Raw genomic sequence first — 144,179 nt, 5'->3', positions numbered from 1 at the left:
CTATTATGGCACACTGAGTCCGTGCAACTTATTAAGCAAATGTTTATTCCTGAACGTATTTAGGCTTTCCATAACAAAGGGGTTGAATACTTATCGACTCAAGAGATTTAAATTGTACATTTTTTATTAATTTGTAAAAATTACATTGGGGTATTGTGTGTAGATCAGTGGCACAAATTCTTGATTCAATCGATTTTAAATTCAGGCTGTAACACAAAATGTGGGGAAAGTCAAGGGGTGTGACTACGTTATGAAGGTGCTGTAACATAATGGTTGAAGACCATTGAATATTTAAATTTATGCTCTTTAAAATTAATGCTGAGACATTTAGATGCCAAACACACTTTTCGGAGGGGGAAATTTACCAGGGGTCCAAGGTTTGGAGGGATGGAGTCACACGTCACACATTCTGTGGCATGTCACAGATCACATCAGGCCCTATAATTGTGTGTCTAATCTCAACATCCTATATAGAATTGTAGGTTCTTGATTTCTCAACAGATTATTTGGGCCTGCCATTTATATCATGCTAAATGGGGTTTAGTATATGACTAACATTAAAATGTAAAGACACAGATATGCAATTTGGTTGTATTATCCCTGTAGCATTGTTGAGAACAGAGCATTTATTTATTCATGTGATCAGCAGATTCTTTTAACTCTTCTGCAAGCTGCTCTGTAGATGTTGTTGGTTCATCAGATTCTGATAACACTGTTACTCTGACACAAATTCCTAGCAGAAACAGGAGAGCAGAGGAAGATAGTGCAGCCAAAGTAAGCCTTTCATTATTTGCTTTGATTGTCTTTTTTATAATTCAAAACTGTATTGATCTTCCTGAGGTTCCATCTTTGTGATATTGGGTTGGCCTACTCCAGGAGAGTTACTTAGTATGTAGGCTTTTTTCAGTCCTGCTCTTATCAACTTAAATCATCTTGGAAGATCCTAATGTGCAGCTTAGTGATATAGCCAGGTGTTGGAGCAGGGCTGAAACCAATGCTTGCACAGTAGCTCTCCAGGAGGATGGCTGGCTAACACTGAGCTCTTTCTCAATTTGTCTATCCTTGTGTCCTCGTCTCATCCTTCTGAAAACCAACTACGGAACAATGAATTAGGAGAGGAACATTGGGTCTTATTATTAAATGTGATGTGAGGAGGCGAGGAATCACAAAAAAATATTTTGAGAAAGAACCCTGGTGTACTAGGGTCTGTGTCTGTTGTGCCTTTTGTTAGATGATTGAGGACATTCTCCAGTGAAAAGCTGGAGGGGAAAGGATCATGAACGAGTGTGCTCGGACAAAAAGCTTCACTGACCGCACCAGACGTAATTCGATCAATCTAGTCATTATCATTATTTTTGGTTCATAACAAGTCCCCCACGACATGTGAAGGAAGCATATGCAAGAGGAATAGTTTCCTTCTTTCCGTACCTGGACAACCCCAAAAGCATGACTGACTATGTGAGTACGAAATAAACCTGGTTCCCAGTTCACTCCCTACCACTTCCCCTTAGCGCTAACCCTTTGATGTTTGCCGATTTGAATGGTGTGGATAGTCGTGAAGCTGTCATCTTATGGATCTGCACACATTATGGCCAATGGGGAGTGGTGTAGACAATTTTTTAAAATGGTTTTGCTGTTTTGAAGGCTCAAACTGCCGATTAGTGAAACTGCCACTGCAACATCACCAGATGTTCAAATGATAAACAACATTTTTCTAGTCTCTTTTCAAGTTACAAAGCTGTCTAAGTTTACATGCTAGTTTACATAGTTTACATGCTCCTCCTTGGTCACTTGCTTTTGAACATGACATAAATCAGGCTTAGTGTGTGAAGGTGTGTTACGTCCGTCCAGAAAAGGTTAGTTTCTTATTTCTCTGTGTTTATCAAGGCCTACTATTACAATGCAGAAGACGGGTGTGGCTACTTGGCATGGAGACTGAAGCACCTGCAAAAGGAGCCTGCAGAGGGAAGAATAAAGTCCCCTCGCAGATGACTAGCAGGCTGGTCAGGTGGTTGGCATACATACTGTAATTGTATTTTATTTATGTGTGTATGGTTTGTGCTCGCTTGGATGCAGGCATGTGAGGGTGTGTTCACAAATGCGTGAGACTTTTTTGTTACGGGTTTTTCCTCAAGATTCAGTGTAATGGGGTTTGTTTGGACTGTTTATACCAGTGTTGTGTGTTCCTCTCCTTTTTAATCTTTGGTTGAAGGTGGACCAGCTGCTGAACAGAGACCCCTTCACAGATAACGACTGGCTGAGTGAAGAAGGGCAGTGTCCAGAGGCCATCGTGCTGATGAAACACACTTCTGATGAAACACACTTCTGATGAAACACACTTCTGATGAAGCAACCGTTGAAGAAAAGATTAAGTTGACCTTTGCCTACTCCCAAAAAATTGTCCATGACCCAACTGAGCTTCAGGACCTGATACACAACGCTGAGTCCACAGCTGATGTGGAAAATGGCAGAGGCATACCACTTTACACTGTAATATGAAGTTCTAGTATGTACATGTGGGAGGGAGAAGAATTTTAGGATTGTGGCACTGGCAGACATGTTCTGAAAGTTTTCTAATGTCAGAATTACAATGTGTGTTTCTAGGCTTAGACAGTGACATGTCGTCCATTCTTCTTATCATCCATCTTCTGCCTCCCTCCTCGCAAGGCCGCAACAAGCCGAGAAAGATGTCAGCAAGACATGCAGCTGAACATCTTGTGAAGTTCATCAAGGTCAGGCTACAATTCAACACAAATTTGCTGTAGACAAACTGTGTTGTGCTATACTGATCCCTGACCCCCCCCTTCCTTCACCCCTCTTTCCCTATAATACCTATGTGGCATTACACCGTAATACATATTATGACACCGTAATACATATTAGAATCACTACTGTCTGGCTTCGGAGACTATTAGTAGATGTGATCATTAATAGTAGATGTTCTAACAATACATTATTGTCTTATTATAGGCAGGGACCAGCATCCAGCAGCATCTTGATGGCATCACCGGAAGTAGTGATTGATAAACATACAGTACCTTATAAGGCATCTGGCTCACTGGGCAGTTTTGATGAGCTTTTCAAAGCTCACTTTGGTACCTCATAAAGTCAGGGTCTGGCAAACATGTACACTTTTCTCCAAATGACAATTTCTGACATTGACGTTGATACAACTAAGGCGAATCCCAGGGTAGCAGAGCTGAGGGCCAGGATGTTGCATTAAACAGATCTATTTGAGACATAGACATTTTTTGTTTTGTTTGCAAATGCCGCCAGGCAAATGCCAAAAGCATTGTGAAACATCTGAAGTTAATCCACAGTCTTTGTCCAGGGAATTCTCTGTGTTTATAGTGTGGTCAGGTTGGTTGTTCACATGTATTTGTCACTTTCTTCTGGATTTAGAAAGTATCATAACAAGGAAAATGAAGAGCGATCCGTAGCAGTTTCTGATAATTATGGTGGAGGCCCCTCTAACACTGCTAACAGTCTTGCAGCAAACTATGTTGGTGATGTGCTAGCCCCAAGCTCACATTGTGATTCAGCTCTGTATAATAAGAGTATTGCAGATAATTGTGCCGCAACAATAGCTCAACTCAAATCAGCGGGAGTTGGTAAAACAACATTGAACACTTTAGTCAGTTCCATGGAAGAGATAGTTGATGATATCCACAGTCAAGCTAAAGAGTCAGCCTTTACAGGAAACTGGCAACAATTATATTGGGTGTAAAATAGAATCAGTGTTTTGGGCAAATTGAAAATTCTTTCAGTGTATTGAATTCTGAAACCAAAAGGTTGAAATATTTCTCAGAAGTGGGGAACTGTAAATCCAGTTGAATATGTTCTTGGCACAATGCAATGGAACATATGACCAGTTTATTGTTACAGATAAACTAATGTACGTAACCCCATTTTGTTACATCTCTAACATCTGTTAGAGTTCATTGACAAAGACTTTGAAATCGCTAATCCTCTTGGATCGACGCGTGGCATGCATAAATTGGGTTCAATTTACTTTAAGAACTGTCTCCAAATTGGAATTTCTCTGCTCAATATTCACCTGGTTTCTCTATTTTATGCTCAAGACATAAAAACCTATGGGTTTCACTCACTACTAGACCCAATTGTACGAGATATAAATATTTTGTAAAGTGAGTTACTGTTACGATCACCAAATTCATGGTGTATCACAACCGGACGTGATTGGGAGTCCCATAGGGTGGCGCACAATTGACCAAGCGTCGTTCGGGTTTGGCCGGTGTAGGCCGTCATTTTCTATAAGAAAATGTCTTGCCTAGTTAAATACAAATGAAATCTGTTGCTGTAGCTGATGAGGTGTGGAAACACTTTGTTGCTGTTGTGGATTTTGCGTTGTTGCTCTGTCTGCGTGCTAGGTGTTGCTTGTCCTATGTTGCTCTGCATGTGCTCACTGCTCATTGTTCGTATTGTTTTGTAATGGCTTTTTTTAGCCGGCTGGCTAAAACTCACTTTTATTGAAACGTTGATTAATGTGCTCTGTCCCTGTAAAAATAAACTCAAATTCAAGTAGACAAATCGACTGTAACACTGGAGAAAATACAATGTTGACTATTTGAAGTAACAAAAGCAGCAAATGCCAGTGTTGATCATTTGGAGTCACCAACTCAATAAAGGTAAGTGGTAGATTGTATAGTAGATGCCAAGACTGAATGGCATTTAAGCCCAAATCATTGGAACCCTCAAGTAACTTCACTGCAGAGGGTCTGTTGTTTCTTTCCATATAACAATAGTTGAAGCTCTAAATTCTCATGTCAATTTCTTTTGAGGTTAAATTCTCATTTTTGCATGTGTTGTAGAAGCAATTTCACCTCATATTGCTGATGATATCAACTGAAAAATTCTCACTTGTATGAAAGTACTGTAATGAATTAAGCAGGCAAGTGTCACACCCTGACCTTAGTGTTCTTTGTTTTCCTTGTTATTTTGGTTAGGTCAGGGTGTGACATGGGTGATGTATGTGTTTTGTCTTGTATGTTTATGGGGCTGTTTCCTTTCTAGGTGTTTATGTAAGTATGGTTGCCTAGATTGGTTCTCAATTAGAGGCAGGTGCTTATCGTTGTCTCTGATTGGGAACCATATTTAGGCAGCCATGTTTTTTGGGTATTTTGTGCCACACGGGTGATTGTTTCCTGTTCACTTTGTTGTTTTGTATTTGTGTTCATGTTGAGTTTTCATATTAAATACCATGGACACTTACCACGCCGCATATTGGTCCTATCCTTGTTTCACCTCTTCATTCAGAGGAAGAGGAGGAAATCTGCCGTGACAGCAAGATTATTTTAACACCTCATAGGGCAGATTGGGATTTCTCTCCATTGTTTGGCACTGTTCCACATGCATCTCTAGTTTGCAATACTATATTGGGACTGTCTTCACTAAACTCTGTCTAAAAGTCGTCTTTCTCAGCAAGACAGAAATGGAAGCAATATCTTGCACTGAAAGATCACTCAAAACCAAATAAACTATGAATACCAAGGTTGTCACCTGTTACTTTTATTTTATTTAACTTTTATTTAACTAGGCAAGTCAGTAAAGAACTAATTATTTACAATGACAGCCTGTCCCGGCCAAACCCTGACGACGCTGGGCCAATTGTGTGCCGCCCTATGGGGCTCCCAATCACGGCTATTTGTGATACAGCCTGGAATTGAACCAGGGTCTGTAGCTATGCATCTAGCACTGAGATGCAGTTCCTTAGACTGCTGCATCACTCGGGAGCCCCAATAACATAGTGCAGATAACATGGAGAGCAGCAATACACAGCTAGGGATTATGTTCAAGTCTGATTGGCCTTTAGCCATGTCTTTATGTTTTTGTGAAGGTGTGATAGGTGGTGCAGTTGTGTGTGTCTGATGGCAATGTGTTCCAGACATTGGAAGCTCTCACAGAGAAAGCAGAATGAACTATACAGTTACCTCTCATGGCAGATGTTTTGGATCTGCTGCCATGGGTTTGGGTTTTCTGTTTTAGTAAAAGTACTAAGTGGAGGGGAAGCCAGGCCATTTAGGATCTTGAACACAAGACATGTGTCAGTGGCGATCTGTGCCGTTTATGAGGACGGAGGACAATTTATTTTTCATAAGCATGGCCTTATTTCTATTACAGCATGTTGGATGACTGTCATTCATATTCCATTCATCTAGTTCAATGTAACATTGATAGATTTAGGCCCCTACATGGGGCTCACATTTTCCCTATACACATGAGGTTGGTACAACCTAGCCTATGAATGAAAGTTTACAGCTTAGGTGCACACAGGTCGAGAGAAATTTGAGATGACAGACAGTGACACATTCAATACCGCTTGGCACACTCTTTCCTGCATCTAGCTTATCTAGGGTGCAAACAAGTGTTTCTATTGGACAAATTCAGGTATTTTTTATCCCTGTTTCACTTGCTTCCGTTTAAGAAACATTTTTCAACAGAATCAGCGGAACAGAGTTCACTTTCATAGCAGCCACGTTGTATTCATTCTATCCTCTATGCACTCTCCTCTTCCCTTCGTTTGTGGACTTGAACAACACATCAGCTGTATGTGACCAGACGAAAAAACCTTTCGAAGCCCAACCATGTCATAACCGCTACACACAGCCTACATCATTGTCCCCATATCAGCTAAAATTACATCGTAGTCAGCATAGCTAATATAACTAATGCATTAGTAAACCCTCTACAATCATGCAGTAACGTTAGTGTACAGTCAGTAAGCAGTTAGACAGGCGGGTCACGGTGGTAATAACTTAATAAAACCAAAAGCTTACCCTGACTTGGAAGAGTGCCAGCTAGCTAAGATAGCATCCTTCTGTTTGAGCTGTGTTGTTTGAGTAACTAAACTAGCCAGCTGCATTTTCTAGCTATGTAGGTGAAACTGGGGGAAAAAATGACAATGTCTTTCTCTCTCCAGCTCTCTTGCTTCTCCAACTCGATAGAACTAATAATTTAAAAAAGAATAATGGGCAAATATTGTACCATCCAGGTGTGCAAAGCTCTGAGACTTACCCAGAGAGATTCTAACATGTATTGACTCAGGGTGTGACTACTAATATAAATGAGATATTTCTGTATTTCGTGTTCAACAAGTTTTCAATTTGTCATTATGGTGTATTGCATGTAGATGGGTGAGAAAAACAATCAATTTAATAAACTATGAATTCAGGCTGTAACACAACAAAATGGGGAATGAGTCAAGGAGTATGCATTTTTTCTGAAGGCACTGTATATCAGTGGTGTATTAACTAATTGGTTATAGAGCAAACAATGCAATTATCACAACACGTAGGTTGTAATATGCCTTTTTTCCCAGGCTTGGCTTCCCCTTTTAATCCTTCATCGGATCCTCCTCCCTGTACAGTTAAATTAAACTAAATTACTCCCTGTACAAACAAATGTAAAAACATACACACAGTACATATGCATGCAAACACATAGCACGTACAAACGTACCCATTTGGACACACACAGTCCGCATGTTCCAGGAACACCTTTCTTAATTAAGCCCTTCTATCACTGTCAATCAAATTACTCGAAGAATGTGTTACTTTTGTGAGGAGTATAACAGGAAAAATACCAGCCAGTTAAAAATAGCGGCCAGTCTTCCCACAGATGGGCTGAAATGTGTGATGGAGTGTTGAGAGGTGCGGTAGTGACGTGAGCAGTCTGGCTCGACTAAAGTGTGAACAGGCAGGTGTAAAACTACAGAAAGGCCTCCTGAGAACTTGGAAGTGCTAACACAACAGCACAACCCACCCGCCTTCCACAGCTGTGACAGAGCACCTGCACACACAAAAACACACATACACACAGACAGACAAAGACATACACACTCACTCTCTCATATGTTGTAGGTTTAAATAGGATTTGCCAGTGTCATATACCTCCACAACCTGTAGAGGAACAGCCAAGCATTTGCTGCTCTCTAGTGGTGGTTCAATCTCCACCATGAAGGTCCATGTGTTTCCATTTGAAAGGTATCTTATGAAATACCTTTATTTTACTGATTATATTTTGGACCATGGAATTTGTCAATATAAAATCATTGTAATGATGTGTTGTTAAGGATTAATAGCACAAGGGAGGATGGCAACCGGTTGAACAAAATCATAAAGAAAGCTGGTTCTTCCATCAGCACCCACATGGACAATCTAGACCCCATTCTGAATAAGCCGATCCTCAAGCAGCTCAAGAGCATAGACACCAACACTGGCCACCTCCTCCACAGTATCTGTTCGGACCGTTGCAGTGTAATGGTAGACAGATATATTTTACCTAGGAGTCAAACAGAATGTTTCCACAGATCATTTTTACCTTATGCTATGAGGGTTTTTAACATGCACACTTATAGTACCAGTCAAAAGTTTGGACACACCTACTCATTCCAGGGTTTTTCTTTATTTCTACTATTTTCTACATCATGTAGGAACCAAAAAAGTGTAAAACAAATCAAAATATATTTTATTTTTGATATTCTTCAAAGTAGCAACCCTTTGCCTTGACAGCTTTGTACACTCATGGCCTTCTCTCAACCAGCTTCATAAGGTAGTCACCTGGAATGCATTTCAATTAACATGTGTGCCTTGTTAAAAGTTCATTTGTGGAATGTCTTTCTTTGAGTTTGAGCCAATCAGTTGTGTTGTGACAAGGTAGGGGGTGGTATACAGAAGATAGCCCTATTTGGTAAGAGACCAAGACCAAACGGCAGTCTATCATTACTTTAAGACATGAAGTTCAGTCAGAAAAAAAAACAAGCGTTATGATGAAACTGGCTCTCATGATGAGGACCGCCATAGGAAAGGAAAACCCAGAGTTACTTCTGCTGCAGAGGATAAATTCATTAGAGTTAACTGCACCTCAGATTGCAGCCCAAATAAATGCTTCACAGAGTTCCGGTAACAGACACATCTCAACATCAACTGTTCAGAGGAGACTGCGTGATTCAGGCCTTCATGGTCCTAATTGCTGCAAACAAACCACTACTACAGAACACCAATAAGAAGAATAGACTTGCTTGGGCCAAGAAACACAAGCAATGGACATTAGACCAGTGGAATTCTGTCCTTTGGTCGCATGACTCCAAATTTTTGATTTTTGGTTCCAATCGCCGTGTCTTTGTGAGATGCAGAGTAGGTAAACGGATTATCTCCGCATGTGTGGCTTCCACAATGAAGCATGGAGGAGAAGGTATGATGGTGTGGGGGTGCTTGCTTGTGACACTGTCAGTGATTTATTTAGAGTTCAAGGCACACTTAACCAACATAGCTACCACAGCATTCTGCAGCGATTCTTTTCAACAGGACAATGACCCAAAACACACCTCCAGGCTGTGTAAGGGCTATTTGACCAAGAAGGAGAGTGATGGAGTGCTGCTTCAGATGACCTGGCCTCCACAATCACCTGACCTCAACCCAATTGAGATGTCTTGGGATGAGTTGGAGTGTAGAGTGAAGGAAATGCAGCCAACAAGTGCTCAGCATATGTGGGAACTCCTTCAAGACTGCTGGAAAAGCATTCCTCATGAAGTTGATTGAGATAATGCCAAGAGTATGCAAAGCTGCCATCAAGGCAAAGGGTGGATACTTTGAACAATCTCAAATATAACACTTTTTCTGTTACTATATGATTCCATGTGTTATTTCATAGTTTGGAAAAATAGTAAAAATAAAGAAAATCCTTGAATGAGTAGGTGTGTCCAAACTTTTGACTGGTACTGTATGTGCTGCTTTTAGTGTGTTTTTTGTTGTGTCTTATTATGTATTTATTGGCGTTCTCTGTATTGGCTGGTGCAATCAGCATTTCCCTTCTGGGGGATTAATAAAGTACCATCTTATCTGTAATGACCCTATAGGTACCTTACGATCTCTCATCATACAATAAAGTATCTACAGCAACAGGATTTTGCAAACTGATGTTTTTATTTTTAACACTATCTTATGTGATGAAACAAAGCACTTGCACTCCTTTACATCAAGATTATAGGCCTATGGCAGATGATTTGCCTCAGTAACTACTGTAGGAATAATAATATTTAACAATCTACATTTAATACATCTTACTATCTGACTCCATTTAATATAGTAAAACCATGTGCAATAAGATTAAGAAATGGTAATGAGAAGAGAATCCAAGGTATTAGTTAGTTCTTCTCAATGAACACCTTTCAAATAGATAACAAACATGGATGCTATAGTATTATTCTCACACATTCCAATAGTCAGTCCGCTGGATACTGTAGAGAGGGAGAGATACATTTTGGCCCCTCAAAAGGGGGAAGGGCTGTTTTAGGGCAAATTCCCATGCAGCCCCAGGTGACAGAGAGCACATAAGTTTGAGGCAGGGCCTACACTTCCACTCTGCTGAAGTCATCTGTCCCTTCATCTGGACGTTCAATAGAAGGCAGCAGGTTGATCATTTCTCTATTTCTGGTGTCCTTTTCTGCACACCCATGGTCCATTTCTGGCCACCTCAAATGCTCTTTCCAAGTCACTGTCCTCAGCAGCATCTTTAAGCGACTGCATCACAAGGGCATTTCTCCTCCTTGTATCCTCCATTCTCACTGGGTTAGCTTCAGGGAAATTTTGAATTAATTCCTTCTTCCTTTCTTCTCCTGGGGAAATCACTGAAAACATTGTATATCCAACACCTAGTGCACCGACCAGCACTTTGGATGCCAGGATAGTGACTCTGCTCATGGTGTTACTTGGTCCGTTCGGTTTTGCATATGACACAACTACTTACTTTTTTTTCCTATGTTTTGTTTTCTATGTTATCAATCACTGTTGTGTTTTTCCATCAGCGGTGCACAATGTCCACCCAAAGGCTTTGTAAGTGGCTTTATTTTTGTTCTGTTGACAGTCACAATGCATTCTGGGATGGGAACAGAACGGAAGCTGCCTGGCACAAAAAACATCCACTGTCAGCTGTGTGTTCCAAGCAAGAGTAAGAAGAACTAGCAAGAACAAGAATGTGATCGCTGTGATTCCCTTTCAAAATAAAAGTCCTGAGATGAAACTGGTACAAAATGTTACAAATTGTCAAAATTCATACCAAAGATGTAATAGTAAATGGCATATGCTTCACAGAGTTGGAATATTCTTAAACATGATCAACAAAGTAAGTAATTAATTAATTTTACAATTATTATTTTGGTATTCGTTCTCCATGTTCCATATGCATATCAGTGAGCAATAAACATAAGAGGATCTGAACCATGTAGATGTTTTTCAATCTGTAGAGAGGTTAAATGAAGAGATTCTTCAGTACTTTTGCATACTTTTTAGCCAGTAGTTCTGAAAGTAGTGCTCACAAGCCAAAAGTGGTCCCCAAAAATCACGTACTATGTTACATGCAGATATGTGCACCACGTCATTGGTCTCTCTGTCTCACTCTGCTGTGTGTGCATCTTGCTAGCTGTCGCTCTAATGTCGAGGAGCTAAGCTCATTGGCTATGAACACGAATTGTTAGGGGGCTGGCCCAGGTGGGGAACAATGTTGGGAAAATGTCCAGAAAAATAGTCGCTTTCAAAATAGAGATTTCGTGGCTAATTGAGGTAATACAATAATTCTGCTCATAGATTATGCATATATGAACTGCACATTGACACCAGCCCAAAGCGGGTGGTTTAATGGACCCATCTTGCACACATCATTTATGGTAATTAGGTTTGACATTTCACTCAAGAGCCTCAAAAACCCTTTTTAACATGGTAACCAGGGTACCATTAATGTGTGGCGGTCCTCTCCAAATGCCTTTCTGATAAGCAAAGAGAGACTGAAAGGAAAGGCTGCTTTTCAAGGCTACTTTTCAAGCATATCCATATTTATGTCCATTCTTTGTGTGAGAGCAGCCCATGTACATTGTATTGTATTCACTGCAGATTCTACAGTATATGCCACCTAAAACCGGATTTTCCACTGAGCAAGCAAGGTCTTATATGTTATTATGTTTTAGTTCAATAATCACTGACATGCAACGTCCCACCACACGTACACTGACTGTACAAAACATTAAGAACACCAGCTCTTTCCATGACATAGACTGACCAGGTGAAAGCTTTGATCCCCGTTAAATCCACTTCAATCAGTGTAGATGAAGGGGAGGAGACAGGTTAAAGAAGGATTTTTAAGCCTTGAGACAATTGAGACATGGATTGTGTATGTGTGCCAGTCAAAGGGTGAATAGGCAAGACAAACAATTTAAGTGCCTTTGAACAGAGTATGGTAGTAGGTGCCAGGTGCACCAGTTTGAGTGAATCAAGAACTGCAACACTGCAGGGTTTTTCGTGCTCAACAATTTCCATGGTCCACCACCCGAAGGACATCCAGACAACTTGACACAGCTGTGGGAAGCATTTGCATCAACATTGGGGCTAGTATCCCTGTGGAACACTTTCAACACCTTGTGGAGTCCATGCCCCGACGAATTGAAGCTGTTCAGAGCACAAAAGGTGCAACTCAATATTAGGAAGGTGTTCCTAATGTTTTGTACACTTAGTGAGTATATGACACATAAGATGTAAAAGATACATCTGATGAGACTGTGGAAAGAAGTTCAAGACATGCTTGATCTAGATTTTTCTGGCACATTGTTCCAGGGGATTTTTATTTTATTTTTTCGAATATTATGAATATTATGAAATCACGTGTAACCACGCTAGCCCAGGACCTCCACAAACCGTCTCAGGGAAGCTTATCTGCGTGCTCGTCATCATCACCAGGGTCTTGACCTGTCTGCAGTTTATTGTCGTAACTGATTTCAGTCGGCAAAAGCTCACATTCGATGGCCAATGGCACGCTGGAGAAGTATGCTCTTCACAGATGAATCCTGGTTTCAACTGTAGATGGCAGACGGCGTGTATGGCGTCATGTGGGCGAGCTGTTTGCTGATGTCACCGTTGTGAACAGAGTGCCCCATGGTGGTGGTGGGGTTATGGTATGGGCAGCATAAGCTACGGACAACAAACGCAATTGCATTTTATCGATGGCAATTTGAATGCACAGAGATACCGCGACTAGCTCCTAAGGCCCATTGTTGTGCCATTCATCCACCGCCATCACCTTCTGTTTCAGAATGATAATGCACGGGCTAATGTCACAAGGATCTGTACACAATTCCTGCAAGCTGAAAATGTCCCACTTCTTCCATGGCCTGCATACTCACCAGACATGTCACCCATGGAGCATGTTTGGGATGCTCTGTATTGATGTGTATGACAGCAACTTGGCACAGCCATTGAAGAGGAGTGGGACAACATTCCACAGGCCACAATCAACAGCCTGATCAACTTTATGTGAATGAAATGTTTTGCATTGCATGAGGCAAATGTTGGTCACACCAGATATTGACTCGTTTTCTGATCTACGCCCCTACCTTTTTTAAGGTATCTGTGACCAACAGATGTATATCTTAATTCTCAAATTGAATGATAAATTCAATACTTTCCTTATATGAACTGTAACTTAGTACAATCTTTGAAGTTGTTGCATGTTGGGTTTTACATTTTTGTAAATTGCTACTGTCTATACCACTTGAAAGGAAGAAAAATGAATTTTTTGTTGACTCCGTAAAGCATGAGCTCCGTCAGATTTTTGTCTTAACGTCAACTCCGTCAGACTGCTGAAAGACCTGATATGTTAGGGGCAAAAATGTCACTGATGGCTAACCCCCTTAAACATGGGGGGCGGGGAGTAAAAATTCGGGAAAAAAAATATTGTACTCACTGTTTTGGAACATACTTTAACAATTTATGTATTTGCTTAGCTTGACATAAGGGATAATGTTTGCTTTATACGGTGCCTTTAGAAAGTACACACACATTAAATTAGGTGTTGAGCTAGGCCAGAGATGGGCATCTTTGATGGGGGTGGGGGCCACAAAAAAAGGAACTTGTCATGAGGGGCCGCAGTGGATCATGGGTATGTGTACCCACATCCATGCCCCATTTCCCACCTTGCGAGCAAAACAGTTTGAGGCCCCCCTCCTGACAGCAGTTCTGCACATTTTGCCATGGGGCAGAGAAGATTTAGCAATTTTATAAAAATGTCATGCAATTCTATGCATTTTGCCATGTGGTGGAGAATTTTTTTTGTGTGGAGAATGGTGGAGAATCAGTTTTTAACCCTTGTGTTGACTTAAGGTTCAAAAAAGACCCGCCACTATGTTTAACAACAGAGAAAAGCCCCTAAAGTGACCCCAACATTAGAAAAAGTGAAATATTGACTTTGTTCATATTTCCATGAAAGCTGTACACCACCAGGGTACAAAGATTGTCTTGATCCGGCAGTTATAAAATAATTTACACACCACAAAAACCACAAAGACACACACATACACACACAATGAGAAATTGAGATTACATGTGCTACTGATTGAACTCAGACAAAACTAAAATGTTCTTGTGCATGTGCAGCTTCTGCCCTCCATGACCCCACACATGACTCAAGTTCACAGACAAAATAAAAAACAATTTCAGACAAAATAAACAACATTTCTGACAAAATAAACATTTCTTGAAAGCATTGTTTACTAATGGGGAATGCAGTCAGAGGCTATAAAGGTGCTGCAGATGACAATCCCCCAGTTCTCTCTTTGCTGAAGCCATGAGTGCATGTTTCAGTGCCCAACAGGTCGTGGATCTGATTTTTTCAGATGTCCCGGAGAAACAAGAGAACAATGATTTAGAAGAGGAGGAGGTATCTGAAGAAGAAGATGGGGAAGAATACAACCCAGAGCACGATGAATCATCTTCAGATGAAGAAGAAATCCCCCAAGCTGAAAGAGAGACATTTTTGTCAAAGAACAGCAAAATAACATGGTCCTTGTCACCATATGACAACCAAGGTCGGACGGCAGCACAAAATATCATAAGGATGACCCCATGGCCCACAAGACATGCAATTGCCCATGCCATCGCCTCAACATTCTACATGTTCATCACACCAGCCATCAAAAATATAATCCTGGAGATTACAAATTTGGAGGGTTTCCGTAAATATGGAGACAACTGGAAAAGGATGTATGAGATTGACCTGAGTGCCTACATAGGGCTGCTAATCTTAGCGGGTGTGTATAGGTCCCAAGGCGAGGTTACATGTAGTCTCTAGGATGCAGAGAGTGAAAGGGCAATTTTTCATGCCACGATGCCACTGAAAGTCTTTCAACACTTTCTCAAGAATGCTACGGTTTGATAACCATGAGTCAAGACCTGCGAGACATGCGAGTGACAAACTGGCAGCCATAAGAGAGGTCTCGGAGAAGTGGGAGGACCGTCTGCCATAGCTCTACAACCCTGGGCCCGAAGTAACAGTGGATGAGCAACTGGTTCCATTCAGAGGTACATTTTTATTTTCATATCTGTAATATAAGTGATTTTCACTGTTAATTTTATTATGTATTGCTGTAATATCATTTATTTATGTCATTGTTTTCTGTGACACTGATACTAATTACTGATAGTAATTTATTTTGACAAAAGATCGCTGTCCTCTCTGGCAGTATATGCCCAGCAAGCCAGCAAGGTATGGCATCAAGATATGGGTGGCCTGTGACACACAATCCAGCGACACTTGGAAGATGCAAGTCTACAAAGGGAAGCTGACCAGTGGAGGCCCAGAGAAGAACCAGGGGATGCGGGTTGTGCTTGATGTGACAGATTGACTGAGGGGGCACAATGTCACGTGTGACAATTTCTTCACCTCTTATGAACTCAGCCAGCAGCTCCTGAAGAGGAAGATCACCATGGTTGGCACAGTTAGAAAGAATAAGCCTGAGCTTCCCCCTGCACTCCTCGCAACAAGGGGGAGATAGGCCTTCTCATCAAAGTTTGCATTCACCCCCACCACCACTTTAGTTTCTTACCTCCCAAAGAGGAACAAGGTTGTGGTCCTCCTGAGGACACTGTACTGAGATCAGTGATCGTCATCATCCTGGACTACAACCACAACAAAGAAGGCATGGACAACCTGGACAAGGTGATTGGAACTTACAGCAGGAGGATGACTGCCTGCTGTTCCCTGGTCATCTTCCATTACATCATTGATGTGTCCTCATTCAATGCCTTCATGATAAGGAACAAGATCAACCCTACCTGGATACCTGATAAGTGGAACAAGAGGAGGGTGTTCCTGGAGCAGCTGGGAAAGGCACTTGTAACCCCACACATTCAAAGAACGGAGCGCCTCCCCTGCACAGCAGCCTCTGCAGCGCTTGTGAAAGCTGTTCAGGGGGCTGAATCTTGAGGCTACAGGAGGAGATGCCAATTCAGCCCCCCAAAGAAGGACTGTAAAACAAATACTATGTGCTGCACATGTGAGAAATACATCTGCAAAGTCCATGCACACACTTGCGTGCTGTCCTACATGTGCTAATTAGAGTTTTTGTTTTGAATCTGTATTATCTTATTCTTATTTATTGATGTTGTTTACACACCTTGCGGGTGGGGGCAACGGTAAAAGAAATGGGTGAAGACTAATATTTTGTAGTTGAACAGTATATAAGAATATATCACTATATTGCCAAATAAGTTCAAGACTGTTGTTGTTTCCCTTCAATAAAATGCATTCAAAACTACTTTCTGCACATTTCTGCTACTTTCTTAGGCTATACAAATGCTATCTCTTGCTAAAAAATGTATGTTTACACTTACGCAGTACCTTTAGCAACCCCTACTTTAGTAAAGAAAACAATTATGACAGGTGTTGTAATAAAAACAAGTGTTGTCCACTGATTAAATGCAGTCTTTCTGCATTGTGAAGAAGGAAAACCCAGATATTCACAAAGTTTGTGATGAATGACAGGTTGGTTCTTCATGCAAAATAGACTCAATTAACTCAATCAAAATTCAATTAAGCTGCTTTATTTTAGGGATTTAGAGAAAGCGGGTCATCTTTTACCCTTTAGGACAAGGGGAGTATACAGAATGTTAAGATTACACAAGTGTTGATATGATAACTGATGATCAATGGGCCCCACACCGGTTGGTCATTTGATAAAAAGGCTTACTACAAGTTTAAATAGCTGGCCGCTAGAATAATTTAACAATCTAAAAAAAAAAATCTGACTTGGGCTAACCAAATTTTGAAATCGCACCTTGTGTATTCTCAACAGTATGTTGAGAGCCCGACTGGGTTAAAAATAAAATAAATTATTATTCGTCCTACAAACGGGGGGATTCGATTGAGATTTTGTGTCACTGATCTACACACACAATACCACATAATGTCAAAGTGGAATTTTCTTTGAAGAATTTTTTTTCAAATGAAGATTTTTTTTAAAATCTGAAATGTCTTGCGTCAAGTATTCAACCCCTTTCTTATGGCAAAGTTGCACAATCCAGGTGTGTAAAGCTCTTTGTCATGTATACTTCCTCTCTGGACTCTAGGTCACCAGACTGCTGATTATTACGCACACCTGTCACCATCGTCATGCGCACCAGCACATATTGACACTCACCTGGACTCCATCACCTCCTTGATTACCTAATCTATTTATGTCACTCCCTTTGGTTCCTTCCCCAGGCATTATTGTTTTTGTTTCATGTTGGTGCTCTGTTCATTGATTAAATGTATTCACTCCCTGAACTTGCTTCACGCCTGCTAAAGTGAAGCATAAGGAAATGTTGTTTGTTTTGGAGGTGACGTCGGGTCTGGGTTCCGCTGCCGGAGCAACCGAGGATGCCTCAGCCGACTATTCAGGCTTTCATGCCTTAGCTAGCTTGTCAGTGAGTTGAATAGTGAGTTGCACCCCTTTTTCCCATCAGAACAGCCTCAATTTGTTGGAGCTTTGACCCTACAAGGTGTCGAAAGCGTTCCACAGGGATGCGGGCCCATGTTGACTCCAATGCTTCCCACAGTTGTGAAGTTGGCTGGATAACTTGTTGGGTGGTGGATCATTCTTGATACACACAGGAAACTGTTGAGTGTGAAAAACAGCAGCGTTGCAGTTATTGACACACTCAAACCAGTGAGCCTGGCACCTTCCATCATACCCTGTTCAAAGGCACTTAAATCTGATGTCTTGCCCATTCACATTCTGAATGGCACACATACACAAGACATGTCTCAAGACTTTTTAACTTCTTATGGCTGGGGGCAGTATTGAGTAGCTTGGATGAATAAGGTGCCCAGAGGTGCCCAGAGTAAACTGCCTGCTCCTCAGTCCCAGTTGCTAATATATGCAAATTATTAGTAATATTGTGTAGAAAACACTGAAGTTTCTAAAACTGCTTGAATGATGTCTGTGAGTATAACAGAACTCATATGGCAGGCAAAAACCTGAGAAAAAATCCAACCAGGAAGTGGGAAATCTGAGGTTGGTCGATTTTCAACTCAGCTCCTATTGAAGATACAGTGGGATATTGGTCATGTTTCACTTCCTAAGGCTTCTCAACCATCTTTAGAAACTTGTTTGAGGCTTCTACTGTAAAGGGGGGCTGAATGAGAGGAAAATGAGTCAGAGGTCTGCCAGCAGTCACGAGCTGGTCACGCGCATTCACATGAGCGGTATCTCCTGTTCCATTTGCTTTTCTGAAGACAAAGGAATTCTCCGGTTGGAACATTATTGAAGATTTATGTTAAAAACATCCTAAAGATTGATTCTATACATCATTTGATGTTTCTACGGACTGTAACTGCTGAACTTTTTGACATTTCGTCTGCAACTAGTGAACATGCTTCGTGAGTTTTGATTTGTTCACCAAACGCGCTAACAAAAGTAGCTATTTGGACATAAATGATGGACATTATCGAACAAATCAAACATTTATTGTGGAACTGGGATTCCTGGGAGTGCATTCTGATGAAGATCATCAAAGGTAAGTTAATATTTGTAACGTTATTTCTGACTTCTGTTCACTGCACAATATGGCGGATATCTTTCTGGCTTGTTGGGTCTCTGAGCACCTCAGTTTATTGCATGGTTTGCTTTTTCCGTAAAGCTTTTTGAAATCTGACACAGCGGTTGCATTAAGGAGAAGATTATCTATACTTCCATGTATAACACTTGTATTTTCATCAACATTTATGATGAATATTTCTGTAAATTGACGTAGCTCTCTGCAATATCACTGGATGTTTTTGGAACTACTGAACATAACACGCCAATGTTTACTGAGATTTTTTAAATATAAATATGAACTTTATCGAACAAAACATACATGTATTGTGTAACATGAAGTCCTATGAATGTCATCTGATGAAGATCATCAAAGGTTCGTGATTCATTCTCTCTCTATTTCAGATTTTTGTGACTCCACTCTTTGACTGGAAAAATGGCTGTTTTTCTGTGACTTGGCTCTGACCTAACATAATCGTTTGAGGTGCTTTCACTGTAAAGCCTATTTGAAATCGGACACTGTGGTGGGATTAACAACAAGATTACCTTTAAAATGTTACAAGATATTTGTATGTTTGAGGAATTTTAATTGTGAGATTTCTGTTGTTTTGAATTTGGCGCCCTGCACTTTCACTGGCTGTTGTCATATCGATCCGGTTAACGGGATTTCAGCCCTAAGAAGTTTTTAACCTGTCTCTTCTCATTTATTTACACTGATTTGAAGTGGATTTAACAAGTGACATCAATAAAAGATAATAGCTTTCGCTTGGTGCATTCAGTATAGTTTTGAGGATCAGCGAAGTGAAGATGTTGTTTCTTACCTTTACCACCTGGGGGGCAGCCAGTCAGGAAGTCCCGTACCCAGTTTTACAGGGGGGGTTGAGACCCAGGGCCTCAAGCTTAAAGATGAGCTTGGAGGGTACTGTGGTGTTGAATGCTGAGTTATAGTCAATGAACAGCATTCTTACATGGGTATTCCTCTTGTCCAGATGGGATAGGGCAGTGCGCAGTGTGATGGCGATTGCATTGTCTGTGGACCTATTGGGGCGGTAAGCAAATTGAAGTGGGTCTAGGGTGACAGGTAAGGTGGAGGTGATATGATCCTTGACTAGTCTCTCAAAGCACTTCATGATGACCGAAGTGAATGCTACGGGGCTATAGTCATTTAGTTCAGTTACCTTTGCATTCTTGGGTACAGGAACAATGGTGGCCATCTTGAAGCATGTGGGGAAAGCAGACTGGGATAGGGAGAGACTGAATATGTCCGTAAACACACCAGCCAACTGGTCTGTGCATGCTCTGAGGACGCGACTATGGATGCCGTCTGGGCCAGCAGCCTTGTGAGGGTTAACATATCAAATGTCTTTCTCAAGTCGGCCACGGAGAAGGAGAGCTCACAGACCTTGGTAGGGGACCGCGTCGGTGGCACTGTATTATCCTCAAAGCGGGCAAAGAAGAAAATTAGCTCTCTTACGAGTCGACGTATGAATTTTGATTTAGCCTATTTACACCAGATGCGATCAGGACATTAGGGGGCAGGTCGAAACACATAAACATTCATGGACATTTAGTTAACTAGCTGTTGTTAGCTAGTTTGACCTGGGGGATGAACATTAGGATTGTTATTTTACTTGAAATGCATATGGTAATTTTCTAAATATTATTAAATGTATTGTTTCTCTAATGATTTACCCACAGATGAAATGGGAATCCTAGTTAGATGCTTGGTGATGTGCACAAGCAGGATGAAATGATTGACTACCATGGGTTCGTGTTATTGTACAGGTAAATTCAGATTTAAAACATTGTTTGTTTTGTGGCTCCTGAACACAACCCAGGATGAACTCATTGAAATGGTCATGTTATAACTCCATAATGCAGCTTACTGACACTTTATGCAAAGTCAAATCCTCTTCATGCTAGCCTGGCTTACAGTACCTGTGTTAAATGCTGAAGGTTAGCCCACTGCTTTCTCTCATTGATCGTTATTGTTGACTATCTTGGACCTGTCAGGACGCAGCAGGACAGGAGAGGTTCAGGACCCTGACGCTCAGCTACTACCACAGTGCACAAGGAGTCGTACTGGTGAACCCCAGTCTGAGGTCCTGAGCACTCTTGACTAGTCAAGATCGAGGGAAAGATCAACTGAGAAAATGACAGAGATCCTAGATGAAAACCTGATCCAGACCGCTCAGGACCTCAGACTGGGTTTCACCGTCCAACAGGACAAAGCCCCTAAGCACACAGCCAAGAAAACGCAGGAGTGGCTTCGGGACAAGTCTCTGAATGTCCTTAACTGGACAAGTTGGATGGTGCACAGCTATTTTTAAGTTTCTCCAGACATGCTTGATCAGGTTCAAGTCCGGGCTCTGGCTGCGCCGCTTAACCTCTCTAGGGTATGTGGGAAGCTAGCGTCCCATCTGGCCAACATCCAGTGAGGTTGCAGAGCGCCAACTTCAATTACTATTACAGGAATTAAATTCCTCTGTTTTAATAACCAATTAAAATGAATCACTCTGTCAATTCATAAGAGGTTGTAAGAACCTTATTGGTATAAAATGGACAGAGACCAGCCTTTGAAATCAACCAGCTGCGTTTATTCTCGTGAGTACTGCTCATTACACATTTTACCACAGGTTATAAACTGAAAATGACGTCATTAGTTTCAGTTCTAGCCCATGTCATCTCCGCTCTAGTACAATGGCTGTATGGTTCTCACATGTCTCTCCCTATTAAGATAATATATGACTGAGCCAAGGTCAGCTTGTGTAGATAAGCCTTCTAGCCAGACTGGCTATACGTTCATTCATTTCTACCATGGTACAGACAGTCATTCTTCTAATTCTTGATTATATTTACACACATTATATTCAGTATACTAGGATTAAAAAGAAAATTCATACATATATAGTAACATAATAGTATTCTGATTTGTACATATACAGTAACATAATAGTATTCTGATTCGTCAGTCTTGATTGAAATGTATACATAATTAGTCATCATTGATAAAAATTCCCTTAACAATTACAGAAATGCTCATTATAAAAATTCAGAAAACAAAACATATTTTACATAGGTTTAAAGATTAACTTCTTGTTAAACCAACCACAGTGTCATATTTCTAAAATGCTTTTCGGTGAAAGCATACCTAGCCCAGAACATACCTAGCCCAGAACATAGCCCAGTTGACAAATTATTACAAACAGTAACCAGCCAAGCAGAAGCGTTACAAAACTCAGAAATAGAGATAAAATTAATCCCTTACCTTTGATGAGCTTCATATGGTGGCAATCAGAAGACATTCATTTACTCAATAAATGTTCCTTTTGTTCGATGAAGTCTCTTTATATCCAAAAACCATAGTGGAGTTTGGAGTGTGACTGTTTTAGGTTGTGGACAGGTGTCTTTTATACTGATAACAAGTTCAAACAGGTGCCATTAATACAGGTAACGAGTGGAGGACAGAGGAGCCTCTTAAAGAAGAAGTTACAGGTCTATGAGAGCCAGAAATCTTGCTTGTTTGTAGGTGACCAAATACTTATTTTCCACCATACAATAAATTCATTAAAAATAAAAAATGTGATTTTTTTTCTCATTTTGTCTGTCATAGTTGAAGTGTACCTATGATGAAAATTACAGGCCTCTCATATTTTTAAGTGGGAGAACTTGCACAATTGGTGGCTGACTAAATACTTTTTTGCCCCACTGTATATGCATATCATATCTTCTGGGCCGAGTAGCAGGCCGTTTAATTAGGGCATGCTTTTCAACCAAAATTCTGAATGCTGCCCCCTACCCTAGAGAGGTTAAGGACATTCAGAGACCAGAAGCCACTCCTGCGTTTTCTTGGCTGTGTGCTTAGGGGCTTTGTCCTGTTCGATGGTGAACCCCAGTCTGAGGTCCTGAGCGCTCTGCATCAGGTTTTCATCAAGGATCTCTCAGTAATTTGCTCCGTTGATCTTTCTCTCGAACTCTCAGGACCTCAGACTGGTACTGGGATTCTCTTGGCTCCAGCGGCACAATCCTCTTATTGACTGGTCTGCTGTTGCCATCATGGGCTTTAGTTCTGCTGGGACGTTTTCCTGGGGGCTCGGAAGTTGCCCCGGACATCGCCGCAATTCCCGCGGAGTACCAGGAATTCCAGGGGGTGTTCAGTAAGGCCCAGACCACTTCGCTTCTGCTGCACAGACCCTATGACTGCGGGATCAACATTCTCCCAGGCACCACTCCGCCCCAGGGATGACTGTCGGGTCTGGAGACCAAGGCTATAGCTTTTTGTGAAAGCAGAGTAGTGCAACTTACATCACTCCACCATCCCCTTCTTGTGTTACATCATCACTGCAGGGAGTGTACAGATGGATCCCAGGAAGGTGAGAGAAGTGGTGGATTGGCCCCTGCCTATGTCCAGAGTGCAACTGTAACATTTCCTGGGATTCGCCAACTTTTATTGATGCTTTATCCGGGGTTACAGCACCCTGGCTTCCCTCCTGTCTGCATTCACCTCTCCCAAGATGCCGTTCACGCGGTCCCCAGCTGCTGACTGGGTGTTCCGGGATCTCAAACTGTTTCACCACAGCTCCCATCTTGGTTCATCGTGATCCGTCCCGCCAGTTCGTGGTGGAGACCGATGCTTCGGATGTCGTGAGTTGGGGCTGTCCTGTCCCAGCGTTCTGCCCTGGATTCATCCCTGCGCCTTCTTCTCCTATCGCCTCAATGCCACTAGGAGGGAAAAAAATGTGGGGAATCATGAGCTTCTCACGGTGAAGATGGATGAACGTTTTGTGTGGAGGCACTTGCTGGAGGGGGCGGAACATCCATTAATTGTGTGGACAGACCACAAGAACCTGGAATATCTCGGCACCACCGAGCATCTTAATTTCAGGCATGCTAGGTGTTCCCTGCATTTCACCTGGTTCAACTTCTCCCTCTCATACCGACCGGGATCCAAGAATGTCAAGCCGGAGGTGCTGTCACGCCGCTATAGCCCCACGGCTACACCCCTGGAACCCGAGACCATCCTTCCCACCTCGTACCTCATGACGCTCTCAGCTGGGGAATAGGGAAGCAGTGTTACCAGCCCAACCCCGGGAGGGGGGCCTTACAAGCTTGCCTGCCACCAGGGCTCTATCGGACCCTGACCTTTGTGCGACAAAGCTTTTGGTGGCCTGCCATGTTTCCTAACGTCTCCATGTTCATCGCCGCATGCACGATCTGTACCCAAAACAAAACTCCCCGGCAAGCTCCGGCTAATCTCCTTCAACCTCTGCCTGTTCCTCACCATCCCTGGTCTCACATCTCCCTGGACTTTGTCATGGATCTCCCCCCGTCTAATGGCAACACTGCCATCCCCACTTCATTCCTCTCTCCGAGCTACCCTACGCCAAAGAGAAGGCCCAGCTCATGGTGCAGCACATCTTCCAGATCCATGGACTCCCACTGGACATGGTCTCCGACCGGGGTCCTCAGTTCTCGTCACAGTTCCGGAAGGCATTCTGCACACTCATTGGGTCGTCGGCCAGCCTGTCCTCCGGGTTCCACCCCCAGTCCAGCGGCCAGTCGGAGAAAGCCAACCAAGACCTGGAGACAATGCTTGCTGCCTGGTTTCCACCAACCCCACCACCTGGATCCAGCAACTAGTGTGGGCCAAATATGCCCGCAACACCCAGCTCCCTCGTATCGTCTCGGGCAGAGGTTATGGTTGTCCACTTGAGATCTGCCCCTCTGGGTGGAGTCCCCAAACTTTCCCCCCTGTTTATCGGCCCTTTCCCCATCTCCAAGATCATTAGCCCATCTGCTGTTCTTCTTCTGTTGCCCCGTACCCTCTGTATACATCCCACTTTTCATGTGTCCAGGATCCAGCCTGTCTCACAGCCCTTTGTCTCCTGTTTCCCCCTCTCCCCCGTCTCATCAATGGCCAACCAGCGTACACTGTGAGGCGTCCTCTGAAGGGTTGGCCTCGTGGCAGGGGATTCCAGTACCTGGTTGACTGGGAGGGTTATGGCTCGGAGGAGAGGTGCTGGGTTCCCGCCAGGGACATCCTGGACCAAGGCCTCATCACTGATTTCCAACGCCGGTACCACGGTCAACCAGGTATGCGCCCAGGTAGGACACCAGCTGTCACACCCTGATCTGTTTTACCTGTCTTTGGGCTTGACTCCACCCCACTCCAGGTGTCGCCCATCTTCCCCAGTATCCCCAGCGTATTTATACCTGTGTTGTCTGTTGTCAGCTAGCCAGCTGGAGTTTGATGGCTGACTTGCTAACTAACATTGAACCTAACGCTATTTGGTTAACTTTAGCTTGCTATGACAATCGGTTTGTATTGCTAGTAATGCTACTCTATCGATTGGGATTATAGTTAATTTTTTAGCGAGATAACTAACGTTAACGTGACATGTCTAAACAAAAGACCCCAAGTTAAAGCTTGCTGTTAGCTAGCTAACATTAGCTGATGTTAGGTGGTTGGCTTGCTAGCTAACATTAACTTATGTGTATGAAGTGTGTGTAATGTTAGTGATGTTTTCTCAAAATTCCATTTCGTATTGCTAGTTATAGCCTAATGTTAGCTAGCTAACTAGCTAACATTGAACCTATTGGTTAACTTTAGCTAGCTATGACAATCAGTTTGTATTGCTAGTTAAAGCTTGCTGTTAGCTAGCCAGCTGAAGTTAGATGGCTGGCTAGCTAGAGTAGCTAACATTACCTGTATGAACTGTTTGTAGTGATGTTATCTCAGAATGCATTTCGCATCTAATGTATAATAATTCTAAAATATTTATATCTGGAATTTGTCTTTCAGCATCAATCAGTAGAACACATCTGACTCTAATCCACCAGTAATACAGTCATCAAAAAGAGAGCTGGCCCTGGCAAGCAAAGGCAGCAGCGCAGTCATGCACCATTTCTTTACCAACTACGGAGTTGGGAAAACACGTGTGGACCTGAATTGTGATAACAACAGTGGCAAAACAAGAACAAGTTATTCTTATCTAAACTTTTAGTCTTAATCTTTACTACACTACTCACAGTTTAGCACGTGACCTCACATGTGAATCCTTAGAGGGTGTGAGCAATGCTGAATATTTTTCCTCCTAATCCTGGACTATCGGACCACCACTTTATTACATTTGCAATCGCAACAAATAATCTGCTCAGACCCAAACCAAGGATCAGCATCAATCAATAGAACACATCTGACTCTAAACCAAGGATCATCAAAAGCTGTGCTAGAAATTCTCAGACAACCCAAAGATTCCTAGATGCCCTTCCAGACTCCTTCCACCTACCCAAGGACATCAGAGTACAAAAATCAGTTAACCACCTAACTGAGGAACTCAATTTAACCTTTCGTAATAACCTAGATGAAGTCGCACCCCTATAAACAAAAAACATTTGTCATAAGAAACTATCTCCCTGGTATACAGAAAATACCTGAACTTTGAAGAAAGCTTCCAGAAAATTGGAACGAAAATGGCGGTACATCAAACTGGAAGTCTTCCGACTAGCTTGGAACGACAGTACCGTGCAGTATAGAAGAGCCCTCACTGCTGCTCGACTATCCTATTTTTCCAACTTAAATGGAGGAAAATAAGAACAATCTTTCGCAAAGCTAACTAAAAAGCAACATGAGGATGGCTTTCACTTCAGCAGTGATTAATTCATGAACTTCTTTGATGAAAAGATCATGATCATTAGAAAGCAAATGATGGACTCCTCTTTAAATCTGCAAATTCCTCCAAAGCTCAGTTGTCCTGAGTCTGCTCAACTCTGTCCGGACCTAGGATCAAGGGAGACACTCAAGTTTTTATATATTATATCTCTTGACACATTGATGAAAGAGCTGCTTCCTGTGCTTGGACCTTCTATATTGAACATAATAAATGGCTCTCTATCCATCAGATGTGTAACAAACTCAGTAAATGTGGCAGTAATAAAGCCTTGCTTGAAAAAGCCAAACCTTGACCCAGAAAATTTAAAAACCTATCGGTCTATATCGAATCTCCCATTCCTCTCACAAATGTTTGAAAAAGCTGTTTTTGATACCATCGATCACCATATTATTTTGGAAAGATTGGAAACCCAAATTGGTCTACGCGGGCAAGTTCTTGCTTTGTTTAGATCTTATCTGTCAGAAAGATATCAGTGTGTCTCTGTAGATGGTTTGTCCTCTGACAAATCAACTGTAAATGTTGGTGTTCCTCAAGGCTCCGTTTTAGGACCACTATTGTTTTCACTATATATTTTACCTCTTGGTGATGTCATTAGGAAACATAATGCTAACTTTCACTGCTATGCGGACGACACACAGCTGTAAATTTCGATGAAACATGGCGAAGCCCCAAAATTGCCCTCATTGGAAGCCTGTGTTTCAGACATTTTTTTTTATTTTACCAGGCAAGTCAGGTAAGAACAAATTCTTATTTTCAATGACGGCCTAGGAACAGTGGGTTAACTGCCTGTTCAGGGGCAGAACGACAGATTTGTACCTTGTCAGCTCGGGGGTTTGAACTCGCAACCTTCCGGTTACTAGTCCAACGCTCTAACCACTAGGCTACCCTGCCGCCCCATAAGGAAGTGGATGGCGGCAAATCTTCTACTTTTAAATTCGGACAAAACAGATGCTAATTCTAGGTCCCAAGAAACAAAGAGATCTTCTGATGAATCTTACAATTAGTCTTGATGGTTGTCTCAAAGAAAACTGTGAAGGACCTCGGCGCTACCCTGGATCCTGATCTCTCTTTTGACAAACATATCAAGACTGTTTCAAGGACAGCTTTTTTCCATCTACGTAACATTGCAAAAATCAGACATTTTCTATCCAAAATGCTCTACTTTCCGGCTAACAGGATAAAGCACTAAATAAACTTCAGTTAGTGCTAAATACAGCTGCCAGAATCTTTACTAGAACAAAAAAACTGTATCATATTACTCCAGTGCTAGCCTCTCTACACAGGCTTCCTGTTAAGACAAGGGCTGATTTCAAGGTTTTACTGCTAACTTACAAAGCATTACATGGGCTTTCTCCTACCTATCGTTCCAATTTGGTCCTGCCGTACCTCCTTACTGTCCCTAGAATTTCTAAGCAAACAGCTGGAGGCAGGGGACTGGGATTCTCTGCCTCAAACCCTATTACAGGGGCTGAGTCACTGGCTTACTGGTGCTCTTCCGACTCTTTACTGGTGCTCTTAAGAGCACTTTACTGATGCTCTTCCGACTCTTCTTTTGAGTCGCTGAGGTGATCTTCCTGTCCGGGTTGACAACCCCCTTGGGTTTGTGCTGTGGGGGAGATCTTCAAGGGCTTTACTCGGCCATGTCTCAGGATGGTAAGTTGGTGGTTGAAGATATTATCCTCTAGTGGTGGGGGGGCTATGCTTTGGCAAAGTGGGTGGGGTTATATCCTGCCTGTTTGGCCCTGTCCGTGGGTATCGTCGGACAGTGTCTCCCGACCCCTCCTGTCTCAGCCTCCAGTATTTATGCTGCAATGGTTTATGTCTCGGGGGCTAGGGACAGTCTGTTACATTTGGAGTATTTCTCCTGTCTTATCCGGTGTCCTGTGTGAATTTAAGTATGCTCTAATTATCTCTCTTTTTCTATCTTTCTTTCTTGCTCTCTTTCTTTCTCTCTCTCTTTCTTTCTTTGCTGGTCATCAATGAACATTTGAACATCTTGGCCATGTTCTGTTATAGTCTCCAAACGGCACAGCCAGAAGAGGACTGGCCACCCCTCATAGCCTGGTTCCTCTCTAGGTTTCTTCCTGGGTTTACGGCCTTTCTAGGGAGTCTTTCCTAGCCACCGTCATTCTACATCTGCATTGCTTGCTGTTTGGGGTTTTAGGCTGGGTTTCTGTATAGCACTTTGCAACATCGGCTGATGGTAAAAAGGGCTTTATAAATACATTTGATTGATTGATTGATTGAGAAAGGGACCAGTGGAAAATACTACTAAACTATGTTTTAGGGAGTCGTCTCAGAGCCCAGTGTATGATTATGTGCTTATGTTCAGTGTCAGGAGAATTTTCCCAAATAGAACACGATAAGTCCGCTCTGTCAGATGTCAAAGGCTTCCCATGTCCTTCATCCAGCCAATACTAGCAGATGTTATATGATTGTGCAGCCTTAAAACTCATTCTATAAGACCAAGACACAAGTGGTTTTTGAGCAAAGAACAAAATGCATGTGTCATCATTTTTTGTGACATATATAGTAGGATAGGATTAACAAGAGTTAAGTTAAGTATTTATTCAAATAGTTGCAGTTCATTCAAAGTATTTCCACCTCTACGTTGTGATAATAGTTTTGCCTAGGATACAAATCCAGTCTCCTAAAGTTAATATAAATTAAGTCATTGAGAAAAATAGAAAATGGTTATACAGTATATACAGTATATAGTGAAAAATATAGTTCTCATGTAATCAAACAAATATCATGGTTACAATAGAAAAATACACACATTGACCCAAAACATGTCACCATCTACCAGCCGATAGAAATACTGATTCAGAAGAATACTGTAAGGCATAGTGTGGTTAATGGAAAGAACTATGATCTTTTCGGCAGGTTCAATATATGTTTTCTTGTAGGCTTCTGGCTTAATGTAGGTTATCTTGTTGGTTTCTGGTTTCTGGATGAAAAACCCCTAGCCAGCAGCATTCTAAAGAAACAAGAATCAACACGGTGTCTACTGCACTTTTAAGCAAATGTAAAGCTATGTGGTTACTTGGGCAATGTTAACTGCGAGAAACTAAGCAAAACAGTGTTACCCAGACCATGAGGTGAGACTACCAAAGGAAAGGTTTCCAAAACGGGTATTTTGTGTTATAAAATCCTCAGTTCTGTTTTTACTCTGAAATTTGCTGCTATATTCTTTCATGATTTCAATAGCACATTATTATGCATTACTGCTACAGAACTATTGATCTAATAATTACATTTACATCATGGTAACCATTTGTCCTTTCAGATTTCTCTTTCACAACTCTTAAATTATTAAAATTGACACTGTCTATTGCCCCACAATACATGTTTATACCTTTGAAAGTGTAAGCTTTTTAAAAATGGCTATATGTAACTTTTTGGGCTACTCAACCGAATTCACATAAAAATGGGAGTTAATGTATCTGTAATTTCATTGAAAGCAAGTCTAAGAAGCAGTATATCTGTTGTATGTGCACTATTTCTATGCTTAAGGTTAAGTTTAGCTTTTGTATCTTTTACTTTCAGTGTTGTATAAACTTCAAACATCTGAAAATACAATACTTTTGGATATGGAAAATATATTTCACAGCTGTTTAGATGGTACAATGATTCTCTACACTATAATTGCTTGTTTTGTCACAAACTGAAATTAGGTGAAGTATTAGTAAACCAGAAAATGGCATAGTGCACTTTTAACATTTTCAGAGTTTATGTAACTCTGGCCAACACTGGTTATTATTGTCTTCACTCTACATTGGTTTTAAGTGTTAAATTGATTCCATCATAGTATTTTATATATTTTTTCCTTACTACCATTTAACATGAGGGTGTAAACACTTCTTATATAAATTATATGTAATTCAAGGGACCAGAGCGGCCCTGGTCCAGACGATGAAGGGTAAAGTTGTCCCTAGATGCTGATCTTGGGTCAGTTTAGAGTTTTCCCCACTAATGGTTAAGGTTATGATTGGCGGAGGGGAAGGCTAGATCAAGAGAAACATCACCCCGGAGTGGTCTAGACATTGTTTGGCAGGGACACTTTGACAGTCTTTATTTCTGAGATGTGGGAGGACTTTTGGATGATGCAGCTGGTGGTGGTAGTCCCTGTGGCGCAGCACTGCCCCTGGGCCAAGTTAGTCAGAGCCATGGCAGCGTGGATCTCTCTCCACTCTGCCTCCTCCCTCCTCTGGCCTCTCTCACTCTTCCCCTCACTGCGAATGACATAAAGGAGAGATTTAGAGATTTAGAGCCTAGACCGTATCATTAATGCACACTCCCCAAGATGAAATCATCATTCACGCCAGGGACACTTCCTACTAACAGACAACAGCCATAGAAATGCATCTGCCTAGACTGCCATTATTTGCTCATCCCAATGTGGGTGTGCCACAACGAAAGGTTGCATTATTACATGTTTATGAATAATACTAATTCTTTATGCCGGACTGTGAAGTGAATATGTCTTCTTTCTTATGCATCTAGAGCGCTTATACTCGCTATAAAGAATGGTACACTGGATAGAAGGGGTCCATAAACAAACAAACAAACATACTCTTACCTGTCACATCTAGTTGATGCATAGTTCACTGTGTCTGAAAACATGGATAGAAAAAAGCCAGACTTACATTTATTGTACAGGAAAGGTCAATTAATGATAAAGTATGGAGTTTTCTGGAACCTATACTTCGCAAATATTTATTTACATAGAGTACCAGTCAAAAGTTTGCACACATTGTAGAATAATAGTGAAGACATCATAACTATGAAATAACACATATGGAATGATGTAGTAACCAATGAGTAGGTGTGTCCAAACTTTTGACTGGTACTATGTATGAGTGTTTTTTGGCATTGTGTTCTCTATTCATATTTTTCAGTTTCTGTGTGCATTACAGTATTTTTGTGTGTGTGTGTGTGTGTGTGTGTGTGTGTGTGTGTGTGTGTGTGTGTGTGTGTGTGTGTGTGTGTGTGTGTGTGTGTGTGTGTGTGTGTGTGTGTGTGTGTGTGTGTGTGTGTGTGTGTGTGTGTGTGCACATGTGCACTTTAACTGCGCCAGAGGGCCTTAACTCACTGAAGTACTCCAGTCTGGCTGCTCATAAGCACTCCGGCCAAAACAAATGCAATTATGTTTCTCCTGTGCCTTTTCAGATGGAAAAATACAATATCTGTGCAAGTGTCATGAATGCAGACACTCTGTTTCCAGGTCTCCAGAGCTCGTTTGCATCCATAAAGTTATTTCACTGTTTTTCAATCCACCCTCTGCCCTCTCCCTTTATGTTTGGCTGAGGACTGCAGATCATCATACATCATAGAAATGTGTATGGGAGTATTGTGTGAATGAGCGACATGCACTGTAATACTCCCTCTATGGATGTTTAGTGGCAGTGTCTCACCTTCTGGGTGTCTTTGGTTCCACTAAACATATTGATTTGAGCTCAAATGTTGGTTTATCAATCTACAAAATGCACTTTGTTTATAGTTTGGGTGTTATCATCATTTTTTATGATTCGGTTTATAAATGAGTAAGAAATAGTGTGTTGATTTGCATGTTTGCTCACACGTTTTTCATGTGAACACAGCAGTATGGCTATCTGTTTTGTTGAGACAAGTCAGACGGACCAAAATATATTTCTCTTCAGGGAGCTATGAGCAGGAAAATTAGAGGCCAATTGCGAGCATACAAAATGCCGCTTTCAATATTCGCTGCCTGAAACAATTTCTATAACAAGGCCCAGGCCAAGAGCAACTATAGGCAGACAATAAATCATTTGACGCCTCTCACATTTTGCTACTGAATGTCTCTACTCTTTTTTGGTGGTTCTGACATTTATGTTTTAAAAAAAAAAAACAGTACTTTCTGGAAACCTATTACTAAATAAAAATGCACATGTAAATCATTATGGGGAAATTGTACTCTGCTGTGTTTGTCTCTGCGTCATTTATATATATTTTTATTCGTATTTTACAAGAATTATCCATTCATTTGACTGAAATAGTGTTTTGTACAAGACCTTAAAAATCATGTTAGCATCTCTCAGACCAAGTCTGACCTGGGACATCAACTACAACAAATATGAAATTCCTTGGCTTACTCTGAAAATAACATTACCATTCTGATCATAGAAGTCATGAACTCATAAAGTAGTGTTGCACAACCCTGGACTTCAAGGGGATGCAGGGCAGAGAGTTTTCACTTGCCCTCCAAAGTTAGTCAGAGCTGGATTGGCACTACAGATCGAAATCAGTTGCTAATTGAGAGAGATTGAAACTAAGCTACCAAGAAGTATAACTGTTCATCTAGGGTATCAGAAAACGAGGAACTTCTGTCTCACCATGAATGTTTTCATTTTGCAACAAACTAGGTAAAAAAAAGTGTGCAGTGTCCTCACTCCATATAAAACATGAATCCAGTAAGATTTATTAGTCTCTGGCTCCTTGAAGGGAAAGACCACTTGTTATAGTTTAACAGCATATTTCAACGTCAAGATCCCCAGTGTGTAGACGCTTCCTGAAGACTTTCACTTGGCAGTCAGATTTAGTGTTTGATGACCTGTCGTTATATTGGACATCCAAGAAACAACACTAATTAGCATGTCCCAGATAGGCGTAGTGACTCTTTTACCCCTCCCCAGTGCAGTGTAAAAAAGCGTTAACGTTCTGAGTTCTTTCGAGACTGCATCAAGGTTCAGCACTGCTCTCCACTCCCATTCCAGAGAAGCTCTAAGCACCCTCTAAATACTCCAGGGACACACCAAAAAATTGCTGTGTGCCTGTATAGAAATCTGAAATGTTTCTTGATATCTGAATGTAATGTTCTGTTCTACCAATGTTCTGTTGGTAGCCTACCCTAAAACTAGGTATTTTGTGACATAGGCTAATGAGGTAAGAAATGTATGTGATATATACTGTAATGTCTTTATAAACCAATTTGAGAAACTATACTTGCAACTTTGAGTGTGGATATAATTATTTGAACTTCCAGAAGCAAGTCTGTGGTGCTTTAGTAACAGGGTCTAAGCAAAAATCCACATTGAAACGCCATTTGTATCAGAAACTTTGGCAAAGGTCCTCATGTCTCACCTTGGGGACAATAAAATCTCAGACATTCTGTAATTGACCCTGATATCTGCTATTTTCCACCATGGCAAGGAGGCAACACACTAGAATATGGATCATGGAAATCATAGGACCAATGAAGTAGTCTACTACTTTGTCTTTGGCTCAACAAGATCAAGGATTTTATAAGCAATGGATTCAGATTTCAGCACAAGTTCTTATTAGCTGTTGCTTTGGTTCCAGGACCTTTCTGGAGTTTAGAGTTGTCAACCTGATTTAGGGCAGTGCTCCTAACTTCAGGTCCTGAAGTGCACCCAAGTGTCAAATATATCTCCCTCTAACCTAGTTGTGAAAGCTTTCAACATTGACAGATAAGACCAACTGAATGAACAGAAGTTCTGCAAACCTAAAGCGGCAAATCTTAAAGCTGCAATGTAACTTTTTGGGCGACACGACCAAATTTACGTAGAAATGTGAGTTATAGATCTGACCTTCTCATTGAAAGCAAGTCTATGAAGCGGTAGATCTGTTCTATGTATGCTATATCTGTGCTTTTTGTTTCTCAAAATCATTTTCACTTGGTTAATAAAACAAATCGGAATAAAAATGATAAACATCTAAAAGTTAAAATGCCACCAATGCTAGAGCACCAACCTCTGCAATATGGACACATTGGTTCACCATGAGCCATTGGCAGCTAAATAAATGAGACAGCCTAGGCCAATGTAGCAGTAGGCCTATAACTTCTATTGTTAACTAAGTAAAAATGCATAAATCTGACAAATAAAAACGTAAAATATCCTGATGAAAATGCAGGTACTTTTATCTCTCTATACTCCGCCTGTCTGTCACCTTTCTATCTGTCTTACTGGGTCCAGCCCAATGACTGTATATGAAGGTCCAGCCCTAAGCTTGCGAACTTGCAACATTATATCAACTAGCCTATTCTGGACCCTGAGAGTTTCCACACCAGTGAGCTCCGGACAGACAGCTGTTTTTGCGCAAAAGGAAACGTGTTCAGGTAGGCTAATTTATGAGGTTTCCACAGGATATATGGGATACTCGGAGCATGACGTTTTGGTCTTTCACACCGAAGCCTGGTGATTATCGAGGGGGAGAGTGTTGGAAAGATTTTTCAAATACTGTGAGGAAATATTGTTCACAATGGATGCATTTTTTTTAAACTAACTTTATTGAAAAAATTACTGAGAAGCTCAGCTTTTTAGCAGTGGTGAGTTCAGACAATCAGAAATCAGACATCCAGTTAGCCTATGTGTGCTAATGCTCGCACGCTCCATCAACATTAAGAGGATAGAAAAAACAGATATGTGCTCATTGCTCACATGGAGCGCTTCAAACAAAATGCAATGAAAACATTGACAAAACTCATAAATGATGGTATGAAATCAAACAAAACTTGTTTCTCATAAGTGTAGCAGGTTGTGACGCTTTCACTCCAACTTCACAGTAAATTACTGTAGGCCTAAATAAAACCTCTTTGGGATAGGGGGCAGCATTTTCACTTTTGGATAAATAGCGTGCCCAATTTCAACTTCCTGCTACTCATGCCAAGAATATAAGATATGCATATTATTAGTAGATTTGGATAGAAAACACTGACGTTTCTAAAACTGTTTGAATCATGTCTGTGAGTATAACAGGAACTTATGTAGCAGGCGAAACCCTGAGGACTAACCATTCAGAATGATTTATTTTTGAGGTCACTGTCTGTTCATTGGGTTCGCATGGGGAAATGATATTTCTTAGGCATTTGTTTGCAGTTCCTACCGCTTCCACTGGATGTCACCAGTCTTTGGAATTTGGTTGAGGTTATTCCTTTGTGCAATGAAGAAATACGGCCATCTTGGAAAAGGGTAACGCTGTTGAGAGTTGGGCAAGACTTGAAAAGCGCCAAATAAATGGACATTTTGGATATATATGGATGGAATTAATCGAACAAAAGGACCATTTGTGATGTTTATGGGACATATTGGAGTGACAACAAAAGAAGCTCGTCAAAGGTAAGGCATGATTTCTATTTTATTTCTGCATTTTGTGTAGCAACTGCAGGGTTGAAGTATGCTACTCTCTTTGGTTACTGTTGTGCTATCATCAGATAGTAGCATCTTATGCTTTCGCCGAAAATACTTTTTAAAATCTGACATGTTGGCTGAATTCACAACGAGTGTAGCTTTAATTTAGTATCTTACATGTGTGATTTAATGAAAGTTATAGTTTTTATATAATTTTATTTGAATCTGGCGCTCTGCATTTTCCCTGGCTTTTGGCCAAGTGAGATGCGACTGTCCCCCTATCCTAGAGAGGTTTAATCCATGCATTAACAGAAATTAATGTAACCAAATGACTAACGATAAATTTACTACTGGTGACGTGTAATGGGGAATTTATGAAAATAAACATTCAAAGGGAAAACAATTAGCAAAAAACAATATTGTGCAAGAACTGTCAGCAGACAGCTGAGCCATTCTGGAGAGAGACTTGCCTATATCTTTGCCACACACACCCCTCCCCTTCTTCTTGTCACAACATTTCCAATTATACTGAAGACACATTATCTTCACATATTTTAGATGCATTGTGTTTCACTGACAGCCGCATCTTAATAATCAGCTAGACCTATTGCCACTCGCGCTGCCCAAATTGAGGTCCTCCCAACTAGGCATAGGCCTACATGCTTGAGGTATGAAACAATAAAGCTTTAAAATAACCTAATGAAGTCATGCTCTCTGGTGAAGTATTTTGAATAATTTTATTTCTGTATACAGTAGGCAGGAGTAATTATATATTTTTGGCAAATGTAATTCCATTTACTCTAGGCTGCAGTGATACTGTTACCAAATCTTTTCCTATGCTTAGGCTACTCCTCAGAGCACCCTCCTATGCACAATATCTTCCCATGGCTATGCCTCCGCCTCAAAATTTGCAAAATTGCATGAAATTTGTTATAAAATTGCAAAAATCTTCTCTCCGCCCCATAGCAAAATGTGTAGAAATGCAGCAAACTTGCTGTAAAAAAGCTAAATGTTCTCTAAACGCCATTGCAAATTGTGCAGAATTGTACAAAATTAACTATAAAATGTAACTTTGTGGTCCCCACCCCCATCAGGGTTGCCCATCCCTGGTTTAGACGATACAATGATTCTCTACATAATGACTGCTTGTTTTGTCACGTAAACTAAAATTAGGCAAACTATTCGAATTTTAGCAACCAGGAAATGGTGGAGCTATTTCTGCATATTCTACCATTAACCCTTGAAGTAAGCTAGTGCCATGTCACTGATCCACAACCGAGTCCAGTCGTTGTAAAGCTACAGTACGTTAGCTAGTATGTCTGCATATGACATCTCTTATATCCTGCATATGGCAGCGTTCTGTAGACTTTGTTCAGCATTTCAAGTAAAGTGTCTCCAAAGAATAAGAAATCCCTTACCCATATGGTAGAGAGAGTTTGCCTCTGCCTCAGAGGAAGAAGGCGAGACGAGGTCGTCGTCACACTCGTTGGAGCTGAACGACCCTGAGTGGTTCCTCAGGTGGGACTTTGTGACGTCATCAGGGGTTGCCATCACGTGTCGTAGGGTGTCGTTAATGTACCGGTTCAGCAAGCTGCTCTTGTACTTGGGGGGTGGAGAGACATAGTCGTCACTGAAGGCAGGATCAGTCCTGTTCTCCTGTTTGATGACACTCTTAAGTGAGGACCTGGAGAGCTCTGGTTGGCTAGCTGGAGTTTGTAAGTGACACTCATCATCTGCAAAAAATATATATATAAAATAATAATGTTGGTCCTCCGTCAACTGCCTTTGGTCTCCAAAAGAGGCTCAACATCTCAAACATACATTTTTAAGTTTCAATTGCAGTGTTAAAAGGTCAGCAACTCTATTAGTAAAAAAACTACACAGAGAGTTCATTTCGCATAACATAAATTCAGTGGTGTAAAGTACTTAAGTAAAAAATACTTTAAAGTACTACTTACGTATTTTTGGGGGTATCTGTACTTTACTTTACTATTTATATTTCTGGCAACTTTTATTTTTACTTCACTCCATTCCAAAATAAAATAATGTGCTTTTTACTCCAAACATTTTCCCTGACACTCAAAAGTACTTGTTACATTTTGAAAGGAAAATTGTTAAATTCACACACTTATCAAGAGAATGTCCCTGGTCATCCCTACTGCATCTGATCTGGCAGACTCACTAAACACAAATGCTTTGTTTGTAAAATATGTCTGAGTGAGTGTGCCCCTGGCTATCCATCAATAAAATAAAGAACATTGTGCTGTCTGGTTTGCTTAATATAAGGAATTTGAAATAATTTATACTTTTACTTTTGATACTTAAGTACATTTTAGCAATACCATTTACTTTTGATACTTAAGTACATCTTAGCAATTCAATACTTTTAGACTTTTACTCAATTAGTATTTTACTGGGTGAGTTTTACTTTTACTTGAGTCATTTTCTATTAAGGTATCTTTACTTTTACTCAAGTATGACAATTTAGTACTTTTTCCACCACTGCATAAATTCACACCCTTCAGTGTTATTGTAGAGTGAATTTCTTGCTAATGGCTGGTGTTCATTTTCTACTTTTTACAGAGTTACAGAAATGAAAAAAATGTAACATTAACTCTGTGTGGTATGGGACACTATAGACACTTGGGGAGTGTTAAAACGAACACTTAGAATGTTTGAGGTTACATCCCCAGCTATAACCCTGCTTAGCCTACCCCCAGTCTCTCTTACCCTCAGAGTTGGTGTCTTCACTGCTGACACTCATTCTTTCAGCGTTGCCCTGGATGTATTTATTGTAGAGTTTGATCCGTAGAGCCCAACTTAAGTCTGGCTGACTCACTGTGTTCTTCAACCTCCGCCGGGCATTGGCAAACCAGTTTGAGACCTGCAACATAAGCATAAAAAAAGGAAAAAAGGAACATTAATTTGATGAATTTCAGAACTTCAACTTGTCAGCTAACAAAATGTCTGACTAGCTTCTGCTTTTTTCTTCCATGGTAGTATCCATGTGACCAAACCCATACCTTGCTTTGAGGGGTGTGTGGTTTGCCTCAGCTCACCTGTACTAAAGTCATGTGGGACCCCAGGGCGAGCAGGACCTTCTCTGTCTTGGTGGGGTAGGGGTTTTCCTTGTGTTTGTACAGCCACTGCTTAAGAGGCCTCGCCATGTCCTGAAGCGCCTGGCGCTTGTGGCAAACTTTGACCCCGCCCAGACAAGACCTGTGTGTAAGGTGAAATATGATAGAACTAGGCTTATTCGTCTGATGGGAGAGGAGTTGCCATCATTTCATGGTTTATTACAAGGATAGGGTTGCTATACCTGATATTTCACTAGGACCAAAAATCAGCCCGCACATAGCACTAACTTTGCTGATAACTTAGTTGAAAAATGTACTTTCTACGAATGGGATATGTACAGTGCCTTGCGAAAGTATTCGGCCCCCTTGAACTTTGCGACCTTTTGCCACATTTCAGGCTTCAAACATAAAGATATAAAACTGTATTTTTTTGTGAAGAATCAACAACAAGTGGGACACAATCATGAAGTGGAAAGACATTTATTGGATATTTCAATTTTTTTTAACAAATTGGGTGTGCAAAATTATTCAGCCCCTTTACTTTCAGTGCAGCAAACTCTCTCCAGAAGTTCAGTGAGGATCTCTGAATGATCCAATGTTGACCTAAATGACTAATGATGATAAATACAATCCACCTGTGTGTAATCAAGTCTCCGTATCAATGCACCTGCACTGTGATAGTCTCAGAGGTCCGTTAAAAGCGCAGAGAGCATCATGAAGAACAAGGAACACACCAGGCAGGTCCGAGATACTGTTGTGAAGAAGTTTAAAGCCGGATTTGGATACAAAAAGATTTCCCAAGCTTTAAACATCCCAAGGAGCACTGTGCAAGCGATAATATTGAAATAGAAGGAGTATCAGACCACTGCAAATCTACCAAGACCTGGCCGTCCCTCTAAACTTTCAGCTCATACAAGGAGAAGACTGATCAGAGATGCAGCCAAGAGGCCCATGATCACTCTGGATGAACTGCAGAGATCTACAGCTGAGGTGGGAGACTCTGTCCATAGGACAACAATCAGTCGTATTTTGCACAAATCTGGCCTTTATGGAAGAGTGGCAAGAAGAAAGCCATTTCTTAAAGATATCCATAAAAAGTGTTGTTTAAAGTTTGCCACAAGCCACCTGGGAGACACACCAAACATGTGGAAGAAGGTGCTCTGGTCAGATGAAACCAAAATTGAACATTTTGGCAACAATGCAAAACGTTATGTTTGGCGTAAAAGCAACACAGCTCATCACCCTGAACACACCATCCCCACTGTCAAACATGGTGGTGGCAGCATCATGTTTGGGCCTGCTTTTCTTCAGCAGGGACAGGGAAGATGGTTAAAATTGATGGGAAGATGGATGGAGCCAAATACAGGACCATTCTGGAAGAAAACCTGATGGAGTCTGCAAAAGACCTGAGACTGGGACGGAGATTTGTCTTCCAACAAGACAATGATCCAAAATATAAAGCAAAATCTAGAATGGAATGGTTCAAAAATAAACATATCCAGGTGTTAGAATGGCCAAGTCAAAGTCCAGACCTGAATCCAATCGAGAATCTGTGGAAAGAACTGAAAACTGCTGTTCACAAATGCTCTCCATCCAACCTCACTGAGCTCGAGCTGTTTTGCAAGGAGGAATGGGAAAAATTTCAGTCTCTCGATGTGCAAAACTGATAGAGACATACCCCAAGCGACTTACAGCTGTAATCGCAGCAAAAGGTGGCGCTACAAAGTATTAACTTAAGGGGGCTGAATAATTTTGCACGCCCAATTTTTCAGTTTTTGATTTGTTAAAAAAGTTAGAAATATCCAATAAATGTCGTTCCACTTCATGATTGTGTCCCACTTGTTGTTGATTCTTCACAAAAAAATACAGTTTTATATCTTTATGTTTGAAGCCTGAAATGTGGCAAAAGGTCGCAAAGTTCAAGGGGGCCGAATACTTTCGCAAGGCACTGTAGTTGTCTCTTAAGATTCATGCACTAACTGTAAGTCGCTCTGGATAAAAGTGTCTGCTAAATTACTCAAATGTAAACGTTGTGTAAATGTATTTTTGGTGGGAATCCATAGATGTCACTGTTGGGCTGTGTAAGCAATCTAAAGTTTGCTCTCAGTGATGGGTCAGGTTCCTTAAATATACAGATATAACCTGGTTCTCCCAATTATTTTGAACATGCTTTTTGATCATGATCATATCCGTCATCTCCTTGCAATTTGAATAAGTAATGTCTAACATACACAACACTTACAATTTATTTTCCCTATGACAACATTTTTGCAGCATTACAGACAATGTTCAATATATTTCATAAAATATAAAGTGTTTTTTGTGTGAAAAAAACATATAAATGCAAATATGGGGCTGCACTGGAGATATTTAAGCTGTGCAAAAGTACATCTGATCAATTATCACGTTTCCATCCACAGTTTTTATGAGAGTAAAGTCATATGGTATATAACAAATCACGACAGCTGTGATGGAAACAGGAGATGTCGGTACAGTTTTAGAAATGCAGACAGAGAATTTGTTTGTTCGACATGATGGGATCTTTTTGTGTCTGTAAAATTAGTTCATGTGAGAAATGGTGGTGGAATTTATGCGCAAATATTGATATAATAACAAGAAGTAAACTTGGAGTCACTCGATGATGTGGTGTGTGTTCCACTATGACTCAGGAAACCGTGCAGTTTATTAGGCTACAGATTAAATCAATTATGGTGATGGAGCTTGATGCTCCTTTACAATAAATATTTAGGGTCTTATTCTGGTGACAGGACGATCGATACTTGACTACCATTTGACAAATAGAAATATTCTCGCTCTTATCCATAATATTCTCATCAGTATCTGTATCCGCGAGCTGTTGGCTAGAGTGTACGTGCTAAGACCAGTCTTGGCCATTTGCCATTTAACTCAAACAGTTTTTGTGACAGAACTTTCGTTAGATTTGAACATGCACAGGAAACATGGTGAACTTTATATTTTTACTCGGTACATGAAAACTTAAGCGAAAAATTACATTTTGTGTGCACTACATTTAGTGGAAACCCACCACTGGTAGGAAAATGTGCATAATTGGACGGAAACCTAGGTACAGGTTTTTTTTATTTTGCGCTTTGTAAATTGCGATGCATATGACCAAAAAAATTGAAATTGTGCTTACCCATACCTCCTATACTTAACAACAGGGTTGTCTTCTATTGCCTGTTGGCATGGTTGTGAGTCTGCATGCTGTCTATCTGTTACCAAACAGTCCACACCATTTCTCCTGCGCTCCTCCAAAATATTTTGTTGATTTGACCTCTTCACAACAATGTTGTTCATTTTTTGATTGCTCTTTTTATCCAAACAACATCAGACGCAACTGCAGAAGTTCAAATCCGAATACATGCAGTAGCTTTCCATCCTAACTGTGACATATACAAGCAGAGAAGTAACCCAGAGGTCTCGGTGCGCTCAGGACTCAGGCCACCTGTCCAAAAGACAGCTCATCTGGAGGAGCCCCTTGGAACCAGACCTTTACAAACCAGACACTGATGCCAGTCTTGCCTTTACCAATGAGAGAGTGTTGTCTGGGTAGTTCAAGTAACCTGCTCTCCTGTGTCTAACTGGCTGGCTATGGCTCTTTCAACATCCAATTAAAGTCAACCCGATTTCTCTGCTCTGTGGAGGTAGCTGTTCACTGTATGTCATACCAAGACTTTGGATGAATACCATGCCACAAGAACGCCAATAGATGAACTAGCGTGTATGGATTGTGCACATCTTGAGCACTTTACCGAGCTTTTTTGACGTTTGTAATCATTAAGAATGTAGGTTACCATACATTCTTAAGTAGTCTGACACATGCTCCCGATATTTACTTCACAAGGATCACGAAACCTTGTGTTTTTCCTCAACTGCCATGTCTACAGATAATATACTTTTTACGAAGGGATTCTGGAAATGTATAGGTGTAATGACACGGTTTCTGATGTCCACTGAAACCCCTCAGCTCTGTTTTGTATGAGCTCAACTGGGTCTATAACTGGAGATCAACATAAATCATCATAAGAGTGAGAGGTAGTTATGTTAAGCGCTCACAATGAAGACAGTAGAAAAGGAACCGTTTTATGGAAAACTTTACATTAAGTTGCCCTTACACCTGTGCAGTAACACTGTAATTGCACTAGAAACCATTTGTAACATGTTGTTAGATGGTACCAAAGTAATTACATAGTAATAGAGTGGAGCGGTTGATCTAAGAGTAATAGGGATGGTTCCTAATTTCACATGTAACTAAAGTACCATGTAAGATCAGTGTTACTGTAATATCAGCATTACTACACAGGGGTAAGAGTAACTTAATGTAGTGTTACCAGACATTTGAAAAATATATATACTTTATTTTACAACATCGGTGCACCGACCCCACCCCAAGCAACAGTGTGTGTGCATTAGTGAGAGTGAGTGAGATAGAGAAGAGTGAGTGTAAATATAGTGGTGAGCACACTTATGTGTAAAAAAAAAATGAAGCAGCACTATAATTGATAGTCAGCTGTGTGGTGATGAAAACTCGCTCTAACAGAGACATTTCACTGTTCATGAGTTACTTTATGACAACCTTCAGGCTCTGTGCCCAGCAACATGTTGGGCACTTAACTTTTACAGTAATCCCTCAAATGAAAAAGAGTCAAATAAAGGCTTCCAAATACTCCCAACACAAGCAAAAAATGTGTTTTTCTCAATCTCAAATCTGTATTGCAGACAGCGCATACCTTCCACTGCAGTTTGACGCTAAAATAAAGTTTTATACCCTATTGTAGACCAGATTACCAAAACACTATACGGTCCCTGTCTCTGCACTAGGCTACTTGTCACACACACTTGGAATGATAGGGCAGCTTGTACCAAAGTACAGGTAGACTTCTCATGACACCCATAATTCAGCAACAACAGGGAAGGTTCGGATTAAACATCTCAAAGCTGAAAAACACATGCTGCATCTCCCATCATGGTACCATACATTTCACACATGCATTCCTTAGCGGTAGTCCGAGAATATTACATGGCATAACAGCTCATAAAGTCCTGTCCCTTAGCGATACATTAGACTGCTCTTTCTTCATTCAGTAGCTTGGAGACCTGTGGAATAAACACATTGGGAATTGACTTTGTCTCTTTTAGGTAGCTTGGAGCTGTTATGTTCCACAATAAAATGAAGCAGATTGGTTACCTTACTTTTTAAAACTGTCTGTATGCTTTGAGAGCGTTAAGGACCTATTCTGCCCGGACACGGTTACATTATTGAGTCTACAAGGGTCAGAGTCAATTCCATTTCAACTCGTTCAATTCTGAAAATGTAACTAAATGTAACGTGTCCAAGTGCCCTCTATTATTAGTTAGGATCCTCAAAGAAGCATCGTATACTTTTAGCTTGTAAAATATTGCACGTTTATAAAATAGGAATCGATCATATCACTGTGTATATTTAACTGTACTGAAATCAATGGTTCTAATGACCAGTCTACTTTATAGAGGCATTATAAAGGCTCATACACCCTTACAACAAGTTATAAAGCATTATACCTGGATGCTTAAAGTAAAGTATTGCACTGGACATTCCTTTGTCCTCTAAAATAGATCATAGGTGAACTGCAATCCATTGTAAACAAAGAATAGAAGGATTTTCATTGGATCATTACACTCTTTTTAATAGGATTGTTATGATGTCAGAGCGTGCCTGTGGATGCTCAATGTGGTTATAAAATTATATTGCCACGCTCAGATGGATCCATGGCTAGTGTCTAGCAGCAAGGCTGCCACGGACATTTCCAAAAGTCTGGTATTAGACGGTCTGCAAGATTAGGAACCATAAACCACTATTTCCTCATCAAATCATTTCCAACAGTAAGCCTGTATCTTTAACTTAGCAATATTTGCATGAAATAACATGATTTCCATTGTAATAGTTGCCAGGTAATAATTGACTTGATGGCAAGACAACAAATTTTCTCTTAATATTTTTATTTCAATGCTTCTGGACGATTCAGACATATTTTCATCAAACAATCAACAATCTTATACAATTACTAAATTCCTAACTCCTAAGTGAGCAGGACCAATTACAGTAAGGTCTGTGATTTGGTAATCTCAGTCTAATTCTACTTGTTGAGACTCCACATCCAATAAAGTATGGCTTTTTATGTTCCTAAAAACTCTTACATGCTGACCACACAGCTAGCTTTGCAAAATACATGCTTTTAAATCATTGCACCAACACTGCAAGTCCATAAGTGTCTGTGTAGTCAGGCGCTAAAATAGAACTTGGTTATATTTGTGACTCTTGACGCGATACGAGTCCCACCTCTCCAATCTCCTCATTGGTTTTTAGGAGCATATATCCACCTGGGTGATTGAAATATGAACTGAAGTCCACACTCCAGTCCAGTTGGTGGTTGTAATGCACCTTAAAGTTGGTGCCAACCATCATATAAAATCCAAAGAAGAAGAAGCCTGAAGGAGGAGAGATTACTAAACTCAGCACGAAAAGAAACAACCCTTTTTCAGGATACTGTCTTTCAAAGATAATTCATAAAAATCCAAATAACTTCACAAATCTTCATTGTAAAGGGTTTAAACACTGTTTCCCATGCTTCTTCAGTGAACCATAAACAATTGACGAACATGCACCTGTGGAACGGTCGTTAAGACACTAACAGCTTACAGACAGAAGGCAATTAAGTTCACAGTTATGAAAACTTAGGACAAAAAAAGAGGCCTTTCTACTGACTCTGAAAAACACCAAAATAAATATGCCCAGGGTCCCTGCTCAATGTGCTCTGTGTGATTTTGCCTTAGGCATGCTGCCAGGAGGCATGAGGACTGCAGATGTGGCCAGTGAGACGCCTAAGACAGCACTACAGGGAGACAGGATGGACAGCTGATCGTCCTCGCAGTGGCAGACAATGTGTAACAACACAGGATCAGTACATCCGAACATCACACCTGCGGGACAGGTACAGGATGGCAACAACAACTGCCCGAGTTACACCAGGAACGTGCAATCCCTTCATCAGTGCTCAGACTGTAGGCTGAGAGAGGCTGGACTGAAGGCTTTTAGGCCTGTTGTAAAGGCAGGTTCTCATCAGACATCACCGGCAACAATGGGCACAAACCCACCGTCGCTGGACCAGACAGGACTGAAAAAACAAAAAGTGCTCTTCACTGACGAGTCGCGGTTTTGTCTCACCAGGGGTGATGTTTGGATTCGCATTTATCGTTGAAGGAATGAGCGTTACACTGAGGCCTGCACTCTGGAGCGTGGAGGGTCCGTCATGGTGGAGGGTCCGTCATGGTCTGGGGCGGTGTGTCACAGCATCATCGGACTGAGCTGGTTGTCATTGCAGACAATCTCAACGCTGTGAGTTACAGGGCAGACATCCTCCTCTCTCATGTGGTACCCTTCCTGCAGGCTCATCCTGACATGACCCTCCAGCATGACAATTCCACCAGCCATACTGCTCGTTCTGTGCATGATTTCCTGCAAGAGAGGAATGTCAGTGTTCTGCCATGGCCAGCGAAGAGCCCGAATCTCAATCCCATTGAGTACGTCTTGGACCTGTTGGATCGGAGGGTGAGGGCTAGGGCCATTCCCCCCAGAAATGTCCGGGATCTTGCAGGTGCCTTGGTGGAATAGTGGGGTAACATCTCACAGCAAGAACTGGCAAATCTGGTGCAGTCCATGAGGAGGAGATGCACTGCAGTATTTAATGCAGCTGGTGGCCACACCAGATACTGACTGTTAGTTTTGATTTTGACCCCCCCCCCCTTTGTTCAAGGACACATTATTCAATTTCTGTTAGTCATGTCTGTGGAACTTGTTCAGCTTATGTCTCAGTTGTTGAATCTTGTTATGTTCTTACAAATATTTACACATGTTAAGTTTGCTGAAAATAAATGCAGTTAATAGTGAGAGGACGTTTCTTTTTTTGCTGCGTTTAGAAACAAACTTGGTTTACCCTTTTATCTGTGGATTACTTGTCGGAGTACAGTACCATTTCTGGTAAAATAACAACCCAATGTTTATATGCCAGGACAAATTAGCTAGCAACAGCAAGCTAGCTAGCTAAATTGCCATAAATGTTTAATGCTTTTCGACCTGTCCCCCAACTAATATTACTTTGATATTTCAACCAGCGTGTCCTGATCGCGTCTGGTGAGGGTGGACAAAATCGAAATGCTCGCGATGGCGCACGCAGATGCAAGTGCGCTCGAGTGGTGTGGTCAGCATGTTAGGTGGCTCGAGAGCCTAAATCACAAAACTGATTTTACATGATGGTGGTTTCGTCTTTAAGACATGATGGACACATTTACACTCTTTCACACCCAATTGACAGCATGATCCAAAAGAGGAAGGAAATCCCCCTGTACTCACAGGAATGCATCCATTAAATCACTTAAAGATTTACTGGGCGTGTTGTGTGCTGTATGTCATTCTCCTCATTAACCGTGAAATATGGAATTGTTGAATGGAAATGTTTGTCAATGATGTCACTTATGACAATTTTCTGACATTGTCTGTAATTATGAAATGTTGACAAGTGCACACTTTACAACTTTGAAATCATACTTAACTTTACACATGAATAGAAACCAATTCGAATGAGTTATCTTACAACGTAATCCTTTCACATTCAACCACTCCTCCCACAATGTCTGTACAATTCATTTTTTATTACCATTTCAGCATCAAAAGCAATGAATCTGCTTCATCTTGTCCATGTTCCCTTGTTAACCTTTACCTGTCAAAATATCTTCAATTTGTTTAGTTTCACCAACACTTTTTTCATATATTTTGTTAAGTGTTGACTATGCTTGTGTGCACTGTTTCCTTGTTCTATATGCAGCATGTTGTTAGTGTTGGTGAGTGTTTGGGCTGGGTAATATTTGCTCTGGGATACATTACCGTTAATTGAGGTATTGCAGCTGTCAAAGTAATTACATGCTCGTGTTTGTAACTTGGCAGGGGGAAGGTCTGTGTGACCACAAGCTTTTGGAGGTTTTTTATGTTTCGACCCTAATTGCCAATGTAGAAATGCGAACTCGAAGAAAAGAAAAGCTGGCACGTAGGCGGCAGGAACCAATAACACTGTTTTGGACATGTAAGTACTATGGTCAGACAGGAGGCGTAGGGACTTGGATTCCTATAGTTCTTTAAGAGCCGTGCTCTGTGACTAACTTGAAGTTGGGACTAGTTATTTCTCATGAAGGCTGTCTAGACTCTGTCTACATATTACACATATAAATAATGATTATAGTATTTTAAATTTAGTCAAAGTTTGTACATTATTTTCTCTACCTTGAGTGGTTCCCCTTACACTTCTGTATTCCTTTAGGGGTGTGACCATGTTCCTTGACATTTCCTCTGTTTTGGCAGAAGAGTCCTTTTCCAGTTTAAAAGAGGAAATCTAGGATTCAAACAACAAAGAAGTGGTCACACCACAGGTAAGGGATGGGACTTGAGAAATGTAACCACTCTCAATTTTGACTAAAAACAGTTGACGGCCATGTGTAATCTATCAGTTTTTTTGAGGTGCGTCAAAAGATGAAGTTTAACTTATGGAGGAAAAAATGGATGTGCAATTCTCTCTCCCTACATTTCTTCAGTCGCTGTTGCCTGAATCACACTATAGGGCCAAGCCTAGCTATACTAGGTTGGACTGGTTATGCATCCATCAAAGTGGCTGGAACTGTGCTGTAAAGGAAAATGTGAAAACAAAATATCTGACCCCACACAGTACGGGTTGACACTATAGTGTGAACACGGGTGGCCGGTGGCACCTTAATTGCGGAGGACCGGCTCATAGTAATGGCTGGAACGGAATAAATGGAATGGTATCGAACACATCAAACACATGGTTTCCATGTATTTGATATCATTCCATTAATTCCATTCCAGACATTATTATGAGCCATCCTCCCCTCAGCAGCCTCCTGTGAGTGTGAATGAGACATGCATAACCAGCCTCCTAGTGTGTTCAGCACACACTCTCTGTGTTCTGTTTGGTGTGACTGGTCCACTCCACAGGAATCCACTGAGGCGCCTCCGTCTCAAGCTTTTCCAGCTCCGCCCTCAGTTTGTTGAATGCCATGGCGAAATCGCCATTGACGACGACCATCTCAAACAGGTGGCCGTACTGGCTATCCATGGCTTCTGCTGAGCTAATCATATCTTCAAAGTCCTCTTCCTGTGAGAAACAGGAAGTACATGTGTAAATTCTGAGTTCATACATTCAACAGCTGAGTTCACATCTGTAGGCCAATTGTAGGTCATGCTTTGAATGGATGGTAGTATGGGTATTTCCATCCAAAAACATGACCTTTATCACTCATTGTCAGGGGATCCTGCCTTTAGCTGCAAAGGGGTTTATGTTGAAAACATCACATCACGTGGCCAATAAAGACCAGCATCACATAAGGCAGGGATGGGCAACGGATGGGCAACTTTGATGGCGGTGCGGGCTACATAAAACATAACCCATCATGTGTACCTACATTTCATGAAATTCTACTAATTTTGCCTTGGGGCGGAGAGAAAAATGAGCAGTGTTACAGTTAATTTCCTGCAATTCAACACATTTTGCCATAGGATTGAGACAAATGTTTGCAGTTTTTAATATGATAACTTATGATTAAATGGGCCCTACCTCAGTCGATAATTCAACCATGCTTACTACAAGTTTAGATAGCTGGCCGCTACGCTGACTTACAAATCAGAAGAAAATTAGCTGACATGGGATAATTGACTGACGGCTGATGAACAACCACATTTTTAAATGACATCTAAGTTGTATATTAATTATGCACCCTTGTTTTCAGTACTCCAGCACCCTCCGCTTGCGAGGATGACAAAATAGCCTTTTTCTAAAATGTTTTATGAGATTGGAGAACACATTGGGAGGGACCTTAGACCATTCCTCCATACAGAATCATTCCAGATCCTTGATATCCTTCGTCTGTGCTTATGGACTGTATTTTTCAATTCAAACCACAGGTATTTAATGGGGTTCAAGTCAGGAGACTGAGATGGCCAATGCAAAATGTTGATTTTGTGGTCAATTAACCATTTCTTTGTGGATTATGATGTGTCCTTGGGGTTATTGTCTTGCGGCCAAGTCCTGGCAGAAAAATGTAAAATGTCCTACAATATACAGTCTTTTTTGCTCATCTTTATTAAGGATTCCAATCATTTTGGACTCCACTGTATATGCAGCCCACCCCGCAGCCATTTTATTTGTGACCTTTTGGCCACTGGCTACACTTGTAAGTCAGAGGGTCAACCATGTTTAAACTGAGTTATGTGTAACCTCACACCACCTGATGCTGCCATGTTACAAGACCTGGGACACAAACACGTTTGATCATGTGTGTGAATGTACGACAAGTGAGAACAGATACATTTTTTCCAGTATTCCCCTCCACCTCAATGATGACGTGTAGGAAAACTACATTGCAGCAAAAACAAACTGTTTCCATTCAAACATACGTAATCAAAAAAATAAAAAAAATAAAACTGGGTAAAACATTTATTATGCATTTAAACAATTTGAGCACCATTTATTAATCATTGTAAATGTTAGTAAGCGAGTTATTTACAACGACAACGATTAGGAAAATGATTTAGAACGATCTATATTAAATATCTTATGATTGATCTTAGGAATTATTAATGCATGTGTGAATAACTAGCTTTCAAAGTAAAGAGAAACCCGTACGTTTACAAATGTAGGAGTAATGATTAATAAATGATGTAAACTATTTATAAATGTCTTATAAATGGTTTGTTACTGAAAGTTATTATAAACTGTTACCAAAAACAGTTTCACCCAGCCTTGACATTACCGAAAATGTCTTTGTCAGTTTCGTCATATCTTGGGTGGAAATTAATGTAGCTTTCCTCCGGCTAAAACGTAGCTCCTGAATCAATGGTGGCTTCACAAAAACAACACATGGTTTGAACTCAGTTGTGTGTAAGCGCTGTACAGTCTGTGCTATTGAAAAGAGGGAGAAAGAGCCAGGAAGAGGGAGAGAGAGAGAGACAAAGAGAGATGTAAATTCAATTAGAGTTAAGCACACAAATTAGGCCCCATGTCACCATTTTCATGATGTGATCATAAGAAGACCAATAAATCTAATGAATCAAATCATTGGCTCCTTGACCTGTCATTTACTGATCTGGGATTGTGATTGGCCTGCTGGCCCGTCACTCACATTAGGCTGCACATCCAGTAGGCACACCTTGTCCTCCCCTATGACCTTGTGCACTGACTCCAGACTGGTCCCGTAGTAGTTCCCTCTGTGCTCCCCATACTCTAAAAACCTGAGACAAAACCGTACAGAAACACTAGTTAAAATTGAGCCAAACAAACATGAACTTAATGGAATACTTTCATACAGTTGAAGTCGGAAGATTACATGCACCTTAGCCAAATATATTTAATACAATTCCTGACATTTTATCCTAGTAAAAATGCCCTGTCTTAGGTCAGTTAGGATCACCACTTTATTTTAAGAATGTGAAATGTCAGAATAATAATAAGAGAGAATTATTCATTTCAGCTTTTATTTCTTTCATCACATTTCCAGTGGGTCAGAAGTTTACATACACTCAATTAGTATTTGGTAGCATTGCCTTTAAATTGTTTAACTTGGGTCAAACGTTTTGGGTAGCCTTCCACAAGCTTCCCACAATAACTTGGGTGAATTTTGGCTCATTCCTCCTGACAGAGCTAGTGTAACTGAGTCAAGTTTGTAGGCCTCCTTGCTTGCACACACTTTTTCAGTTCTGCCTACAAACTTTCTATATGGTTGAGGTCAGGGCTTTGTGATGGCTACTCCAATACCTGGACTTTGTTGAACTTACGCCATTTTGCCACAATTTTGGAAGTATGCTTGGGGTCATTGTCCATTTGGAAGACCCATTTGCGACCAAGCTTTAACTTCCTGACTGATGTCTTGAGATGTTGCTTCAATATATCCACATAATTTCCCGTCCTCATGATGCCATCTATTTTGTGAAGGGCACCAGTCCCTCCTGCAGCAAAGCACTTCCACAACATGATGCTGCCACCCCCATGTTTCACAGTTGGGATGGTGTTCTTTGGATTGCAAGCCTCCCCCTTTTTCCTCCAAGCATAACAATGGTCATTATGGCCAAACAGTTCTATTTTTGTTTCTCCAAAAAGTAAGATATTTGTCTCCATGTGCAGTTGCAAACCGTAATCTGGCTGTTATATGGCGGTTTTGGAGCAGTGGCTTCTTCCTTGCTGAGCGGCCTTTCAGGTTATGACGATATAGGACTCGTTTTACTGTGGATATAGACACTTTTGTACCCGTTTCCTCCAGCATCTTCACAAGGTCCTTTGCTGTTGTTCTGGGATTGATTTGCACTTTACGCACCAAAGTACGTTCATCCCTAGGAGACAGAACGGGTCTCCTTCCTGAGTGGTTGGAAGCTGCGTCGTCCCTGGTGTTTATACTTGCGTACTATTGTTTGTACAGATGAACGTGGTACCTTCAGGCATTTGGAAATTGCTCCCAAGGATGAACCAGACTTGTGAAGGTCTACAAAAAAATATGAGGTCTTGGCTGATTTCTTTGATTTTCCCATGATGTCAAGCAAAGAGGCACTGAGTTTGAAGGTAGGCCTTGAAATACATCCCCAGATACACCTCCAATTGACTCAAATTATGTCAATTAGCCTATCAGAAGCTTCTAAAGCATTGACATAATTTTCTGGAATATTCCAAGCTGTTTAAAGGCACAGTCAACTTCGTGTATGTAAACTTCTGACCCACTGGAATTGTGATACAGTGAATTATAAGTTAAATAATCTGTCTGTTAACAATTGTTGGAAAAATGACTTGTGTCATGCACAAAGTAGATGTCCTAAAAGACTTGCCAAAACTATAGTTTGTTAACAAGAAATGTGTGGAGTAGTTGAAAAATTAGTTTAATGACTCCAACCTAACTGTATGTAAACTTTTGACTTCAAATGTACATGCTAAACAGAGGACACTTACATGGGGAATTGATCCAAAATGCTAATGTCCTTCGTTGTTCATAGACAGCTTTCAAAATAAACCAAATATGTAAAATCGCTGAACTACCCCTTTAACTATTGGAATTCTCTTTAATAACATGTCATTCCCAATTAAGAAAAAATTCAAAATTCTCGTTCCCTGTTGCTTGCTACCAGTTTTGGTTGTAATGAACTATCAACCCTTATACATGCCTTATACTTGCCTACATTGATGTCTTTGCATTAAAATACACATAAAAGGAGGATGAGAAAACTGGAATCCATCCCAGGGCATTACTGGAATGCCATGTCTTACCTCCTTTCTTCATCTCCTGTCCTGGTTCAGCATTAGATTTAGTAAATGCCATGAAAACATTGGAATATCAGGCTCACTAGTTCTCTTTGAGCAATGGCCTAAACTCACCAAAGGCGAGCATGCAAGGCATGTGTGCGATTTATTTTAGAATGCGTTGTTTTGAATTATAATGACCTAACCGAAATAAGGTGGTCGGGATGTCCGCTTTGACGCATCCCTCAATTAGAACATGTCTCTATTTTTGCATTTTTAATCGCTATACAAATGATGAAGGTAGGTAAGGGTTGAGTGTCACGGCTGTTGAAGGTTGAATACCAAGGTGCAGCGTGGTGAGCGTACAATTTCTTTATTTTAAGCAAAATGACGCCAAACAAAACAATAAACACTACAAAAACAAACCGTGAAGCTCACAAGCAAAGTGCTCTAAACAGAGACAACCTCCGACACACACAGGTGGGAAAAGGGTACCTAAGCATGGTTCCCAATCAGAGACAACGATAGACAGCTGTCCCTGATTGAGAACCATACCCGGCCAAACACAAAGAAATAGAAAACATAGAACACAAAACATAGAATGCCCAAAACAGAGACATAAAAAGGATCTAAGGTCAGGGCGTGACATTGAGGCTTTACCATAAATGCTAAATTAGAACAATTCATCCACTTGAGGAAACACAACATTGCTACCTGCAAAGATGATTGGAGATTTTGACTATCCTGCTAGCATACTGTCACTGCTCTGCCTGTCCCATCCACCTCACTCTGCTTGCTCTGCCAACCTGCTTCTGGTGAGTTATTCGTTTAAGAGTCCTGACTGTTCCAAATATCTTAGAATGTTTGCGTTTCAGCTGATCTCCCTTGTTGCATATTAAATGGGAACCACCTGCTTGTTTATTTGTTCAATGACTAGATGCCTGGATGTGTCTTATCCAAGGCTCTAGTGAAATGGAATGCCAACAAATGAAATGCTTGTGTGGTAGCACTGCACTCAACATGCAAATATGCATGTTAACACTTTACTCATAAGGGAATAACTGGGGCCTCCCGAGTGGCGCATCGGTCTCGGGCACTGCATCACAGTGCTAGAGGCATCCCTACAGATCCGGGTTCAACCCTGGGACCAGCGTTGTCCGGGTTAGGGAAGGATTTGGCCAGCTGGGATGCTCTAGCGACTCCTTGTGGCAGCCGGGCACATTCACAGCTGTACAGTGTTTCCTCCGACACATTGGTGCGGCTTCCGGGTTAAGCGAGCAGTGTGTCAAGAAGCAGCGCGGCTTACGGAGTCGTGTTTTCAGAGGACGTATCGCTCACGACCTTTGCCTCTCCCATGTCCATATGGGAGTTTCAGTGATAAGACTAACTACCAATTGGATATCATGAGATTGGGGAGAAAAAAAGGGGTAAAAAGTACCACCATTTTTTATTGAAAAAGGGTATGACTTATTAACAATATACTAATGTAGTAACTGCCTTTAACCATATGGTGATCACTGCCTAATGAACAGCATAATCAGTAAAGGTCACTAGCTACTTTCACTCCCATCAAGAAATACGTACTTGTGGTTGACGATGTCCATTTCAAACGTCTGCCTTGAGACAAAGTGGTACTCTACCCCATCTTTCTCCTGCTTCCTCTTCTCTCTGGTGGTGTCTAAAAAGGGAGTAATTTGTCATTTACATTGTGGAGTAATGTTGTGAAAAAAGCATCACCGTGGGGAAGAAATAGAGCGGAATTTAAAATACCCTAATTACAGTTCTAGAATCAGCTCGCCATACCCCAATTCACCGTGACCATTAGGAGAGCAAAAACAACCATGACCCTAGATCCTGGCCTTAGGAGCAGTAGAGTGAAACATGGTTTAGGATCCAGAGTTTTTACAGATCAAAAAGGTCAGGAAAACTTCTGGGCCCTAACGTGGTTTAATAAATCCCCACTAGAGTTGATGTCCGCGCCTGCAGTGGAAAGTGGCAGACCAGGAGACATCTCAAAAATCTGTCTTTTCACAAAAACGTCTGTAGAGCCCAAACTGTTTGGGCTACAAACTCCTATGACCCCTCTATGGGACTCTCACGAACACGATGGTGTCTCTGTTTTGCTCTACGACCCCCACAAGCATCATGGGACTCATCTGAAGTCGGTACTGCCGGTCTACCAACTTCTGTCTGTAGCGTACGAAAAGTTTGGGCTACACAGTAATATGACCCCACCAGCGAAAGTTGAGACTCTCACGAACACGTACAGTACCAGTCTAAAGTTTACACTAACCTATTAATTCAAGGGTTTTTCTTTATTTTGACTATTTACTACATTTTAGAATAATAGTGAAGACATTAAAACTATGAAATTACACATATGGAATAATGTACTAAGCAAAAAAGTGCATTTTAGATTTCAGATTCTTCAAAGTAGCCACCCTTTGTTTCAGGACAGCTTTGCACACTCCTGGCATTCTCTCAACCAGCTTCACCTGCAATGCTTTCCAACAGTCTTGTTGGTCAAATAGCCCTTACACAGCCTGGAGGTGTGTTTTGCGTCATTGTCCTGTTGAAAAACAAACGGTAGTGGGACTAAGCACAAACCAGATGGGATGGTGTATCGCTGCAGAATGCTGTGGTAGCCATGCTGGTTAAATGTGCCTGGAATTCAAAATAAATCACTGACAGTGTCACCAGCATAGCACCCCCACACCGTCACACCTCCTCCTCCATGCTTCACAGTGGGAACTACACTGAGATCATCCGATCACCTACTCTGCGTCTCACCAAAGGTGTCACACCCTGACCATAGTTTGCTTTGTATGTTTCTATGTTTTGGTTGGTCAGGGTGTGAGCTGAGTGGGCATTCTATGTTACATGTCTAGTTTGTCTAGTTCTATGTATGGCCTGATATGGTTCTCAATCAGAGGCAGGTGTTCGTCATTGTCTCTGATTGGGAACCATATTTAGGTAGCCTGTTTGGTGTTGGGTTTTGTGGGTGATTGTCCTTACGTCCTTGTTCCTGTCTCTGTGTACTTTGCACCAGTATTAGGCTGTTTCGGTTTTCGTGTTACGTTTATTGTTTTTTTTGTATTTTGATTCGTGTTTTTTTAACTTTGTGTCATTAAACATGGATCGCAATAGCCACGCCGCATTTTGGTCTGACTCTCTTTCACCTAAGGAAAACCGTTACAGAATCACCCACCACAACAGGACCAAGCGGCGTGGTAACGGGCAACAGCAACAGCGGCGCAAAGAGGAATGGACATGGGACGATGTATTGGATGGCAAGGGTTGCTACACCTGGGAGGAGATCCTGGCGGGAAAGGATCGCCTTCCATGGGAACAGGTGGAGGCAGCTAGGAGAGCAGAGGCAGCCGGAGAGAGGAGCCGGCGATATGAGGGAACACGGCTGGCAAGGAAGCCCGAGAGTCAGCCCCAAACATTTATTGGGGGGGGGCTCACAGGGAGTATGGCTACGCCAGGTAAGAGACCTGTGCAAACTCCCTGTGCTTACCGGGGGGCTAGAGAGACCGGGCAGGCACTGTGTTATGCTGTGGTGCGCACGGTGTCTCCAGTGCGGGTGCATAGCCCGGTGCGGTACATTCCAGCTCCGCGTATCGGCCGGGCTAGAGTGAGCATCGAGCCAAGTGCCATGAAGCCGGCTCTACGCATCTGGTCTCCAGTGCGTCTCCTTGGGCCGGCTTACATGGCACCAGCCTTGCGCACGGTGTCCCCAGTTCGCCTGCATAGCCCAGTGCGGGCTATTCCACCTCGCCGCACTGGCAGGGCGACCGGGACCATTCAACCGGGTAAGGTTGGGCAGGCTCGGTGCTCAAGAGCTCCAGTGCGCCTGCATGGTCCGGTCTATCCAGTACCACCTCCACACCCCAGCCCTCCGGTAGCAGCTTCCTGTGCGTGTCCTCGGCCCAGTACCACCAGTGCCAGCACCACGCATCAGGCCTACAGTGCGCCTCGCCTGTCCAGCGCTGCCGGAGTCTCCCGCCTCTCCAGCGCTGCCGGAGTCTCCCGCCTCTCCAGCGCTGCCGGAGTCTCCCGCCTCTCCAGCGCTGCCGGAGTCTCCCGCCTCTCCAGCGCAGCCGGAGTCTCCCGCCTGTTCGGCGCTGCCAGAGCCTTCCTCTCCAGCGTTGCCGGAGCTTCCCGTCTGCCCAGCGCCATCTGAGCCTCCCGTCTGCCCAGCGCCGCCTGAGCCACCCATCTGCCCAGCGCCGCCTGAGCCACCCGTCTGCCCAGCGCCGCCTGAGCCGCCCGTCAACCCAGCGCCGCCAGTGCCGCCAGTCTGCCAGGGGCCGCCAGTGCCGCCAGTCAGCCAGGGGCCGCCAGTGCCGCCAGTCAGCCAGGGGCCGCCAGTGCCGCCAGTCAGCCAGGGGCCGCCAGTCAGCCAGGGGCCGCCAGTGCCGCCAGTCAGTCAGGGGCCGCCAGTGCCGCCAGGGGCCGCCAGTGCCGCCAGTCATCCAGGGGCCGCCAGTCAGCCAGGGGCCGCCAGTGCCGCCAGTCAGCCAGGGGCCGCCAGTGCCGCCAGTCAGCCAGAGGCCACGGAAGCGGACAAGGTGGGGGACTAAGACTACGGTGAAGTGGGGGCCATGTCCAGCACCAGAGCCGCCACCGCGGACAGATGCCCACCCAGACCCTCCCCTATAGGTTCAGGTTTTGCGGCCGGAGTCCGCACCTTGGGAGGGAGGGGGGGTACTGTCACACCCTGACCATAGTTTGCTTTGTATGTTTCTATGTTTTGGTTGGTCAGGGTGTGAGCTGAGTGGGCATTCTATGTTACATGTCTAGTTTGTCTAGTTCTATGTATGGCCTGATATGGTTCTCAATCAGAGGCAGGTGTTCGTCATTGTCTCTGATTGGGAACCATATTTAGGTAGCCTGTTTGGTGTTGGGTTTTGTGGGTGATTGTCCTTATGTCCTTGTTCCTGTCTCTGTGTACTTTGCACCAGTATTAGGCTGTTTCGGTTTTCGTGTTACGTTTATTGTTTTTTTGTATTTTGATTCGTGTTTTTTAAAGTTTGTGTCATCAAACATGGATCGCAATAGCCACGCCGCATTTTGGTCTGACTCTCTTTCACCTAAGGAAAACCGTTACAAAAGGACAGCTATCCACCGGTCTAATGTCCATTGCTCGTGTTCCTTGGCCCAAGCAAGTCTCTTCTTATTGGTGTCCTTTAGTAGTGGTTTGTTTGCAGAAATTCAACCATGAAGGCCTGATTCATGCAGTTCTCTGAACAGTTGATGTTGACATGTGTCTGTTACTTGAACTCTGAAGCATTTATTTGGACTGCAATCGGAGTTGCAGTTAATTCTAATGAACCTATCCTCTGCAGCAGAGGTAACTCTGGGTCTTCCTTTCGTATGTCGGTCCTCATGAGAGACAGTTTCATCATAGCGCTTGATGGTTTTTGCGACTGCACTTGAAGAACCAGATTGACTGAACTTCATGTCTTAAAGTAATGATGGACTGTCATTTCTCTTTGCTTTTTTGAGTTGTTCTTGCCATAATATGCACTTGGTCTTTTACCAAATAGGGCTATCTTCTGTATACCACACCTACAGTACCTTGTCACAACACAACTGATTGGCTCAAACGCATTAAGGAGGAAATAAATTCCACTAATTAACTTTTAGCAAGGCACACCTGTTAATTGAAATACATTCCAGGTAACTACCTGGTGTAGCTGGTTGAGAGAATGCCAAAAGTGTGCAAAGCTGTCATCAAGGCAAAGGGTTGCTACTTTGAAGAATCTCAAATATAAAAAATATTTTGATTGTAACACTTTTTTGGTTACAACATGATTCCATCTGTTATTTCATAGTTTTGATGTCTTGTAGTATTCTACAATGTAGAAAATAGTAAAAATAAAGAAAAACCCTTGAATGAGTAGGTGTGTGCAATCTTTTGACTGGTACTGTACATGTCAGCTGTTTTGCTCTAGGACGCCAACATGACTCACAAGACTCATCTGAAGGTAGCCCAGTACCAGTTAATGGAAATTAATGGAAGTACAGTATATGGAAATAGTTTAGTTCCAGAAAAAGGTGTTAAATATGGGTAAAAAAAAACAATTTCCTGCTCTTTCTTATATCGCTCAGATAGAGTTGGACAGACACTTCAAAACAAACTTCCTTTTGACTATCTGTTTTGTCATGTGTGAATGTTATTCAATGCGTTTCTATGGGCTAATAACAATAAAGTCAAGTTCAATAAAATAAAAATGTGATATTTCTTTATGCCTACAGAGGTCCAAAAATTCTAAATCAAACAGCAAAATGATGCACAATATGATCATCTTAAAATAATTCCATATGTTAGCTTAGTATAACACCTCCCCCCAAATCCAAAAGGCTTAGATTTTTAAGTGTTTTAACTCACGTGGAACAGTGACACCATAGTGGTCAGGGTCAGAGAGCAGGAGTCTCCTCTTCAACTCACTCAGCCCAACTCCACTGGGACCTAAAAGGGTTAACCACAACACATTAAAGGTGAGCAGCTTCATTGGGCCATAAAAGTGTTAATTACCACAACACATTATATCAACAGCACTTAATAACAACAGTCAGCATAATCTGTACAAAAACGCTCTCAAGTCTCTACCTTTCATATTGTCAACCTGCACTTTTCTTCCACAATACCACCCTCTTAAATTACAAAGTGATCTTTCATTCACATAAAAACATCAGAATGAACAACCCTCGAGATGAAATAAGTCCCTTATCCTAGTGATACAGCTGTGATTCAAATCATTGAGAGGATAAGTGTGTGTGTGTGTGTGTGTGTGTGTGTGTGTGTGTGTGTGTGTGTGTGTGTGTGTGTGTGTGTGTGTGTGTGTGTGTGAAAGAGAGAGGTTGATGCTATTTTGATTTTAGAGTGTGACTATACTGCTCCAAAGACCCTGCTTCTCTATCCAGGTGGTTCAGTATCTGTCCACAGATGCTCTGGAAAAGCAATATCGCCCCATCTAGATGAACTGATGCGATTCCATCAATGACTCCACATAATGTCAATGTCATGGAACGTCTTTGGACAGGATTACATACAGGCAGATGCAGCATCTGGGAACATCCTTAGGGATCTGGGTTGCGCTCAGGAAAGTAGTAGAGTGCAACGTACTGAGCATTTCTGTCACAGATCCCCCGGGTACTGCTGCTCATTCTGTTCACCAGTTCCAGTGGTCGACATCACCGACCTTCTAGGCTGCACTGAACTGTGTCATTACGCACAACTGGTTCCAATTCCTCACGGATTGTGTTTGTATGAATGTGCCCTTTGTTCCCCCATAGGGCTGTCGATTATTGTTCTCATGTCTGTTTGTCGTGTGAGTACCTATGCGTTGTCTCAGCTTGTGTTGTGTGTTTTTTGCATTTTGAATTACGGGTCAAGTCCTGTGTTGTTCTATGAGGTTTACCTTCGCTCTTTTGTTTGGGTACATCCCAGTATTTTGTATATGTGTTTGTTTTGGGTGTATTAAAAACCCAGATGATGTATTCCTGCGCCTGTCTCCAAATCCTTTATACCAGTGTGACAATTTCAGATAGAAATGCCATGAATTTACAGTAGCTGCCATGATAACCTACCTCAACAATGTCAGAGAGGCATGACTGTTTTATGTAACGTATTTCTATCTGATAGTTCCACAATGCTGTGCTCTACTGAACATTGCAGATAGAAAAACCATGAATAAAGCTGACATGATTTCTTACTGTACATGTTTGAGAGGCATGTCTGTTCTATGTAAATATTTACATCTCAGCTCTCCACAACACTGTGCCCTACTGAATGCTACCCAAGTCACCGAGTGGTGTCTCAAAGTAAGATTCCAGAAATACATGCCATCTCGATCACCCGTCGCATGACTTCAGCACACGCAGTCTTAAGTTTGCAGATCAGTTTAAGGTTTTTATTATGCTTTTCACAACCGCTTAAATAGGTGGTGGAACCACGAGCATGGAAAATATACTTTACTCCTCCCTCACATATCTGATTCATAGTAACATGATCTTGTCTGTTATGAAAAACTATAGCACCAAGCAATGAGGGAACTAGATTATTTGGCCCAGGTTCCCCGGGTGGGAGGAGTTTGCACCAGGTGCATTCATTTGCAAAGGGCGCTCCTCCCTCAACACTTTTGCCCGTTCACATCATGGGCCATAGACCGGAGCATCGAGGTTCAGCTTAATCGAACGCTGCCATTTACTTTGGAAGCTAGAAAGATTGAGAAAGTGAGAGCATGCTTGTGTATGCACGTGTGCATGTATCTGCTCATAAATATCTAAATGAAACAAATGGCAAAACGTCCACCTAATTAGCTAATCTGATCCATCAATAAATGTGTCACTTGTGGATTAGTGCCCAGGCAAGGTCTCCCCACTCATAAGAGATATATATGGCTCATTTATCTCCCTCCCCAATGATGACTTCTGGTAATGGTGGATGGAGACTACATGACATCAAACGGAAACCGGCGGTGTTTTTTAAATTTTCTTTACATGTCTGGATGATGAGCTTGCCTGTCATTATCTGTGATCCTATTCACAGTCCAGCCCAGACCTGGGTTCAAATAGCATTTGTTTTCTTACAGAAACTGAGCTCGATTGAGCTTGTCTGGCACAATGGAACCAATGGAATAGTCCCAAAAGTGGCGCTCCAGACAGGCTCAAAGTAAATTATTCTGTAGGTGAAGCAAAATAATATTCCCTCTTCAGTTACAACCAGAGGTTGCCAATAGAGATTACATTACAAAGAGCTCTCAGCAAAGCCTGTCTGAACCCCATAGAGAGAGACATAGTAAAAGATACATACACCAGACTAGATTCCTTGGCCATAGGAAAGTCCTGAAGGTGAGTTCCAAATATAATCTGTCTGAGAATATTTACATTAGTATGAAAGGAGAGAATTGGAGTGCTTTCTGACAAAGACCATGCATTTGGTTGCCTAGATTTTATTGATTGAGTCATTAAATAGACATTAAATAAACATCTGATCAGAGCCAGAAGTGTGTATATATATATATATATATATGAGTGTAATGTGCAGGTAATCCTTTCTAGCGCTGATTTTCTTAAAGATATCACATAGTAGAACTGCATAAGTGTTGCTCTCCACTTTCTGGAGGAACAAGTTTTTAAATCATTGGAATTAGAGTATGATAGCTAGGAGATGGAGAAAATTCTGATATTTGATTGCAAATATGCAGATGGAGTTGAAAAGAGAACACACAGAAGGCTGTTGTATAAAACGCCTGTTTACGGATTACATATTCAAACTATGGGCAACCATGGCATCTGTGACAGAGAGGGAGAAGCGTCCATCCATGTATACAGGTAAGATAGTCTAGCTAGCTACATTTTCAGATATTATACATTTCTAATTTGGTCAGAAAATGGTCAGAGTGAGCTGTTCTCTCATTTGTGCCTGGAAGTAGCTAGCAAGCTATCCAACCTTAGCCAGTTAGCTTGGGTAACTGCTGTTGTTAGGTCAGAACGCTCGGATCAACTCTACTCCTTGGTCAGAGCATTCAGTGTGCGCTCTGAACGCTCCAAGAGTGTTACGTCTACTCCATTACGCACACCTGGCAATCAATCATTACGCACACCTGCACACCATCCATTACCTCACTTATTAACTCCCCTATATCTGGCACTCCCTTAGGTTCTTTCCCCAGTCAGTATTGTTCTTTTGTTTATGTGTAGACGATACTGTTATGTTGTCTCATTCCATGTTTGTTGTTTTATTAAACGTTGCACCCGCTTCTCGACTCTCAGCGTCTCCGTTACAGAATACTAACTCCAACAATGGAAGCAGCAGGAAAACAGAATATCTACCAGACGGTCGACGAGCAGGGATACCTTCTAAGTCAACAACATGACCAGCTGGCACAACTGGGGATGGCTATGGAAGAGGTTCTTCGCAGTGTGCAATGTCTCAAACATACCCGGGAGGCGTTGCCGTCAACTAGCGGAGGATACTCAGTCGAAACAGCACAAAAGCCCATTCAGCAACCCTCTCAGGTCAGCAATGCCTGTTTGTCTCTCCCGGATAAATATGACGGCACCCCATGTAAATGCTGTGGCTTCCTACTTCAGTGCTCCCTCTTCTTTACGCACCAAATGGGAGCCCCCACCATGAGAGGTCCAATTGGAATGGGCCACGGCCATCTGGGAGAGAGGAGAGGAGGAGCTAGATTCATATGAGGGGTTCATGACTCTGTTCAAATGCATCTTCGATCATCCCCCGGAGGGCAGAGAGGGTGGTGAGCACCTACTCCAATTATGGCTGGGACTAGACAGCTGCCGAGTACGCACTCACCTTCCGGACACTAGCAGAATCCAGTGGATGGAACGAGAGGTCTGCGCGAGGAGGTCCAGAGGGAACTGGCCAGTCAAGATGACAACCTCTCCCTGAATGCACTCATTGTGATGGCCATCCATCTGGATAACCTACTTCGGGAGCATCGGTACTCTCATCGCATCTCTCCCTCCCTCAGTGAACACTCAGAGCCGGATCAGAGCCTGAACCCATGGAGGTAGGGATCACATGCCTCCCCGCAGTGGAGCAACGCAGATGGAGTCAGCTGGGTCTCTGTCTGTATTGTGCTCAAGGAGGGCACCAGCTCCAGCGGTGTACGGCACTTCGTAATCCAGGATCTACAAGAGCAAAGGGATGTTCACGTGATCTTCCACGTCCTGGGGCAGGAGTGAGTATTCCATCTTCATCGCTTTCCCCTAAACTCTTTTTGATGTCCATCAGACTAGTTGACTGTTCCTCGTGTACTGTGTCTACAGCGTTACTGGATTCCGGTAACAAGACCCTTGCCTCCTCTCTTAACATCATCTCATACCCGCTCTCCTCTCCTTTCTCGGTTCAAGCCCTCGATAGTCGGCCACTAGGATTCAGAACCATCACACACATCCCCCAACCACTCACCCTAACCGTGGAGCCCATTCATCAGGAGAGCATCCCTTTCTTCATCACCAGTGCACCAGTTCACAAGATCATCTTCGGCCTCCCTTGGCTTCCACGCCTAACCCCACCACCTCATGGTCGAGAATAAGAATCACAGACTGGTCACCCGAATGTCAGAGTACCTGCTTCCCCATCCCATGTGGTTCCATATCGATGAGAGTCTTGTGGTTGCCCTTCAGCCCAACATCGGAGGTATACCAAGAACTGTGGGAGGTATTCTCCAAGACCCACGCCACCTGTCTTACTCATCATCACCCTTGGGACTGTGCCATCGACTTAATGGCAGAGTCTTGCGCTTCCGCGCAGACGCATCTACCCTCTGCTGGTGGCTGAGACCCAGGCCATGGAGGATTAGAGAAGAGAAGCTCTAACAAGGTTTCATCCGCACTTCCACTTCTCCTGCATCGACTGGTTTCTTCTTCGTAGCCAAGAAGGATGGAGGGTTACGTCCATGTATTGATTACAGAGGACTCCATGAAATCACCACGAGGTACCGTTACCCTCTCCCGAACAGCTACGACAGGCCCGGTTCTTTACCAAACTGGACCTGTGGAGTGCATACAATCTCATCCGCATCCGGGAGGGGGGTGAGTGGAAGACTGCATTTAGCACGATGTCTGGCCACTACGAGTACTTGGTGATGCCATTTGGCATAGCCAAATGCTCCATCAGTGTTCCAGGCATTCATTAATGAGGTGTTCAGGGACATGCTTGGATACTGGGTGGTCATCTATATCAATGACATCCTGGTCTACTCGGCTACCCTGGATGATCACATTATTCACGTTTGAGCAGTCCTGGAATGCCTCCTGTCTAACCACCTGTTCATCAAGGCTGAATATTGCCAATTTCATCAGAGGGCTGTCTCCTTCTTAAGCTACCGAATCAGCCCGCAGGGAGTGACGATTGACGACAAGAAGGTAGATGCGGTCAGGTCATGGCGAGTCCCAACCACCATAAAGGGTATACAATGGTTGGGGTTTGCCAACTTCTACCGCCATTTCATCAGGAACTTCAGCTCCGTCGCCGCCCCTCTCACCTCATGGGCTCAAGGTTGGTGTGGAGCCCAGCATTCGACAAGGCCTTCCATCTACTCAAGGGACGTTTCACCTCCACCCCATTGCTCAAACACCCAGATCCCTTGCAGAAAGGAATTACGATGTCAGTGATTGAGAGCTCCTGGTGGTGAAGTTAGCATTAGAGAAGTGAAGACACTGCCTGGAGGGCGCCAAGGAACCATTTGTCATCCTCACCAACCACCGGAACATGGAGTACATATGGACAGCAAGGAGGCTGAATCTGCACCAAGCAAGGTAGGCCCTTTCCTTCACAAGTTTCGACTTCACACTGACCTATCGCCCAGGCTTACAAAAAACACGAATGCCGATGCCCTGTACCGTCTCTACGATTCGAGAGAGGCTCCTGTCCGGAATACCCCTATAATCCCATCCTCCCGAGTCGTAGCTCCTGTGGTCTGGGACGTAGATGTGGACATTCACCAGGCTCTGGAGATGGAGCCCACAACCACTAGTGAGTGGCACAGGACGTCACTCAATATGTCAAGTCCTGTTCCGTATGTGCCCAAACCAAATCCCCCTGGAACGCTCCAGCAGGGAAACTCCTCCCCCTTCCTGTGCCTCAGCGTCCCTGGTCCCATCTATCCATTGACTTTGGTACTGATCTCCCCTCTGCCAGTTTTACCATCATTTTGGTGTTTGTGGATAGATTTTCAAAATCCTGTCGTTTAATCCCTCTTTCTGGTCTCCCTACTGCTCTCCAGTTCGCTGGGGCACTATTCCAGCATTATGGCCTTCAGGAGGACATCGTATCCGAACGTGTCCCCCAATTCACATCATGGGTCTGAAGAGCCTTTATGGAGAAGCTCGGTGTCACGGTTAGCCTCACATCAGGGTATAGCCTCAGTCCAACGGGCAGGTGGAGAGGAGGAACCAGGAGCTGAGGAGGTTCCTGAGGAGTCCCCGGTTTGTGGGACCATTCAAGGTTTTCAGATTCAGAAAACTTTGTCCTCAGAGGCAATTCATCTTGCAGCAGTCATAAAACATATAACATCTAAAAATATAAAATAATTAGTAAAGGATATTTACAAACAAATAGGCAGGGTAAGTGCAATTTCATAGTGCAAGTGCTAAGTGCAAGTAGTCCAACATTTGTTCAGTTGCAGAATTGCATTTGGAATAACAGAGTACTTGGCCCCATTTTTTTAACCTTAGGTAGTCTGTACCTGCATCCAGAGTGAAGGAGATGGAATTCAGGGTGGAGTGGATGGGAAGAGTCAACCTCTATTTTATTGGCTCACCCCAGGTAGAGAGATGACAGTTCTTGCTGCTGTCCTGACTATCTTTCCCAACCAATATTTCTGTGCAAACTTGATATTCTCAAACCAGCAGGTCAAGCTACTACTTGACATAATGCCCCCAATGAATGATTTATAAAAGAGGACCATGATGGTTAGATCAATGTTATAAAAGTTCAGTTTCTTTTTAGGAAATACAGTCTGTTGGCCTTTCTTAAAAATAGCGTCAGTACACTGATCCCAGGACAGCTTGTTGTCAATGTCTATCCCAAGGTATTTGTACTCCTCCACTATTTCAATGGGCTCACCTTTTACCAGTGATTGTGTATTAACTTTCAAAGCAGAATTACTTTCCCATTGCTCCTCAACTCTAGTGTATGATATACAATTTTCTAGCTCTGAATCTCTACTTTTATCCAGTTAAAAAAATGGCATTTCAAATTTTGCTACATTAGACCGAATAGAGTCGGTTGGTCACTGAAATTGGTCTTATGTAGCAAATGTTTCTAATATATTTTTTTTACAATGGATAAAAGTAGACTCAGAGCTACAAAATGGTATATCATACACTACAGTTGAACAATGGGAAAGTAGCTTTGCTTTGAAACTTGGTAGACTAAGAAAATGGCCTTTGAATGTTTTGTTACTACTACTGGAGAGTCCTTTGTCTACACCCATGCTGCATCGTTCACACCATCTTAAGCTTTAACCCCACTCATCCCTTTAAGGGTTGATCCGAATGTACTAACAGCAGTCAAGCACCCAAGCTAACTTGCTAGCTACTTCCAGATATCTAAGTGAGAGAGAGAACAGCTCACTGAACATAACTCGTCCTAGCATGGCTGGTTAGGCTTTTATGTTATCCAGAGCGTTGATGCCTGCAACTTTGCTGTCAGATTGTCTGTTCGTAAATTTACTGGACGCCTTGGCCGACGAGTAGGGTTGATCCGAATGTTCTGACCTCACAACGGCAGTCAAGCACCCAAGTTAACTGGCTTAACACTGGCTTGCTTGCTAGCTAATTCCAGACACATAATGAGAGAACTCCCCACTCTGATCATTTTACTCACCCTAGCAGAGGTGGTTAGGCTGTTTTCATGTTATCCAGAGCATTGGTTACTAGAACTGTGCTGCTGGCAACAATTTAACATTTACTGACACTTGCCATATTCAACGGGTGTTGAGCGTTTGTAAATTCAGTTGTTCTGCGCTCTCTTGCACACTCAGACGAGAGTGCTCTGAAATTGGAGTAGATGGCCAGACTGAATTTACGAATGCACCCAAAATGGTGACTTGCATAGTGGTGTCTTTTGTTAAGACATGTAGCTAGCTAGCTAGCTAAACAATGAAGCATAATCCCAACTCATGACGTTACTACCCTGCATGAATATGCGGGTAGCTAACCAACCATGTGCAATGTTAGCTAACTAACATTAGGCTATAGCTAGCTAAGCAAATGGCTCTGAGATACATTTAATAAGGTCATACATGTAATGTTAGCTAGCTAGCTAGGAAAACAATGAAGCATAATCACAACTCGTGACATTACTACCCTGCATGAATCTGCAGGTAGCTAACCAACCAGGTTCAATGTTAGCTAGCTAACATTGGGCTATAGCTAGCCAAGTAAATGTCTATTTCTGTCAAAATTAGAAACGTGTAATATCTGAAAATGTAGGTAGCTAGACTATTTTACCTGTATACATCATTCATGGTTGGACACATCTCCTGTCGGATGCCATGGTTGCCCTCAGTTTGAAGATGTAATCTGGAGACCGGTGTTTTCTCCATCTCCTTAGCTATCATACTCGAATTCCACTGATTTCAAAATGTGGTCCTCCAGAAAGTGGAGAGCAACACTTAAGTTTTTATACACAATACAATAAAAAAGCAGCGTTAGACTGGATTACCTAGACATACTGACCAGCTCAAATAGACAGAAGCATGCTACAGTGGCAAGAAAAAGTATGTGAACCCTTTGGAGTTAGCTGGAATTCTGCATAAATTGGTCATAAAATTATCTGATATTTATCTAAGTCATAACAATAGACAAACATAGTGTGCTTAAACTAATAACACACAAATTATTGTATTTTACTTGTCTATATTGAATACATAATTTAAACATTCACAGTGTAGGTTGGAAAAAGTATGTGAACCCCTACGCTAATGACTTCTCCAAAAGCTAATTGGAGTCAAGAGTCAGCTAACCTGGAGTCCAATCAATGAGACTAGATTGTGAGTGTTTTTTATAGGGCAGGACAACACTAGCCAACATCTCTAATTGGAGTTTGCTATTCACAAGAAGCATTGACTGATGTGAACCATGGCTCGAACAAAAAGAGCCCTCAGAAGACTTAAGATTAAGAATTGTTGACTTGCATAAAGCTGGAAAGGGTTACAAAAGTATCTCTAAAAGCCTTGATGTTCATCAGTCCACGTAAGACAAATTGTCTATAAATGGAGAAAGTTTAGCACTGTTGCTACACTCCATAGGAGTGGCCATCCTGCAAAGATGCACAGCACAGCATGCTCAATGAGGTTAAGAAGAATGCTAGAGTGTCAGCTAAAGACTTACAGAAATCTTTGGAACATGCTAACATCTGTTGACGGGTCTACGACACGTAAAACACTAAACAAGAATGGTGTTCATGGGAGGACACCATGAAAGAAGCCAATTGTCCAAAAAAAAACATTGCTGCATGTCTGAAGTTTGCAAAAGTGCACCTGGATGTTCCACAGCGCTACTGCCAAAATATTCTGTGAACAGATGAATCTACAGTTGAATTGTTTGGAAGGAACACACAACACTATGTGTGGAGAAAAAAAGGCACTGCACACCAACATCAAAACCTCATCCCAACTGTAAAATTATGGTTTGGGGCTGCTTTGCTGCCTCAGGGCCTGGGCAGGTTGCTATCATCGACGGAAAAAATAATTCAAGTTTAGAGACATTTTGCAGGAGAATGTTAGGCGATCTGTCCGCCAATTGAAGCTCAACAGAAGTTGGGTGATGCAACATGACGATGACCCAAAACACAGAAGTAATTCAACAGAATGGCTTCAACAGAAGAAAATACACCTTGTGGAGTGGCCCAGTCAGAGTCCTGACCTCAACCCCGATTGGGATGATGTGGCATGACCTCAAAGAGCAGTTCACACCAGATATCCCAAGAATATTGCCTAACTGAAACAGTTTTGTAAAGCGGAATGGTCCAAACTTCCTCCTGACCGCTGTGCAGGTCTGATCCGCAACTACAGAACATGTTTGGTCGAGGTTATTGCTGCCAAAGGAGGGTCAACCAGTTATTAAAACCAAGGGTTCACATACTTTTCCCACCCTGCACTGTGAATGTTTACACGGTGTGTTCAATAAAGACATGAAAACGTATAATTGTTTGTGTGTTATTAGTTTAAGCAGACAGATTGTTGTGACCTAGATGAAGATCAGTTTACATTTTCTGACCAATTTTCTGCAGAATCCAGGTATTTCCTAAGGGTTCACATACTTTTTCTTGCCACTCTATATGACAGACCAATCCAAACTCATCTCTCAGCATGTCCAGCCCACACTCATTATCTCAGCCAATCATGGCTAGTGGGAAGGTTGCTCCCTTTTTCTTTGGCTTAACCAACAATTGTATTAGTTTTTACAGATGTGCCTTAAATACAAGTTTGTATGCCATGAAAGTTCACATGTTCAATAAGGCATTTCTGGCAAAAAATGCATTTTGATTTAAAAAAAAAAGGTTTTACGTTCAAACGGCTCTCCTGTGAAGTAGTGACCCACGATATACGCCTAGTTTCCTGAAATGGGTCAAATAAATAAATAAATAAATATACAAATAAATATATATAAATATATATATACACACACAAATATATATATATATATATATATATACACAAATAAATAAATATATACACACAAACACAAATATATATAAATAAATAAATACACAAACAAAAATATAAAACGCAACATGCAAAGTATTGGTCTCATGTTTTGGAATTAAAGATCCCAGAAATTGTCCATACGCTCAAAAAGCGTATTTCTCTCCAACACAATGCCACAGATGTCTCAAGTTGAGGGGCCGTGCAATTGGCATGCTGACTGCAGGAATGTCCACCAGAGCTGTTGCCAGATAATTTAATATTAATTTCTCTACCATAAGTGGCCTCCAACATTGTTTTAGAGAATTTGTCAGTACGTCCAACCAGCCTCACAACCACAGACCACATGTAACCATTGGCTGGGCCTGGCTCCCCAGTGTTTGGGCCTGGCTTCCAAGTGGGTGGGCCTATGACCTCCAAGGCTGACCCATGGATGTGCCCCTGCCAAGTCATGTGAAATCCATAGATTATGGCCTAATGAATTATTTCAATTGACTCATTTCCTTATATGATCTGTAAGTAAGTACATTTGTTGAAATTGTTGCATGTTTCTTTTATATTTCTGTTCAGTATATATTAATATAAACTATCAAAATACAGTCGCACTCTCCCATGTATAATCTCCCAGCAATTTAATGGGTATTTACCAACGTTTTGGCATCAGTAATGTCATGAATACTTGAACCAGGTTATGTAGACAAACAGTGCAATTAGTGTAACCAGGGGTGTGTCATAATGATTAAGTTAATTCAAATTAATTTGTGAAACTGTTAAAAAAAATAGTATATGGCATATTAAATATATTACACTATTATTATTATTATATAGAAACATAATGGAATATTGTACATCATATTAGAATCAACATACATTATTGTTTCATTCAATTTCACATAATTTCATATTTCATTTCATTTCTATTACATGTCATCTTTTGGTTCAACCTTAATATATAACAAGCATCATCAACAGGGAGAACATATTAGGTGTACGCTAATAAGCTGTAAAAATATTTTTACATTCATAAGACTTGTTCATAAAGGAAAATTTGTTCATAAGGACCTGAGATCAAAGTCAATATTCAGACCACTAGGGGTCAATGATATTAGATAGGATATCCAGTAAGCCTCCCTTCGTAGTAGTAGGATCTCAATGTTACCTCCTCTCCTTGGTAGAGCAACATGCTCAATGCATGTGTATTTGAGGGAGAAGATGGGATGGTTAGCTTCAACAAAATGAGCTTCTACTGGATAGTCAATGTTCTTACACCTGATTGAGTTGCGTTTTCAGCTATGCAATATTTTAATTGTCTCTTCGTTTGTCCTGCGTAGGCTTTTCCACATGAACAGGTGATGAGATAGATTACTCCCTTTGTCTTGCATGAGATGATACCCCTAACAGGGATCTTTCAACCTGTATGTGGGTGTCTGAAGAAAGACGTTTTTTATAGTGCTATTGCACTGTGCGCATGAGCCACATTTGTTGTTCCCTTTTGGGATAGGTGTCAAGAGTGTTTGAGTAGGCTCAGGGGGCGTGTCAGATCTCACCAAACTATCTCCAATATTGTGACAATGCTTATAGACCACCAGTGGGGGTTCCTTGAAGGGGTGTGCCATTTTTTTTGTCCGATTGCATAATTTGCCAGTGCTTTTTCAGGTTTGATTTAATTTTCTCCGAACTCTTGGTGTACTTAATGCAAAAGACGTTGCATAGCTTTTCTTCTTTGGTTGAGTTTAGTAATTCCTCTTGGTTTTTGAGATATTTTCATCATGGCAGCATCAAGACTTTTGTCCTTGTAGCCTCTCATTTTGAATTTCTGTCATTTTTTTGCATTGTTGTCAAAATCTGACTGGTGGCCACAGATTCGTTTAACCCTGCATAACCGGCTATATGGTAGACCATTCTTAAGGGGATGCATACTATCCACACATAGCAAGGTATTGCGATCTGTGGGCTTTGTGTAAAAGTCTGTGTGTACGCGTCATTCCTCTTCGATAATCCACAAAGCAAGGTAGTTTATTTCGCTCATCAGTGTACATGGTGAATCTGAGGTATTCAGAGCTCTCGTTTAGTCGAGTTTGGAGTTAATTTAATTACTGCTGACTTCCTTCCCAGAGCACAAAGACATCATCTATGTATCTCTACCATATACAGGGGGGCAAAAAAGTATTTAGTCAGCCACCAATTGTGCAAGGCCTGTAATTTTCATCTTAGGTACACTTCAACTGACAGACAAAATGAGACATTTTGTTTCCAGAAAATCACATTGTAGGATTTTTAATGAATTTATTTGCAAATTATGGTGGACAATAAGTATTTGGTCAATAACAAAAGTTTATCTCGATACTTTGTTATATACCCTTTGTTGGCAATGACAGAGGTCAAATATTTTCTGTAAGTCTTCACAAGGTTTTCACACACTGTTGCTGGTATTTTGGCCCATTCCTCCATGCAGATCTCCTCTAGAGCAGTGATGTTTTGGGGCTGTTGCTGGGCAACACGGACTTTCAACTCCCTCCAAAGATTTTCTATGGGGTTGAGATCTGGAGACTGGCTAGGCCACTCCACGACCTTGAAATGCTTCTTACGAAGCCACTCCTTCGTTGCCCGGGCGGTGTGTTTGGGATCATTGTCATGCTGAAAGACCCAGCCACGTTTCATCTTCAATGCCCTTGCTGATGGAAGGTTTTCACTCAAAATCTCACGATACATTGCCCCATTCATTCGTTCCTTTACACGGATCAGTCGTCCTGGTCCCTTTGCAGAAAAACAGCCCCAAAGCATGATGTTTCCACCCCCATTCTTCACAGTGGGTATGGTGTTCTTTGGATGCAACTCAGCATTCTTTGTCCTCCAAACACGACGAGTTGAGTTTTTACCAAAACGTTATATTTTGGTTTCATCTGACCATATGACATTCTCCCAATCTTCTTCTGGATCATCCAAATGCTCTCTAGCAAACTTCAGACAGGCCTGGACATGTACTGGCTTAAGCAGGGGGACACGTCTGGCATTGCAGGATTTGAGTCCCTGGCAGCGTAGTGTGTTATTGATGGTAGGCTTTGTTACTTTGGTCCCAGCTCTCTGCAGGTCATTGCTAGGTCCCCCCGTGTGGTTCTGGGATTTTTGCTCACCGTTCTTGTGATCATTTTGACCCCATGGGGTGAGATCTTGCGTGGAGCCCCAGATCGAGGGAGATTATCAGTGGTCTTGTATGTCTTCCATTTCCTAATAATTGCTCCCACAGTTGATTTCTTCAAACCAAGCTGCTTACCTATTGCAGATTCAGTCTTCCCAGCCTGGTGCAGGTCTACAATTTTGTTTCTGGTGTCCTTTGACAGCTCTTTGGTCTTGGCCATAGTAGAGTGTGACTGTTTGAGGTTGTGGACAGGTGTCTTTTATACTGATAACAAGTTCAAACAGGTGCCACTAATACAGGTAACGAATGGAGGATATTGGAGCCTCTTAAAGAAGAAGTTACAGGTCTGTGAGAGCCAGAAATCTTGCTTGTTTGTAGGTGACCAAATACTTATTTTCCACCATAATTTGCAAATAAATTCATAAAAAATCCTACAATGTGATTTTCAGGATTTATCTTTCTCATTTTGTCTGTCACAGTTGAAGTGTACCTATGATGAAAATTACAGGCCTATCATCTTTTTACGTGGGAGAACTTGCACAATTGGTGGCTGACTAAATACTTTTTTGCCCCACTGTATCAGGTGTACGCTAATAAGCTGTAAAAATAATTTTTCAATTGATCTCATTGATAGAGGGCTTAGGAAGGATACCAGAGGGCACCCTGCTGGCCACTTTGGATGTGGAGAGCTTGTACACTAACATCCCACACACTGGAGGCTTCCTGCTTCCTGTTCCCCCTGCTGATGATGCTCATTATATATTAAGGTTGAACCAAAATATTACATGTAATAAAAATGAAATTATGTGAAATTGAATATAACAATTATGTATGTTGATGCTAATAATGTACAATATTCCATTATGTTTTTATATGATAACAATAGCGTAATATATTTCATATGCCATATACTATTTTTTAACAGTTTCACTAATTGATTTTAATTAACTTAATCATTATGACACACCCCTCACTACTGTCATTAGTTACACTAATTGCACTGTGTGTCTACATAACCTGGTTCAAGTATTTATGACATTACCCTGAGGAAGGCACAGTGATAACGAAACGTTGGTAAATACTAATTAAATTGCTGGGAGATTATACGAGGAGTGTGCGACTTTATTTCGATAGTTAATTCGCCGTTAGTCAGCACCTCCACACAAACTATTATTCTGGGTGTGTGCCAGCTCATGTTTTTTTATCCAGTATTTATTATTAGATATATATAATTTGTTTGGGGGGGGGGAGACAACCTCAGTATACTTCAAAATTACTACAACCAAATCGAAACGTGTAGAAATGATAATGGACCTACATTCATAGTTTCTTGACTATGTTCCGCTCGCTTATAATCACCGAAATGAAAGCTAGAGACAACCAGGAAGCATTTTTTTAAAAATGGCAAAACTGATGGATAGAGGACTATTTTTTTCATAACAAATTCAGTGCAGCCCTCCGGACCTCGTTGAAGAGCGAATGTGGCTCTCATGGAAAAATGAGTTTGACACCCATGCTTTAGGCATATAACTATTTTGGAGGGAGCATGTTACAATTTCATTCCAATTCCACTGTAACCGCTCACGCCGTTTGATGCCTGCTATACCATAGCTGCTTTTAGCAACGTTGGTGTATTTACTCTAGCGTTGCTCCCTATTGGGTTAAATACAAACTGTCCATGGGAAGCCAAAAGTTCAATAAAATTACATTTTAACTTACTGTGCCGGTGGGCAGGAAGGTTGGTGCTTAAAACGGCGGAAATTTTAGTCAAAATATCTAAAGGAACATATTATTAAAAACAGGCTTTCCAAAACGTGGTCCTCTCTGCTTACCTCATGTTAAATAAAAAAATCCTGCAGGTGTGCCATATGTGCACAAAAAAAATAACTTGGAGGGGACTTTTATTTTGACATTATTTTGACATTCCACCGTTGGAAATAAGACTGACCTTTAGATCTTTTGTCTCAAATTCGCACTGTTTTAAGAACAATAGTCCTACCCACCGCCACAGTAAGTTGAAATTTAATTTAACTTCTGTCTTACCCTTAAACTGTTCAGTTTTTTTTCAACCCAATAGGGAGCAACACTACTGTATTTTTATTTTAACCTTTTATTTATCGAGGCAAGTCAGTTAAGAACAAATTCTTATTTACAATGACGGCCTACACCAGCCAAACCCGGACAACGCTGGGGCAATTTTGCACCACCCTATGGGACTCCCAATAATGGCCGGTTGTGATACAGCCTGGATTCGAACCGCTTAGACCGCTGTGCCACTCGGCGTTGCTAAAAGCAGTCAGGAAAGTTCGCATTTGGAAAATGTTCAGACCCCTTGACTTTCTCCACATTTTGGTACATTAAGCCCTGTTCTAAAATGGATGAAATTATTTGTTTCCCGTATCAATGGAAGGTTTCTAAAAACCTGTTTTTGTTTTTCATTATGGGCTATTGTGTGTAGATTGATGAGGAACACAGTTAATTTAATCCATTCTAGAAGAAGGCTGTAATGTAACAAAATGTGGAAAAACAGAAGGGGTCTGAATATTTTCTGAATGCACTGTATACCCAAGCATGAACAAGCTTCATATGGCTGTGGTGGTCTTCATATGGCTGTGGTGGTCTTCATATGGCTGTGGTGGTCTTTAGATTGCTGTATTTCTTGGTATATGCTTGTCTCCTACTCACCAACCAGCAGGACCAGCCGACGTCCCTCTTTATGGTCCCTGCAGTACGGTGCCACCTCCAGGTAGGTGGGTGTCTGTGTGGCTCCTCCCATCTCCTGGCTCTTCCTTTTAGACTCAACATTCCCACTCCTACCGCCCCTCCTGCCCAGCCGGAAACTCCTTCTTAGACCAGCTGCAGGGAAAGAGATACCTGTCACACACCTGTCACTGTGTGCATGTGTGTGGGGGTGGGTGTGTGTGAATGTTAATTTCAATGTCTGTGTGTTCTAACAGTCAAATCAAATGTCTCACCAGAGGCAGCACATGCAACAGAGCAAAATAACACAGTATTAGATGTTACGCAGTTGGCAGCTACAGTACCAGTCAAAAGTTGACACACATACTCATTTAAGAGTTTCTTTATTTTTACTATTTTCTACATTGCAGAATAATAGTGAAGACATCAAAACTATGAAATAGCATATGGAATCATGTAGTTAGCCAAAAAGTGTGTTAAACAAATCAAAATATATTCTACATTTTAGATTCTTCAGTAGCCACCCTTTGCCTTGATGACAGCTTTGCACACGCTTGGCATTCTCTCAACCAGCTTCATGAGGTAGTCACCTGCAATGTATTTCAATTAACAGGTGTTAAAAGTTTGTGAATTTTCTTTACTTCTTAATGTGTTTTAGCCAATCATTTGTGTTTTGACAAGGTAAGGGTGGTATACAGAAGACAGACCTATTTGGTAAAATACTAAGTTCATATTATGGCAAGAACAGCTCAAATAAGCAAAGAGAAACGACAGCCCATCATTACTTTAAGACATGAAGGTCAGTCAATCCAGAACGTTTCAAGAACTTTGAACATTTCTTCAAGTGCAGTCGCAAAACCCATCAAGCTCTAGGATGAAACTGGACAACTGAAATACGTTCATTAGAGTTACCAGCTTCAGAAATTGCAGCCCAAATAAATGCTTCACAGAGTTCAAGTAACACATCAGCATCAACTGTTCAGAGTAGACTGCATGCGTCAGTCCTTCGTGGTCAAATTGCTGCAAACAAACCACTACTTAAGGACACCAATAAGAAGAAGAGACTTGCTTGGGCCAAGAAACAGCAATGGACATTAGACCGGTGGAAATCTGTCCTTTGGTCTGATGAGTCCAAATGTGAATTTTTGGGTTCCTACCACTGTGTTCTTGTGAGACGCAGAGTAGGTGAAGGGATGCTCTCTGCATGTGTGGTTCCCACTTTGATGCATGGAGGTGTGATGGTGCTTTGCTTGTGACACTTGGTGATTTATTTAGAATTCAAGGCACACCAGCATGGCATCCACAGCATTCTGCAGCGATACAACATCCCATCTGGTTTGTGCTTAGTGGGACTATCACTTGTTTTTCAACAGGACAATGACCCCAAAACACACCTCTAGGCTGTGTAAGGGCTATTTGACAAAGACGGAGAGTGATGGAGTGCTGCATCAGATGACCTGGCCTCCAATCACCCAACCTCAACCCATTTGAGATGGTTTGGGTGAGTTGGACCACAGAGTGAAGGAAAAACAGCCAACAAGTGCTAAGCATTTGTGGGAACTCTTTCAAGATTGTTGGAAAAGCATTCCTCATGAAGCTGGTTGAGAGAATGCCAAGAGTGTGCAAAGCTGTCATCAAGGCAAAGGGTGGCTACTTTGAAGAATCTCAAATATATTTTGGTTTGTTTAGCACGTTTTTGGTTACTACATAATTCCATGTGTTATTTCATAGTTTTGATGTCTTTACTATTATTCTACAATGTATAAAATAGTAAATAAAAATAAAAATCCTTGAATGAGTAGGTTTGTCCAAACTTTTGACTGGTACTGTACATGTCTTACCTGAATCCTACTGCATATAGTCACCATATTTAATGTAAGATGAGCAGACTAATGGATGTCCGCAATTACACAAACAGGGAGCAAAATAAAAGCGTCTCAAGTGCTGGGTATGATGACATACAGCAATGACGATGAGGAGAAGGAAGAACTGCAGACAGGCAAATGTGTATGAGATTTAAAAGAGCATCACACAGAACTGTCACCAGTCTCACCACCAAAGCTGTTGACAAGCACTGTCGACCATCTCAACAGCTCAACTCCACCACTCTGAGGAGACTAAGGAGAGGACAACATACGATTGAATGTTCTCTCATGCATTCGCTTGAATGAAAACAGAGCTTATGCCATGTGTATGCGGTCTGGCCCGGATTGGCATGTTCTCCATGGTGTAACTGCCTGCTATAGATGTGGGTCTTACATTGCTATGACATCAGTTGCAGTTTAAATCAGTAAGCATAACAGGAATTTGGGCCTGTTTTCCTTGTTGCATGCTACAATTACTTTCATTTTGTCTGTGTTGACTTCACTTTTAAAGAATGAGTTTTACCGACTTTATCAATCAGCACAGTTGGAAGAGGGTGGCAGAGATTGAATTAAACCAATATCAGATTTGATTAATTTGATTACATTGACAACAGCATATTCATGTAGTTTAAGGAAATAGGATATTCAGCATGCTGAAAACAATCTCCAAGACACTGTCACCAAGAGTCAGTCTGAAATTATCGACAGAATCTAAAATAGGAAAAATAATTATGTGTTTCTCTTCTAGCTGCACTGCCAAACACCCTCCATATAGTACTGTACTGTTCTGAACATACTAAAACCTGCAGTCAGTGCGTGTATTATTTTGCTTCACTCTCAAATTCAAACTTCCTCCTACAGCACTAAACTACTATGAAGTTCACACTACATCCTCCTTCACTCTGAAGTTTACCTACGTTCCTTTTCCCTCTAAATAAGCTAGAGTACTTCAGTGCACTTCACATGTAGCGCACATGCATGTCATACCACATCAGTTGCTCCTCTCCAGTATCTCCTCTTCCAAATTCTGCTGTTTTTGGCTCTCTTTCTCCCTCGCTCCCTCTCTAACCGTACCTGCTGTCTCGACCTCTGAATGCTCAGCTATGAAAAGCCAACTGACATTTACTCCTGGGGTACTGACCTGTTGCACACTCTACAACCACTGTGATTATTATTTGACCCTGCTGGTCATCTATGAACATTTGAACATCTTGAAGAATAATCTTAAATAGCCACATACTCTTGTAATCTCCACCCGGCACAGCCAGAAGAGGACAGGCCACCCCTCAGAGCCTGGTTCCTCTCTAGGTTTCTTCCTAGGTTCCTGCCTTTCTAGGGAGTTTTCCCTTGCCAACGTGATTCTACATCTGCATTGCTTGCTGTTTGGGGTTTTAGGCTGTGTTTCTTTATAGCACTTTGTGACATCTGCTGATATAAAAAGGGCTTTATACATCAATTTGATTGATAGCTAGCGTGCTGTCAGTCGTGTGGCATCCATTAAACAATCAATATCACTTTGGAGCTGAGACTCAGAAAAAGTACAGAGCGCTACCACATCCTGTTCTGGAATCTGGACAGACACTACACATGCGAAGCACAAATATATGACATGCTGTAACTTCAGTAGCCAATAATAAACAACACCTGACACTTAACTCAGTCAAACCTGAAGCAGGAGTGCAAAATGATATACGAGGATTCCATTGACATCAAATATGCGGGTAGCTATTCAAATATGCAGGTATCGATTCTTCTCATGATCTTGCTGCTTGAAACCTAATAATGCACCGGTAACCATGAACAAGGATCAGACAGCTACCCATTGTTGCTATTATTCTGTCTGGGAAATGCATTTTAAGCTTCGATAAAGAAAAACACACACAATCTCTCACACACACACACAAACGCACTGACACACACACTATTGCTAAACCGGCCTCAAACACATCCAAGGGATCTGAAGAAATGGGGAAAATTATCTGTCTGTTTAAAACTCATGGTCTTTCTTGGCTTCCCCTATAGCTCTGGGGAGCACATACTGATTGAATAATCTGGTTTGTAAATAGAGATTTTTTTTTCAAACCAGAAATGGACTGACCTTATGGCAGTTCGGGAAAATGCCAGATGGGCTGGTCCATCTTTAACCTGTTGGGTCTGTCTAAAAATTGGCAGGTATGTTAGAAATGCCCGGGTCGATTTATGGTTCTAGTCCGTCTCAAGTTCAACCCCTGCTTGGTTTTTCATTCCGTGTCTGGATCTTATTGGTAGTAAGGTGATGATACATTTCCCTCATCCCTATCCCTGGAAAAGGTAACATCTCACCGATGTGGATTCCAGTAATAGCTCCATAGTCTGCATCCTCCACCACTGTAGAGAGAGCTAGCAGAACACGGGAGAGAGGGAGAGAAAAGGATGGATCAAGGAACAGAACATAGTTTTAATTCCTAATCAAATCAGTACAGTACATTACTTTTTTTATATTATTATTTTGAACAGAGGGTTTAAATAGTTTTTTTTTTACATTGTTTGATAGAACGATAAAGTGAAAGAAGACCAACTATGACAAGCAAGCAGTACCTTCCTCCTTTTCTGAGAAGCATGGATACAAAACAAGACAAGTGAATCATGGAGACAGTAGTTAGTCATGTCTCTACACAGATGAAGGAAGGAATACTTATAAAACAGTGGTTCATAAATAGGCCCATAAAGCAAGGGTTGGCATCAGGCAGTCCGCAGGCCAAAATCAGCCCACGAGTGATTTTTTTGGGGGGCCCAAAGTTTTTAGTAAAAAACATAATACAAATGTTTTGGGTAAAAAAAAGACTGTAAAATCACCAGGAATACAGCTTAAAATGTGTTTAATTTAGGAAACCTATTCCCAAGTATTCCCACAAAATAAAAAGAGATATGTGATCGTGTCTCAATCAAGCTATAAAATTGTTATTTTCAAATACAATCTCATTTGGGCTTAGTTATGTTCAATTTGCGGTGTCTAAATTATTATATTTATTTTCCCGGCACACAACCATTCGCTCTGGCATTTTGAACCATTTAATTAATGTGTCTGAAGGTACAAACTCTGCCTACTCAGCATGCCCGGAGAGCAAATCAAGTGCACCTATAGACCTAGCACTAACCAATCAGATTGCTTAGATCACAGTGTCAAAATAAATTGATAATGTGATTTACAAACATCTTAAACCTTGACTGGAGACAGACTGTCAAGGAATACAGCAAAAAGCTGCTGTTTTTGTGAGTGAGTTCATGTTTAAGTTTTTGTTCACTGTCAACATTTTTATTCAACACTTTTATAAACCATGAAATGTGCTCCACCACCCATGCTGCATCCAGCATTGCAGCTTCAATGAATGAGCAGCAAAGTGTATCGATAGGCTTGCTTTATTATTATTAATGGCTATGTGTTTTTAATATCAAGTGTTATTTTACTTTCTCTGGTCAAATAAGTAACATACATTTGTGCAAGCGCCCGCATGCTTCCCATCCAAAACAGTTCGGAACAGTTCATGCAAACTATATTGTGATGACATGTTTCTTCGTTTTAGTCTTTGGCAAGGGATTTTTTTTGGTTGTTCGTGCACACAAAATATTTTCTTGAGGCAAGCTGAAGTTCAGGAGCTGAAGTCTACGCCCCTTCGTCGGTCATTGGTCAACAGTAAGGATTCTTCAATTAAGTATTTGTTGTCATTCAACAATAGACGACTTGTTTCCATACACATTTTCTCACTTGAGAAATATTGCACCAAACATCTTAGTTAGATGCATCAAAATTAATGACAGATTTCTTGAGTTATCTTAGAATAATTCTGACTACTTTGAGGAAGTGTATACTGGCTATGGCATCTCAAGATGGACAAACAGTACTATTGCCACTTTTTTCAAGTGTAGCTCTTAAGGAGTATGCAAGCTCATTTGTTCGGTTCGCCTAGCCGCTTTCACTATTAATGGAGAGGAGAGAGCTGAGGGACGGTCCGACGGTGAGAGGCGGACCCTCTGATGCTCTCCCTCTCCGCTGAGACTGGCAATCAGATGCAGACACAATCAGTCCAGTAAAATAAAGAAAGCACATCATTTAAATGTATGCTTACTCAGCTTTGCCTCACAAGTAACACAACAAATGATGATCTATCTATTACCGGTGTGATAATATACCTCAAGTTTTGAAATATCATAAGAAGAACAACATTGTCAGGGCAATTCAAGCATATCCAATATGCAGTGATAATGTACTGGGCATATAGCCTACTACAAACATCACTGCTACAGAACTGTTTTTAAGTCATGTTAAAAAAAATCTGAGTGTCAGATCTCAGCCTTCTTTTTGACTCAGAAAGTGATCTCGGCTCAAAAAAGTTTGGGGACCACTGCTCTAGATTAACTATTCAAGACCCATCAGTTGCTACCATTTGGGAAACACTGACGTAGTACATAGTGCTTGAGTATGTTAACTGATTAACTGAGCTACTCCTTGTGAAAATGTATCTGGACCTGTATCCAAACAGAATAGAACATTGGTTGTAAGTGCTGAGAATACTCTTATGGGTAAAAATAAAAGCTATGTCTTAAAACAGGTTTTAACAGGATTCCTAGGACCTTTTCTGAGATGCTTTATGGATTGACCTTGGTGCGATCCTAAGGGATTCCCTTCCACATGTGGCATGTCCCTGACGTGTGACTTTCACCTTGACCTTCATGTATGACCTTAGACCTTCGGCCTTTGTCCTGGGAGAGTGTTAAATTACTGTTTATTCCCTGCAGGTGGGGGTTTATTGGAGAGATCATCACCTGTCACTTTGTTTGGGACTCTCTGAGGTTTAAATAAGGCTTTGGGCCGCTGGAGAGCGACTCTCCTAAAGGAAAGAAAAAGAGAACAGTTATGCCATTGTATAGAGTACAATTTACCTGAGTGAACAATTTTGGTGACATAATGGATCAGACTAGGAATAATGTTCCTCAAACCTCAATTTGTCTAGTTTCAATTTATCAAAGGCTTCAGAACTCCAGGTTGACCCCCCTTCACTGATTTTTATTTTTACTGTTGTTAAAACCTTTCTGGAGCATCATGCTTGACTGAAAACATTCAAATTTAAAAGACCATAGAAACTGGGGACTTTACTGTGTTCTCATCTTCTAATTGAACATTGATGTACTGTTCTCGTGTTTGAGATGTCATCTCAAAGTGATATAGACGTACAATAGCGGTTTGTTTTGCTGTCAAATAACTTTTCTCGAGTTAAGAAAATGGTTAAGATTGGAGTTAAGAAAACTACATAATAAGCCAAACTAACACAAAGCTGATGTGAGGGTAGTTATGAATGTCTGTGCATAGATTGCCCATGGACATGGAGGCCCACCTCTCCTGAAGTTGCCTGGAGGGGATGAGTCCTGCTCGGGAGTTGCTGTCACCATGACGACAGGCTTGCCACCAGGTGTCGTCCTCCTGGTTAACGATCTGAAGGATGTCCCCCCTCTTGAAGCCCAGACCTGCCTGTCTGCAGGGGATGGCAGGGTCCTCTTCAGGATTGTAGTCAAAGAGCGACCGTACAAATAACTGAGAACCACAACAAAAAACACAAGAGCTTTACTTCATAAAAAAAATTGACCGGATATGTGCAATGAAATATGTTAATTTACATGGTCAGCAATAATAGTACGGCGCCCCTGAATCAAATTAGGGTTAGGTAGCTCTTTCACCTTGTCTCGGGCTCAGGTATTGGAACCAGCAATGTTCGGTTACTGGCCCAATGCTCTAACTGCTAGGCTACCTGCCACCAATGATTCAACAATAGCGTCTTGAACATCCTAGGAGAAAGTGCTGTGAAGGTGGTGTATGGGTTTCATGTTGCTATCTCATACTCAGATGCTGTTATTTGTCTGAAATGCCAAAGAACCAATATAAGCAGAGCACAATAGCTTTACCATAGTCTCATTGGCTGACAGCTCTTCCTTGATGCCAGGTACCGGTATCACTTTAAACGTCACCTCTCCCTGCGATTGAGCCTGGCACAAAGATAATCACAGAATGTAGACTTGACTGACACACAGACAGGTACACATTAGACCACACAAACACATCAGGGATGTGTGATGCAAGCAAATACATACAATGATCCAAGCTTACAAGCAGCTAGCCTCTTAAATGTAAAGTTCCCATATTTGGGGACCCTATTTGATTTATTTTATTCAATTCAGTCTGGTGTGAGAACGGTAGCTCCTATCTGCAAAAGCAGGGTGTCTGCGGAAAGCTGAGTATCTTGGCTATTGATCTGTGCCTTAAAATATTTGGTATCTTACTACCATATATGGGCATATGAATGTATAAGGGCAGGCCAAGCCGATTACCTCATTTCAAGATGGCTGCTACCTACATTCCGGTTAGCGTTGTAAAGCATAAACAAAATAAATACAAAATAGTTTGAGTCACACTGAAAGCCGGGACTCCACAGACCATGAGGGTCTTATTTGTCTGCCTGTGACCTACCGTTATTGATCACCAGCCCTGAGAGTCAAAATGTTTATTTTACACAACATTTTCACCAAACATCTTACAAGGTAAGCTTCAATTTGGTCTGTGTTGGAGCTACATGGGGGGGTATGGTTGGTCAGAACAACTCTAGCCTATTGCCAATGTTATCTGATGATGTATGACTTAATGTCAAAATCAAATGTCCACTGAGTGACTATCTTTGCGCATGAAAAATGTGATTAACATTTGGATATCCCCTGTATTGTCCCCCGACATCACCACAATGTTTGAGAGAGGTTGGTGTTGTAGAAATTTAGTTTTTATAGTGAACAATAACTTTTAGGCACATCCATTGTGCAAAAACAGTGCAATTATCACATGCAGACACTTTGGAGAGGTTGAAAGGACACTTGAATGTACCCCATATACCCCATTACACCACCACAATGTTTGAGTGAGGTTGATATGGTAGAAATTGTGTTTTTATACTGAACAAATAGCATTTAGTGACTGTAAATGTGTAATAGCACTGGAATTAATAACACTGACACCACTTAAACATCTGCCCGTTTCTATCAATCCCAGTTTTTTTTTCGGATATTGTTCACATGTTGTGGAAGCCATATGATGTGTTTCCAGCTCTGGGCATCAATAATTCACTTATAGCTTGTCAATGAAAGATTACTTTTTAAAAAACTGTTATTTTGTGTGTGCATGATCTTGTGTATTCTGAACTATGTAACTCTTATCTATCTTCTGATCATTTCCTCAAAATCTCCGAGATGTCTTCTTTCCAAATATACCAAGTTTGGGCATGTCAGAATCATGTATTACACATAAATAGCAGTTACTTTTGGGTATGTCTATTTAGACGGAAATCTACATTTTGACATTACATCTAAGCTAGATACTAGCCTCACTTGGCCAGACTTACAGACTTGAAACAGACCACACACACCATAATAGGAATGATTTCCTCCGGCGTCTTATCCTCCATTTGGACTCCATTGACTTCCCTTAGCTCATCGCCCTCATGAATCAGACCTGCAAAATATCGTTGATTAAAGAGCACTAAATTCTCTGAAACATTTTATAAATGTATGATTGCACTGCTATTACATGGTATATATGTAAAGGACATCACTCTGCTTGCTTAGTACCGTTTCCTCCTGATTCGGCCCATACCTGGCAAGAACTCGAGACCTCTGACTTGCAAGCACACGTGACCACCCTCCTGAAGTGTCTTACCAATTGGCGCCACTCAAAAAGCTAGCTATTTGCTGCTGCAAGTGGGGACACTTCAGGCTGGGGAGTAAGCTTCACACATCCCAATGTAATATATTAGCGATACAATTTAATTGTTCAACAATTCACTTTTTAATAATTTTTACCACTTCTGTCTGCAGCACCCCCTCTCATGATCCTTGCTACAACTATCGCTCCAGTGGATTCATCTCTCTTTATGGTGGCCCCCTGAGAGAGAGAGAGAGAGCGAGAGAGCGAGAGAAAACAGCTGGATAAACAAAAGGGAGCATGAAGAAAAAAAGGAGGGATGAGAAAGTGAGTGGGGGCCAAAAAGATAGGCAGATGGTACAACAAGGTCTTCAATGATGTTAATAACAGAGAAAACAATCATGTCTGCTCACCGTTTGCTGCTCCCAATTAGCAATCTTCTAATAAAGCCATGAACATTGATGCTGTTACCCCAGACCTTAAATGTCACTTAAATGCCACTGTAATTTGTTTAGAGACAGAACCATTATGGGAGTGTGTGATGGACATAATCACATAGCTGGAGAGGTTATCGCACTTTCTTTTTTTTTACCAGATGTTATCAATGGGAGGAAAAACACATTGGAAACACAGCATCTCATGCCATTGCCAAAAACCAGGTCACGTCAAGGTGGAGAACTTTGCATTAGGGCTCAGACAAATGGCGGCATATTGCATCAATAAAACAGATCCCGAAACATCCATATGTGTAAGTTTGGTAATACTTATCAGTCTGCATAACGGTATGTTTTCTATTATTGGCCGGAAATACCAACCAACCACAATTGTTCACACACACACACACAGAGAGAGACCCACACACAACAATGCTCAAACTCTGCAATGTGTCACTATAGATATATGGCAGCAAAGATATGGAAGAATTGACTCTCCAAAGCTTTAGTATGGAAAGACTTTGCAGCCCCCAGGTTTATCTGTAACCCTGTTCCTTATGTTGTCTTTCCAACTTGAGGCTTTTTCCCTGGTTACACCTTTACATGTGTGGCTTCCATGGACTAGGTTGTGTGACTACAATTTACCTTAGCACCAAGAAACTTTCAGCTACTTAGGCTATAAATAGACTACAATAAATTGACAATAGGAATGTTCTTAAAAGCTATTTTCTATGGCTTTAACCCTCAGTAAATGTCCCATATTGTTGCAGCATGAGCCAACCTGGCCTCAGGGCAATTCATATGATTTGGTTTGCTTATTTTACCCCTTTTATATGTAGACAAAATCCTGCAATCTTTACCATATAAACCTCTTTATACCGCCTTTTCTTTATATCTGAAAGGTGTAGGGGGTAAGAATCGCGATACAGTAAAACACGCCAAGCACGCTAGCTGTTAGCATTTGTGGCTGATGTTAGCAGATAATGTAGCGAGAATTCACGTATTGGTTAGGAGAATAAGGAAGGTTAGAAAATGGTTAGGTCAAATCATACAGTTGTCCCCGACAAGATTCAAACACGCAAACTTTGTGTTGCCAGACAGTCACATTATACTCCCACCCATCATCCCCGACCATCATCCTTTTATTTAATTTGTAACGTAATACATTTTTTATACATCATACTAAATGGAGGTGCACAAATATCCAACGTATGGCACTGATTTCAGGCTGCATGAGCACAATCCTAACTAGAGATCTCAATTAAAGATTCTTCCCTACGACCATGATCCACTCACCAGTGGCTCCTGGCTTTTGAACAGGCTTATAATCTTCACAGAGTCCTCATCCTCTTCTTCGATGTTATCAGGTAGGGGTGGCAGCTCGGGGTCATAACCTTTCTGTGCTACTATGTCGTGAACAGAGAGAATGCCCTGGACACAGGATGTTAGAAAACATCAAGAGTAGCTTTTCATATACAGCGAAGTCTGAATTTATTGACACCCTTGATAAAGATGAGCAAAAAGAACTGTATAAAATAAAAAAGTCAAATATTGAGCTATAATGCCTGTTAAAAAAAAATTGTGAATTCATATCATTTTATACTAATACAGTTGCTACAGTTTCTATAATGCATTCTTATTTCAAAGTCAAACCCACCACTGGTGTGCGTGGCCGAAGAGCTCTATTTTCATGTCATCTGACCAAAGCACCGGTTGGGCGCCGAAGACGTGGATGTCGATTAAAGCAGCCCTCTGCACCTCTCTGATTCAGAAGGGGTTGGGTTAAATGCGGAACAAATATTTCAGTTGAATGCATTCAGTTGTACAACTGACGAGGTATCCCTCTTTACCTTTCCCTTTATAATCCAAGTGCCAATGCCGTTTAGCAAACTTCAGGTGTTTACATTTGTTGGATGACATGAAAATAGAGCTCTTTAGTCACGCACACCAGTGGTGGATTTTGTGTGGAAATGAGAATGCATGAGCAGAAAAGAGCCCCATACCTACTGTAAAATATGGTGATGGCTCTTTGATGTTATTGGGCTATTTCACTTCCACTGTTCCTGGGGCCCTTGTTAAGGTCAACAGCATCAATGGCTAGAACTTTACATAGTACCAAGACATTTTAGCCAAAAATCTGGTTGCTTCTGCCAGACGGCTGAAACTTGTCCGCAAGTGAATCTTCCAGTAAGACAATAACCCTAAGCACACGTCAATTATTTGAATTATTTATTTTATACTTTTCATTTTTGCACATCTTTGTCAAGGGTGTCAATCATTTTGCACCCTGCGTCTATTAGTGGCGGTCGGTCCAGGTAGGAAGAAAAGAATACACATATCTATCTATCCCTCTGTCTGTCTCTTTGCGATACGTCTGTCCATAGTGATGAAAATAAAAAGGCCAATACAATACTGGTCAGCTCATAACAGGTTTTATAAAAACAACATCCAGCAATGTTAACAAGCATACGTGTGAGCCACCAAGTGAGAGCCAGGAACAAACAGGTCGTTAAAGCTATCCAAATAAATCTGCAGTGAAATCCTGGGTTGTCCCAAATGACACCTTTTGCCCTATATAGTGCACTACTTTTGATCAGGGCCCATAGGGAGTAGGGTGCTATTTGGGACGCATTCCTGGGCTGCCAACAATCCCTCGTTAATAAAGGAGCTCTACTGCAGCCCTGGAAAACCAGGCACTCTGCTTTTTAATTAGACTGAACAGTTCCAGAATATTAGTGCTTCTGAGATACTGTCAATAGGATTGAATAGAAGCACATGCATTAAACGGCAATATGGGATTCAAACAGGTTGTTATTTTTCAAGAATCAATTGGTATATATAATTAAGTCCAAAAATCGCTGCATCAATCCTAGATTGCCCCTTTATTCGCTCAGTTTCTTTCTCTGCCCGATGCAGACTGGCTGCAGTTGTAATGACAAAAATGAACATGATTGGTTATGTTACCTTTGCTGCTAATGATGCTAATTTGAAGATGTTAATAGCTGTGTGTAAAGGGAAGATGAAGGGAGGGGGAAACAAAACTACATTTCACACCTGGATACATTTTTTGCGAACTAAATGGGCTGTGTTAGTAGTAATTATAGGCTATACTGCAACAGCACCTGTTGATTAGTCAGCAGAGGTTGTGTGTGTGTGTGGGTGGGTGGGTGGGTGGGTGGGTGTGTGTGTCCATGCTTGTGTTTACATGCATGCAATAACATTGGCAGGAGGAACAGATTACTTTAAGGCCAGGCACCACAGACTAAAATTATATATTTTGCATCTACTTATTCTTTCTATTTTGGTCCATTAAAATGTGTATTTTCAAAAAGTAAAAAAAAAAAGTAATACTTTTGTTAGTTTATCATATTAAATCAAAATGTCATGAATTGTAACCACTTAAATGGACATACATACATACATAATTTCAAAGCTTGCTATATTGAATCACACATAATTTAAAAGCTAATTTTCATGTCAACTCATTTTTCTCAGCCTCAGAAGAATCTGCATTCCCCACAATGTGTGGTTATCATAAGACTTTAAAAAAAAAATGATAGATAGAAAGTTGAAAAAAGTAGGCCTATTTATCCACAATTGGCCATGTGTAAGTTCATTCCTGGAGTGTCTTGACAACATGAAACACAAATTTAGGCTGACTTCATCTAGTGTCCAGAAAAAGGTATTTGCGTAATGTGCAAATACCGTATATACAGATATCACCAAATACAGCATTTCAGAAGAATTGCAATCCCCAAAATTATTATATTTGTGTCCACATTCTGGTAAAAGTTGATTTTGAAATGATTAAGGTGGGAAAAAAATACCTTATTAGGGTGTGGTGCCTGGCCTTAATGTGTGTCTCTAAAAGAAACGGAATGAGGCGTGTGTTTGACTGAATGAGACGGTCTGACATTATTTACTTTCATATACTTTATGGGAGACTCACCTTGATGTGCGGGTTGGAGAGCAGGCTGATCAACTCTGAACATTCAGCACTAGCCACTTGAGTCCACAGCTCCTCAGCCAACTATGACACACAGACACAGTATGCAGCCTCTGATATAACAATGAGGATGGCGTGTTGTGGTTAGATGTCTAGGGGGATACTGTTGTAACTTATTGCTTCAAGACAGTTGCAATGTTTCCCCATAGATGAATCCAAGGCAGATAAGAACAGCCTCCGGGGGGGGGTGTATCTAGAACCTAAAAGGGTTCTTCGGCTGTCCCCATAGGATAACCCTTTGAAGAACCCTTTTTGGTTCCAAGTAGAACCCTTTTGAGTTCCATGTTGAACCCTTTACACAGAGGGTTCTACCTGGAACCAAAAAGGGTTCTACCTGGAACCAAAAAGGGTTCTCCTATAGCAGTGGTTCCTAAACTTTTTATAGTCCCGTACCCCTTCAAACATTCAACCTCCAGCTGCGTACCCCCTCTAGCACCAGGGTCAGCGCACTCTCAAATGTTGTTTTTTGCCATCATTGCCATCATTGTCCTCATTGTAAGCCTGCTATATGATACATTTATTAAACATAAGAATGAGTGTGAGTTTGTCACTTCCCACGAGCTGGGTTGTGACAAAGAGCTCTTATAGGACCAGGGCACAAATAATAATAATATAAATAATTTTGCTCGTTATTCAGCCATCTGCATATAAAAGCTTATTTGTTCATCAAAAAATTGTGAATAACTCACCACAGGTTAATGATAAGGGTGTGCTTGAAAGGATGCACATAACTCTACAATGTCGGGTTGTATTGGAAAGAGCCTCAATCTTAAATCATTTTCCACACACAGTCTGTGCCTATACTTAGATGTCACGCTAGTGAGGGCCGAGAACCCACTCTCACACAGGTACATGGTTGCAAAGGGCATCAGTGTCTAAACAGCGCGATTTTCCAAGGCAAGAAACTCTGAGCGCAGCCCTATCCAGAAATCTGGCAGGGCTTCTGATTAAATTACATTTTTTACAGAACCGCTTGTTGCAATTTCGATGAGGCTCTCTTGATCAGTGGATCAAGTGGACTGGAGGCAGGGCATGAAAGGGATAACGAATCCAAATGTTTGTGTCGTCCATTTCGGCAAAGTACCTGAGTAATTGCGCACCCAGCTCACTCAGGTGCTTCGCTATATCACTTGACATGTCCGTTAGCTTGTGTTCATTTGCACAAAAAAAATCATACAATGATGGAAAGACCTGTGTGTTGTCCTTGTTAATGCAGACAGAAAAGAGCACCAACATCTTAATCATAGCCTCAATTTTTTCCTGCACATTGAATATAGTTGCGGAGAGTCCCTGTAATCCTAGATTCAGAACATTCAGGTGAGAAAAAACATCACGAGATAGGCCAGTCTTGTGAGAAACTCTTCATCATGCAAGCGGTCAGATAAGTGAAAATTGTCAGTAAAGAAAATTAAGCTAGACTCTTATTTTTTTTTTAAACGTGTCAATACTTTGCCCCTTGATAACCAGCACTTCTGTACGTTGTAAAAGCGTTACATGATTGCTGCCCATAATGATTGCTGCCGTATAGTGCAGAAAATACGAGAGTGCAGGGGCCTTGCTTTAACAAAGTTAACCATTTAGTTAACCATTTTCACTGTTGTGTCCAAAACATATTTCAAGCTGTCAGGCATCCCCTTGGCAGCAAGAGCCCCTCGGTGGATGCTGCAGTGTACCCAAGTGGCATCGGGAGCAACTGCTTGCACGCGCGTTACCACTCCACTATGTCTCCCGGTCATGGCTTTTGCGCCATCTGTACAGATACCAACACATCTTGACCAGGAAAGTCCATTTGATGTCACAAAGCTGTCCAGTACCATAAAAAATATCCTCTCATGTCCTGGTTTCTAGTGGTTTTCAACATTGGGTGTCTTCCTTAGTTGACCCCCCATAAACGTAACGGACATATACCAGGAGCTGTGCCAGGCCCGCCACGTCTGTTCACTCATCCAGCTGTAACGCATAGAATTCACTTGCTTGTATGCGAAGCAGTAATTGTTTCAAAACAACTCCTGCCATGTCATTGATGCATTGTGAAACAGTGTTGTTTGATGAAGACATTGTCCGTATAGTTTTTTGGGCCTTTTCCCCCAGCATTGTCCCAGCCATATCCGCGGCAGCAAGAACAATTAAGTCCTGAACAATAGTATGGGGCTTGCCTGTCCTAGCCACTCGGTAGCTCACGATAGACGCTTCTAGCCCCTTCTTATTAAATGGTAACGGTTGCTTTCATACATGACTTACTACTCGAAAGTCATCTTAATTCTCGCTCAAAAAACTACTTTGGCTTATTTTTTAAATTGTCATGTTTCGTTTCTAAATGTCTGTGCATGAGTGAAGGTTTCCCGCGAGAGAGTAACGGTTAATGTGATTGGATGTTAATTATTTGGCATTGTGTTATTTCGCTGAACACTAGGTGGTTTAATTTTATTTTTGGCAGTGAAACGAGGCAGTTCAGGCGAGGAGAAAAAAATCTCACCCAAATGTATAGCCAGTTAGAAAATATAAATGTACTGTTTGAAAATGTGAAGATTTTTTTTTTTTTTTTCCAAATGTGAATCACATTTTTAAGTTGACATAGCCCTGAAGGCATTGCGCTTATCCCAGTTAGGGAATGCCTGTCCTATAGGGACAACCGAAGAACCCTTCGGTTTGAACCCTTTTCTAGGAATGTGCTTCAAGATGTAATGTGCACGCACACACACCAACAAATCCATAAATCTGCCTGAAGGTCATTACTTTCCGCTGTGAGCAAACAGAAGCCATTTTGAAGAAAAACAGCTCTTTGGTTTGGCCCCTTCAGTAGACATTGACGATTTAAACCAGGCCTGGAGTGGCTTTCAGACAGGACCTTGAGTAAGGGGACTGGGAGGTGGAACAAGGACAGGACATAAGGAAAGAGGAAAAGTATTGGAACTATAGTGAAATTAAATGAGGAGTCACTGACCACAACTGTATCTTTTCCACCGGTTTACTGAACTCTGCATGTTAGACACAAGGATGCCCACATTGGACATACTACAGAACAGTGGGGTAGGGGAGTGAGATAAGGAGATGTACTTAAAGGGGAGGGGTGAAGTAGAGGATTATGGGAGAGTGGGAAATCTCAGTGTCACTTTAGAGTTGACATTAATGGTAGTTCTCAAGGCTGAAACATTACACTTGGGGTGAAATTATTTTAACACCTTAATGCTGAAAACTGTCCCATGATGTCGCTCTGTATAAAGGAGATAAAATAATATTACTGTAAAACAAGGCTTTGCCTCAGTTGCATAGTCCATGGATGTCATGAATAATATTCACTTTACTATTACAAAGTGTGATTGTTGACCAAAAAAAGACAGTGTTTTATATAGATTCAAATTAAACTAACATCAAAGTGCCAGAACAATACACAGAAAAAAACACAAAATTCATAACTACAATATAGTGTCAGCCCCTTTGTTCTGAACTGAGCTACAGGACAGGAAATAAACTGCTCAGGGATGTTACCATGAGGCCATTGGTGATTTTAAGACAGCTACAGAGTTCAATGGCTGTATTGGGAGAAAACTTAGGATGGATCAACAACATTGTCGTAACTCCACAATGACAGAGTGAAAATACAAATATACAGAATAAAAACATATATCTTTAATGATACAAGGCATTAAAGTAATACTGCAAGAAAATGCTAAATTAATGAATAAATAAATGAATGCTAAACCTTATGTTAGGGGAAAATGCAGCACAACACGTCACTGAGTAACTGCCTCCTTTTTTTCAAGCATGTGGCGGCTGCATCATGGTATGGGTATGCTTTACATCGGCAAATACCGGCGAGTTTTTCAGGATAAAAAGAAACGGGTCGGAGCTAAGCACAGGAAAACCTGCTTTACACCAGAGATTGGGAGAGGGATTTACCATTCAGCAGGACAATAACCTACAATTAAAGGCCAAATCTACACTGGAGTGGCTTACCAAGAAGACAGTTAATGTTCCTGAGTGGCCAAATTACAGTTTTGAACTAAATCTGCTTGAAAATCTATGGCAAAAAATGAACATTTCTGTCTAGCCATGATCCCCAACATCTTGGCAGATATTGCACAATCCAGGTGACCTACCCAAGAAGACTTACTGTATTTGATGCAAAAAGGTGTCTAACATGTATTGACTCAAGGAGCTGAATACGTATGCAACAACTATGTTTTAGTAATTCCTTTGTTATTAACCTTAAATACAATTTGACATTAGTAATTCCTTTGTTATTAACCTTAAATACAATTTGACATCACAGAGTTTGTGTAGTTGACAATTAAATCAATTTTAAATCGCACTTTGTAACACAACAAAATGTGAAGAACTCCAAGGGGTCTGAATACTTTAGCAAGGCACTGTATGTAGGGACACTTGTGCAAAATATCTCTTCCTTTATCTATATTTATATCCAGCCATCCATTCATCCATCCATCCATCCTAAGGAAGAGTGCAAAGAGAAAGACTTACGTTACAGGCCAGACTCTTTGCGTTATCGCGGACCGGGACAGGATTCCTTGATCCAAACCGCCTCAACCTCGCATGGATCTGAGAAAGAGAACGAGTCAGGCTATGACACTGGGGGTTACTATTACAGTGCATCACCGGTGATGTACATCTGTTGTATTCATTAGTGCACACCACAGCCAAACGTTCTGCAAGGGAAAATGAGGAAACAAGGCGACTATAATTTGGCCACTCAGGAACATTCACTAGGCGGCTTCCACCCGATTATGTAACCCTGCACCTTAGAGGCTTCTGCCCCATATACATAGACTTGAAATTACTGGCCACTTCAATAATGGAACACTAGTCACTTTAATCATGTTTACATACTGCTTTACTTATCTCATATGTATATACTGTATTCTAGTCTATGCCACTCTGACATTGCTCATCCTAATTTTTCTAATCCTTAATTCCATTATTTTACTTTTAGGTTGTGTGCATTGTTAGATGCACTGTTGGAATTAGAGACAAACACATTTCGCTACACCCGCAATAACATCTGCATGTGTATGTGACAAATAAAATTTGATTTTGAAAAGTTCAGGTAGTCCCTCCCTGTTTCGGACCGTTTGCTTCCGGTTAGTTCCTAGTGAATACTACCCAGTACATTCCCATAGCTACACACTATGACATACTGTAATTGTACATGATAAACTCTCAGATATCATTACTATAACAGAACTGTAGCATTGCCATTACATCACAGTAGTTAAAGACAGTTTCACCTTGACCAGTAGATGGAATCTCCTTTCCATGATCATGCTTTTAAGAAATGTAAAGTCCTCATTTCTGTCCATTATGGATTTCATCCCAGAGATCACCAAGGACATCAGTTCAAACACACCTGAAGTAGAGGAGAAAGGAGTTAACAAACATGTGCACTGTACCAATCAAAAGTTGACACACCTACTTATTCAAGGGTTTTTATTTTTTACATTGTAGAATAGTGAAGACATCAAAACTATGAAATAACACATATGGAATCATACAGTAACCAAAAAAGTGAAACAAATCAAAATATATGTAATATTTTAGATTATTCAAAGTAGCCACCCTTTGCCTTGATGCCAGCTTTGCACACTCTTGGCATTCTCTCAACCAGCTTCATGAGGAATGCTTTTTCAACAGCCTTGAAGGAGTTCCCACATATGCTGAGCACTTGTTGGCTGCTTTTCCTTCACTCTGTGATCCAACTCATCCCAAACCATCTGAAATGGGTTGAGGTCGGGTGATTGTGGAGGCCAGGTCATCTGACGCAGCACTCCATCACACTCTTTCTTTGTCAAACTCATTCCAACACCCGCCCAGTCAGCAGAGAAATAACTGTGGCAACCTTGGACCTCTCGGTGGTGGGAGCTCCCATATTGTGCGTAAAGGAGCACTGAAGTAGAAAGCCCCAGCATTTAGATGGGGTGCCATCATATTTATCCGGGACGAACAAGCAGGCTTTGCCGACCTGAGCGGGTTGCTGAATGGGCTGTTGTGCTGACACTACAACCAGTCGACCCAGTGTGTTCTTTGCGATGTTGCACACTGCGAAGAACCTCTTCCATAGCTGTCCCCAGTTGGACTAGCGGGTCATGGTGTTGACTTAGGTTTCCCTGCTTGTCGACCGTCTGGGAGATGTTCTGTTTTCCTGCTGCTTATGTTGTGATTCAGTATTCTGTACCGGAGATGCTGAGAGTCGAGAAGCAGGTGCAGGGGAAACGTTTAATAAAACAACAAACATGAACCGAGACAACATAACAGTAGCGTCTAAGCATAAACACAGAAACAATACTGACTGCGGAAAGAACCAAAAGGGAGTGAGATACAGTATAGGGGAGGTAATCAGGAATATGATGGAGTCCAGGTGAGTATCATGATGACGTGCAGGTGCGTGTAATGTTTGACGCCAGGTGTGGGTAATGATGAATCCAGGACCGGTGGTTAGTATACCGGCGACGTCGATCGCCGGAGGGGAGTAGACGTGATACATAGACGCAGTCCACCTACTCCTCTCCCTCCATTTACAAGAGGGTCAGTGGGAGGGTCATAAATTGCCAGTCAGAGGACAAAGTCAGGGGTCATGTGGGATGAGTCAGAGGTGTCAAAGGTCAAACCAAGGGTGTGGTGAAAACAAGAAATAGGGAAGCCTATATAAGGTATTCCCAAACGGACTCTCCCACATCTACATTTCAGTATGCCCAAATAGTCTTCAATGTCTTCCTTTCCTTTATTCAATTTCCTTCACAAACACTGATCTGGCCTGACTTTTTGGGAGAATACTCATAATGTGCAGGTCGCTCCATCAGACAAACACACACCTTCAAACGTACCTCCTGGTCCAAAAGAAAGACTCAGCATACTCCTCGTCTGTGGAAACCCATATCGAAAAGAATCATGATTTTTTTTTTAAAGTAATCTAATAAGGATCTGGTATGTTTTTCCTTATATCTCAGTTGTGTATTTGTATATGTTATCCCTATACACTGAATTGCCCTACAGAGCATTCAGAAAGTATTCAGACCCCTTGACTTTTTCCACATATTGTTACGTTACAGCCTTCTTATGAAATGATGATAGTTTTTTTTTTACCCTAATCAATCTACACCCAATACCCCATAATGAGAAAGCAAACACAAAATTTGTGCAAATGTATAAAAAAATGTAAAACTGAAATATCACATTTTCATAAGTATTCAGGCCCTTTACTCAGTACTTTGTTGAAGCACCTTTGGCAGTGATCCCAGCCTCAAGTCTTCGTGGGTATGACACTACAAGCTTGGCACACCTGTATTTGGGGGGTTTCTCCCATTCTTCTCTGCAGATCCTCTCAAGCTCTGTCAGGTTGATGGGGAACGTCGCTGCACAGCTATTTTCAGCTTTCTCCAGAGATGCTCGATTGAGTTCAAGTCCGGGCTCTGGCTGGGCCACTTAAGGACATTCAGAGACTTGTAATGTCTAGGCTGTGTGCTTAGGGTCATTGTCCTGTTGGAAGATGAACCTTCACCCAAGTCTGAGGTACTGTGTGCTCTGGAGCAGGTTTTTCCATCAAGGATCTCTCTGTACTTTGCTCCGTTCATATTTCCTTCGATCCTGACTAGTGTCCCAGTCCCTGCTGATGAAAAGTATCCTCACAGCATTTTGCTGCCACCACCGTGCTTCATTGTAGGGATGATGCCAGGTCTCCTCCAGAAGTGTCTCTTGGTATTCAGGCTGGCCACTCTACCATAAAGGCCTGATTGGTGGAATGCTGCAGAGATGGTTGTCCTTCTGGAAGGTTCCCCCATCTCCACAGAGGAACTAGAGAGCCCTGGCAGAGTGACCACAGGGTTCTTGGTCACCTCCCTGACCAAGGTCCTTATCCCCCGATTGCTCAGTTTGGCCAGGCGGCCAGCTCTAGGAAGGGTCTTGGTGGTTTCAAACATCTTCCATTTAGGAATTATGTAGGCCACTGTGTTCTTAGAGTCCTTCAATGCTGCAGAAATTATTTGGTACCCTTCCCCAGATCTGTGCCTCGTCACAATCCTGTCTCTGAGCTCTACAGACAATTCCTTCGACCTCATGTCTTGGTTTTTACTCTGACATGCACTGTCAATTGTGGGAACCTATATAGACAGGCCTTCCAAATTATATCCAATCAATTGAATTTACCACAGGTGGACTCCAATCAAGTTGTAGAAACATCTCAATGATGATCAATGGAAACAGGATGCACCTGAGCTCAATTTTGAGTCTCATAGCAAAGGCTCTGAAAACGTATGTAAATAAGGTATATATATTTTTCTACGTTTGCAAAAATGTATAGAAACCTGTTTTGGCTTTGTCATTTTAGAGTATTGTGTGTAAAAAAATTTAACAAAATGTGGCAAAAGTCTAGGGGTCTGAATTCTTTCCGAATGCACTGTATATGTATAGGGATAAATTAAATATATTCTTACTGAGGAAATATGAAAACCATATGCGCAACCATGGTAGCAATTGAAAGGGAACGGTTTGGAGACAATGGGAAAAAATATTAGACCAAAGGTGAGTACACAACAGTTCACCTGACAAGACTGAATCCAAACATTACACTGTTGATTTATGTGCATTTTATATTTACTGTACTTTGACGCATTTGTTGATAACGAAATCTGAAAAATATACTCTGCATACATTCAGTAACATGATGACTATTCCTGGAAAATGAGGGGTAGTCAAAACATATATATATATTTTTACAAGGGTTTGAGTAAGAGGACTAACTGGTGTCGCCAAGTGGAAACAGATCTCTGCAAAATTCGACATTACAGTGTTAGGCTTTCACAAGGCAATTCAGAGAAACATCATAATTGGGGTTCGCATAGAAAGGAGTCATGAGTGCATTCAAGTGTGTGTGCTGCAGCAAATTTTCGACACAATAAACAAACATATGCTGATTCTGTTCAGAACAACCTGTATGACGACATGTAATCTTGTAACTGTACATCAAACATAGTGTCAGAAATGTTGACACTGTATATGACACAAGTTTTATGATTTGGAAATGTGAAGAGCACATTTGGACTCATGGGTGTTTGGCTTTCTTTTATGACATCCAAGCGGTATTTATTATAATCCTCCGCATATTATCTTTCAAAATATATTGAGCCATCTTAATTTACAGCATTTACCTCACTCAGACAACAAAACATTTGCAAAAGTTGCCTTATTACCGGGAGGGTTCGGGGCAACTTCTTGTCGCTCAGTGCTCAAGTTCAGATCAGCTGTCTGTCAAAACCCACACAGTGCTGTGAAGCACAGAGCCAGGGCTCTGACATCATGCATAGTATACTGTACAGCCACTACATAGGAGCTTATTAGTGCCCAAATCTGCCATTTTCAGTACGTACACTGTATACGTGTTTAAATGTAAAGGTATACCTTATATGACATACACAATTGAATGATTGTGGTGCAATTCCTACAAAGATATGATATGACATATTTGAGACAAAATATATTAATTAAATGATTAATTTATGAATATTATAAGAAGGTGGGGGGACTCACAACTTACTATTGAGAGTAGGAATAGTAGAATACACCAGCGAAATTTGGTTGTTCGTCAGCTGTTTCTCTCTGATGTCACAGTCACTCAATTAGCCATGTCAGGTAACAATGTTTTGTGTTGTTATCTGACATATATTTACAAAAGATATACTGTATATGGGGGATTAGAAATGATGCAGACAATTACTTTGATGGAAGCTACAATCTATCTGCAATATTAAAGCTGATCTACCCCCAAAAATCAAAACAGGTTTTGCTTTAAAAGTGCAAAACATTATCTCTGCCCCATGGAAAATTAGTATAATTGCATGAAATTTGTTATAATATTGCTAAATGTTCTCTCCGCCCCATGGCAAAATGTGTGAAATTGCAGGATATTAACCTTAAAATGTTTCTCTCCACCATCAAGAGGGCAGCCACAAAAATGTTTTGTCACAAGGTGGGTGGCCCCCCAACCAAATCTCACATAGGGCACCAAAAGGCTATATTATAAGAAAAGTTGATGTACTGAGTATGTTCTGGGAATGCATTCCTTATATGTTTCACATTGTTTTTTATAAATCAACACATAAAAAGAAACATAACAATATCTCGAAGAAAAATAAATTATTTGCATTTAGATTTTTAGGTATGAGTTTCCATGGTTAAGGCTGGGCAGCACCTCCTACTGGACAGTTGATTTATCTACAGCTATGCCTTTGATCTCCCATCCAGGGTTTTAACCAAGCCCAGTATTTTGACATGCACACTGTGTATTCTACTATTCTAACTCTCAACAGTAAGTTGAGACCCAGACTGTGCCTGGAGCCGCCTCTGCCTTAGATGGCTTAGCTTACATGGCTCTTGTATGTTTTTCATACAATACATGCAACAGCTTGCTATTACTATGATCCAAGTGCTTGAGATTTGTATGTCTCATGTATGTGAGACTGTAGAAGGCATATAAAATACATTCAACATTTCTGTTATGTCTAAATGGTAACCACCCAGGTAAGTCAGATATTACAAGAATCTTCTATGAATCTTGTAAGTCTATTTTCTGCCATATTTATTATTTGCAAGTTCCAGGTAGAATTTTGTTAAATTATTCTATAACTTTTCCATAATTGGAAAATAGCACTGCAATGTGAGAATGTATATATCTGCATACTGTAGTGAGATTGGCCTGTATTCACTCATCCATTCATTCTCTATCAAGGCAGGCCCTTTTTTTATTATCAATTGGCTGCCTTACAAACATATTAAATATGTACTGGTTTGCCAACTTGGACTGTTGCAGTGGCTGGCACAACATCCTAAACAAAGGACAACAGAATTATGATCTCATCTAGTATAAGAGACTAAAATTACTGGAGCATACACTGAAACAGTTCTGTATGTCTTGTTCTCAGTATTTCATTCTAGTGTCCAACAATCTTAAAGGCCCAGTGCAGTCAAAAACGTTAATTCCTGTACTTTATCTATATTTCCACACTATGAGGTTGAAATAATACTGTGAAATTGACGATAATGCCCTTTTGGTGTAAGTGCTGTTTGAAAAGACCGCCTGAAGTTTCAGTCTGTTTTGGTGGGAAGGAGTTTTGGCCTGACTTATGACATCACCAGGCAGTAAATTAGCTAATGGACCAATAAAAAAGACAGCTCCAAACCAGCTAGTTTTCAGTTTCCCCTCCCCACTCAGACCACTCCCAGACAGTCCTAACAAAATTATTGTTTGAGAAATTGCTCTTACTAAGAAGCTATTTTGTTTCTTTTTTAATTCAAACTTTTTTGATTGAAACCAATCACAGTAAGGTGCCCAGAAATGATTTGATATTGAGATAAAAAAAAAATGGCTGCATTGGGCCTTTAATTAATGGAGTAGAAAAAGAAAAGAAAACCGCTATGGTCTGAAAACATGTTCTGTTATATGGTATTACTGCCATCAAGTGGATAAGATAGGTCAAATGTTTGCAATTTAGAAGATTTGACATGTCCTTTTTTGAAGATCTATTATGTAGTTCAGTGTAAGACCTGACTGATTTCAGATAGAAATGTGAGTTATAGATCTGTGACTCTCATTGAAACCAAATCTTTCAATAGTCCACATTCTTTCTACACTCCACCTAGTGCCATGTTATTGAAGTGTAAGTTCTCCCAACCAATTATACAAGTATATGCTCTCTCACCACAGAATCATAGCTTTTCTGTCCTTCATGTGACATCATTGATTGATGTACACAGATTGAAAGTACACTGAAACCGATCAAGCAAATGCATCTGTGGGATACGTGAAAGCAAGTATATGGCTGTGATCTATATTCCTAAGCAGTTGACTAGCAAGCAACTGAGTCAGTTTGTGACTTTTGTTGACAATAAAAATATGAATATTGTACTGTGTGAGTGGAAAATGACTCAATACTTTAAAGAGAACGGAAACAACTAAAAATGGTGCTTGATAAATCAGATGAACTGTGTTGAATTTAAGGAAATCTGCACACTGTTTGTGACCAAAAGTGCTGAATTTATTCTTAATGAAAAGAACAGATGGCTTTTCCATCCCTAACATTTGTTTATTTATTTTTTTACAAACCACCCTCTACAGCTATTGGATCAAAATAAAGTAAATAATGTAAATAGTGATGGTGTCAATATGCAATTCAGCAAGCTCAGCACAGTACAAATTAGGTAACACTCACCAGAGAGAAAATGACTCCATGGACGTTTATCCTTCTAAAACGTGAGATGTTGGGTCCATTTGAACATCCACACATGAACAAAATAAGAGACAAACATAGAGTAAAAGCAGTAAGAGCCAGTCTGATCCAGACAGTATTGGTCCATGTGACCTGTCACCAGCTCTGACCCACATTTACCAGGCAAGCGTAAAGGTTCAATAAACTTTGGTGCAAATGTCCCCCTCGCCCTACACGTTTCCCCATCAGTTCTATATCACGAGGTCGGTTCATTTGGATCTGAGTGGACCAGAACAGGCATTGGAAAGCAGAGGCCAAACAAAGGCATGGTCTGATGTCTCCTTGCCATTATATAGATGAACAGACAGACATACTAGACAGACAGCGATACATAAAAACAGCATTGGTCCTGATTGGTAGGCTATCCAGATCAGGGTCAATCCCTGCAAAATATGGGAAGTGTTCTTACTGGCCCAGAAGGGTCTATTTAGGCTTTTGTCTCAGCCTAGTGCTGTGAAATTCAACAAACTATCACTTAGATTAGATTGGGCAATGCTTTGCAAAGCCCATGGATGAACTAAGAACACTAGGGGAAGGGGATAGTGATTGATTTATAATTGAATGTTGCATTGGGCACTGTGAGTTTTTTTTAGACTATCGAAATAGGCTACTGGGGTAGGGGAAAGTGCATATGCCTACCACTTTTATAATTACTTTTGTGAACCTTGCTTTCATCATCTCCTTTTCTTAGCCATGTGCATTAGCAGTTAGGTGGGCTGTGTTGTTATTTCAACCACTGTATTTCCTCTGTGTCCACCTTTCTTGGTGAGAAAGTTATTTGTAAGACTGCGTTGCAAACCCTTTATAAATTATGATTTGCGACTCTTTTCCGATATGGGAGTATCCCGGAAATAGCTAAGACATTGGAGGCGGGGCAGTTCGCATTGCTTCGTCTGTTTCCTTGCACTGCACCGGAGAGATTGTGCAGTTTAGGCGAGCAAAAAAATGTACCAAAGGCCGTTTTCAACATAGCGTAGCTAGCCACTGTAAAAATTTAGTTGCTAGCGTCCCTAGCTGGCGAACTAAATACAGAGACATCGCCAAGATCAAGTTACCAAAGACGAGAATACTATTTTGTTGTCCATAGTTCACCCCCTCGCGCGCACACACACATCAACACGGCATTGATGGTAATGCATGCAAGGAAACAACCGAGACTCAGCGATGGGTAAACGACAATACATTTTACTGCCACTTCTCATTGACGGCTCCACCACTCCTTTAAAACAATGCTGCCAACTAGCATGTCTAGCTATTTACAGCTAACTCGATTTCGCTAGCTAGCTACTTGTAGCATATTTTGCAGCGCGAGCAGAGACGGCATCAACATTTTAGATGCGTGCCCTATAACTTGGCTAACTTTATTTTCCTATATTTCAGGTGCAACGACCGAAGGGATTCCCAACCCTATCAGGTAAATGGTGAATACAGGCTAATTAGCTAGCTGCCTGGTTAGCAAGTATGTTATCTAGCTAACTTAGTTAGCTACTATAACTGGTTAAAATAGCAACCTAACTAACGTTAGCTAACTTAACTCGTAAGCTAGGCAGGCCTCAGCCTGGCTTTGCAACTCCCAAGCCATGGCTCAGTTTTGTGCAAAATTACGTTACTGAAGATACGTTGGCCTACATCTAACGTTAGCTATTTACACTAGCGAACTACGTTAATGTGTTTAGAAACAACTGATGGTTAACTAGCCAGCTAACTTAACTAACTGCTGTTTTCCCGTGACGTAGCTAGCCAACGCTAACCATGTTTACCTTTACGAGAGAGCTTGAAATTGCAGGCCTTGATACCCAGCAGGATAACGAATGTAGCATTACCATATCGTATAACTAACTAACTAAATAGCCAATTTGCTAGCTAGTGTAGCTGGATAATTATCTTCTGATCGGTAACGTTATCTGGCTAACGTTAGTAAGAGCTAACTATAGCTAGGTCTTTATCAATAAAACATCACAAGGTGGAGAGCGCTGAAACCATTGACAACTACATGACGTTTTCAAGGGATTGTTAAATAAATATTAACTATTTGGTTGTAATAACCCTTTGAAGAGCGTAGTCAGAAATACACATTTCCGATTATTCCATGCACATCAATTGCGCCCATTTAGCGCGAATCCAAGTTATACAGCAAGTAACCGCATTTTTTAAACGATAAGCAAATATCAATTGATCATGTACTTTTAGATACGTGAGGGTAGCCTCACGATATCTCATATTGGCCACCATTAATTTGATATATGTGAACGATAGCTACCTGACAAGCCTTTGCGCTTTGCCTGTCAAGCAGCAGAAGGGCGCATTTGCCGATGTAGGCCCTACTGTTGGCTGATAATGTTTATTGTGCAAGCTACGGGTAGAAACGTACAGTTGGCTAAACAGTGTGGTAAGTAGACCTAGTAACGTGAGTGTACTTTTTTCTCTCTCCAACCAACGTAGCTCTGTTACCTAGCGAAGTTAGATAACGCTATCCCATTTTCAACATTGCTTTAAAGTGTGTTTAATCACAATTGCTGACAGACATGATGGACCACATCAAATTGGCTAGCTAATCACATATGGCTAGTTTAACAAGCTAACTTTGAGGGGATAAACAAGATGGTGATATCCAAATACTGTTTGATCTATGGTGGTGATGACAGTAGTCCAACTGACAACTTTTTACAAGGATGAGGAGTTGCAGATGTCAAACTCTTTCCAAAATCCCAATCGCTGATGAAGCAAGCGAAATGACACGTCGGTTGTTTAGCTAGCGACGTGACAAATGGATAGGCTACACTCACGTATTTGAAAATACATTATGCATTGATGTTTAGCTACTGACCATAAAAAAAACATTGTTACTTGCAATATAACTCTTACAGAGCTAAATGTGGAAATGTGTAGTCCTGACTATGCTCATCAAGAGGTGATATATTAAAACCGTAGCTGTCAACGGTTTTTGCAAAGCTCGGGGTCTCCTTTCCCCCCCAGCAGCCAAATCGAACGCTCTTCATCATGTTGTGGCGTTTTATTGATAACGACCTATACCGAAAGTTAGCTAGCCAACTACATAGTTTGCTAGTCTGAATACTGCACAAGGATTAACTCACCGTAAGATGCTTTATAAAAGTGCAACAATTACAGAACTGTAATGACAAATGCAGGCAAAAATAATTGGGTTAAGGTTAGGGAATAAAAAAAACATTACAAACGGTTGTGCATACATAGGCAGGAATGAGAATTACAGCACAATGTCAAGAGTGGGAAATAGGCCTACAGTATAATGTCAGGTATTTATCAAACAGAAGAGGTGGCTTTCTATTGATATGTTCACTAACACAAGTCTATTTGTATTGCAGACTCACAAATCCCAGCCAAAGAGTCAATCTACCACCCTTCACGGTCACGATAAAATGCGAGATGGGTTATCAGATCCTACACCGCCCTACAAAATGCTCCGGCGCTCTGATGAAAGTCCGGTCAATAAGTACAGCGATGGGCACAGCAAAACAAAAACATTTCACACACTCCGAGGCAAAGATGGTGGTAAGCCCAAAGAGAACCGAGCTACACACAAATGCAGATGTTCCTTTCTCTGTATGCTTGTCAACAGTACTGTGTGCACAGAGAAGCTTGTACGTTTGTTCAGCCAGATGAGAGCTTAACCTGGTCCTAGTTATGTTTGTGCTGTTTAGCCAATTCCTGTGGTCTTCGTTATGCCAAGCAACCTTTTGGAGTTGGCTTTATCTGGGACTAGGCTAGTGAGATCCTACATCAAATTAAAATAATCTGTTATCTTGTTCTGCTGCTTAAAATATATATACACTGTTGATTGGGCTATTAAAATCACTTGGACGACTTCTGCACACGTCACCTGCTCAAAATATGCATAGATAGTCGCGTACAACAAGACATTGACCGCTGGAAATATTTAAATTACTGAAGTCTAGTCTAAGGCCCAATTCCTGACTGAAGATATACACACATAACTGTTGGTCAAGTCTATATACACAGACATCAATGCAACATTAACATAAGAAGTTATGTAGCTGGTGTTCCACAAGTGCTTGTATATGGTAGCCTGGGCACCAGTTTATAGCTAGTTAACTTGTTACTGTCTTGCCAAATGAGCAAGCGCTGTAGAATGCTAAAACTGACATGCACCTAGGCGATATTAGTATTCTCTTGTGCACTAAAGTATACATTTTTGACATACTGTACCCGGGTACTTCATAAAATGGATAGCCGCTGTAAATTCCATGTTACTGCACAAATATTTTGTTCAATGGATGGGTAGCCTCACTTGTCATGTCTATCATTGCTAATTCTGTTTTATTTCTCATAAGTGTTCTCATGTTGTTTATTTTATAGGTACCAGCTGCTCTCCGCAAGAGAATGTGCACAACCACAGCTCCCACTCAAATCAAAGCAAGGTGTCAGACACAGTAAGACTTCTTTCTTCTTGAAGAAATTATTTCTGAAAGTAGGCATTCACCAGGCTATGGCTATAATAATACATCATGGGCCCCTGAGCCACAGGACAAACTCATATACAAGTCATAGGCCAGTTCTATAGCTGCGCTAATGAGAGCATCTTCACTGGCTGCATCAGCGTTTCGTATGGCAACTGCTTGGCATCTGACAGTAAGGCGCTACAGAGGATAGTGCGGACGGCCCAGTACATCACTGGGGCCAAGCACCCTGCCACCCAGGACCTCCATACCAGGCGGTGTCAGAGGAAGGCCCTAAATTGTCAGACTCCAGCCACCCAAGTCATAGTGTTCTCTGCTACTGCACGGCAAGCGATACCAGTGCACCAAGTCTGAAACCAACAGGACCCTGAACAGCTACCCCCCCCAAGCCATAACACTGCTAAATATTGAACCAAAAAGCTACCTGGGCTATCTGCATTGACGCATCCCCCTTTTTGTACTACAACTCTTTTGACTCGACATCAAATCACATTTTATTGGTCACATACACATGGTTAGCAGATGTTAATGCGAGTGTAGCAAAATGCTTGTGCTTCTAGTTCCAACAGTGCAGTAATGTCTAACAAGTAATCTAACAATTTCACAACAGCTACCTTATACACACAAGTGTAAAGAGATGAATAAGTATATGTACATATAACTATATGGATGAGCGATGGCCATGAGGCATAGGCAAGATGCAGTAGATGGTATAGAGTACAGTATATACATATGAGATGAGTAATGTAAGGAATGTAAACAAAGTGGCATTGTTTGATGTGGCTAGTGATACATTTATTACATCAATTATTAAAGTGGCTAGAGATTTGAGTCTGTATGTTGGCAGCAGCCACTCAATGTTAGTGATGGCAGTTTAACAGTCGGCTGGCCTTGAGATAGAAGCTGTTTTTCAGTCTCTAGGTCCCAGTTTTGATGCACCTGAACTGAACTCGCTGTCTGGATGATAGCGGGGTGAACAGGCAGTGGCTCGGATGGTTGTTGTCCTTGATGATCTTTTTGGCCTTCCTGTGGCATCGGGGTGATTGTGTTGTGCAGACCGCACTACCCTCTGGAGAGCCTTACAGTTGTGGGCGGCGCAGTTGCTGTACCAGGCGGTGATACAGCCCGACAGGATGCTCTCGATTGTGTATCTGTAAAAGTTTGAGTGTTTTTGGTGACAAGCCAAATTTCTTCAGTCTCCTGAGGTTGAAGAGGTGCTATTGCGCCGCCTTCACCACACTGTCTGTGTGGGTGGACCAATTCAGTTTGTCCGTGATGTGTACGCCGAGGAACTTAACTTTCCACATTTTCCATTGCTGTCCCGTGGATGGGGGGGTGCTCCCTCTGCTGTTTCCTGAAATCCACGATCATCTCCTTTTGTTGAAGTTGACTGTGAGGTTATTTTACTTACACCACACTCCGAGGGCCCTCACCTCCTCCCTGTAGGCATTCTCGTCGTTGTTGGTAATCAAGCCTACCACTGTAGTGTCATCTGCAAACTTAATGATTGAGTTGGAAGTGTGCATGGCCACACAGTCGTGGGTGAACAGGGAGTACAGGAGAGTGCTGAGAACGCACCCTTGTGGGGCCCCAGCGGGGTGGCTATTCTGTTTCTTACCCTCGCCGCCTGGGGGCGTCCCGTCAGAAAGTCCAGGACCCAGTTGCACAGGGCGGGTTCGAGACCCAATGTCTCGAGCTTAGTGGCGAGTTTGGAGGGTAATATGGTGTTAAATGCTGAGCTACTGCTTATTATCTATCCTGTTGCCTATTCATTTTACCCCTTCCAGTATGCACATCGACTCGGTACTGGTACCCCATGGATATAGACAAGTTATTGTAACTCATTGTGTATTTATTCCTTATCTTTCCAGTTTTTTCTCTCTCTGCATTGTTGGGAAGGGCCCATATGTAGGCATTTCACTGTTAGTCTACAAAGTCACAAATACAATTTTATTTTACATAGACATTTGAATGTGTAGTCCAGTTTCGTTTGACAAATGACCTCAATTGAGGTCATTTGTCACACGAAACTGGACTACACATCCAAATGTCTATGTAAAATCAAATCAAATAAAATAAAATCAAATTATGAGATTTTGGTTGGTTGTTCTCTGGTGTTCATCTCCATCAAGACGGTGATGATAATCAGTTTTTCAAGAGGAGATTCTTTCCACAGCTCACCACATACATACATACACTTCTGCAGAGAAACAATGGGGTAGATTTACTTTTGCATCAAGATATCAGCCCCTCGAACCGAAGGGTTAGCTCCGCATGCATTTCAAGTCTTTCAACACTGTCAAGAAAACACCTGTAAATGACCTAAATGAATGCCTCGGAGCCTGGCCCACTAGCCGAGTATTACTGCTAGCCTTGTTGAGTATGTTCTCTGTGTAGACAGGAAAGGCAGTGTAACTGGGATAAGCAGAGTTTCAGCATATATGCATACACCCTGACAAACACATTTGACAGAGGCAGACTAGCCTAAATAGTGTGCAGGTTTAGGTAACTTGCTCTTAACAACAGTGCAAAGTCTAGGCCTATATGCTCATATCCTGTATTTATTTATTGTATTTTATTTACTTGATGCCTTCTATAACATTGCTTTTTGTATGTTGTAAAAGAAAAATGTATTGACCATTCTCCAAATTAGACTAAAATGTGTTTTCCAGATAAACCACATTGTTTCTTACATTTGAATCGGTTAGGCCCAATACTTTAAGCAAGGATCCCCACACATGATTTTACATGTGAATCTGATCACTAGCCACCAGCCTTTCCCCTGATTTTCCATGTAGTGCTGATCACATCCCCAAATGTAGGCCTACTTGATCTTAAAGCTAGAATCCTTAGTTGGTGATACTGCCATGTCCGTTTGGGATATTACAACAACAATGAAGTTACTGCAAACAACGAACACTGATTTTATTCCATTGCATGCACGTTAGATCTTTACTGCAAACAACAACAAAAAACATTCCCACTGCCTGACACCCCTCTCCTCAGTTTCATCAAAATAAAAACAATTGGAAAAGTGCTAGGGAGTACAGTAGTGCTGTTTCCCCACCATGCGGATTCAAACTTTGTTTGCACTCTACCCTAGAGTGTTAGGTAACCTATTTGTCGTGCCTTCTTCCCTCAGCCTCATGAGCCTGCAGACGACTGGTCCGAGCACATCAGCTCCTCCGGCAAGAAGTACTACTACAACTGCAGGACTGAGGTCTCTCAATGGGAGAAGCCCAAAGACTGGCTGGAGAGGTAAGGCCTTGAATCATGGAAAAAGTGTCACTCCTAAGCGCCATACTCTCTTCTCGTCTTTTCCCTCAACTCTTCCGTTTCTACCCTAAGACTCAATACAGAATCTATAGCCGCGTGGCTGCCGTAGTCCGACTGCCCCATTCTAACATATTTATGAGCCTAATTTCATTGATTGAATTATTGTAGGGCCCTATAACATCCCTGATGCGGAAAACGCAGATGGAACCTCTGAATCCATACATTAAAGCAGAATTCAACAATATTAAATGTTTTCAATTTGCCCAACATTTTCACAAGACAAGAATCAAAATGCATCAGTTATTAATATTTTCTTTCAACCTTCTGTAGAGCAACGTGGGAATTCCCCTGTATTTGTGCGTGCATCTGTCTACTTTGTGTATGCCTAGCCGTTAGCGATGATGCTCATGACAACGGTCAACGATGGAAAGGCTTTCTCAAAACCCTTTTCAATTAAATTTTCACTGCAAAGTATCCTATGCCTACCTGGCAGAATGATATCATGATTATTGTAATCAATCCAGTGGCAATTTGTTTTGCAAACTATGCAATCACATGTGTGCTACAGAAACACCACTAACCTAAGTCTCTGCGAACTTGATTTAAAGGTTTTTTCCAGATCTCAAAAGTGGTCTCCTGATGTGGTTTAAGCATTGTTGTGGACTTGGATTTTGTCTTTCTATTAAAGTGATTTTGGGAGCGAAAACCTGAAGAAGAGAAAAACGGAACAATTCTAAATGGGAAAAACCAAACAGGCAACGAATAAAACTGAGTTTTTGGGCCCTACTTTTAGCATGCTAAAATGTCCCAAAACGGAGATTGGTAGATTACACATTCTGACAGAAGTCTGAACATGAAATTACATTCCCAATCTGTATTGAACCAGCAATTACACTCCGCTTAATTTAACTTAAACCTGACAGTGACCTTGCGTTTGTGTTTCATTGTGTCCAGAGAGCAGAGGCAGAAAGACCCATCTAAGAGGGAGTCTAACACTTTCCCCAAAGACCGGGACTACAGACGAGAGTCTGTCGACACAGCCACCACAAGTGAGTATAAAAACTACAGAGGTAGAGCGTATGGGAGGTGTAGTCTAGGTTTCAGATGCAGCAGTAACATCTGGATTTTGACTTGCCTGCCTATTTAAAGAGTACCTTATTGTTGTGATATTATGACTACTTGTATATGAAATCATCTACAGTCTTACAATATGGCCAATGTGTCAATAGTGAGAAGTGACTTATTTTCCTTGTGTCCTCTCCTTCCTCTGCACTGATCTGAAGACTTGACAACTCTATGCATTATGGCGATCCCCTTTTCAATGTGTGAAAAAAGTTGAGGTGGAAAGGAAGTCACTATGAACTATAGAGGTGCATCCTATGTGTCAAGCCAGTGTTCGCAGCCCTAACTTGTTGTTCTTTTTGCCCCACAGAGAGCACTTCAGGGGACAAGTCCTCCAACTCTGCACCTTCTCAGTCCTCTTCCTCCACCAATCCGGGTCTGAACCAAGCCTCTGGCTCTAACCCCACCCCTTCATCTTCCTCCTCCACGGTCCCGGTGTCCCCCTCTGTCCAAACCCAGGCCTCGGGCCTGCTCCAAGACCCCGCCCTCCTGCGGCAGCTCCTCCCAGCGCTGCAAGCCACTCTGCAGATGAACAACGGCAGCATGGACATGGCCAAGATCAATGAGGGTGAGTTGGCCAATTCCACATTTCTCCTGCTTAATCTTTAGCGTACCTGAGTTCAAATGGCTCACCGGTTGAAAAAGGCTTAATTGGCACGGGCCCCAAGTTGCAAGATAGGACTTTGGGCTCAAAGGGCAAATCTGAGTCATGTTTTCTATGTAAATGTTCATGGAGCATAAGTATTGTAAAAAATGGGAGTTACACCCCCCCACCACGCTGTACTGAAATGTGAAACACACATTTGGTTTCTAGTTTCTCTTACTCCGACCAGATATTGAATCGGCTTAATTCACGATATAGGGAGTAGCTTAATCGAGGCGAAGGGTTGGTGGGTTCTATTGTTGTGGATGAGTGATCCTGAGAAAAGGGATTCTTGCCTACCAACTGGGTTGTAAAATGTAAAATCATCAAATTAAACCACCCATTCAATGACAGTTTTGTATAGCCTATATCATGTCTGCTCACCTCCTCTTCACTGTGTCACTCAACAACCCCTCTCCTCTCTTGCTCTTTGTTAATGTATGTGTATGGGACCCATCTGTGTATGTGTTACATGCATACATACACAAGTTTGGTGCCTGTTTGCGTGAGTGTACGTATCTGTATTTTTCTCATTGTCCTGTGTGTTTTTTCCCTCCAGTCCTCGCGGCTGCTGTCACCCAAGCTTCCTTGCAGTCTATGCTTCATAAACTCCTCACTGCTGGACCGTCTGCTTTCAACATCACTTCTCTGCTTTCCCAAGCTGCTCAACAATCCTCCAACCAAGGTATGGCCGCTCTTATGTCACCTTTCTGGTGATCTTTTTGATGCCTTTTTTGTTAGCTAGACTGGTTTTACAGATTTTTCAGTGTCTAGTGGTTGGTAAATAGAGCTGTGCTTACATTGCACTCTGACATGTTATTCAGAAAGAAATACATTGTAAGCATTTTCCTATTAAATGTTTTCATGGAAGCTGTTATTGTTAAAATCTGTAACTGGAAATGTTACTTATCTCTCGAAGGTGTATGGGTGTCCTTCAGTTCAGGGCAACATCTGATTTGGTTTTCTGTTGAATAATCTAGAAAATGTTGCTATTGACGTTTTTAACCAGGGTAGTCCTCAAAGCAACAATAGCCACTGAGTTTCACAAAGTTTTGGATGCATAAGAAAAATAAAACCTTTAAAATGATGGTCCTTATAGGCAAATGTATAACAAAAATATAAACGCAACATGTAAAGTGTTGGTCTCATGTTTCATGATCAGAAATAAAATATCCTACAAATTGAGTGGGCACCCCTGCCCACTCATGTGAAGTCCATAGCTTTTATTGAAATTAAATGATTTCCTTATGAACTGTAAAATGTTTGAAATTGTTGCATGTTGCGTTTATTTTTTTCCCGTATAGTAATAACCTTTGTATGTGAGATTAAGGTTGCTATCATTAAAAATATTTCCTCCTTTGTCCTATTCCCCTCCTGGACATGAACCAATAGCGGCCCAGCAGGCGAGTCAGTCACCCATATCGCTAATGTCGGACACCTCCTCACCCCGCTCATATGTGTCACCCAGGAACGGCACGCCCCAGACCAACCTCCATAACCAGAAACCCCCACTCAGCATGCCTCCTGCCTCCTCCCAACCAAAGGTCAGCACCTCTGCAGAAACTCTAAACTTGTCAAATAATATTATGATTGGGGGTGTGTATTTTTTCCATTTTTTTTTTTTCATTTCAACCCTGTGATCTGTTTCTTTCTCCCCACGTCACCATTCTTTTATCTCCATTCACCTCTGCTCTCTTCTCTCCTTCCCTGTTTCTGGCTTTAATTTTCTTAATTGTTTCCTTATCTTACACACTCCCTTTTTAATGGCTTACTCTCTCCATCCCTCCCTCTCCCCTCTGTGCCTCTGTAGGTTACCCCAGTGAAACCAGGACCAGTTTCTCAACAGGCTTCAGCAGAGAAACATCCAGAGGACCCCCGAACTCTCCGACAGCGGAGGTAGTTTGAAATGTAGAGGCACTTGTGTATATCTGGAAGGTTTGAATGTATGAAAGTGCTTTTGTAGTAGCCACCTATCCAAACCTTTCCAATCAACACAAGTGTGTAGGTGGTAGACTGGAGGTTGTTTCTGGATGGAGCCTTACTCTCCTTATAACGACTCTGCTTTCTCTCTTGTCTAGTAGTCAGGGGAGTCCGCCATCAGGACCTAACGGCAACGCCACCGGCGGCCATTCGGTTCTCAACGTCGCCTCAGCCCAGTCCAGCACTCCCGGCTCCTTCACTCCCTCGCTGGCCTCTCACTTTGATGAGAACCTCATCAGGCACGTCCAGAACTGGCCCGCTGAGCACATCGAGAAGCAGGTAGGAGCTCCACTGTTAAGTGCGATAACGGGATGATCAACATATGAGAACACCGAGTTAGTAGTTTGTATGTTAATATCTGTCAAACTGTATGACTACGATTTTAATGGGTTCAATATTCATCATGAAAATAATACCATACTGTGTGGATATAACGGGAATACACAGAAGGTCATGTTAGTTGTTAAATTAAGATTTGTGATTGCAATTTAGTAGTCATGCATTGATGTTAGTAGGATATATGCATGTCATTGAGTTGTGTATATATTATTACGTAACGGCAGTTTTAAATAGCACTACCATACAATCACATTTCGTACCTACAGTTGAAGTCGGAAGTTTACATACACTTAAGGTGGAGTCATTAAAACTAGTTTTTCAACCACTCCACAAATGTCTTGTTAACAAACTATAGTTTTGGCAAGTTGGTTAGGACGTCTACTTTGTGCATGACATAAGTCATTTTCCCAACAATAGTTTACAGACAGATTATTTCATAATTCATAATCACAATTCCAGTGGGTCAGAAGTTTACATACACTAAGTTGACTGTGCCTTTAAACAGCTTGGAAAATTCCAGAAAATGATGTCATGGCTTTAGAAGCTTCTGATAGGCTAATTGACATCATTTGAGTCAATTGGCGGTGTACCTGTGGATGTATTTCAAGGGCTACCTTTGAACTCAGTGCCTCTTTGCTTGACATCATGGGAAAATCAAAGAAATCAGCCAAGACCTCAGAAAAATTGTAGACTTCCACAAGTCTGGTTCATCCTTGGGAGCAATTTCCAAATGCCTGAAGGTACCACATTCATGTGTACAAACAATAGTACACAAGTATAAACATCATGGGACCACACAGCCGTCATTCCGCTCAGGAAGGAGACTCGTTCTGTCTCCTAGAGATGAATGTACTTTGGTGCGTAAAGTGCATATCAATCCCAGAACAACAGCAAAGGACCTTGTGAAGATGCTGGAGGAAACGGGTACAAAAGTATCTATATCTACAGTAATAACCTGAAAGGCCGCTCAGCAAGGAAGAAGCCACTGCTCCAAAACCGCCATAAAAAAAAAAAAAGACTATGGTTTGCCAAAAAATATAACTGCATATGGAACAAAGATCTTACTTTTTGGAGAAATGTCCTCTGGTCTGATGAAACAAAAATATAACTTTTTGGCCATATGTTTGTAGGCTAGCAAGCCAAAGAACACCATCCCAACTGTGAAGCACGGGTGTGGCAGCATCATGTTGTGAGGGTGCTTTTCTGCAGGAGGAACTGGTGCACTTCACAAAATAGATGGCTTCATGAGGGTAGGAAAATTATGTGGATATATTGAAGCAACATCTCAAGACATCAGTCAGGAAGTTGGTCACAAATGGGTCTTCCAAATGGACAATGACCCCAAGCATACTTCCAAAATTGTGGCAAAATGGCTTAAGGACAACAAAGTCAAGGTATTGGAGTGGCCATCACAAAGCCCTGACCTCAATCCCATAGAAAATTTGTGGGCAGAACTGAAAAAGCATGTGCGAGGTGGGAGGCATACACAAACCTGCCTCAGTTGCACCATCTCTGCCAGGAAGAATGGGCCAAAATTCACCCACCTTAATCTGGGAAGCTTGTTTAAGGTTACCCAAAACATTTGACCCAAGTTCAACAATTTAATTCAATGCTACCAAATACTAATTGATTGTATGTAAAATTCTGACCCACTGGGAATGTGATGAAAGCAATAAAAGCTCAAGTAAATCATTCTCTCTACTATTATTCTGACATTTCACATTCTTAAAATAAAGTGGTGATCCTAACTGACCTAAAACAGGGAATTTTTACTGGGATTAAATGTCAGGAATTGTGAAACTGAGTTTAAATGTATTTAGCTAAGGTGTATGTAAACTTCCGACTTCAACTGTAGATGGCAGTAGCTATACTCAGGTAATTTCCTATTTGGAGTTGATTGAATACAAAAAAGTCAAACTCACTTGTCAATGATGAACCATTTCAGTTACACCTGCTCACGGAGACCTGATGGATAGAAAAGGGACATTATATACACTGCTCAAAAAAATAAAGGGCAGACTTAAACAACACAATGTAACTCCAAGTCAATCACACTTCTGTGAAATCAAACTGTCCACTTAGGAAGCAACACTGATTGACAATAAATGCCACATGCTGTTGTGCAAATGGAATAGACAACTGGTGGAAATTATAGGCAATTAGCAAGACACTCCCAATAAAGGAGTGGTTCTGCAGGTGATAACCACAGACCACTTCTCAGTTCCTATGCTTCCTGGCTGATGTTTTGGTCACTTGAATGCTGGCAGTGCTTTCACTCTAGTGGTAGCATGAGATGGAGTCTACAACCCACACAAGTGTCTCAGGTAGTGCAGCTCATCCAGGATGGCACATCAATGCGAGCTGTGGCAAGAAGGTTTGCTGTGTCTGTCAGCGTAGTGTCCAGAGCATGGAGGCGCTACCAGGAGACAGGCCAGTACATCAGGAGATGTGGAGGAGGCCGTAGGAGGGCAACAACCCAGCAGCAGGACCGCTACCTCCACCTTTGTGCAAGGAGGAGGAGTAGGAGCACTGCCAGAGCCCTGCAAAATGACCTCCAGCAGGCCACAAATGTGCATGTGTCTACTCAAACGGTCAGAAACAGACTCCATGAGGGTGGTATGAGGGCCCGACGTCCACAGGTGGGGGTTGTGCTTATAGCCCAACACCGTGCAGAACGTTTGGTATTTGCCAGAGAACACCAAGATTAGCCAATTCGCCACTGGCGCCCTGTGCTCTTCACAGATGAAATCAGGTTCACACTGAGCACATGTGAGTCTGGAGACGCTGTGGAGAACGTCCTGTAACATCATCCAGCATGACCGGTTTGGCGGGGGGTCAGTCATGGTGTGGGGTGGCATTTCTTTGGGGGGCCGCACAGCCCTCCATGTGCTTGCCAGAGGTAGCCTGACTGCCATTAGGTACCGAGATGAGATCCTCAGACCCCTTGTGAGACCATATGCTGGTGCGGTTGGCCCTGGGTTCCTCCTAATGCAAGACAATGCTAGACCTCATGTGGCTGGAGTGTGTCAGCAGTTCCTGCAAGAGGAAGGCATTGATGCTATGGACTGGCCCGCCCATTCCCCAGACCTGAATCCAATTGAGCAAATCTGGGACGACATGTCTCGCTCCATCCGCCACAGACTGGTTTGCACCACAGACTGTCCAGGAGTTGGCGGATGCTTTAGTCCAGGTCTGGGAGGAGATCCCTCAGGAGACCATCCTCCACCTCATCAGGAGCATGCCCAGGCGTTGTAGGGAGGTCATACAGGCACATGGAGGCCACACACACTACTGAGCCTCATTTTGACTTGTTTTAAGGACATTACATCAAAGTTGGATCAGCCTGTAGTGTGGTTTTCCACTTTAATTTTGAGTGTGACTCCAAATCCAGACCTCCATGGGTTGATACATTTGATTTCCATTGATAATTTTTGTGTGATTTTGTTGTCAGCACATTCAACTATGTGAAGAAAAAAATATTTAATAAGAATATTTCATTCAGATCTAGGATGTGTTATTTTAGTGTTCCCTTTATTTTTTTGAGCAGTGTATTTAGCCATCACTTCAACTACAAAGAGCTGAACTACCAAAAAATGCTGGGGCTGGCTAGTCAGAAGCAGCAGATAAGCTGCCTGCCTTAGGGTACTCAGACAACAAGGGTTCACTTGCTTTCACTTCTTTTGCACACCTTGATAGCAGGTTATGGAACCAATAGGCAGGCCTACGACCCTATACATAGTGAGTGTAGGCTTTTCGGTAGTCTGACTAACCGGTACTGAAACACATTTCTCATTGGGGATTTCCTTCTGAAGAAGCTTATTTTTTACTTTCTGATATTTGCTCTCCATGCTAAAGGTTAATTTGTGTTTTGGTGCACTCTCTCAACCAGCTCCGCCTTTCTCTTTCAGGCAGCACGGTTACGGGAAGATGCCCACAACATGGGCAGTCTCTACATGTCTGAGATCTGCACTGAACTCAAAAACCTCAGATCATTAGTCAGAGTGTGTGAGATCCAGGCCACGCTGAGGGAACAGAGGTGAGAACAGGACAAGCGAGCACACACATCATAATTGTCTTGTGTAGTGATTGTGTCTATGTCACATGATAAATTGCTTATTTTCTTAACTTTCCTTTTCTTTCTCCCAGAATACTGTTCCTTAGACAGCAGAGCAAAGAACTGGACAAGCTGAAGAACCAGAACTCTTACATGGTCTGAGAACCTGTGTGGGAGACGAAGGACGGTGAACTGCTTCAGACTGCAGTCGAAGCCCTCAACGAGGTCCTCTGTGCCCTGGTCTGAACACTTCTGAAACGTCATGAACCAAAGGGCAAATGAGGAATACGGAAAAGAGTCTGGGCCTGTTGAAGACATCATGGGCCAAGCAATGAAGCGTACCATTGCCGAAGCCCCTGAAAGTGTAGATTTTATTAGGCGTCCAAGATTTAAATTTTCTATGAAATTGCAGGCTGAAAGAATTCCGAAGCCTAGTTGAGCATTTCATGGACACCCAAACCGGTCGATTCTGAGGAACCTACAGGTCATACCTTTTTCTTACCTGAGAAACAGCTGCCGCCTTTTGGAATCGTGGACTGTTTGTTGCACTGGAGAAACTGAGAATATCTGGCTTTCCTCTGGAATAGCCAGTTTTGGTTGGGAATGCATACATTATGCATAATGCATTAACTGAAGTTTCTAGCGTGAACTCAGATTGGCTTGAGATGTATGAATCAACTGATTCATGAACACGTCTAAAGCATAGACTTGAAGGAGTGCAAAGAAGATTCTTGAATGAGCCAACTTTGATTCCTTCCAGACTCATATAGTTAGGAATCATGAATTTAGCAGTCCCAGGATCATGGGTTCATTATTAGCGGAGTACTTTTTTTAATGTGATCTGACAAAGATGCATAGCTGCTTGATGGAAGTTGTCTGTCTGTCCATGCTCTCCCCACTTTCCTGCTGGATGGAAATAGTCTGTAGACTTCCTAACTTCCCACCCCAATATGACTATGACCCCTCTAACGTTGGGCCAGGTGACTTCTCAGAACATGCTGCCCCATGGAGTAACCTTCCGGTAACCTCCCAGTCCATATCACTAAACCCTCAACAGAATCCTACAATAAAGGGCAACGTTCTCATCCTCCACACCCTCTGAATATCCTCCTACGCGCACCTGCATCTAAACCCCCATTTGATCTGTACTTGATTATTTTCCCAGTTTCTCCTGAACTTTGATGTTTTGTAAGCTTGTCTGTTTTGTCTAGCTTGAGTCTGCAGAATAATTCATTCCTTATCATGTGCAGTTTATTGCAAAATTGTGAAAGGGTCTTTAGTTTTATGTGGTTATGTAAAACCTAAATTATTGCACATTATTCATTTTGTCCTTGTGAATAGGATGGGATCATTTTTTCATGGGACTCACCTTTGTCTTGACTATACTAGCTAAGCCAGTACAGCAGTAGTTAAATGGATTCCGTAGTTAACGTTTGCAACATTTCGTTTTACCAAAGTTAAACTTTTTTAGGTCTCACTAAATAAAGTAACTATTTTACAATGAAATGTTCACAGGACAATGCTGTCTCACTCTTCCACATCCACAAACTTAGCTTCGCCTTCCTTCTCCTAAGACCCCTCTGATCGATCAGTGGCATGCTGAAATTGGGAAGGCACTGGCCAAAGCGTTGGTCTGTAGAACAGGAGTGACTCACGTACACACTTATCAGATAGTGGGGGACCAGAGGTTTTTGTGAGGATGGGGCGAAAATAGCTTTGTATATTATTTCTTTAAAAGTATATCAGAATAAAATAAATTATTCTACCACAAATCTCTTGATATTCTCATTTTATTTATCACCGTTACACTGATGTTTGCAAGAAGGCATATGCATTATTCCAGAGTGATTCAAAACAAAATGGTATCTTGCCTCCAACTTCAAAACCTGCCAAAGATAACACAAAAATCCCCAATCCTTTAAACCCTCCATGACAAAGCAGAATCTTTCTTCTTTCTGTATGTTGTAAACATGCTCGTCATTTAATGATTGCTGCATGAATTCAGAAATGTTGGTCGTACTTAACCTGCAAACATAAAAGTACAGTTGTGCTCATTCAAACATAATGCTCAGTTGCTCCCGTCATGCGACACTAGATGGCAATATATAGCTGGAAATGGCGCTGATCATTCTGTTCTGTGGCTCGTCTTTTACATTTGTCTCCTCGATTCCCTTGTAGGCATTTAATTAACATTTAGCATATTTCTCAACAATGGTTACTGAATACTTTCCTGTCATTACCTCTCTTTCACTGCTGATTGCTATCTGTTCATGCTGTCTGATCTCAAGTTTTGCATTGTGATATTCCTCTGAATTTTTGATGGGTGGTTTTAATCTAGGTTGAAGATATCTTCAACCTATGTTTCAATCAGGAAATATGAATCCAATCAGTGGACCTTAGCCAACGGATACATGCATGATTAGTGGCCCTTATTGTTGATTTGATGGTGCCTAAAGCAATGAATCAGATTATCTTTCATAAGCATTTGCATTCTTCACTAGCAATTGTGTATATATATATATTTTTAACTTTATGGTATGGAGCTATTTTTAGAGCACCGTGATTTGAAGGTTGAGGTATAAAATACATATTTACATTTCTGTCTCATCGTCATAATTTTGTTCAAGAGCCTTAGCAATATTAGGAAGTGGGTCGTAACATTGAACAGGAGATGGGTAGGTATCAATTTTCCATTGGGGCCTTCATAGGCAGGTGTTATGGCCAGCATTCTGTCATTGACTTGGTCTTTTTTTTTTCTCAACCAATAAGTGTCTTAACTAGCAAACCAACATGTATGCAACCCTCATGCCGATCATGTAAACACTTATTGTATCAAGTCCCTGAACAAGGCACTTGTCTCTCTAGAAATTCCTCAGCACACCTATTGGTACTATTGACAGTACTCATGTGGTCCTGACTAGTCTCTTGTGGTTCCCTGACCATTTCAGTGGCCAAGAACAGCACGATACAATTTCATTACTATTTAGTCTTAGCAATATAGACCCTGCAGAATGAAGAGCTTAGTTATAATTGGTTCATGAGCAAGTGACGCAATGTACATGGAGGTCACCCATTGGCTCTGGAGGTGGGTTCCCTGAGTCACATCTAGAAGCCACTGCTCACATTACAACAGTTTGCACTGATCTCCAGTTTTTATTTAAGCCTCAATGTTGGCATAGAGACAAGCACAGTAACTTGTCAGCAAGTTTTTACTAGAGTACGGATTTATTCAGTTTGGGGATTGCATCCCACCACAAGTAACTTTGTCCAATGATAAAGATAAAAGCCCTAGTCATCAAACCATAAGTAGGCTATACTACTGATAAACCCTAACTGACTGTTTGGCTAAATGGGAGCCAGAAAATGTCCAAAAAGGCCCTGCCTGCCACACTCCTGAAGTGTTTTGGACACATTTGCTCAAACCTACCCACCCCCTATCGTAGCAGCAAAGCAAAACTCACTTGCTGATCTTGTTTACAAACCACTGCTATGTGAAATGACTATCTGACAAAGAAAGCATATCTGATGACATTTTACATTTGCTATAACACATTTTATTATTTCACAGACACTGCCCAAATATGTGACACTGCCATAAAGCCATCCAGGCAATAAGCTTTTTGTTAGTGCACAACTTATTACATTGAATACTAAATGTCTCTAATGCTAGAATCCACCTAACAATTGAAATGGAACATGTTATAGATCATAGAACTAACACATTTAAAAAAATTTGGAGCACTCTTTTAAAACATACTAATTTAAGAAGCTACTTATTACCCCTCCCCCCACAGTCCCCAGTCAGAGGGCAATGTATGCATATAGAGCAGTCAGGAAAAATTCACTACAGCTCGAAATATCACCCTTCAGGTCCTGCACAACCTCAGTGTCTACTAACTCCAACAGAGCGACGTCTCCTTTCCTCCAACTCTCCCATGTCGGGATACAAAAGAAACCCGGAGAAGGTGGAGTCGTTGGTGTTGTCAGCATACACCCCCCCAAAATCCTCATCTCCGTAGATCTGCAGCCAAACCTCGTCCCCAGACTGCAGCCTCAGTATGAGGGCCCCCGAGGCCTGGTCCACGTTGCCCTCGTGGTACTGGTCATAGGTGAACATGACGGGCTTGTCGTTCTTGAACAGGCTCACCCGAGCATCTTTGGTGTAGACTGTGAGGTGGTATGTGAAGAAGTAGACCCCGGGGAGGAGGCAATGGAACTTTCCGCTCACGTCATCGTAGTGGTGCTGCTCGTTGTGGAAGAATTTATTGAAACGGATGGGCACGTTGGTGGCGGGGACGGGATCTGTGAGGCCCACGCTGAAGGAGGAATGATACAACAGGGCGCTCTCACCCTGTGCCCCCTTCAGACCGGGGTTGCCCGGGAAACCGCGAGGTCCCGGAGTGCCGTTGTCGCCCTTTTCGCCAGGCTCTCCCTTCTCACCTGGTTCACCTATACACACAAAGACATCACCAGAGTCGGGGAGAACTTAGAGGCCTGTACTGGTGTTCGTTGACTGTGCCTCATGCGGGTTACTGTGATTAGATTTACTGTGAACTTTGGATGATGTAGCAACAACAAAGAACAGTTGGTCTTACCTGTATCTCCTTTCTCACCTCGTGGGCCGTCGTGCCCGTCTCTACCGTCTCTCCCTAGGTGCCCACTGTGCCCTGGAGTGCCTGGCACTCCTCCCATCCACATGGCACAAGGCTGCCGGTCGTCAGTCATGCCGGCTTCTGTCCCAGGACCCTCAGGCTCTTCCACCTCCACCGCCGCCTCCTCATTATCTGCAGCTGCCTCTTCATCTTCTACAGCTGCATCCTCGGATGGTTCCTCTGCCTCTCCTCCATCTTCCTCCTGAGCCACGCTAAAGCTCCCAGCCAGCAGCAGGCCCAGCAGCAGCAGGCTCCACAGTAGCTTCATGGCACTTTCTATATAACCCCTCAACCTGTATAACCTTTGACACTGATGGAACAATAAACACACATCAGTATCAGACAGGTTAGTGCTATCAAGGCTGTATCACAACCGTCCATGATTGGGAGTCCCATAGGGAGGCACACAATTGGTTCATCGTCGTCCGGGTTTGGCCGGTGTAAACCGTCATTGTAAATAAGAATTTGTTCATAACTGACTTGCCTAGTTAAATAAAGCAAGCGTTCTACCACTTTGGGTCAAGGCTAGGCCCCATGCCCAAGGCATGCAATATCCCTGAGAGTGAGGGTTTGTAAATGGATATTGGATAAGGAGAAACCTCTGACAAGTTCCACCTTTTAGTATTTAGTTAAAACTGCATGACATATTGAGGTCACTTGGTGGTGAGTCCATCTGCAAAGTGCTTGCTTTGAGCAAAGGACATGTATAGTGTTGAAGAAGCTTTACTGGATCTTTTTTTTTGCAATATTACTGTAATCTGACCCATATTTGACCTCTGACCATTTTTTGACTAAATGAAAGATGCTATTGCAGTTAAGAGGCGAATGAACACATAGCTATACATATAATGCTCTTGGTGGCCAAAATCATTGCCATATACCAGCAAAGATACAATACAACTTCAAAGAAAATACCTCAAAAGTTGTATGAAATAGGATTCAATTCCAAAATAGGTTCATATCAATTTGGATCCAAAATGTTTACAGGGAATAGGTAAACAGTGTTCCCCTGGACAGTTGACCCCCTCTCCCTAGCGATAACATCATCTGATCACATGCTTTGCCAATACCTGTAAACCTGCCACAAAGGTCAGAGGTTACAGTCCCTTACCTTGTCTATGTCTTTCCCCCTCGGAGAGGCAAGTGTTCAGTGGCGTCCCCTAAGAAAACCACCCTCACTCAGAGGCTGCAGTGTGTCACAGTCCAGTTGTCCTGTGGCCAGTGTCCTTGGGGGACATGTGTAACTTATTACTGATTGCCTGTCACACTATATTTATCTCTGTCCTACTTTATTTATGGGCCTGCTGATCCAAAAGGGCAGTGGGGATTAGAGTGCCCCCTCCTTCCCTCCCCCTAACCCTGGCTGTCCACTCTGACTCTCTGCCAGCCTGGTCACAGTGTCACTTAGAGGGGGGGGGGGGTCTTAAGGTGACCGATTTCTCTCCAGAAACAGCATAATCTCTTTTTTTTTACCTGGTGAAACCTTTGAGCAATGAGGGCTAATGTTTTTTTGCCGTTCCAAATATGTGTGGCACAAAACTCCCTGACGTGAATCATCTCGTTCCCAAGACAACCGATCCACAAAGCTATCTTTACTTGTTTGCCTTGTCATGTAGACATGGTGTTGTCAGACACACTTAACACATTTGTGGTGGAAATTTTCATCAGAAAACATTTGTATCATTGTCCGCTATCAACTGGACATGTTAACGCCAGTTATTTGAAAAACCTGAAATGTCAGTTTATTTATTCTCTGTGACATCAGTGTATTAGTAACTGTAAACAGTGTTTAGGGCTTTATAATAATGTGGATACAAATCTCAAATTTACGACAGTCATGAGGACCTTAGAACTGATTACTCAGTCATCTGATTCACACCTGGAAGAAGAAGCCTCAACAAATACAAGTTAGAGAAATGTTACTTTGCCCCTTACAGCCACCGTATCAGATACACTCCCCTACAAATGTATTTGAACAGTGAAGCTAAAACTTTTAATTTGGCTCTATAATTTGTGCAGAATGTCACCTTTTATTTGAGGTTATTCCCATATCTGTTTTAACATTTAGAAATTAATGCACTATGAGTCTAGTCCCCCCATAGAGTGCCACGGTATGAATCATAATGCCCATAAAACCTAGCGGTCAAACAAGGAAATAATTGCAATTGTTTTTCCACCATTAATTTTTCCCATAGAGGATTTTAAAAACACTTAAAATAAGGGCTGTGTTTTGTGTAGGCCTGGTGGGACGTTTTAATAACCGTGTAAATCTCTCTAGGACAGGGTCACTTTTATCAATATATTCGCTTGTATTTACACCTCCAAAATGAAATGCTATTTAGTTGCTAATTTGAAGTGTTTCTAAAATTTCCAATGGGGAAAAATGAATTATGGAAAATGATTGGAACCATTTCCTTGTTTGACCACTAGGTTTTATGGGAATTATGACACCACCACTGTGGTGCTCTATTTGAAGGTGCCTTAAGTATTTGGACAAATTCACTTGGTGTATTACATTTAGTCAACTATTTTCTGCCATGTTCCTACAGTAGCAAGCAATATCTACATCAAGCTTGTGACTCTACAAACTTGTTGGATGCATTTGCAATTTGTTTTGGTTGTGTTTCGGATGTGGCCAATATAAATAAATGCTAAATAACGTATGGTGTCATTTTGGAGTCCCCTTTATTGTAAATAAGAATGTAATATGTTTCTAAACACTTATACGTTAATGTGGATGCTACTATGGTTACGGATAAACATGAATGGATTGTTAATAATGAGTGAGAAAGTTACAGATGCACAAAGAACATGCTAACCTCTCACCATTACAAATGACACTAGAAGATGGCATTTCTTGGGGGGGTATGATATTTATGCGTCTAACTTTCTCACTCATCATTATTCCCGATTAATTCAGGACTACCTGAAACATTTAAATTCTTATTTACAATAAAAGTCACTCCAAAATGACACAATACATTATGACACACTACATTATTTACCATTCACCTTCTGTACTGTCGCCTTATAAAACATTTGGGGCTCTATTTTTGGCTGGTGCTAAGGAGGCGCAGGTGTGAAACACAAGTTAGTTTGCAATTTCGTAATGTAAAAACTGACACACGGGTATTTTCCAGCCCTTAACGCCAGGTTCGGCAATTTACCTGTATTATCACCTCACTTGCGCTAAGGTAATGGCATGGATTTTGAGAGCGGAAGCACAGCCTATCCTGCCATGACACACAGTGCCCATGGAAGAGAGATGTGCCTTCTATGCCATTGAATCTCATATTTAGAAATGTATTGGTTCCCCCCCATTCTGTTTAATTTGATTAAAAACCAAGCATAGCCTACCCTCCCCTTAATCAAGGCTGGTTTAGTAGTATCGCATAAGGTGCTTATTTTTACCCTGGCCATTAGCCAAGTAGCCTATGAATAAAGGCGTTTTAAATGGTCTACTTAAAGTGCCTTGAAATATTTGAGGTTTTTGCATTCATGCCTTTTCATTATTCACAATTCACATAACTGCTATCCGTCCCCGTTTTCAAAGAGTGCCCCTTGTCCGATTACCAAAGGCTCCTCCCTCTAATGGCATATCAATTGCAGATTTTAAAATAATCTGCCTCGCACATAGGCAACAATACAATCGACAGAAGCCTAGTATCCGGGTTCCTTGGGACGTCCTTACCCCATTTGAAGTTGATATTTAAAATGGTTAGGGTTTAGGGTAGGGACGTCCCAAAATCCGGGTGTTGCACTAACCCAGCCGAATAAGAGTTGATGACAACACAAAGACCATCAATAACCTACAGAACTTGAGACAAACACATTCAGTATTAAGCCATGGAGCTCATTAATTGGCCAGTGAATGGCCAAGCCTTCATCAGACCTACAACTTGTTATTCATCAAAACCCAGTCCTTTCGCGGCACTGCCAGCTACTGCACTTATAATTCCAGCTGTGAAAATAGCAAAAATATTTCCGGACCCATAAGAGCCTGTGCTTAGATCTACCATTTGGTTAGGTTTGTTAAAATAGAGCCCTTGATCTCAAATCCAAAATGCTTGACTATAGAGCTAAATAAAATGTTTAGCTTCACTGTCCAAATAAATAAATAGGGACGTGTAGATGGCCCTCCAGGACAAAGGCATCGTCATAAACCTTATCTGCCAATTATAATCAGAGAACTCTCATATTTGCTATTCATCCAACACAAATATTCTCTGATACACCATTCAAATCACAACCTCTCCTCTGTGGGTAAGGAGCTGCTCCAATTGCAAATAAATGCACCCTCACTGTCTGAATCGTTCATTTATTTATATTAATTTCTCAAACCAACCTTAGCCTCAGTAGAAAAGTCATCTTATGAACATGTTGATTGCTCCTTTTCTAACTGACTGTTGGTAAATAAGAAAAACTTTTACTTTCCTCTAAATTCTGACTCGCTAAAAATAATAGCTCAGCACAATTCACTGAGGAGCACTAAAGAATTGGTTAAAAACAAGTTTCACTCAAAGTTTTATCTTAATCATTAATCTAAAACATCACCATCATGGTTTATATACCGGAAAGTTTGAAAACCAATTGACAATTCCCTGGGTACAGAGATGGGTGGGATTGATTCCTATTTAATTTCCCCCAAGTAGGCAATGTAAGTGAATTTAAATAATACAATAATCAATTTACTGATGTAGAGGAGGAGGGGGGTGCTGAGGAGTATTTCTGTCTGTAATAAAGTATTTGTATGGAGAAATACTCATTCTGATTGGCTGAGCCTGGCTCCCCAGTAGGTGGACCTGACTCCCAAGTGGGTGGGCCTATTCCCTCCAAGGGCTGTGCTCCTGCCCAGTCATGTGAAATTCCATATATTAGTGCCTAATTTATTTATTTAAATTGACTGATTCCTTCTATGAACTGTAACTCAGTAAAATCTTTGAAATTGTTGCATGTTACATTTATATTTTTGTTCAGTATATATATGCTAACCATAGTAAAATTGCACAAACACAAAATCACCACAGGGGTATGCTCTCCGCTAACGTGAGAGTCATGATTTCATAACCTGGAAAACTCCCAAAGAAATGGTTTTATTCAGGTCTACAGTTCAAAGGAATAAAATAACTAGTTCCTAAAGATAAAGCACAGGATCAAAGTAATTTTTTCCAAAGCAAATGAAATGTTTTATTGTAGAGAATGCTTGAATGCTTGCAGATCATAAGACCTTTTGGTAAATTGTTGGAGACCTTTTTATTCTAATCCCATATTGACAAGTTAGACATACCCAAGTCTCCCATCATGTTACAATTCACAATGAAACAATTACTCAAAGAAGAATTAATAAGGTGGATAAAGACGGTATACACACATCACTTGTAAATGTGATGCCACTTCAAAGATAGCAAAGAATCTGCAGAAATAAATACCCCTTGCACACTTGTTGCACTCTTTTAAATTCTCAGTCTCTTACTCACTCCTTTCACTGGTCCTGACCAACAGGTGGATGGAGGCCAAGGCATTTCCACATAGGGGGCAAAGCAGTTCTGAGAAATGCTATTTGCATACGTTATCAACAAAAGGCTGAGATGAAAGAGTAGCGAGGCTTTTATAAAGATGTAAAACCTGTTTGTCTGTAATTACATTTATTAAGGCGAGGTTGTGTACAAAAAGTGAATATGGGCAAGTAAATAACACAGGCACCCAGAAACATTTACTGACCCGGGGAGTCTGCAAGATTGTTCTGCCCTCTTCTAATAAAGGTCACCTGTGAAAACTTCCAGACAATATTACGAATGTGATTAATCGAAGGTGAAATATGTGGCATTTTTATAACCTTTCCAAGGGGTCATTAGAGGCCACATAGTCTATGTAAAACATAAGGTGATTTATTGGCTTGTGGCCAAGGTTCCCCAAGTGCCAATGAACTGGGGTGACCCTCTCTATATGACAAGCTCAACACATGAGACGTAGGCTTTCCTTGTGTCATTGATTCAGCGATTTGTATTAACATGTTAGTTACATATTATAGTAATTGCATAGCATAGGAGTTGAGCGATTTGTGTAATTTCACAAGAGAAATAGGTAATGTTGTTCCAAAACCCTTGTCCCATTACTATGCAATTACAAAAACAAATTGAACTTTAACAGGGATGTAAACTAGTCACCATTCGACGAAATGTGCCGTTTTGAATCCAAATTAGGGGACCTACGTGATTCGTGTAGATCCGATGAGAAACGTTTGGTTTCTCATCGGTGTGGTGTGGTGGAACAACTATTAGCATTGCTAAGTGTCTTGCTAGCTGGATTGAATTCACAGTTAGCTAGCCAGAGAAATGTTGAGCAACATTAGCCAACTTATCTGATCGAATAATCAAGTTTATGGTGTGAAAATCAGCTTGCTAATAAAGTCAGACAGCTAACATTAACGTTACAACATCAGATGAGCTGACATTAGTAACCTAACCAATTCGCTATAACTGGTATTCGACTCCTTGCCGTTCCTCAAGTTATAACGCGTTAGGTGCTTACTGGACCCTGGCAATCTGTGTGAAATGTTAACTAGTTCATTAGATAACGAACTAACCACTATCTGTTAAGCAATGTTTCCCTCTACAGTATGTGGTTAATTTTTAGAATGAGAGGATTAAGTGAAAATGAGGTGTTGCTTGTTAAGCAAGTGGATTCAGGGATCAAGTTGCTGGAGCTGGGCCTGGCTTTAGCTGGATGCCACTATAGAGGTGAATGGAACACCACACACTTTCCCTCTTTCTCACTTTTGCTTGGCACATTGTAGAACACATGTCCACAGGCAGAAAGTGTACAATGTAATAATGTGCAGTGTAGCCCAAATATATTGTTTTTGTTGTGTTGAACTTGACTCTTTCTCAAGCCTTGAGAGTGTCATTTGCAGTAGTCTAGGCAGCAAATAACATTGGATTGCTTTCTTTCCATTTTTTAGCTGTGAGTTAGGTTCACATTAACCACTTGTTATTTTACACACAGAGACTGATCATGTAGATCATATTCTTTGTTGTTTAATTAGTTAAAACCAGCATTTCCCCCTAGCAGGGATTTTTTTTTGCATGTTTCAGTGCCATCAGCAGTTTGCATCCCTGATTGTAAGTCCTCATCTTATATGACCACAAATACACCTGAACTATTATGGTGATCTTCGTTAACCCGGGAAGTCCCAAGAGATTAAATATCTTAACTGAGACTTGCAAATATATATTGGCATAACATTAGAAGGGGTGAAGCAATGTCTGTTTTCATTAACTTCTGGTGTAAAACTGTGGTGGAATTACACATCTTGCCTTGGGCAGGAGTGTGTGTGAAAGTCATTTAGAAAACCCTGAGCTGCCAACATTCAACAGAGGTGTGTTAATGAAATTGAAAATGCCATGACGTTGCGGCCTACAGTCAGAACTTACAGTGCGTTCAGAAAATGTTCATACCCCTTCACTTATTCCACATTTTGTTGTGTTACAGCCTGAATTGAAAATGTATTAAATATATATTTTTCTCACCCATCTATGCACAATACCCAATAATGACAAAGTGAAAACATGTTTTTAGAAATGTACTATACATAAGAATTCACACCCTTTTGCTATGACACTCCAAATTGAGCTCAGGTGCATCCAACTTCCTTTGATCATCCTTGTCACTACAACTCGATTGGAGTCCACCTGTGGCCAATTCAATTGTTTGGACATAATTTAGAAAGAAACACACCTGTCTAAGGTCCCACAGTTGACAGAGTAGAGCAGAATCTATACCATGAAGTTCAAGAAACTGTCTGTAGATCTCTGAGATAGAATTGTTGTGAGGCATGTATCTGGGGAAGAGTATAAAACTATTTCTAGAGTATTGAAAGTTTCCAAGAGCACAGGTCTTCATCATTAGGAAATTGAAAAAATATGGAACTACCAAGACTGCCTACAACTGGCCGTCCGACCAAGCTGAGCAACCGGTTAAAAAGGACCTTGGTCAGGGAGGTGACCAATGACCACTGACAGAACTACAGAGTTCCTTGGCTGAGACAGCAGAACGTGCCAGAAGGACAACGGTATCTACAGCACTTCACTAATCTGTGCTTTATAGGAGAGTGGCCAGACGGATGCCATTCCTGAGAAAAAGGCACATGACAGCACACCTGGAATTTGCAAAAAGACTTATGACCGATTCTGTGGTCTGATGAGACAAAAATGTAACTATTTGGCCTGAATGCAAAGTGCTTTGTCGGCAGAAAATCGGTCACAGCTCATCACCTGTCTTAGCACCATCCCTACTGTGATGAGTGCATCATACTATGGGGATGCATTTCAGTGGCAGGGGCTGGGAGACGGGTAATGGTAGATGGAGCATTGAATGGAGCCAAATACAAGCAAGTCTTTGATGAGAACCTGCTTCAGAGTGCAAACATCCTTAGACTGGGGCGAAGACTTACATTCCAACAGGACAATGACCCTATGCATACAGCCAAGGCAACGCTGGAATGGCTTCAGAACAAGAATGTGAAAGTCCTTGAGTGGTCCAGCCAAAGCGCAGGCTTGAATCCCATTGAAAATCTGTGGAAAGACATGAAAATTGCTGTTCACTGCCGCTCCCCATCTAACTTAACAGAGCTTGAGAAAATCCCCCAAATCCAGATGTGCAAAGCTGATACAGACATACCTCTTTGAGGTGACTCAACGCTGTAATCGCAAAAGGTGAATAATTACGGAAATAGTATTTTTGTATTTAATTTAATACATTTTTATAAACATGTTTTCACTGTCATTATTAGGAAACATTTGGGATTTCTCTTATGGATTGAATTTGCTTCACATTTTTTTTCCTTTATTTAACTAGGCAAGTCAGTTAACAACAAATTCTTATTTTCAATGACAGCCTAGGAACAGTGGGTTAACTGCCTGTTCAGGGGCAGAACGACAGATTTGTACCTTGTCAGCTCAGGGGTTTGAACTTGCAACCTTCTGGTTACTAGTCCATCACTCTATCTACTAGGCTACCCTGCCGCATTTGACCGTTTGATCTTTTGCAGAAGCATCCGCTACTCTTCCTTGGGTCCACAAAAAAATCCACAAAACATGACAAGTAACAAAATGCTGATACACTGATAGACAAGGACAGTCGCACAAATAAAAAATAACGATGCACAAACAATGCAACAAAGTGTCTGTGTCCCGTCTCGGTCCCCGCTGTCCTATTAGATGTTAGATTTTTTTGTAATATGTCATTTTAAAAAATAGGTTTGCTTGAGTAATTTGAGATGGAAGGGAGATTCGTGTGATCATGGCTCTGTATAATACTGTGCATTGACGTGACTTAGTTTTGGACTGAAGAGACCCCTAGTGGCATGTCTTGTGGGGTATGTATGGGTGTCTTGAGCTGAATTGTGTTTTATTATGCAGACAATATGGAATTTGTCACAGTAATATTGCAAAAAATTAGAAGAGAAGTAGTGCACTATAGAGCGTTTTGGTGGCATTCATTGAAACGTTTGGCCTTTTTGTAGCTTTCTTTTGCAAATTACAATTAACTAATGGACTTGTTTCCTAAAACTTGTCAATACTAAACATCCTATTAAGGTTTGGGAGTCCTGATTGGTGGAGTGCTGCAGAGATGGTTGTCCTTCTGGAAGGTTCTCCCCATCTTCAAAGAGTAACTCTGGAGCTCTGTCAGCATGACCATCGGGTTCTTGGTTACCTCCCTGACCAAGGCCCTTCTCCCCCGATTGCTCAGTTTGGCCATGCGGCCAGCTCTAGGAAGAGTCTTGGTGGTTCCAATCTTCTTCCATTTAAGAATGATGAAGGCCACTGTGTTCTTGGGGACCTTCAACGCTGCAGAAATGTTTCGGTACCCTTCCTCAGATCTGTGCCTCGACACAATCCTGTCTCTGAGCTCTACGGACAATTCCGTTGACCTCGTGGCTTGGTTTTTTCTCTGACATGCACTGTCAACTGTGGGACCTTTTATATAGACCAGTGTGTTCCTTCCCAAATCATGTCCAAACAAATGAATTTACCACAGGTGGACTCCAATCAAGTTGTAGAAACTGCTCAAGGATGATCAATGTTAACAGGATTCATCTAAGCCCAATTTTAAGTCTCATAGCAAAGGGTCTGAATACAAAAACATTTCTAAAAACCTGTTTTTCGCTTTGTCATTATGGGGTATTGGGTGTAGATTGAGGATTTTATTTGTTTAATGAGTTTTAGAATAATGCTCTAATGTAACAACATATGAAAAAAGGGATGCGGTCTGAATTATTTTCCGAATGCACTGTATGAGCCTATCTGATCATTGTCCTTATTACTGCCAGAGAAACATTTCTGAATCTACTAAAATAACCAGAAGATGATATAATGTGTCCTTACTACAAAATCCTACTTTCTGTGAACAATTTGGAATTGAATTAATTCATAATGATTAACAAAAATGCAGTCAATGATCCTCTGATTTTATGGGAAGCCATTAAAGGTTTTATAATAAACAATGCAACAGCATTTTTATCTGGGCTGAATATATCACAATTAAAGAAGATATCAGAATTTGAAAAATTGTTAATGATGTTAGAGCATTCTCCAAAAAAAAAATCTGACCAGGTAGTGATGGCCCCCTATCTTTAATAAACACAGATATTAATAACCTCTTGATGCACCTATCCCGTTAGCCGGATCATTTTCATCAACATCCGCTGAATTGCAGAGCTCATAAAATGAATCGCTTACCTTTGATGATCTTCGGATGTTTGCACTCACGACACTCCCAGTTACACAATACTTGGAATTTTCATCTGCGATGTCGTGACCGCTCGAGCCTGTGGATTTCTGAAAATAACACGCCAAACAAATGGAGGTATTTTGGATATAAAAATAATCTTTATGGAACAAAAGGAACATTTATTGTGTAACTGGGAGTCTCGTGAGTGCAAACATCCGAAGATCATCAAAGGTAAGCGATTTAATCTATTGCTTTTCTGACTTTCGTGACCAATCTACTTGGCTGCTAGGTGTTTGTAATATTTTGTCTACTGAGAGAGATGTTGTTACATAAATGCTTGTTATGCTTTAGCCGAAAATCTGTATTGAAATCTGACACGCCAGGTGGATTAACATCAAGCTACGCTGTGTTTTGCTATATTGCACTTGTGATTTCATGAAAATTTTATATTTTTGTTAATTTAATTTGAATTTGGTGCGCTGCAATTGAGGGTGTTGAAAATGATCCCGCTAGCGGGATGGGTACGTCAAGAAGTTAACCGGAAGAATATCTATTGTCAAAATTAATATATGGCCATGGCTGAATTTCTGTAGTTAATTTCTACCCTTGTCTCCCCCTTCTGGCTATTGCGATAAAATCCATAGCGCGGTCTCAAAATGTACAGTGTATGGCAAGGTACGTGAACCCAGAAAAATTAACAAACTTGCAAAGAGGGAAAGACATGGGACTCTTCCTACCAAGACATGAACGGTAAAATAATGAAGGAACCCTTTCAAGTTCAGCCGCAAGTTATTACAGGAATTATAACGCATCGACTATTTCTCTCTAAACCATATACCTTTGACTATTACGAGCCGGCTGCTGCCTACCAGCCACCCCTCAGTCAGACTGCTCTATCAAATATCAAATCATAGACTTAACTATAATAAACACACAGAAATACGAGCCTTAGGTCAAATCCGGAAACTTATCACCTCGAAAACAAAAGTTTATTATGTTCCGTATTTTATCTAACGGGTGGCATCCATGAGTCTAAATATTCCTGTTACATTGCACAACTTTCAATGTTATGTCATAATTACGTACAATTCTGGCAAATTAGTTCGCAAAGAGCCAGGCGGCCCAAACTGTTGCATACACCCTGACTCTGCGTACAATGAATGCAAGAGGTGACACAATTTCACCTGGTTAATATTGCCTGCTAACCTGGATTTCTTTTAGCTAAATATGTAGGTTTAAAAATATATACTTGTGTATTGATTTCAAGAAAGGCATTGAAAGGCATTTCGCGTAACAGGCAGGCTCCTCGTGGAGTCCGCAGTCAAACTACCACCCCTCATCACTGTCAAACGCTCCCTAAAACACTTCTGCGAGCAGGCCTTTCTAATCGACCTGGCCCGGGTATCCTGGAAGGATATTGACCTCATCCCGACAGTCGAGAATGCCTGGTCGTTCTTTAAAAGTAACTTCCTCACCATCTTAAACAAGCATGTCCCTTTCAAAAAATGTAGAAATAAGAACAGATATAGCCCTTGGTTCACTCCAGACCTGATTGCCCTCTTCAAAGGGCTCTCTAGACCCAAACTGTTATAGACCTATATCCATCCTGCCCTGCCTTTCTAAAGTCTTCGAAAGCCAAGTTAATAAACAGATCACTGACCATTTCGAATCCCACCGTACCTTCTCCGATGTGCAATCCGGTTTTCGAGCTGGTCACGGGTGCACCTCAGCCATGCTCAAGATACTAAACGATATCATAACCGCCATCGATAAAAGAAAGTACTGTGCAGCCGTCTTCATTGACATGGCCAATTCTTTCGACTCTGCCAATCACAGTATTCTTATTGACAGACTCAACAGCCTTGGTTTCTCAAATGACTGCCTCACCTGTTTCACCAACTACTTCTTAGACAAAGTTCAGTGTGTCAAATCGGAGGGCCTGTTATCCGGACCTCTGGCAGTCTCTATGGGGGTACCACAGGGTTCAATTCTCATGCCGACTCTTTTCTCTGTATATATCAACGATGTCGCTCTTGCTGCGGGTGATTCCCTGATCCACCTCTACACAGACGACACCATTCTGTATACATCTGGCCCTTCTTTGGACACTGTCTTAACTTGTTGAGAATAAGGGGCAGTATTTTCACTTTGGATGAATTGCATGCCCATAGTGAACTGCATCAAACTCTGTCCTAGATTGCTAATATATGCATATTATTATTACTATTGGATAGAAAACACTTTGAAGTTTCTAAAACTGTTTGAATTATGTCTGTGAGTATAACAGAACTCACAGGGAAGGCAATCTTCCAAACATGAAGTGAAATTCTGAAAGTTGGGGCAACTTTGATGTCATCGCCCCCTCCTTTCCTGGCAAGATATGGATCTGGAAGCACTTCCTATGCCTTCCACTAGATGTCCTCATTCAGTAGAAAGTGTAATGGAGCATTTGCTGTGAACTTTGACCTAATGGGAGGGAAAATAGTCAGTGTCCCGACAGAATGGCATTTTGCTGTGGCGCATTTCTCTGTGGGTGCTACGGCTGTTCCATTCGGCTCCAGATGAAAACGTATGATCCGGTTGGAACGTTATTGGATATACAGTGCCTTGCGAAAGTATTCGGCCCCCTTGAACTTTTGCCACATTTCAGGCTTCAAACATAAAGATATAAAACTGTTTTTTTTGTGAAGAATCAACAACAAGTGGGACACAATCATGAAGTGGAACGACATTTATTGGATATTTCCAACTTTTTTAACAAATCAAAAACTGAAAAATTGGGCGTGCAAAATTATTCAGCCCCTTTACTTTCAGTGCAGCAAACTCTCTCCAGAAGTTCAGTGAGGATCTCTGAATGATCCAATGTTGACCTAAATGACTAATGATGATAAATACAATCCACCTGTGTGTAATCAAGTCTCCGTATAAATGCACCTGCACTGTGATAGTCTCAGAGATCCGTTAAAAGCGCAGAGAGCATCATGAAGAACAAGGAACACACCAGGCAGGTCCGAGATACTGTTGTGAAGAAGTTTAAAGCCGGATTTGGATACAAAAAGATTTCCCAAGCTTTAAACATCCCAAGGAGCACTGTGCAAGCGATAATATTGAAATGGAAGGAGTATCAGACCACTGCAAATCTACCAAGACCTGGCCGTCCCTCTAAACTTTCAAATCAAATCAAATCAAATTTTATGTGTCACATACACATGGTTAGCAGATGTTAATGCGAGTGTAGCGAAATGCTTGTGCTTCTAGTTCCGACAATGCAGTAATAACCAACAAGTAATCTAACTAACAATTCCAAAACTACTGTCTTATACACAGTGTAAGGGGATAAAGAATATGTACATAAGGATATATGAATGAGTGATGGTACAGAGGAGCATAGGCAAGATACAGTAGATGGTAATCGAGTACAGTATATACATATGAGATGAGTATGTAAACAAAGTGGCATAGTTAAAGTGGCTAGTGATACATGTATTACATAAGGATGCAGTCGATGATATAGAGTACAGTATATACGTATGCATATGAGATGAATAATGTAGGGTAAGTAACATTATATAAGGTAGCATTGTTTAAAGTGGCTAGTGATATATTTACATTTCCCATCAATTCCCATTATTAAAGTGGCTGGAGTTGAGTCAGTGTCATTGTCAGTGTGTTGGCAGCAGCCACTCAATGTTAGTGGTGGCTGTTTAACAGTCTGATGGCCTTGAGATAGAAGCTGTTTTTCAGTCTCTCGGTCCCAGCTTTGATGCAGCTATACTGACCTCGCCTTCTGGATGATAGCGGGGTGAACAGGCAGTGGCTCGGGTGGTTGATGTCCTTGATGATCTTTATGGCCTTCCTGTAACATCGGGTGGTGTAGGTGTCCTGGAGGGCAGGTAGTTTGCCCCCGGTGATGCGTTGTGCAGACCTCACTACCCTCTGGAGAGCCTTACGGTTGTGGGCGGAGCAGTTGCCGTACCAGGCGGTGATACAGCCCGACAGGATGCTCTCGATTGTGCATCTGTAGAAGTTTGTGAGTGCTTTTGGTGACAAGCCGAATTTCTTCAGCCTCCTGAGGTTGAAGAGGTGCTGCTGCGCCTTCTTCACGATGCTGTCTGTGTGGGTGGACCAATTCAGTTTGTCTGTGATGTGTATGCCGAGGAACTTAAAACTTGCTACCCTCTCCACTACTGTTCCATCGATGTGGATAGGGGGGTGTTCCCTCTGCTGTTTCCTGAAGTCCACAATCATCTCCTTCGTTTTGTTGACGTTGAGTGTGAGGTTATTTTCCTGACACCACACTCCGAGGGCCCTCACCTCCTCCTGTAGGCCGTCTCATCATTGTTGGTAATCAAGCCTACCACTGTTGTGTCGTCCGCAAACTTGATGATTGAGTTGGAGGCGTGCGTGGCCACGCAGTCGTGGGTGAACAGGGAGTACAGGAGAGGGCTCAGAACGCACCCTTGTGGGGCCCCAGTGTTGAGGATCAGCGGGGTGGAGATGTTGTTGCCTACCCTCACCACCTGGTGGCGACCCGTCAGGAAGTCCAGTACCCAGTTGCACAGGGCGAGGTCGAGACCCAGGGTCTCGTGCTTGATGACGAGCTTGGAGGGTACTATGGTGTTGAATGCCGAGCTGTAGTCGATGAACAGCATTCTCACATAAATAGAAGGAGTATCAGACCACTGCAAATCTACCAAGACCTGGCCGTCCCTCTGAGCTGAAAGTGATAGCAAATGCAGCTACTTGGGCACTAGTATTGGACATTATGGAACAAAACAACGATTTATTGTGGAACTAGGACTCCTTGCACTACATTCTGATGAAAGATCATCAAAGGTAAGGGAATATTTATGTTGTAATTTCGTATTTCTGTTGACTCCAACATGGCGGTTACGTCTGGGCGCAGTCTCAGATTATTGCAATGTTAGGCTTTTTCCGTAATGTTTAAAAAAAATCTGACACAGCGGTTGCATTAAGAACCAGTGTATCTTTAATTATATGTAGAACATGTATCTTTAGTCAAAGTTTATGTTGAGTATTTCTGTTATCTGGCGTAGCTTTCTATAATTCCTCCGGATAATTTTGGAGGAATTCCTGAACATGGCATCAATGTAAACCGAGATTTGTGGATATAAAATGCATATTATCGAACAAAACATAAATGTACTGTGTAACATGTCATATGACTGTCATCTGATGAAGATTTTCAAGAGGTTAGTGATTCATTTTATTTCAAATTTTATCTTTGGCTGGAAAAATGGCTGCGTTTTTTTTTGGTTTGGTGGTGGTCTAACATAAATATATGTTGTGTTTTCGCTGTAAAACATTTTAAAAATCTGACATGATGGATAGATTAACAAGATGTTTAGCTTTCATTTGAGACTTTAATGTGTGAAAGTTAAATATTTCTAAAGAATATTTTTGAATTCCCTGTGCCACCTTTTCAGCTGAACGGGGGGGGGGGGGTGGAGTTCCCAACAGGTTTAACTAACCTTCCGTGGCCTCCAACTGCTCTTAAAACCTTTTAGGGTTTCTGCCCATATCAGATATGTCTATGTACTGTGATTTAAAAAAATGTTCTTACAACCTCATGCTAATCACATTAGCCTACGTTAGCTCAACCTCCCCCCAGACGTGGCACTGATCCTTTAGAAGTTTAGGATGCCTGTGAAAAAAAAGGTACTCTGATGAAGCGAAGAGCACCTTTTCCTTCTGAAAGAGATCCATTGCTGACCACAGAGTGCATCTGATTGGATTGCTGGAATATGGAGCCTGATTGCGCTCCTTCTCATATGCGAGGAAGTTCCCTGGCGAGCTTTGTGTGTTTTCAGTGTCCCACCTCAACAACATCCGGTGAAATTGCAGAGCGCGAAATTCAAAATAAAAAAATCGTAATATTAAACATTCATGAAAATACAAGTGTCTTACATCATTTAAAAGCTTAACTTCTTGTTAATCCAACCGCGTTGTTAGATTTCAAAAAGGCTTTACGGCAAAAGCATACCATGTGATTATCTGAGGACAGTGCCCCGCATACACCAGCATTAAAAACATTTTTCAAACCAGCAGAGGCGTCACAAAAATCAGAAATAGCAATAAAATAAATCACTTACCTTTGAAGATCTTCCTATGTTTGCAATCCCAAGGGTCCCAGAAAAGTCTGTTTAGTTGGTGAATTTGATTCAGTAACCCACCGTTCCACTCGTTCAACATGCACACAAAGGAATCCCAAATGTTACCGGTAAACTTTGTCCAAACAAGTAAAACAACGTTTCTAATCAATCCTCAGGTACCCTAATATGTAAATAAACAATACAATTTAAGACGGAATGTAGTCTGTTCAATACCGGAGATAAATAACGAAGTGCTCGCCCTCATTCACACGCGCCACAAGACTAGAGTCCTAATGAGAGACACCTTGAAAAACTGCAACTACTTGCTCATTTTTCAAACAACAAACCTGAAACCCTTTCTGAAGACTGTTGACATCTACTGGAAGCCATATGAACTGCAATCTGGGAGGAATTCCTTTGAATATCCGATAGACAAGCATTGAAATGGCCTGTGACCTAAAAAAAAAATCAGGATGGATTCTCCTCGGGTTTTCGCTTGCCATATGAGTTCTGTTATACTCACATACATTATTTTAACAGTTTTAGAAACTTCAGAATGATTTCTATCCAAAGCTACCATTATATATCCTTGCTTCTGGGCCTGAGTAACATGCAGCTTACTTTGGGCACGTCAGTCATCCGAATTTCCGAATACTGCCCCCTAGTCCTAAGAGACTAACTCCTAAAGCTAACAGACAGGCCCCAATTCAATCAGATAGAATCAGATAAAGGAGTACCACAGTGCGTTTACTCAAAGGTCGGAGGCCAAGTTAAAGCCAACACACCCTGCAAGCTGTGCCTTTCGCAGACATTGTCATTGGATATTGACGTAAAACCAAACCTCCTTAAAATATTTTCTTTATGTGTTGTGTCTGGGTTTCTATGAAGTTACACTGGTGCTTGTGACTCAGGGTGGCTGCTGTAGTGGAGGTCAAAGGAGGGTGATGTGCGATGCGTGTTTCTGAGCTATTTTCTAACCCTGAAAGATCATATGCAACATTTACTCAAATGAAAAGCTTATTGCCATCAATAACATAATTAAGATTATTAAGAGTAAGGCATCCACTAATTTGGTGCATTAAGAGAGCACGCAGCATTCTGCACTCAGTCTGCTGCAGCTTCACATACTATTGTGACTTTTTATCTCAATATGAAATCATTTCTGGGTAACAATTGGGTAACTTACCGAGATTGTTTTCCATTAAAATGGTCAAAAAGAAACAAAAATAGCTTTCTCAAACAAGAAGTTAGCTAGGACTGTCTGGAAGTTGTCTGAGTGGGGAGAGGGAAAAGTGAAAAATAGCTATTGTCAGACAGGTTTTGGAACTATCTTTCTTATTTGTCTATTAACTCATTTACCACCTGGTGATGCCACCAGGCAGGCCAAAACTCCAAAACGTTTGAAATGTCTCTTACAGTGAAAGGGAATTTTCACAATTTCACAGTAATATTCCAAACTTGTAGTGTGGCAATATACACTGCTCAAAAAATAAAGGGAACACTAAAATAACACATCCTAGATCTGAATGAATGAAATATTCTTATTAAATACTTTTTTCTTTACATAGTTGAATGTGCTGACAACAAAATCACACACAAATTATCAATGGAAATCAAATGTATCAACCCATGGAGGTCTGTATTTGGAGTCACACTCAAAATTAAAGTGGAAAACCACACTACAGGCTGATCCAACTTTGATGTAATGTCCTTAAAACAAGTCAAAATGAGGCTCAGTAGTGTGTGTGGCCTCCACGTGCCTGTATGACCTCCCTACAACGCCTGGGCATGCTCCTGATGAGGTGGAGGATGGTCTCCTGAGGGATCTCCTCCCAGACCTGGACTAAAGCATCTGCCAACTCCTGGACAGTCTGTGGTGCAACGTGGCGTTGGTGGATGGAGCGAGACATGATGTCCCAGATGTGCTCAATTGGATTCAGGTCTGGGGAACGGGCGGCCAGTCCATAGCATCAATGCCTTCCTCTTGCAGGAACTGCTGACACACTCCAGCCACATGAGGTCTAGCATTGTCTTGCATTAGGAGGAACCCAGGGCCAACCGCACCAGCATATGGTCTCACAAGGGGTCTGAGGATCTCATCTCGGTACCTAATGGCAGTCAGGCTACCTCTGGCAAGCACATGGAGGGCTGTGCGGCCCCCCAAAGAAATGCCCCTCTACACCGTGACTAACCCACCGCCAAACCGGTCATGCTGGAGGATGTTGCAGGCAGCAGAACATTCTCCACGGCGTCTCCAGACTCTGTCACGTCTGTCACGTGCTCAGTGTGAACCTGCTTTCATCTGTGAAAAGCACAGGGCACCAGTGACGAATTTGCCAATCTTGGTGTTCTCTGGCAAATGCCAAACGTCCTGCACGGTGTTAGGCTGTAAGCACAACCCCCACCTGTGGATGTCGGGCCCTCATTCCACCCTGATGGAGTCTGTTTCTGACCATTTGAGCAGACACATGCACATTTGTGGCCTGCTGGAGGTCATTTTGCAGGGCTCTGGCAGTGCTCCTCCTTGCACAAAGGTGGAGGTAGCGGTCCTGCTGCTGGGTTGTTGCCCTCCTACGGCCTCCTCCACGTCTCCTGGTGTACTGGCCTGTCTCCTGGTAGCGCCTCCATGCTCTGGATACTACGCTGACAGACACAGCAAACCTTCTTGCCACAGCTCGCATTGATGTGCCATCCTGGATGAGCCGCACTACCTGAGCCACTTATGTGGGTTGTAGACTCCGCCTCATGCTACCACTAGAGTGAAGGCACCGCCAGCATTCAAAAGTGACCAAAACATCATCCAGGAAGCATAGGAACTGAGAAGTGGTCTGTGGTTATCACCTGCAGAACCACTCCTTTATTAGGGGTGTCTTGCTAATTGCCTATAATTTCCACCTGTTGTCTATTCCATTGTCTATTCCATTTGCACAACAGCATTTGAAATTTATTGTCATTCAGTGTTGCTTCCTAAGTGGACAGTTTGATTTCACAGAAGTGTGATTGACTTGGAGTTACATTGTGTTGTTTAAGTGTTCCCTTTATTTTTTTGAGCAGTGTATATAAAACACAGGAAAATGTTTTTGACTGCACTGGGCCTTTGATATAGAGACAAATCTTTTTTTTAAACTCATTAAAAAATTGATATGCAACACATCATCTTAGTGCACTTCTGGCCCAGGATCACCTAAATGTCTCTTTACTCCCTTTTACTTTTGCGAATGAGGAGCCTAAGTCACCAGTAACATATCGAAATGAAGAGGCAATCAAGCAACGTACAACTGAAGAAACCAAAGCAGCGATTGCAAATGAGGCCCACATTACTCAAGGAATTGAAATGTAGTTTGTACTCTTAAAAGTTGTTTCAATGCTAGACTTAATTAAGTATTGATCTCCCTTAGACTCTGAGAGATGAAGAAGAGAAAGTGCAAGGTAGGAGAGTGAGAGGATGCGGCTGTCCCTGGTGCTCTCACTTGTTTTCACTTGTTTCCCTCTGTATCTGAACCGCTCCAATCCACTTCAACACCCTCCTGATAGAAACTGAGCAGCAGAAATGATGCTCAGCAGCTCAGAAAACAGCTGAATAGGAATTTCTTTCTGGTGTAATTTTCTCGATAATCCATTTTAATGACATGGCCAAACATCAATGTTCCCGTCACTTGTAAAGGCAGTTAGCGTAAATTATGTCGTATTTATGGCCCCAGGCCACCTGAGGTGAGATTTCTTTTCTAACTTATCTCATGAGGGGAAGGGGAAATAATTGATTAGGAATGGAAGGTAAACCCTGGGCAGGTAAATCAACACGGCCCAGAGTATGCGTGAAAAAGGAACTCCACATTTTTTTATTTAATTATGAATCCCCATTACTCTTCTTGGGGTCCAAGCACATTAAGGCAAATATTTCACATACAACAAAATATGAAACAGTACATCATTATAACACTGTCACACCACCACATATCCACAACACAAAATGTATGATACCACTATGCAACAATATTACAATGTATGTGTAAAGTGTGTAGATTGTGTGTGCTAGCGCTCGTATGCATGTGTCTGTACTTGTGTGTGTCTCTTCACAGTCCCCACTGTTCCATAAGGTGTATTTTATCTCCTTTTTTTCTGATTCTACTGCTTGCATCAGTTACCTGATGTGGGATACAGTTCCATTTAGTCATGGCTCTAGGTAGTACTGTGTGCCTCCCATAGTCTGTTCTGGACTTGGGGATTGTGAAGAGACCTCTGGTGGTATGTCTTCTGGTGGCATGTAAATTATGACCTGAGCTTTGTGCTAGTAGTTTAAGCAGACAGCTCTGTGCATTCAGCTTGTCAACACCTAAAAACAAGTAGTGATGAAATCAATCTCTCCTCCACTTTGACATGCATATCTTGAAACTAGGGGGCACTATTTTCATTTTTG

General features: G+C 41.6%; 4 protein-coding genes, 1 long non-coding RNA gene and 1 pseudogene across 8 annotated transcripts in view; 2 read left to right on the top strand and 4 right to left on the bottom strand.

The window, feature by feature from the left end:
• The window catches only part of LOC112261080, a 5,328-nt gene extending 96 nt beyond the window's left edge, over nucleotides 1-5,232 (top strand). Inside the window, exons 1-5 of one of the 2 annotated variants that reach the window (XR_006084304.1) lie at nucleotides 1-774; nucleotides 1,232-1,458; nucleotides 1,888-2,490; nucleotides 2,605-2,732; nucleotides 2,971-5,232. The exon at nucleotides 1-774 is cut by the window's left edge and continues 96 nt beyond it. This is a non-coding gene — a long non-coding RNA (uncharacterized LOC112261080). Of the gene's footprint in view, nucleotides 775-1,231; nucleotides 1,459-1,887; nucleotides 2,507-2,604; nucleotides 2,733-2,970 lie in introns of both variants that reach the window. The other variant, XR_006084305.1, reaches the window with a different exon arrangement.
• Nucleotides 5,233-30,363: 25,131 nt separating this feature from the next.
• Nucleotides 30,364-41,979, bottom strand: LOC112259578 (annotated as a pseudogene).
• A 6,678-nt stretch (nucleotides 41,980-48,657) lies between these two features.
• On the bottom strand, nucleotides 48,658-85,918 carry LOC112260252 (MAGUK p55 subfamily member 7-like). Its single transcript, XM_042328557.1, has 12 exons — nucleotides 85,842-85,918; nucleotides 85,409-85,494; nucleotides 83,904-83,984; nucleotides 83,339-83,535; nucleotides 82,770-82,834; nucleotides 80,289-80,345; nucleotides 76,087-76,257; nucleotides 59,465-59,545; nucleotides 54,652-54,745; nucleotides 50,969-51,077; nucleotides 50,600-50,743; nucleotides 48,658-48,945 (listed from the first exon to the last, which is right to left on the bottom strand). The coding sequence occupies exons 1-12, from the start codon at nucleotides 85,867-85,869 to the stop codon at nucleotides 48,736-48,738; spliced, it is 1,323 nt and encodes a 440-aa protein (XP_042184491.1). The 5' UTR covers nucleotides 85,870-85,918; the 3' UTR covers nucleotides 48,658-48,735.
• A 1,474-nt stretch (nucleotides 85,919-87,392) lies between these two features.
• LOC112259579 (MAGUK p55 subfamily member 7-like) lies at nucleotides 87,393-96,622 on the bottom strand. The gene is made up of 5 exons (XM_024434215.1): nucleotides 96,583-96,622; nucleotides 95,370-95,488; nucleotides 94,606-94,683; nucleotides 90,067-90,147; nucleotides 87,393-87,548 (listed from the first exon to the last, which is right to left on the bottom strand). Exons 1-5 carry the CDS (start codon nucleotides 96,620-96,622, stop codon nucleotides 87,393-87,395), a joined length of 474 nt encoding a protein of 157 aa, XP_024289983.1.
• A 6,622-nt stretch (nucleotides 96,623-103,244) lies between these two features.
• LOC112260254 (WW domain-containing adapter protein with coiled-coil) lies at nucleotides 103,245-120,862 on the top strand. 2 transcript variants are annotated; one of them, XM_024435195.1, is made up of 13 exons: nucleotides 103,245-103,563; nucleotides 103,776-103,809; nucleotides 105,740-105,926; nucleotides 106,752-106,825; nucleotides 109,995-110,110; nucleotides 111,083-111,177; nucleotides 111,561-111,818; nucleotides 112,453-112,578; nucleotides 113,286-113,437; nucleotides 113,704-113,789; nucleotides 113,975-114,152; nucleotides 118,121-118,248; nucleotides 118,359-120,862. In XM_024435195.1, exons 1-13 carry the CDS (start codon nucleotides 103,523-103,525, stop codon nucleotides 118,426-118,428), a joined length of 1,545 nt encoding a protein of 514 aa, XP_024290963.1. In that variant the 5' UTR covers nucleotides 103,245-103,522; the 3' UTR covers nucleotides 118,429-120,862. The 2 variants fall into 2 exon arrangements, with proteins under 2 accessions (XP_024290963.1, XP_024290962.1); XM_024435194.1 differs by having other exon boundaries at nucleotides 113,972-114,152.
• Nucleotides 120,863-121,797: 935 nt separating this feature from the next.
• On the bottom strand, nucleotides 121,798-124,182 carry adipoqb (adiponectin, C1Q and collagen domain containing, b). 2 transcript variants are annotated; one of them, XM_024435196.2, is made up of 3 exons: nucleotides 124,030-124,182; nucleotides 122,862-123,228; nucleotides 121,798-122,715 (listed from the first exon to the last, which is right to left on the bottom strand). In XM_024435196.2, the coding sequence occupies exons 2-3, from the start codon at nucleotides 123,184-123,186 to the stop codon at nucleotides 122,150-122,152; spliced, it is 891 nt and encodes a 296-aa protein (XP_024290964.1). In that variant the 5' UTR covers nucleotides 123,187-123,228; nucleotides 124,030-124,182; the 3' UTR covers nucleotides 121,798-122,149. The 2 variants fall into 2 exon arrangements, with proteins under 2 accessions (XP_024290964.1, XP_042184490.1); XM_042328556.1 differs by having other exon boundaries at nucleotides 122,862-123,220; nucleotides 124,030-124,163.
• Nucleotides 124,183-144,179: the final 19,997 nt, after the last annotated feature.

Source organism: Oncorhynchus tshawytscha, linkage group LG10 (assembly GCF_018296145.1).
Source record: "Oncorhynchus tshawytscha isolate Ot180627B linkage group LG10, Otsh_v2.0, whole genome shotgun sequence".
NCBI lineage: Eukaryota > Metazoa > Chordata > Actinopteri > Salmoniformes > Salmonidae > Oncorhynchus > Oncorhynchus tshawytscha.
The sequence above is the reverse complement of the archived record's forward strand: the minus strand, read 5'-3'. Positions and strand labels throughout refer to the sequence as shown.

Excerpts from the sequence above, each read along its gene's own strand:
- LOC112260254 (XM_024435194.1), top strand. The coding sequence starts at position 103,523 with ATGGTAATGCATGCAAGGAAACAACCGAGACTCAGCGATGG. Across the intron at positions 105,927-106,751 it reads ACTCCGAGGCAAAGATGGTG|GTACCAGCTGCTCTCCGCAA; the intron begins GTAAGCCCAAAG and ends TTTATTTTATAG. Across the intron at positions 111,819-112,452 it reads CATGGCCAAGATCAATGAGG|TCCTCGCGGCTGCTGTCACC; the intron begins GTGAGTTGGCCA and ends TTTTCCCTCCAG.
- adipoqb (XM_024435196.2), bottom strand. The coding sequence starts at position 123,186 with ATGAAGCTACTGTGGAGCCTGCTGCTGCTGGGCCTGCTGCTGGCTGGG. Across the intron at positions 122,716-122,861 it reads AGGTGAGAAAGGAGATACAG|GTGAACCAGGTGAGAAGGGA; the intron begins GTAAGACCAACT and ends TTGTGTGTATAG.
- LOC112260252 (XM_042328557.1), bottom strand. The coding sequence starts at position 85,869 with ATGAGAGGGGGTGCTGCAGACAGAAGTG. Across the intron at positions 80,346-82,769 it reads AGTCCCAAACAAAGTGACAG|CTCTCTCTACAGTGGTGGAG; the intron begins GTGATGATCTCT and ends GTGTTCTGCTAG. Across the intron at positions 50,744-50,968 it reads TACTGGATGTGCAGCCTAAT|ACTGTACAGCGCTTACACAC; the intron begins GTGAGTGACGGG and ends TCAATAGCACAG.
- LOC112259579 (XM_024434215.1), bottom strand. The coding sequence starts at position 96,622 with ATGTATCACGTCTACTCCCCTCCGGCGATCGACGTCGCCG. Across the intron at positions 95,489-96,582 it reads TCCGGCGATCGACGTCGCCG|GTGTGTTTGAACTGATGTCC; the intron begins GTATACTAACCA and ends CCTCTACTTCAG. Across the intron at positions 90,148-94,605 it reads CAAAGAGTCTGGCCTGTAAC|TTGGCTGAGGAGCTGTGGAC; the intron begins GTAAGTCTTTCT and ends TGTGTGTCATAG.